This window comes from Fistularia commersonii, chromosome 33 (assembly GCF_037954325.1).
Source record: "Fistularia commersonii isolate RoL2024-O1a breed Wild chromosome 33, RoL_Fcom_v1.0, whole genome shotgun sequence".
Classification (NCBI taxonomy): domain Eukaryota; kingdom Metazoa; phylum Chordata; class Actinopteri; order Syngnathiformes; family Fistulariidae; genus Fistularia; species Fistularia commersonii.
Genome location: NC_141316.1, coordinates 1,883,280 through 2,002,671, shown reverse-complemented (window position 1 = coordinate 2,002,671; position 119,392 = coordinate 1,883,280). Strand labels below are relative to the sequence as shown.

Below are 119,392 nucleotides of genomic sequence, written 5' to 3'. Positions count from 1 at the left end.
CGAGTTCGGATTTAACGGGAGCAACCGGAATGCAAGCGCGGTAGCTTGCGTTCGCCTTAAGTCAGTGCCTCGTAATTATTTTCTGTCACGCCCCCAACTATATATACACCATCATTTGTCTATAAAATGCGTATGTATGCGCCTCATTCTATCCGTATTTCTTCCAAAAAGCGGAATGTTGGTTGCCAATAGTGGGGAAGTTTTCGTTGAAAGAAGTCAAGCGGCATATCAGCGGAATAGGGGTGTATTGTCTTTAAGTGACGCTCCGTGTATTTGGCTTCATGCTGTCCGCTGACAACATTTTTAGACACAGTAAATACATCTCCGTCTGTCACCGCCTCGCTTTTCATCCCTGTTCAATATTTTTCCACGATGTCTCTTGAAGGTTTATTCACCGCACTCCAGATTTCCTGCTCTGCGCTGTGTGACCGCATGCTCAGTGCCAACAAAACCCTCCACCAGAAGCATGTTCATCATTTTTCATTTTTATCTATTTCTACAATTTTTAAAGAAAAAAAAAACATTTGGTGTACAAAATGACCATTGATTTTTTTTTTTTTGTGATGACATATTCTGGCCAGCAGTATTGAGTCAAGGAAAGGCCTGAGAGGCCATCATGTGACTGGAAGACAAACACATTCAATGTTACATTATTCCAGTGTCAATCAGCAGACAGTTTGAATAGCAGGTCTCTTCGTTGTATAGATATATTTACATAGCAGTTGAAGATACACTGCTGAAAGGGTAACATTTGCATTTTTTTTCTTTTTCTCCTTTTTCAGCTGTTCCCTTCAGGGGCGACCCCAGCAAATCATCTTCCTCCATACAACCATATTCTCGGCTCCTCTTCTCTTACACCAACTAACTCCATGTCCCTTTTCACGACATTCACAAATCTCCTATATTTTCCTCATCTTACAGACTCTTTCAGACTCGCTCCCCACAAAAAAAAATTCTAAAAAAATTGTAATTCTTTTGGGGAATTACAAATAGGGTAACTTGAGTGGGAAATTCAGATCATCTGTCCAACTTTGAATTTCTCGCTTGGTTTATTGACATATTGGTGTTTAACTGCTTTGCCAGCAATGTTTAATTTTTTCTTTAAAAAAAGCATCTACTTATACACGACTGGTGGTATTTGAACAACATACTATGGTCCAGTTGCAAATTAAGGTGTTTAAAATAGATAATTTGAAAAACATAACTATATACATCAGGTCATTACATCCCAGCATCATCAACCCTAAGTACAGTGACTAAATAATTAGTCTGCTGCACTGTGGAAATTAGGTTTTAGAAATTAGGTCTTTGCTACAAAACAATGAAAATGTTAAATGTCCATTTTGTATAGTTATGAGAGAAGCCTTTCAATGTCACTCAACAACACTCAACATTAGGTATAGCTTCACAGATCTGACCAATTTTCTGACGTTTTTTTTCTTGTCACAGCTAAATATTTGAGCTTTACTGTGTCAACAGATTTATGCATTGTTTACTTCATTTGCCTCATCTAAGTGTTAAGTTTCTGTTGTATCAGTCACAATCAAGGTTCAATAGGCAAGTGTACCAGCAGGATTGGCGACTCGGAAAGAAACCAAACCTTGCCCAACTCTCTGCTATGTAATTGTGATGTGGGAATTTGACGCATTCTGGTCGCAAACAATGACAATGAACTCTATAGTCAAGTGGGAAGGGTTTCTTGCTCTGAAAATGTGAACTAAGACAGGTTGTTGTATATTGCATTTTTAAGGATTTTAGTCTGATAACCATCAAATATTTTTCTAAAATACTTATGCTAAACTTATATAAACAAAGCTGTAAAGATCATTTCACAGGTTTTAAACAAGTGTCAGCAGCATTGGATATTTAGACATTACCATCTCTTTCAGAAAAGTTAACTATTTCATTTTTTGTTGTAATTTTATAATAAATTTTATAATTGTAATACAACTATTTTTATGATAATTGCACATAAATATCGATAGATTGTTCAGCAGTTAAAAAACAATCCAGTGAATAAATTATTTTAGACATCCAAAAAGCCTTTTCAGGGTGCAAAATTTGACCTCACCTGAGGTGAGAAACATCACCTGAGCAATGACCACATTGAAACCATGAACACCATGGACACTGCTCCTCAAATATTTGCCTGCTGATAAAGCATGGCTGACATACCTTTCATATTTTCATATTTAGCTCACTCTGACTTGAAGTCAACAGACTTTATAATATGAAATATGCAGTTGATTTCAGGTATTTTATATTTCCAAGTGTTTTCATTAATATAGTGTGGAATAATAGGTTACTTATTTTTAATGTTTTGGAAATTTAATCAAGTGCATACGATGTATGGAAATTAAATGGTGATTTTCTAGGTAACATCAACCAATAAAAATATGTATATTGACATTTTTTTTAAAAGATATATCTAGCACACTTTAGGGTACACTGATGTTACTGAGGTGGCTTCCCTTTTTTTCATTTGGTCACTTTTTGATTATGTGTACTATATATTTGGTTTTATACATGTTTTTATGGCAGATGCACATTGAATTCTAGGTACTCTCATTCCAATTTACTCATATATACATATATATTCAGTCATGGCCAAAAGTTTTGAGAATGACATAACCATAGAAACATCTGGCAAACACCTAAAAACCCTGAAGGAACAGACTTTGTGAAGTGTCATTTTCAAAAATTTTGGCCATGACTGTATATATGTCTGGACAAGGGAGCATTTGTTGAGAACAACAATTAAAACCAAATAAAAAAACAATTGAAATATATGTATATGTATACATATATATATATATATATATATATATATATATATATATACTGCTCAAAAAAATAAAGGGAACACTTGAACAACACAATGTAACTCCAAGTCAATCACACTTCTGTGAAATCATAGTGTCCACTCAGGAAGCAACACAGATTCATTTTGACTTGTTTTAAGGACATTACATCAAAGTTGGATCAGCCTGGAGTGTGTTTTTACACTTTAATTTTGAGTGTGATTCCTAATCCAGACCTCCATGGGTTGATACATTTGATTTCCATTGATCATTTTTGTGTGATTTTGTTGTCAGCACGTTCAACTGTGTAAAGAGCAGAGTATTTCATAAGAATATTTCATTCATTTAGATCTAGGATGTGTTTTTTAAGTGTTCCCTTAATTTTTTTGAGCAGTATATATACAAATTTAATTAATCAAAGTACAGGAAAAAATTAAATAATGGCAATTTCTGTGATATACTACATAAATGGATATGCTAAAAAAGGTCAAGTCATCACTTATAAGGTACATGTAAAAGCCCCTTTAACAAAATGCCAAAAACAATTAAAAACAAAAAGAGTGATTATAAGGGTCAATGGATTTACAATAAAAAAAAAAAACAACACAATATATTATGTTTCTTATTACAGGATCAATGATGGTATGTTTATTTTTCTGGAGGCTGAGGTGCAGGTGTGACAGTTTTTCATAAGACCAAACGGCTGTACCAGGACTGTGCAGTTGTGACACGGAGTGCATACTAACCGACCTTTTTCCGGTTCTGACGGGAGCCTGGAAACGGTATTCACGTTCGGACTTGCCGGTGAAACAGTAACGTTACGTAACCCGGCATCAACAGCATTTACAAACCAGCTCTGTCTGCGCCACCACAAGTGGGTGACACGCTCACATCATGAATGGCACATCGATTAGCCAATGAGGCGACGGGGGTGTGGGGCTGTAGCCAATCGTCGGCGAGAGGCGCACCGGGAGGCGAGATAGGGTGATTAAAAGGCGGGCCATGGCGGTGACGCAGCGGGGAGAACTGGTGTGACTTCCTGGGGTTACCGGGGTTCATGGAGCCGACAGAATTGTCTTTCTCTGACCTGGCTGACAGTCAACAAGCGAACGGACGTGTGACAAAAGCGACGCTTTACTTGCTACCTTAACTGCTTTCTTTAAGAGGCTCTTCGTGATTCAAAGAAAATCAGTGATCAGCGTTTATTCATAATTCATCCATATTGTAGCGCGGGGCGTGGACTGGCCAGCGGAACCCCAGAATCCTCTGCGGACGATGATGACTACTATTATCTATTGTTATGTTTTACTTGAAACTGGCACAACAATTTCCTTCAAGATAAATAAAGTTGTTCTTATCTTATCTTATCTTATCTTATCTTATCTTATCTTATGACGACGACTGTTGGGAGCTTCTCTTGGTTCTGTGTTAAAGAACTCCATGGTTGAATAACTGTGTTCGATGTGTGACACTAACCTGCACCATTAGCTACCATAATGGGGGAGTGCAATCTCAGGCTAACTGAGAGAGACAACCCCTGAGTTTCTACGGTTCATTGTCTGTTGAATTAAAACCAACTTCTTAGGAGCATTTTGTCCTGGGCTACTCCTTGTTGATCAGAGTCACCAGCAAGGACTCTTATCCACTGCCACGGATGCACGATGCTACATTGCGGGGTCCGGCTGGTTCAGCTTCCTTGACCTCAGGAATGGTCATTAGGAAGTGGAGTTACCACCAAAGGCATACCCCAAGACTGTTTTCCAAAGGCAAAGGACTATGGCAGTTTAGGGTAATGCCCTTTGGTCTTTGTAATGCACTGACCACCTGTAAGCGCCTCATGGAGAGGGTCCTGCACAGTATTATAATTATTTTTCCTTTATTGATCCTCGTGGGGAAATTCGTTTTCTGTAATTAACCTATCATGGATGAACCATGAGCAGTAGGCATGCCGTCAACACTTCGACACACCAGGAGGAGCCAGGAATCAAACCAGGAATGTTCGGTTCCCTACCTCCTGTGCCACGCCGCCCCCAAAGTCTGATGTTTTCCTTGCCATTTGCTAGGCCAGCCTCCGCCTTAACCCGAGGAAGTGCAAAAAATTCTGGCAAGAGACATCTTTTTTGGGCCATGTGGTGAGTGCAGCTGGAGTAACCACTGACCCAGCAAAGATAGCAGCCATGAGGGACTGGCCTGCTCCCCAAAGTGTTGGTGAGTTGCAGAGCTTCTTGAGCCTGGCCTCCTACTACCATTGGTTTGTTAAGGATTTTATTATGATTGCCGACCCCCTGCATGTGCACTCCCAGAAGGGGAGGGTTTTTCAGTGGGGTGAGGACTGTGCCCATGCGTTCTCACAGTTTAAATTGGTACTTATCAAGGCCCCTGTTTTGGCTTTTCCCGACCTATGAAGACCCTTCACTGTGGACACAGATGCAAGTAATGTGGGTCTTGGTGCAGTGGTGTCCCAGGAAGGGGATCAAGGAGAGCAGGTAGTTGTTCTCTCAGCCGTCCCGAGAGGAAATAGTGTGTTACTCGTTGGGAGCTGCTGGCTGTGGTCTGGCACTGCGCCGCTTCCGCCCATATCTTTATGGTCAAAAGTTCCTCCTACGCACTGACAATGCTTCCTTAACGTGACTACTTAATTTAGAGAGCCAGAAGGGCAATCGGCTAGGTGGCTCGAGGCTTTATAGAACTACGATTTCGAAAATTTACTACTGGGGGGGTCGCAAACACACTAATGCAGAAGCACTGTCCTGGCGGCCCTGCCGGGAGGAATTGTGCCACCACTGACAGCGTTCGGAGGAACGGGAAGAAGGGACTCGGGTAGTTGCAGCCCTGCGAGATGTGCCAACCGGCGATGTCACCCCAGGCAGCAACGTTGGTGATTCCCCGGGCCTCTCTGCAGCCACCGACTTTGGGAGCTTTGAGCCCCAGCAGCTTCAGGAGGACCAGGATGATGACCCTGCTCACTCCTATGTGCGGAGGTGGGTGGAAGCCTGTCAGTGACCGGCATGGCCAGCGGTTTCAATGCTTGATACGGAGCTCTTTATTCACAGCGGACCAACATAGTAACCTATGAAGGCCTCCTCCAGCGCAGTTGGAAAAACCTCGGGGACAACCGTGGCAACCCCCGCTCCTGGTACCATGCAAGCTAAAGCAATGAACCTAAGGCAATAAATGGGGGCATAGTCACCAAAATACTCCAATGGCTTCCAGCCCGGTTCTACGGGCCTGGATATTGCCAGGAGCTTGTTGTTCAACGTTGTGACGATTGCACCAGCCAGAACGGACAAACGCGGTGCTCCCACACCCCCTTGCAGCTGTATCAGGTGGGCAACCCCATGGAACGTGTAGCTGTCGACATCCAGGGTCCCTTTCCGGTTACACATCAAGGGAACCACCACATCCTGGTTGCCATGGACTATTTCACCAAATGGCCAGAAGCATTTGCAGTTCCTGACCAGAGCCCCATCACTATGGCAGAGCGTTTGGTAAACGAGATGTTCTGGCGCTTTGGGTTGCCGGAGGAGCTGCATAGTGACCAGGGGAAGAACTTAGAGGCCCAGGGGCTCAGGGGATTAAGAAAGCCCCAACACCACTACACCCTCAAAGTGACGTGTTGGTCGAGCGGCTTAATTAAACCCTGGCTACCCAACTGGCGATTCTGACCAGTCAGCAGCACTGAGATCTGGATCTGCACTTACCACTGGTCCTGTGGGTTTATTGGTCAGCAGTCCACTAAGTGGACCCCCACTTATGTTTGGGAGGGAACTACGCACGCCTGTGGACTTGGTCTTTGGGCCCCCGCCAGAACCTGAAGTGGAGGGCAAACCTGGCTTGGATTACCTGTACCATCTCCGAGAACGACTCAAGGTGGTGCATGAGCAAGCCCTCACAGACGCGAGGTCCAAACAGAAAAGGGCCTATGACGTCTACTGTTGTAGAGAGGAATTTGCTCCCAGGGCCCAGGTGTGAGTGTACAGCTCGATGAGGAAAAGGCCTCTCCCCCAAGCACTGGGGGAGAGGCCACTAGGTTGGGCCTTGCACTGTTTTCCAAAAACTGTCAGATGTTGTGTATAGGGTGAGACTAATGCAAAGGAGTCACGTGGTAGTCTTCCACAAAGACAGACTTGCCCCGTACCAACCTCTACTCTAACCAGAGGGCGAGATTGGATACTGGCCACCAGAGACCAGCTCCCCTTCCAAGCCCGCTCAGGAGGGACCTAGTTGGCCTCGCCGACGCTATAGGACCCCAACCCACTTTAAAGACTTTGTAATGAACACAAAGGTTGCTGGGGACAGCTAACCTGCTTGGTGGGGGCTATGTAGCGTGGGGTGGGGACCTGGCACCAGAAACCCAGAATCCTTTGCGGGTGATGATGATGATTATGACTGTTGGGCATTTCTCTTGGTTCTGTGTTGAAGAACTCCATGGTTGAATAACTGTGCAATACTGTGTTCGGTGTGAGACACTAACCTGCACTGTTAGTTATCATAATGGGGGAGTGCACCTTCAGGCTAACTGTTAGCGCTGAGAGAGAATCCCCTGGGTTTCCACTGTTCATTGTATGTGATAATAAACCATCTTCTAAAGAGAAATTTATCCTTTATTCCATCTATTGCTTTGCTAAGCTCCAGCTCACCAAAATAAAGTGAAATCTGAGTTAGGTCATTCATATTTTGTCTTCTCTGATTGTTGTTACTATTGAAATAACACATGCTGAAGGGCTATGAGAGTGCCCAAGGTAAATGGGCTATTAGTCACAATTGAAACACAGCTGGACAAAGGATACAAAAGTATAAGCAGTTCAATAGTCGGAATGCCTTTCAAGTCTGAGTGGTTTAGCATAAATGTTTATTCTGGAAGGGTAACTAATTGGTTAACCCAACCTTGTAGCTTTTGTGGTTAACAGACTGAATGCATAAAAAACAGCTAAAACTGGATGCTTAAAAAATGTAAATACAATCAAATAAAACATACATTCAAAAGACCTGAGGATATAGAATGACTGAAACAGTTCAGGGCTTTTTCAGTGTTTTTCCAGTTTCTTGGAGCAACTTTATTTGTAAGGGAAGTAATGCCTGTAGCTAACAACCTAACCACACAGCACCTTGTGCTGTCAGCAAACTGAAATTCTGAGTTCAATATTTACCAGAGACTCTTTCAGACTTTAAGTTAGTCAAAGTTAAACTGGAAGTTATCTTTCTTCAGTGTTTTTAATTCCAAAATGTTTTACAGTGTCAGCATTTGATGATGAGCTTCTAACTTTGTGTTGTTCCTTGTGTAAAATGAGTACTTTGACAATATTCTTTTGGAGTTAACAACTCAAATATGACCCCTGAAGTTGAAAAATATCATGAATAATAGGTATTATGGATAAAGTGTATACAATTCCCATAAAGCAACATTCTGTCTTCCTTCTATCATCATTCTCAGTCCATATCTGTAAACCCTCATGATTTGAATGTTGATAACATCTCTTAACTACTTTCACAGGTGGCTTATTCAGCATCTCTTTCCTCATTGTTCATCAATCTTTCACATTGTAGTTCCTGATCCTGGTAGTTGTGGTTTGAGTTTTAGGTCTGGGGGTCTTGGACGTCTTCTGTGGTGTTTTTTCAGGAGCCTTCCTTTGCTGCTTTGAGGGATGGCTATGGATGGGAGCGCTGATACCCTGCAAACTCACTCCAGTATCTGCAGGCTGGGCCTCACTCCTCGTGCTCACAACATTGTCACCTTTATGAGCAGACAATAGGATAGAGGTATTAATCAAATTTACAGCATTTTCACTGTTTGCTTAGAATACTTTTTTGGAATAATTTTAAAATGACAATTGCTAAGAACCAAAATAAAATAACATAAGCCAAAAATAAAAATTTATATTTTATCCTAACCAAAATTATGCCAAAAATTAGAACAGCATATAGACATTAACAAGAAATTACCTTGGTAAATGTTCTGTGAAAATATGAATTAAACAAAATAAAAGCAAATCAAAAACAGGAAATTACATTGGATCACAAAAAATAATAAGAAAGGATTGGTTTACAAATTCATGGCACCTTCGTTTGGGTTCTGGACTCAAAATTTAGGAAAAAAGAAAAAGGAATTATTTTTGTATTAATAATTATTATATATTACAGGTATTACCAGTCCCCTTTGAGCCCATGGCAATCAGACTGTACAGCAGCAGTTTATACAGCACACAACTCTGACCACCCGGAGCTGCATCTGTTACCACAGGACACTCCCTGTAACTGTCACTCACTCACATCACTTTACTCCTGTCCTCAAAGGATAGTAAAGGAGTTTGTCATCTATTTTATCCTTCTACTGTTGTTGTCTATGTCCTTTTTAATGGCTCTAATCATATTGATTGTCTTTTGTTACCTGTCCTCTGCCCTGTGCTGCAGTGACAGCTGAATTTCCCCTATGGGGATTATAAAGTACTTATCTTATCATATCTTATCTTATCTGTTTGCTTGTGTGTATGAGATGAGATGAGATGAGATGAGATGAGATGAGATGAGAACAACTTTATTAATCCCGAAGGAAATTGTTGTGCCAGAGTTTCAAGTACAAAAACATAACAGTAATAGATAATAGTAGAAAGGAGGAAGAATAAGAAATATAATGAAATATGAATTGTCTAACTGTTAGCAGTAACTACAAAGATTGAAGATTCCCTGCGGCTGAGGGAAGAGGAATTAAAAAGTCTGATAGCCTCAGGTAGGAAAGACCTCCTGTGGCGTTCAGTGGAGCTCTTTGGTGGTATCAGTCTACGACTGAAAGAGCTCCGACAGGACATGTGCTTGTGTGTGTCAAGTTGCATGGGTGGGGTTATCTTTGGCCCGCAGGATAATATTTTATTACTATTAGAGGTGGCATGCCAATGTGTTGCAAGCAGCATTAATACTACAAGTCCCACAATGCACAAGTGCCGGCAAGCAGGAGCCCCACCCGCTCATCAGCTGGCCTTGCCGAGTCACCTGTTGTCAACTGTCAGCTACCCCACTCCCAAAAATGGCTCATCGAAAAGTGGACCTTGAAAAAAGGGGGCGTCAAGAAACGTGAGGGGCAGAGTATATGTTCACGGAGAGAGCAGCTACACTTCTGATACTGCGCAGCTGTCGGTTTTTATCCGTGGAGTGGACTCAGATCTGTGCGTAACAGAGCAACTTTTGGGGTTAAGATCAATACAAGGCACAACTATGGGAAATGAGATGAGATGAGATGAGAACAACTTTATTAATCCCGAAGTAAACTGTTGTGCCAGAGTTTCAAGTAAAAAACATAACAGTAATAGATGATAGTAGAAAGGAGGAAGAATAAGAAATATAATGAAATATGAATTGAAAGGAGATCTTTGAAGCGGTATGCGGATGTATAATTGAAATGGGCCTGTCTTGGGATAAACTTGTGGCACTGACCGAATGTGCGGTCAAATGAGTGGACTGATGGGCAGGATCCGGATACGGCATGTCTACATCAACACTTGTATAGCATCAGAGAGCAGAAAACTGAGCTGTAATTTGTGTCCTTTTTGTAATTTTTTTTCTTGTCACCACAAGGCATGTTGGATACGTCTTTAAAGAAAAGTCTTTTCTGGCTGTGAAAAAATGTTCTCATTAGAAATTACCCTGGAAATGCTGCAGATAGTGCCATAAGAAATAACTTATTTAATGTAGTTCTAATAGGCAATAATTCAAAATCTTTATCAATATTTGCAATAAGTTTTATTCAATAAGTACTCAGGCTTATTCTACTTCTTCTAACAGAAAAAAGTAACACAAGCTAATATTTATCTTAAATAACACAAGCTAATATTTATCTATTTTTTCTAATATTTATCTTAAGTGATAAACCTGTTGTCGGGGTGAGTGCAAAAGGTTTGTCTAGCCACAGGCTTGTCAGTCTGATCTTGTTCCAAATGTGGTTGTGAAACCACTCCCTGAGGTGATCGGGCTCTGAAATTTCCACCCATAAGGCCACACATTTTAGTAACAACGCCCCTGTCTCCTACCATCCCTGTGCCCATATGACTTTCATTGACAGGGTTATGTCCATGAACTTAATGTACCCTAGTTTGTTGACTTACTGAAGCACCTTATTAATCAAGCCTCACACAGGACTGCACTTATGTGTCCCACAAAGCTCTATGATTAAGTCCTGCCCCCTCAAAATCAGGGGTAGGATTTTACAGTCCTTAACCAGTGGCCAAAAATTAGGTCAAAAGTATATTCATTGAAATTGAAGATATGTTTGGATGAGTAATGATGGAAATTAGAATAAGGTGCTATGGATAAAAATGAATAAATCCATTATTAAGGCCATTATTTCAGGACTTTTCCAATCTCAATTATCGCTGTGATTGGCTCTTGCCCACCCATGATAATGCTAAGAAAACGAATAGACATTGGTGATAGTGCGAGCACTGTTTCTGATGACATGTTCAGTGCAAGGTGGAGACATTTCGTCACTAACAAACTGACTGAATGATTATTCAGTCTATTAATAAGGATTGTCATCCTTAAAGTCTGCAGAAGATCCAGTGGGGCTTAGAGTAGTGGGGCTTTCCTGCTCTTAGGCTGTTGGCATAATGTAGAGGGCTAGCATTACTAATTCCTTCTTCCCTATACTACTGGCTTCCATATCAGTCACTGGGGTCAGCCTGGATTAATGTGAGGATACAGGACGTGTGGTGACGCAGAGGTTGCTGAAGGTGTTCCCTGACCAGACGCAGTGTAAGGGAGTTCGTTCAGGAGCATGATGCAGCTTTTGAGTCAGATGACAAAACAAACAGGGGTCAAATTCCATAGAGGTGTCAATGAGGAGAGTGCATTGGGATCAATATGATGACAGCATTCTGTCATTTTTGTAACTGTAAAACCTCCAACTGTCTTGATCCCTCAACCAGATTTTCACCTAATGTGACATGCAAAGAGGTAAGTGGGCTTCATCCAATCACTTGGACAATTATCACTGGCCCTTCAGCTCTGGAACAACTTACAATAGATGAGAATCATTGTGCCTGGCCTGCTCCTGAACGCTAACCAGACTGGGTGTTTGCAACCACAAGCAGCAGTTCCTAAACATTTTAAATCGTCCGACCATATCCCAGAGAGAAAAAATGTGTTAGCTGATCAAGGGATACTTTATTGAAGGAAATTCTCCTTCCATCCAATTAGCTGCTGAGTAAAGAATTTTCATTTTATTTGATGCTGGAGGAAATTTGCTTCCCATCAAGAGGCTCTGCTCAGAAATTTGCAGATTATCACTTTCAGCCCATGTATAAAACTAACAGAGCACCACAGAACGTGTCCTACATTATTGGAACCGTTTGGTTTGCAGCCCACATGGGCAACACACCAGCAATAGGGGGGACAACTGATAGTCCAACGTGCGGTGCTTATGTGCCTCTTACAGCGGTAAGGCGGTCTGAGCTGGGTTCTGATGCTTCTAAAGATAGCAGAGAAAAGGGGCCCCCTAGTCATCCTATAAGAGGACAGAATTTATTCAACAGGAGTCTTTGCTCCACTGAGGATACCTTCTGAATTGGCAGACGTGCTGAGTCCATGGTCCAGGATCTCCCAAAGGTCTTGTAATGGCTGCAGAGACTCCTCTGACTGCCATGGTGACCAGGAAACAGTAGAAACGGATTGGGACTTCAATTCTGGTGGCCTCTGTGGTTGGCTGATCCTTGGCGTGTTCTCAATGTTTCTGGAGCCCTGAGGAGAATACACAGAAGGACTGTGTTAATATATTTTATTTGAATTGTATAGAATAGTCAAGTTTCTTTTTTTTAAGTTACCGTCGTATCAGACAATATTTCAGGTGTAAACTTGGATTTGAGGCCTTTGGACCAGGGGTTTTTAGCCCCTTTACCGGAGGGACTGTGGTGGCTGTGTCCACGGAGTTGTTTAGCAACAGTGCCATCTTTCTGCTTCACGGCAAAAAGCAATTCCTGAGGGAACACAGATATCAGTGGTCTCAGTGCGCTATCTGCTGGTATAAATGTTACATTTTCTCAATGTCTTCATTCATCTAAATGTGCCTAACATCAAAATAAGTGTTTAGAATTCTTTGATAGATATTCTAACACTTTTCCTACCTCTAAAACTCCAACCTAATTTGCTATTTAACACAGTGTGAGAGATGTTTCAATAAAAAGTCAATTGAATTGAAATACTTCTTTCTGACGATTCAAGGATTCAAGATTTTTAAATTGTCATTGTGCAGGCACAATGACGATCTGTAGTCAGAGCCCCCAGCTTGGAGTATGTACAGGATTATAAATAGACACGTTATATATATAGTGAATAGACATGATACATACAGTACGGTATGGATATTATATACAAATGGACATGGTATATACATATAGCAGCAAGATGGCATGAAGAGTGACATGAATATGACTGCGGTTTAAAGTGCAGTTTAGCGCAAGGAGGTGAGATTGTTGGGTGGCTGTGAGATTGTCTCTGTGGGGGGGGAGTGGTTGTCAGCAGGGGGGCATTGTGTTAGTGTGTGCCTGAACAGGTAGGGGTTCAGGTGTGTGAGTGCTCTGGCACTCACACACCTGGCAGCTTACTAGGGGGTGTTGGGGGAGAGATTGCTTTACAACTCTTGGATAGAAGCTGTTTTTCAGACAAAAGAAGATGGGGAGGATATTTCTGTGGTGAATCAGGAAAGGGCCTTGTGTGGAGTGACAAACAGGGGGGCTGGAGCAGCTTGAGGGTGAGAGATGAGACACCGGAGCAGGTACCTGAGTGGTGAGCTGGTACTGTAGTTTCTCCAGAGAGGTCAGACGCCCGGCCTGCTCTCCTTGTTTCTCTGGGGATGACTCTTCCTCTAGCTCCACAGACTCTGTCAGGCAATAAAGGGGGAGTTACAGAGGGTTTGCATGTCCTTTAAAAATGCTAAAGTCTTTTACCTCCTAATGTGAAGCATTTGGATTTTATACTAGTAAAAGTCCCACTGTCAAAAGCACAATATCTATGAAGTGTTTCAATCTAGATGTAAAAAGTGTTCATGAAGGAGATGTGTGACGAGTATTTAATAATAATGCCCGTGTTTACTGATAGATGTAGAGTGATACATTTTGTGGAAATGGTAATATAACACTCAGTTTTGTGCGTTTATTTTTAAGATTTTGAGATTTTCTTCCCAGTGTTTTGTGAACACCCTGTAAAATTTAACTTGTTTTTCCCAGGATATCATTATCATTTTTGCCCTTAAAAATAATCACGGATAATGCATTTGTTTTGGAAACATTACTTTAAAAATTAACTTTGATAAGCAGGTATCAGCACATTGTTGCTTCTATTAATCATCGAGTCATCTGTCAGGGTCCTGATGTCATGCTGTTACAGTAGTCTGACCACTGCGGAGTAACAACTGTGTGTGTGTGTATGTGTGTGTGTGTGTGTGTGTGTGTGTGTGTGTGTGTGTGTGTGTGTGTTTGAGATCGTACCCTGCTGTCTAGCCGGGGTGATCTGGGTTCGAAGCTGGTTCCCCATGTCCATCAGCTGCTGCTTCTCTCTGCACAAGCTGGCGATGACTGATGATGCCTGGTTGAACTTGCTGCATCCCCGCTCACTCTTCTCACCCGACAAATTTTGGGGACGGGTGACTGACGTCAAATCTGGAGCCCAGTGCTGTTGCTGCTGCCTGAGATGGAGGTTCTCCTCTTGGAGCTGACGCATCAAAACAATGTGAAGGAAGAGAAGGTTAGACTAGAATGCCATAGCTGATAGGTGAACTGATTGGGGAAATACCCCTCTATAGAAATCAAATGTAGAGGAGAGGTATTGTGTTTTTTAACTGAACTCAGCTATTTTATGATTTTCCTCTAGTACCTGGTTTACGATGTTGGTAAGAGCAGATTGGATAGGTTCCACGACAAACTCCTGCCTCTCTGAAGTGGTAGGGTTGGACTGCTTCCTTGAATACAAACTACCCGAGTATTCACCTGAAACAATAATGGAAGAAAGTAAATGGTGTCAAGACAAAGTTCAATTCAAATACTCAATACTCCTTTTAACATGATGCTATTTAATAATTTCTGCCATCAAAGTGCACATTTCTGATTGGGTTACTTAGGTATAGTTCATGAAAACGGTTTGACCACATGGATTGATTAACGCTATTGTTGAGCTATCACATTCGGCAGCAAGACATAGAGACGGGTCATATTTTACAAAATCATTACACTCATAGTAATAATTTATCCTTTATTAATCCCCGTGGGGAAATGTCTTCTCTGCAATTGACCCATCATGGATGGACCATGAGCAGTAGGCATGCCGTTGACCAGCGCCAGAGGAGCATTTAGGGGTTCAGTGTCTTACTCAACAACACGTCCACACACTAAGAGGAGCCGGGAATCGAACCAGGAACATTTGTTTCCAAAGACGAATGCTCCATCTTCTGCGCCACACTGCCCCCGGTTACTCTAAATTTAATATAATCCAATATTCTATAACACACAAACAATGCAGCCACTTGGGGCACAGGCCAGTGTCTCCCTTAGCCCACCTTGAGGTGGCACTGGCCAGTGACCCAGTCCCAGCCCAGATAAATGCAGAGATTGCGTCAGGAAGGGCATCCAGTGTAAAACTTGGATGCCCTTGGATGCCCTTGGATGCCTAAAACTTCAGTTGACGTCTGGGTTAACAACAACTGCCATCTGTGCCAATAATCATACAGGGTACCATGGGAAATTGGGGCTACTGTGGGTCCAAGAGGGAGAGGAGGAATATGTGATCGGAGGCAGAGAGAGAATAGGACATGCAATGATTTTGGGACTGATGGTAGGGACTCTGAATGTTGGCACGATGACAGGAAAAGGTTGAGACTTGGTTGGCATGATGCAGAGAAGGAATGTGGATATACTGTGTCCAGGAGACCAGGTGAAAGGGCATAAAGGCTAGAAGCTTAGAAGCAGGTTTTAAGTTGTACTATCATGGTACTGACAGGAAGAGAAATGGAGTAGGAGTTATCTTGAAGGAGGAGTTTGTGAGGAATGTTCTGGAGGTGAAAAGAATATCAAATAGACTGAGAAGTTTGAAAGTGGAAATTGAAGGTGTGATCCTCAATATTATTAGTGGCTCTGCCCCACAGGTGGGATGTGAGTTACAGGAGAAGAAGTTCTGGAATGAGTTAGATGAAGTGATGTAGAATAGTCCCACAGATGAGACGGTGGTAATTGGTCCAGATTTCAATGGACATGTTGGTGCAGGCAGTAGAGGTGACAAAGAAGTGATGGGCAGGTTTGCTATCTGGGATGAGAACACAGAGGGACAGATGGTGGTAGACTTTGCAAGAAGAATGGAAATGGCTGTAGTGAATACTTTTTGCCTGAAAGGCAGGAACATAGGGTAACATATAAGTGCGGAGGGAGCACGCAGGTAGACTACATCTTATACAGAAAAGGGAATCTGAAAGAGATCTGTGATGGTGAGAGTGTAGCTAGGCAGCATAGGATGATGGTTTGTAGGATGACTCAGGTGACAAAGAAGATCAAGAGGACAAAGGAAGAGCAGGGGACAAAGTGGTGCAAGCTGTAAAGGCAGGAGTGTTGTATGTTTTTCAGGGAGGAGTTGAAAAAGGCTCTGGGTCGTCATGGAGAGCCGGATGACAACTACAGCTAATTTTATAAGAGACAGGTAGGAGAGTACTTGGTGTGCCGTCTGGAAGGAAAGCGGATAAGGAGAGAGAAGGGAGTGAGAGGATCCCTGAGGAATTGAGACAAAGTGTGATGGTGTCCATTTTGATGAATAAGGGGAATGTGCAGAATTGTGGCAACTACAGAGGTATAAAGTTGATGAGCCATACAATGAAGTTATGGGAAAGAGTAATGGAAACTAGACCTAGAGCAGAAGTCATCATTTGTGAGCAGTAGTATGGTTTCATGCCTAGAAAAAGATGCAGTATTTGCTTTGAGAATGCGAAGAGAAGTGCAGAGAAGGTCAAAGGGAGCCGTATTGTGCTTTTTTAGACCAAGAAAAAGCATAAGACAGGGTGCTGAGAGAGGAACTCTGGTATTGTATGAGGAAGTCTGGAGTGATAGAGAAGTATGTTATAATGGTGCAGCACATGTATGCTAGCTGTGAGACAGTGGTGAGGTGTTCTGTAAGGGTAACAGAGAAGTTCAAGGTGGAGGTGGGACCTCAGAGAACAGCTCTGAACCCCTTCTTGTTTGCAGAGATGATTTGCAGAGACTGAGATGGTTCAGTCATGTACAGAGGAGGGATAGTGAATATATTGGTGGATGGATGCTGGAATTGGAGCAGCCAGGCAGGAGGTCTCGAGGAAGACCAAATAGAAGATTTATGGACATAGAGAGAGAGGATATGAAGTTAGTTGGTGTGAGAGAGGAGGATACAGAGATTAGGGTTAGATGGAGAAGTTTGATTTGCTGTGGCGACCCCTATAGGGAAAAGCCGAAAGGGAAAAAAGGGAAAGATTCTATAACATAGAAAGTAAATGATATCCATTCCACCTCTGACCCCTTCAGAAGGCTGATGTCTTAATCATTCTCATCATCCTCCTTTCCCATAATTCTCCAAGTACTTTAATTTGCAAGTACTGATCTGGCCTAACTGTTAAAAAAACAAAACTCCTTGCAATTTGTTGAAAAGCACAATACAATTTTCTAGCAGACTCCTAAATTTTGGGGCTGGGTACATCAAATAACATGCTTTTCAGCTCTATGATAGAAATAACTGCTTTTAATAAACTTTCTTTTTTTGAATATCTAGACTGGCAGTGATTGTCTAAATTGGTGGTGACCTAATTTGTACAATTTACTTGACAGAAAGATTGTAGAATATGAGGCTGCAACAGTGTCAGGGGTACTATGCAATAGAAGACTATCAGAAGTCTTTCATATGTGAACCTGAATCTCTCAGCCAAAAGATTACCTTGCTGAAGTCCCTGGGTATGTCGATGTGTGGGGTCTGTGTGTGAAGGGCCAAGGTTCTCTTTAGATTTCGTTGTGGCTGGATGCAAGTCAGGGGGACTGGTGACGCCCCCTTTAAGCTGCTCCTCCAGGTGCCTGCATCTGGTCTTCAGCTGGCTCACCTCTTGCTCCAGAGCCTCAGTGTAGTCTGGAACTAAAGACAGGCGGCATGAAGTGATACATACAGTTATCAATTCATACAGTATGCGTGACAAAATCTGTACCTGCTGGGCTACTTTTGGTCTGGGATTGTAGCACTTCGCCATTCTGAATTCCAACTGGTGGTTGTTGATGCAGGATGGGATGAGAAGAGTGGGCTTGGAGGGGGGGCTGGGGCTGGGGTTGAGGCTGTGGCTGGGGCTGGGGCAGGAGAAGACTAACAGCCTCCATGTCCTTTGTCATCTGGGATACAACTGTCCGTAAAGCTTTATTCTGCTCTTGGAGGGACCGGATGTCCTCTGACGCCAGATATTCTACCGTTGGCATGAGACCCTGGGGGTGAAAATGCATGCACAACCACACACACATGCAACAAAAAAGATGGTTTAAAAACCAGGCAGAACTTTGGGATTGATCACATGGGATTGATCAGGATGATTCACAACCAGTTTGTCCAGAAAAACCTGACGTCTCTTGAGTGCTTCGGCATAAACTGTAATAACTACATGCACAGTTACCACATTTTATAGGCTGTCAGGCTGACGTCACGCCTAGACATGGGTGCGACACTGCAGTTGCTCGGTGCTGAACAGCAGTGCTGGCCCGCTGCGTGCCGCACTTTCCTTCACAGACACCCTCTGCCAACTAGATGGCAGACTGGACAAGGTAAACGCATCAAACCCATGCGAAGACAGCCATGTCAATTGGCTGCTTAACATCCGACAAAACTAATTGTTTGTATTCTCCTGTGTCTCGTCTGCTAGATAAGCTGATTCATGAGCTCCTATAGCAGCATCACAGCTTGTAGAGAACATCTTCTTCTCCTTTCAACTTCTCCCTATAGGGGTCGCCACAGCGAATCAACCTTCTCCACCTAACCCTATTCTCTGTATCCTCCTCTCTCATACCATCTAACTTCATATCCTCTTTCACTATGTCCATAAATCTTCTCTTTGGTCTTCTTCGAGACCTCCTGCCTGGCAGTTCTAAATTTCAGCATATATCTACCAATATATTCACTATCCCCCCTCTGTAGATGACCGAACTATCTTCAGTCTGGGTTCTCTGACATTCTCTCCAAAACATCCAACATGTGCAACTTGTAGAGAACATGCGGATCAATAATACCAATTTAATAATACCATAAAACTAAAATGTATATAAATATATATACACACACACACTCATATATATATATATATAAAGGTAGGCCCAAAAATATTTGGACAGTGACACAAGTTTTGTTATTTTAGCTATTTTAGCTCAGGATACAATTATGTAATTAGTATGGGCTTAAACTGCAGACTCTAACTTTTAATTTGACAGTAATCACATCCAAATTGGAGCAAGGGTTTAAGAATTACAACTCTTTGATATGTAGCCGCCTCTTTTTTCAAGGGACCAAAAGTAATTGGACAATTGACTCAGAAGGCTGCAAAAAAAAAAACAAGCCAGCATGGGCTCTCTTCTCTGTAACCTGTCATCAATTAAGCAGATAAAAGGTCTGGAGTTGATTCCAGGAGTGGCGTTTGGATTTGGAATTTGTTGCACAACATGCGGTCAAAGGAGCTCTCAGTGGAGGTGAAACAGACCATCCTGAGGCTGAAAAAAAGAAGAAATCCTTCAGAGAGATAGAAGAAATGTTCGGAGTGGACAAATCAACACTGGTTCATTTTGAGAAAAAAAAAGAGTGCACTGGTGAGCTTGGGAACTCAAAAAGGCCCAGACGTCCACGGAAGAAAAAAGTGGCGGATGATTGCAGAATCCTCTCCATGGTGAAGAAAAACCCCTTTACAACATCCACTCAAGTGAAGAACACTCTCCAAAAAGTAGGTGTGTCAGTATCTATGTCTACCATAAAGAGAAGACTTCATGAGAGTAAATACAAAGGATTCACCACAAGGTGCAAACCATTAATTAGCCTCAAAAAGAGAAAGACCAGAATTGACTTTGCCAAAAAACACCTGAAGAAGCCAGCCCAGTTCTGGGACAGCATTCTTTGGACAGATGAGACTAAGATCAACCTGTACCAGAATGATGGGAAGAAGAAAGTTTGGAGAGGAATTGGAACGGCTCATGATCCAAAGCATACCACATCTCCTGTGGCAGTGTGATGGCATGGGCACGCATGACTTCCAATGGCACTGGCTCGCTTGTGTTTATTCATGATGAGACAGAAGCAGCCAGATGAATTGTGAAGTGTATAAGGATATGCTTTCTGCTCAGATTTACCCAAATGTAGCAAAGCTGATTGGACAGTGCTTCGCAGGTGGAAAATGATTTAAAACATACTGCTATAGCAACCCGGACATTTTTCCAAGCAAAGAAGTGGAATATTCTGCAATGGCAGAGTCAATCACTGGCTCCCAACCCAATCGAGCATGCATTTCACTTGCTCAAGACAAAACTCAAGGCAGAAAGACCCACAAACAACAACTAGCAAAACATCACAAAGAAGGAAAGCCAGCTTTGGTGACGTCCATGGGTTCCAGACTTCAGGCAGTCATTGAAGGATTCTCAACAAATATTGAAAGTAAAATTTGACTCAGGGTTATGTTTATCTGTCCAATTACTTTTTAGCCCCTGAAATTGGTGTTTGTATATAAATAGCTACAATTCCTACTTGAATTAAACCTTAAAGTCTGCACTTCAATTACGTTGTAGTTGTTCCATTTCAAATTCAATGTAGTGGCAGGCAGAGCCCAAATCCTGAAGATTGTAACACTGTCCAAATATTTCTGGGCCTTAATGTATGTATTGATTTTTATCTATATATAATGTGCTGCACGAAGAGAATGAGGATCAATAACACCATCCCAGCTTATACATAAATATTCTGTGGGTGTGTGTGTGTGTCATTTCAGATATTTAGTGTAAGTGATTTTGGAGTAATTTGAGAAGGTGTTGTGTTATTTGCTGTGCCAGAGGGGCACTCAGAGGCCGGAATGTTGACACGGAGGGTGGCTATGAGCCAGGCTCAAAGGCCATCATTCCTCTGAGGGTGCTCGAAGAAAAGGCCATGGCCTAAAACTGGAAAGCAATGATTGCGCTTTAAGAGCATAAGCGCTGCACTGGAAATATGATACTACACATGTGACATGGGAGGGCAGTGTTTGGAATGGGGAATGGGGGGCAACATCTGGAGACTTCAAACCCAATGATAGAAACTACATTTGTATAAGATGTCTAAAACCTTCTTTCTTCTTAAAATTTGACATGGTTTGGTTATACATGTAGATGTTGTACATAATTACAGAATCTACAGAGGATGTCTGTGCAAAAAACATAATCTCTGTTACAGTTAAGGAAATTTAGCAGTTTTTTTGTTTCATTATTCTTACAGAAATGGCCATTCTTAATTTCAGTTGTTGGCAACTAAGCTGTGGCTGGGTTTGGGTGAAACATTGTTTTCCTATTTTTATTTTATACATCAACAATAACAAGGCACATAAAAGGTTCCAAATGAATGTTTGAAAAAAGAAAATAAAAAACAGTCACTCCTATTCCAGAAACAATGATTCATTTGGTCAAGATAATCTACAGATTCTGTTTTGAGTAGTGTCATGCTGGCAAGTGCGGTATCTCTCAAAGCTACTCTTTGGCAGTAGCTGGGGATTGATTTTCAGGAAATATCTATTTTTGGTCCTTTTGGCAACACAAGGGAATTCTATTTCATCCAGTTTGTATAAGAAAAAAAAATCAGTGTCTTAAACCAAAAGCATCTCAACAAATACATATAATAGAATTGTGGAAGCAGGATTAATCACAATGTCTTGCTGAAGTGACTCACAGCCCACATCACATTCAATATGAACATTTTGTGACTCTGAATTTAGTAATTTCATAAGGCATTATTTAAAATTAGGTCTGACATGTTTTACAGGAGAAAAAGCTCCTTCATAGCCACACAATGGAACAGATGAATGGCTAACATTTAGAACTGGCATTTACTATGTTTTGAAAGGGAGTTGTACAGTTAAACAGCAGTTTCAATTCAAGAGTATCTCATGGTTACCATTTTTTAAGTCCAGACCTTCTGTCTTTACCATGGTGCAAGCTGCCAAAGGTCGGTCCAACAACAAAAATGGTTGCATATGGTTTTTCGATTAAACTGAAACTTTGTCCTGACTATTTGCAGCATGGAAACATTTGCCAAATGCAACATTAGCCAAATGCATCCAATGTTAAGAAAACATGAACAGTGGCTTGAACCTTGGTCCGGACTTAAAAATGTGACCATGCCCTGAGATGTTCTGCTTCAGAGTTGAAACTCAGTGATGTTTTGGCTGTGCATGAAACTCAGAGGGGCTCTGTTTGTTAAGGATAACATGACGAGTTACATGGGACTGAAATTGACAGGTTAAAATTTTTCAGTAGTGGTTGACATTGCCAAATGTAAATGTAGAACCTTGATTATATGTTGGGCAAGAGTCATTTTTCACAATTGCATGAGTTCATATTAGTTATGAACTCGCAGCCAAGAGAATAAGCTGCGCTCGTTAATGTGAAAATGATCATCACTGGGGATAATAACCTTGACAAGATTTTTGACAAGACTAGATAGGAAATTATCAAATACAGAATGGCATTTGGGAGGAGTGTGGGGGTGGGGGGTCAAAACCAGAAGAAAGAGGGGGCAATCAGTGACACTAACACTTAGAGAACCTTAAAGACAATGCCCTTTAACGGAAGTATTGTGTTAAATAATAAATACATGCTATGGCTGTTTAATGGCTTGATGACAGTACTACTGTAAGTCATGTAGGTTCCAGGAGAGAAGTTGTCATGCAGACCCTTACTTTCTAAAATTCATGACTTACTCACTGCTCCCAATGCTGCTTTGCAATATGTTTTAGAGGACACTTCTGAGGTTACTTTCACAGACTACTTGATATGTCCACGCTGACATTTACAAGTAATCACTGCAATTGACCTTTAACATGTCCCAGTATACAGTGTGCCTGGCTAATAGTGAGCCACACAGTCTGTCATGAGATTTTGAATGACTTGCTGAATATCATTGACCAGTGGGATGGCTTGGCCAGTAGCTAAGCACACCAAGAATATTTAAAAGTGTTAAACTTATGGCTTGGGTGCTAAAGCAAGGAGCGGGTGTTGCACACTATGTGTGATATCTATTTCTATTTTATCCATAACATCATCCTGGGTTGGGGAATTCTTACTGTTATGGTTCTGTAGTTGGACCCCAATGCCAAGACAAGACTCGGCACCAGAACAGAGAGGTAAGTTCAGAAGAGTTTACTTAGAGGGGGAGCAGTGGATGAACAGTTACTCAAACAGGTGAAGACAGGAATGAGAGAAGCCTGGTTGGGTGAAGCAGGCACCTACTGAGGCAAGTTGGATCCAGTTGGGAGGCACTTGCGTACAAGGACGAGAGAAGCCCAGTTGGGGGACTCGTGGCCAGGCAGGGAGGCGCTTGCATACAGCGACAAGAGAGAGCCAGTCTAGGATGCGTGGCCAGATGGAGAAGCGCTGGCATACACCAGTGAGAAAGGTAAGGACAAGGGATACAAGATGCGACCCTGAACAGATTCAGCATTGTTGACCACCAGAACAGGCAAGAATGATAGTGGTACGGGAGGCAAGTGGTGTGTGTGGGGAAGGTGAGGTGAATGTTGAAAGCAACTCCTGGACAACAGCCTTTTCATTAAGGTAGAGAAATGCACTTCCACACTTCCATGCTTCCTCTGTGGAGTTCCACTCTCTGTTACCACACTGTGTTCCCCCATCTAGAGGGAACCTGATCATCCTCACTGTAGTAGACTGGTTTTCCAAGGCGGTACACCTGGTGTCTCTCCCTGAACCCCCTTCCTCGACAGACAAAGCAGAGCTCCTCATGAAGCATATGTACTGTCTCCATGTACTCCCAACTGACATTGTGAGCAACCGTGGCCCTCAGTTCATCCATCAACTCTGGAGGGCGTTCTGCAAGGAGATTAATACCACGCCCAGACCAACAGCCAGGCAGAATGGGCCGACCAGCACCTTGAGTCGACTCTGTTGCGCATCATCCCTCCTCAAAGAATAAGGACCTAACCTGGGTGGATTACGCGCTAAATGCCCAGGTCAGTGCAGCCACCGGCCTCACTCCTTTCGAATTCTTTCTGGACTCTCAGCCTACTTTGTTTCCTGCCCAGGAGCCCGAGGTTGTGGTTCATTTTGTCCAGGGTCATCTCAGTGATGCCAGTTGTGGAAGACAGACCACGTTTCTCTCCAAAAGGCCAATGATATGCCTGCAAGGAAGCCAATCACTGCCGCACCCCTGCCTCAGAGAACAAGGTGGACCAACAGGTGTGGCTCTCATCCTCGGACTTTCAATTGCAGATGGAGTCCCAAATATGGTCCCTCAGTTCCTGGGTCCTTACCAGATTGAGTGGGCCAACCCAACCCAACAGCAGCACACCTCTGACTTCCCTCCTTGATGCAGCGTATCCACCCAGTATCCAGGATCGAGCCATACTCCATCTCCCTTGACAGCCCACTTACAGACGGTTGACAGCCGATCCGAGTGGTTGGTACAGCAGCTGCTGCGGGTCTGCTGCAAAGTTTGCGGGTTCCGATACCTGGTCGACTAGGAAGGGTAAAGGCAAGGAGTGCAGCTAGGTTTCCCCGTCCCTCCTTAGGGATCCCGGGCTCCTGAAGGAGTTTTACTGGGCCCATCCAAATGAACCGGGCAGGTCACCAAGTGGCACCTGAGCCTGTAACGGCTCAGACATCTGGGCCTTCGCTGTGCCATCCCCCTCCTATCCCAGAAACTGTTGGTGATGACATGGGCACATCTGCGCAATAGAAATGAGCCCTACAGCATTGGCAATGAGGAGCAACACTGCACACCTGTATACAATCCCGCAATCACTACCACATGGCTAATAAACCGGGTTAGCAATCCACTCCTTCCCCAGATCTTGCGACGGTATCCTCGTGAAAAATTCTCTGTATTGCTATTCTCATGCCCAGTTCTGTTGCGTCTTGTTGTTGTCGTCCATCTACTGTATTAACCCCCCTCCACCCAACGGGCATTAAAGCATATCCTGTGTTGCTGCATTTCGATCTGAAGACCCCCTAAAACTTACCTGTATTGCTTGGTCTCGTTCACTTTTCATTGAGCGTAGTAACACAGTCAGGTCCTGGAGCTCTCGTTCTTTCTCCTTTACCTCTGCATTAGCCTGGCAGACCCAACCCCATGTTAGTAACTTTAATAATACGGGTATCTAACAAAGCATTGTGCATGAATCTATAAGTTTGAGCGGCAGACCTGGTCTCTAGCCTGGGTCAGCTCTTTAATCAGCTGCTCGTTGGCCAGATAGTGATCGGCCCTCACGTCCTCACAGCGTCTTTCCCAGTCCAACTCTACCTGGACTCGTTGTTGCTCTAAATCTCGCTCTCTCTTCAGGCCTGCACTTACCTCCTGCTTATACCTGACAAGAGTATTCAGACACGCACATATACAGACACAAATATACATTCACATACAAAATTCAAATTGAAGTATGAAGACACAAGGATACAGCAATATACAAACTATTTTGGAAGCTACCCTAGGTATGATGGGAAGGTAAGCCCCTTCTGACGGGTAACTGAACCCGCGTTCCATTCAGAAAACAATCATATTAATGGTTGTGTATTTGACGTCTAGCTTCATGTGTCACATTCCCACACACACACACATGTGCTGTATATACCGTATCTGATATGTATTTGATGAGGTTTTATGCTAACTAGTGGGAAGGGATTCTCCGTCTCTTAGCAGCAGTACAGAAAAAGAAGAGAATCCATGTTTTTCATCTAATGAGCAATTTCTAAACAAGTGGTAATGTGTCTTTAAATGACTTAAGTGATTACCTTTTCTTACTCCCACCCCCTTTCCCTTTATCTGGTATTCTCACCTTTTGATCTCCCCCCTGCTTCTCTCCACTTCAGCCCTAAACTTGACCTCTCTGTCCTGAAAGGCGATCAGCTCTGTTTCCTTGGCAACCATCTCACTGGAGACTTTAGTGATGTATTCATCCAAGACAGTCTGCGTTGTTTCCACCTGTGTGCGAAGCCTTTTGAAAAAGGAGAGACACACACACACATACATGCACATCAACGCCAGTTTTAAAGATCAAATGGTGACATCATAACCACCTACAGCTGCTGCTGTCTAAAATACAAGCTTTGTCTGCAATGCTATCTTAATGTCATATGTCATATTGTCTAATGTCTAATGCCATGCCTCTCTGTATCCTGTCAGTCTATGCTGTGGTCAGTATTTCAGGGAACATCACAGACCACTTTTAAAAAATTTGTTTATAGAGGTGTCCAGCATTTGTCTTTCAGCAACAGCTGTTTTTGTTGATTCTTGACTTCAAATAAAGTCATCCGAGACCAGGCCTTTTGTTTTAGTCTTCTACCCACATGAATCAGGAAGACCTGACAACTATAAAGTCTAGTACTGTCTTAAAAATTGAAGTAGTACCCTCATATGGGAATGGTGAGTTTATTGTATAACATCATGGCCAGTTAATCTGGCAATCTGTCTTTTTGAACAATTGTTAATCATCATAAAAACATGAAATTGGGGGATTTCCTGCATCCTGTCCTTTTTCTTATTAAGATCTACTACAATGGTTAGGAGCGTTTAGAGATGTTTTTTCTTTTTTGACAAAGATGGCTTCTTTGACTCCTCTCTTGAACCATCTGTCTTCTCTGGCCAGAATACGGACATTGCTGTCTTAAAACGAACGGCCCTTGTCCTTCAGGTGTAGGTGGACTGCCCTGTCCTGAAGTGGTGGCTCTCTGGTGTTGGGCCATGCATTTGTGCAGAGGTTGTTTGGTAGCTTGCACTGAGGTTTGTGACGACGTCTACATTGGAGAGACTAAGCAACCTCTGCACAAATGGATGGGTCAACACAGTTCACATGAGCCACCAGTTCAGGACAGGACAGTCCACCTATGATCTGAAAATCTCAAAATACAATATTTTATACCCAATAGAACATAAACAGCACAGATCGTGAAACTGAGACATTACGCCATTTCACGAAAAATATTGTTTCATTTTGAGTTTGATGGAAGCAACACATATCATAACAGTAAGGACAGGACAACAAAAGGTAGGAAAATAATTGGCACATATCAAAAAAACTAGAGGAGCAGCGGGGACAACTAATTCCTTTAACTTGCAACAGGTCAGTACCATGACAGATGGTTAAATGGCCTTTGCCTGATTGGACATCACTGCACAAGCTACAAGCACTTCTAGAAATCACAATCTGTGAACACAATTCACTGTGCAATTTCCAAATGCAAAGAAGCAGCAATACGTTAACACAATCCACAAACAGCGTACAAAGTGCATAGTACAAAGCACATAGATATTTGAGAGCAACATATGCTCCCATCAAGAAAATGTCTCTACTGGGGAAGGCCTTGCATATTTCAGAATGACAATGCTAAACCACATACTGCATCCATCACAACAGCATGGCTTCACTGAATAGCGTTCAGGTGCTGAAATGACCTGCCTGTTGTCACCAACAGAAAACATTTGGTGAAGCATGAAAAGAAAAATTCAGTTATAAAGGCCCTTGACTGGTAAACAGCTGGAATCCTGCATCTGTCAAGAATGGGACCACATTTCTCTCCAAAACTCCGGCAACTGGTCTCCTCACTTCCTAGATGTTAAAAGGGAGTTGTTGAAAGAGGATGCAACACAATGTTAAACATCGCCCGATTCCATTTTTTTTTGAGATGTTTCACTGCCATCAAATTCAAAATGAGCCAATTATTTCTATCAAATGATAATATGTGGCACTCTCAATATCTGATATGTTTTGTTTATTTTCTATTGGACAGTAAGTATGGGTTAATGAGATTTACAAAACATTGGATTCTGTCAACAGTCGTATCCAAAACATTTGTCACACTGTGTCCCTAGTGGGACTGGGTTATACTTGATTATTTTTTCATCAGTGCACATGTCTTTGCATTGAAATCGAAACACTTTATAGAGGAAGACAGAGATTTTGGGAAATTTGCAGGGTTTTCAAGACCTGTGCAGGAAGACATTTGTATTTGACAATGTATTTTTCTTGTCCATGACTGCACTAGGCAGGTGGAAACTCCCATCCGGCAGGTTTTCTCAGCACAAAGAACATCCCAACACTGAAACAAGCTTATGTACAAGTCCGTACCTGTTTACTCACCATATGAAACAATGATTTACGTGACAAGCTGTTGATGCTTGAATTCACCTAACTGCTGCAGTCCACAAAAAGGGAAGGTATCTATTTTCTTATTTTACAATATCACAAAAATCAGTTTGAGGTGTTACTTAAAGGAAAAGAATATGCTGCTTTTGTGTCTGTGTGTCTCACCTTTGTATTGTCTCATCCTTTTGTTCCATTGCCTCCTGCTGCTCTCTCTGACTACACTGAGCCTGCCCCATCGCAGCAGCTATATCATCCTGCAGTTTGACGATGTGCTGTTCAGCTCTCTGCAGCTGCTCAGTGTGGGCCTGACACTGAGCTTCCAGCTGCCTGTGACAGTCCTGCACCGCCTGGTCTAGACCCTCAGATCTTCACATTCACACAGATGCAAACACAAAAATTCTTCTCAGGGGACATTTACATTTAAAGCATTTTAGCAGTGGTACTGGAACTGCTGACAGTCAAGTCAAGTCAAATTTGATTTAAGTAGTGCTAAATCACAACAGAGTTGTCTCATAATACTTGGCACGTAGAGCCGGACTGGGACACATTCTTTGAAATGATTTACTGAAACCCAGCATTCACCCATAAGCAGGGGCTTGGCAACAGTGGTGAGAAAAAAAAACGTCTTTTATCGGGCAGAAACCTTGGAGCGATCCAAGATCAATGTGTGTGGGTGGCCTTCTGTCTCAACCAGCTGAGGTAGAAGAAGAGTGAAAGAGAAAGACAGAAAGGTAGAAAGCAAGTATGTGGTAGTGACAACGGTGCATGAGGGTTTGGAGGGCCAAGCACAAACAACATCATTCTTAAAACAAGAGCAGTGCGAACAGCTTCAAGGTTCTGTTGACATAATTCAATCATGGCTTCAATATTCATGACAGAAACAATATAATGATGGGCGCCTGGCAGGACTGCTACTGCAGATCAAGCCATGTCTCCTGTTGAATTAAAGCCACAGTAACCTGAAAAGCTGTAAGCATCTTTCAGGTATAGTCATTTTTATGCATTTCATCATATTTTACAACATAGGTCTATGGCAATATATATAAATTGTCATTCATCAGATACCACTTTTTTATAATATTTCATATCGGATTTTAATACTGAAAAATGTGGTGCATAATTTTCCTTTTTTACCTCATTAAACGTGTCTAGTAGCTAAAAGTAAATGTTAAACATCTTTAAAAAAACAACATAACACTATCTCAAAATAACTACTATTACAAGAGCTGCATTATTACAATAGTATCTCAATAGCATCTACATTCAGTTATAGCACAGCTCTATTGTCTTTTGGAAAAAAACAGAATGTACTTTTTAAAGTAACTCACTTCTTAATATGGTCCTCCTCCGCCTCCTTCAATTGGGTCTCCATTAGTTTCACTTTGTTCTCCAGCTCCTTTATCCTAAAATAGACAACATTCACAAAAACTGAAGCATAAACACACACACACATACATACACACACACACACACACACACACACACACACACACACACACACACACACACACACAGGGTGCAGTGACATACCTGCTGTCCTTAGCAGCAGTGAGGTCAGTGATGGCCCGTTCTTTGTTCAGCAGCTGGGTTTGTAACTGCTGACACAACTCCTCCGATGCTTTGAGAGCCTCAGTAGCCTGGATCCCTGCTTGTTGCTCAGCATCTCTATCATTGGACAGCAGTTTCATCTGGATGTGCACATGCACACACAAAAACACACAGCACACCATTATTAACATGAAGCAGAGGCTTTGTGGAAAAATTTGAGAAGAATTGTCATTATATTTTCACCGTGGCATTGTTTGCCAGGAGCACAGCATGCATGTTGTCCATTTTTAAGTTGAACTCATACTCTTGCTGTCTGAGCTGAGTGTCAAATGCCATGATCATCTCCTGCGGGCCAGAAACCACCATTAGAACCTCCTTCATCAAGTAAATGCAGTTTGAAACTGCAGAATAGACTGTTATTATGATCCATTAAAATAGAGGGGGAAAGACTTGCAAAAAACTCATGCAGCTGAACTTTTACTTGAGTCTTACAAATAAAGCAAACTGGATGAACTAAAACCAATATCATATCTGACACTTGACAGAAATTGTAGATCTACACAAATTCTACTACTGTCAATAAACACTTCCTCTAGAACTCCTTACAGTATATTTGAAATGAACATACATGTGAAACTTAATAATGATAATGAAACTGTTATCGCAAGCATTTATCAGTTTGTGATAAACACTATCACAAACTGAATTGTGACAGTGTTTATGGCTAGACAAAGATTATTGTCCGATTAAAATACTTTTTGTATCGTGTATATATTATTCAATTTTCTATTAGGCGGTTGTGATACATTTAAATGGTTATCATTGAACAGACGTTTTGTGCTTGTTAGTAACTGGAGGCTGTTTTCCTTTTTTTTTTGATTTTTTCTATGTTATAAATCCCTTGCAGGAAATTTCTTTCTGTATTTAAACCCATCATGGATGAATCATAAGTGGTGGGAAGCTAAGGTGACTGGTGTTACTAACTGGGCTGACTGCTTTGTGAATTACCCCCTTGTCCCCATGAGTAATTTGCTTAACAATTGATTTTTAAAATGTGAAGATAATCACATAGCTAAACTGTTAATTAGACCCCTTTAAAAATCTGCAGTTTATTGACTAACATTCAGCAGGGGAGGGATTACTTGACAATTCATTGATCTAATCCAGCCGGCACGTTTGTATTCTCTCTTATTAATGTGTTTCTGGTGCTTTGTACAACAATAACTGTAAAAGGAAAAGCGGCTTCTGCCGTCTAGTGCTTTTGTGTTTTGGGGACAGTTAGTAATCTTATTTGGTGAGCGCCAGATAAACAGCAGATTCTATCCCCAGTGCAAACATTATCCTATAATCCATTCAATCAGTCTGTGTTAGCGCCTTCTCATCTTACCTGACAAACACACACGCACACAGGGAAAACACACATACACATGCTTAGACATACAGTGTGCGCACACAAAGACAAAAAGAGCCAATTAAGTGAGACAAATTCAAGGAGGCTCTTTTTGTGGGTTCATACAAAGGTCTTCCATTGATCCCCTCTGAATGTCTGGCCACTCTACCAGTTATTTTTGTCCTGCAGAGCACATAGCCTCCCGAAAAGGTTACTGCCTGTGGGGGGCTTGAGGAATAACATTGCATGTGTGTCACTAGCCCAGTGTGTTTTCCAGTGTTGTTGGGTCATACCATGAATGAAGCCTGGAGAGGCCCCCAAGCATTAGATATTAACATTACAAAACATACATCAGAAACCTTGGGTTTTAAGCTTTTCTGCACATACTGCAGCTCTGTATTTATGGGATATGACAAGTGTGCATGGATTGATAAATGTGGACGTGTATTTTTCAATGGGAATTTTGTTCATGATGATATATATACTGTATATTGAAAATTATAACAAACAGAAGCTGAATCCTCTAGCTGCTTTTTGCTTACTCTTGTTCATTTGTTCCTGTTTTGGTCTGGGGTAGGACATTTTCATTTTGTAAATCATTGTTTGCTGCTTTAAAGTAACTTCCTCTGGGTCCAGGTTGATGCCATTGTCTTGGCCAATGGGCATCCAAATCAACAGCTAAACTGATTTATCCATCTGGATGTGAGGAAGAGAAAGCTGTAGTGTTGCATGGGGACTGCACACGGCATGTCACTGACTACAAACATTAATAGATTTTCAAAGGTCAGCAAGCTGCAGTCTTTTCCTTTCAAACCGAATTATTCAGACATCCTTTGATTCCATACTTTCTGGTTCTGGAATAACAGTAAATTAATCTATGTTCTGCTAGTAAATGTTCCTATTCTTGACTGAATTCATCTCCATATGCCCGTACACCCTAGGTATGAGAAATATTTGGTAATAATAGGTATGATGGTTGTTTTTAAATGGTTTGTTGATCAACATCTGACACAGAATCGGAATCAGAGTCAGAATTTCTTTATTTGGCAAGTAATTTTACAACAACATGGAATTTGCTTTTGTTAACGATGCTAAACAGACGATATGCAATAAGCATTGAATAAAGTGAAAATAAAGTGAAATCGGGGCGATCGTGGTTGGTGGTGCAAAATGGCAACTTGTGCAAAGTAGTGCAATAGAGAGGTAGGGACAGTGTCATTTGTGGACCGGGCACTGTCCCCCACTGGGATTATGAGATATGAACCTCTGTGAGCTCTGTTGTAAAATGATTTAATCTGGTTTCAACATTTGTATAGTTCATAATGGTCTTCTAGGGCAGCGGTCCCCATACCCCTGTTGGACCGGTACCGGTCTACGGATCATTTGTTACTGGTCCGCAAAGAAAACCTTTCTTGGTACAAATTATAGTTTTTTCATTAGACTGTTTCCGCTTTCACCTTACTGCCACACTTAATATTGTAATTGCCAAATAGAAAATGTAATCGTTGTATTCAGATTAAATATTGTGAACTGACGGAAGTTTTTTATCATCGAACTCCCAAGCCTCTAACTGGTCCGTGGAAACATTTTCATTCTTAAAACTGGTCCCTGGTACAAAAAAAGTTGGGGACCACTGTTCTAAGGGGTGGGGGTGTCTCCAAAACATCAGTTTAGCATGAAGGAAACTATTTTTGGTTATTATTCAACCTCTATTTCCAGGCTGGATTTGCCACCATTTCACAGGATTTGATTTTGAATCCAGAAACATTATAAACCTCATTCACAGTAAACACACAGACAACATTGTGCATTAAATGTTGATGTAAAATTATCCTTATAGATGACTTATGACCAGCTTCCACATGAAACACCTTGAATGAAAACCGGTGCCTTAAATTTTTAGTGGGAAAGCAACAGTACCCTATGTAAAGACACGTGCTAAGGGGTTGGATGTCAGTGGGACTTAGAGGGTCCAAAGTCCTAGCAGAAAGTGAAGTGTGGTAGAAGAGAGTGTGAGTGTGTGTGTGTGTGTGTGTGTGTGTGTGTGTGTGTGTGTGTGTGTGTGTTCACCTGTTTCTGTTGGGTCATCTGTGCTTCGAAATCTTGAACTCTGCGCTGTAAATTCCATTTCAGCTTTTCATACTCTTCTGTTTGCTTGTCAGTTTGCGATGTTATCGAGCTGCCAGTGGGGCATCCACAACGACACAAAACAAACACATCATGCACACATGCATGGGTGCGCACGCACACACACACACGCATACAGATTCTAGGGTGCATTAACATCCCTGCACAAAAACGAAATTGTAGGTACATGTCTATGTGGACAGAGGATCCTATCCATAGGGAAGAATTGAATAAATCATTTCATAGCCAACGTGAGGCACATGTACTATATTTAGGAAAGGTCAGACTGAGATGGTGTGAAGACAAACAGAGGAAAATAGCAATTAGGTAGAAAAATTTAGTGCAGTACAATTTTTTTCCCTTCCAGATCTACTTTATAGTAACAAGCAGTGTGGCAAAAATAAACAGTATAATATTACTATTACTACTCTTCATACCCAACTGTTCTCCTGTCCAAAGCTGACATACTTGCCCTTTTCTTTGGATCCCCTCCAGTTCATCTCATGTACTCTCAGACCTATCATACTACATGTCTCCAGTTATGTCCATGTTACGTTTACCTTTTCTAGACTGATCAAATGTCACTGACAAAAAAAAAAAAATAGTTGGGTTCCACACTTCTAGTCTCCCATTTCTGATGTTTAATTGCTGGTTAAACTCAAAGCTAAAAGGTATTTCTCTACTTTCCCCTTGTGTCACCTGACCATGCTGAAAGTTTGAAGGGCTTCACACATTTTATGGTTCTTTAAAAATGCTACTGGCGCCAAGTTAATAAAGTCAATGGTCTAAATGATAAATTCATTTAGAATGACAGAATGACTTTCAGAGTGTTTCTAAAACCACATTGTTTACTGCAGCTGAATCAAATTGTGATGTTTTTTTTATTTTGACAGGTGCACAAGTGGCTGTTAACCATGAAGTGATTACAAAATAAATCTGCCTTGGAGCCCGCTTGATTCGTATTGTGTATTTTTGCACAGCAAACAGATTGCCCCTCAATTGAACTATTATTTGGAGTTATGAATTGCCTCCAAACTCGATCCCACTTTGATGTGAAAATTTCAAGGGTTGTGTGCTGTTTGTTGGCATGGATTTTTCTTATGGAAAAAAAACAGAACACTTTATCAGATTAGCGTGTGATTGGTGTCATATAGTCGGCAATAATGTGTTATGAATGAAGCTTGATTAAGTTGCGTCGTGATGAAGTTTCATGATGTTCAACTAGCACTTATATTCAAATTGTTTTTTCTTTTTCTTTTAATCAGGGCGCAATTCCAAGTCTTACACAGGTGGCGAGGCTGCTACAAGCTCTGATACTGATGACAGGCCAAGGCTTGGCCACAACATCCAGACTCACCAACTGAGCTCATCCAGCTGAAGCCTCAGTTGTGAGGCATTTTCCAGGCTGACATTGAGTTCTTCCTGTTTCTCCTTAGCCTCTTTTGCTCTCTCCTCCTCCAGCTTGGCAATGTGAATGCGGAGACGATTCAGCTCCTCTTGCCTGCAAATGACAGACAAGTTTCTGCATAGTAAGTAGAGCCACTCTGCCAGGCCAATTACTCTCCTCTCCTGGACTCTGGTCATATAGCAGACATTTAATCCGGTTCCATAAAGTCACCCTGTCTACACTTTATCCAAGGAGAGATTTGCTCCTTTTAAGAGAATATGAGAGAATCCCCAGCGAGTTCAACCAAGGAAAAAAAAATCAAAGTATCATCTTTGAGTGAAATTAGTTGGCACATGTAGTTCTTACTTATTAACAAAAGATTTGTCTTGCACAGTTTTAAAAGTAATTAGAAATGCAAGAGGGTCCCATTCTTTTATAATCCAGGTTTAAATACACACATCCATTCTACTATAGCCATTATGTGACATTTAAGACCACGGTGCGTTTTTTTTTTTTGTCTTTCACTGGTAAGTCTCTATGTAAAAGCTACATCACAGCTTTTAACATACACGGGGCTTAAACCTCTAAAATATTTTTTCAAAGCTCATGCAAGGAAGGTTACGGGGCTTTTGTGGTAGCACCAGTCAAACCTGTCAGCTTCTGGGAGGTGTTTTTCTGATCAAGTACCAGCCCTAGAGGGGTACCTCTACTGAAGACCACCTGAACAACTCCCTAATCTGACAAAAACTGCGCTATAACCTTTTTACCCTTTAGCTGGGTTCACCAGCTGTATAATTTTTTGTTATCTTGAAGTCATCTTCTAAAGCATCGTCCAAGTCAAGGCCATGTTTTTGAATGGTTCCTGTTATGCGCCTTTTCTCCCTTCACAACCATGATAACAGAGACCTCCTTTGTGGCCCTCTGGATGGGACTTGGACTGTTTGCCCGGCCTGTATCCCACCACCACACATCCCGTATTGTGTGTTTTATTAGCCTTCTGTTTTTCCTTTAGCTGGGTTTTTATTCCTGTTAAAAATGCAGGATTACTGAGTTCATTAGCCGATTATTCCAATTATTCATTGTACTCATGCAATTTCACTGTGTGTATCACTGTTCACTGGATTTTGTTTTGTTGCGCTGAAAGGTTTCTTTTGCTTTCACTGATTGTGCACCTTGTAAGTTAATGGCACTCTGCAGGCTCCTTCAGGAATTGGTTGCCACATTTGCCTGTTCTGTTTCAAGCTTTCGCTGCTGGAGGAATATTATGTTCATTATGAAACGAAAATTTATGAGTGTCAAAGCAAACTTCATTTGTGACCTCATGTCTGGGAAAAGGGCCTTGAATGAAAACTCCACTATTTATCGCTTTCAGGGTGGATAGAAACAAGATGTCCTACAGTCAGTGACGTGCAGTCAGTAGAGGCAGGGGAGGCCGGGCCTCAGCTGTCATCATGGAAAGAAAAAAATGCAAAATGAAAAAACAAATTAAATTGTTATATTTATTCAGTGATTTGTACTGTAAAGTTATTTTCCACGTAGCTTCACCATTTTTAGTTTTTTTTCAAAATCACAAAAAAAAAAATTTCACATTTACCGTTCGAATATGAAGACGAGACGTCTGGTGACGTGGCAATCAGCTGAGCCCACTATGGATTGCGTAATGATTCTGCTAACTGTGCCACCATGCTATGCACTGAGACCATATTCCTGTCTCTATGGATGCCACTATTAAAAAAACACTTTAATGTAGCTGATATGTCAAATTTTTTCGTCAACAGCAGTAACGTGTTTCTCTTGTTTCTCCTAATCATAAAATGACTGCGAAGAGACATTAAGTGAGGCACGCAGTGACGGGGCCTCATGGTAGGGGGCAGGTAGGGGGCACCGCTGATCCCAGGGATCCTTCTTACTACTCAGCTACAGAATAACAGAATTAGCAATAGCCAGCTACAGTAAACAGTTAGCAAGTCAAGCACAGCCATCCAGCTATTTTCTGCGCATCTCATCGGGCTGTATAGCTCACAAACGGTGAGGGATGAATGTAAATCTCCTGGGCAGCTTCTCAACTTTTTGGCCAGAAGGATCTCATTCAAACTGTTCCCGAGGCCCTTCCAGTTACGACAGCATCAGTGGAGCGTTCATTATCGGCACCGAAAAAACTAAAAACATTCAGTCGGAACAGGAGCGATCAAGGACGACTGTCTTCACTGGCAATGATTTCCATTAAGGCAGAGAGACTTTTAAAACTGAAGAAAGAAACGGAAGACTTCTACAAGCAAGTTATCGATGCTTCAGAGGGAGTGGCGCATGGACTTCATTCATAAGTAAAGGTAAGAGATAATAACGTTTTTACTTACATGTTTTTTTTTCTATGCTACAGTTTGTATATGTAAAGAATGCTGATATGATATTTTAAATAAACGTCAACTGCTACCAACAAAATGGTGAATAAGCCACTCTGTATATTTCATATGTTTGTAAATCTGACTGCGATGACATCAGTGCCTCACCAGCCATGAACCTCACCGCACGTCACTGCCTACAGAATATTCTACTTTAAAAAAGAAAAAAGTGAAGACCACTTGTTGTCTTAAAGGAAGATATAAATAAATGTATTAATTTTAACTTGGTATCTTCTTGTTATTTCAAGAACAAACAGAATTGTGAAAGAATTTGTCTGACTTTGACTGTGACAACTTTTTTTTCTTTCTTTTTGTAAATTCCAATGTAATGTACCCTATTTCACCCTTTGTGAAATGCTTTACCTTTGAAGCAGGAAAGAAAATTTATCAAAGCTGTTTTTATTATTCTTTCCTTGATTTTGGTGCTGATATTTACATGCTTCAGTTCCTCCGGGAAACTAGATTCTACATATCAGGGTACATTTTATCTTATCACGGGTTGCACTTCTCACACTGTTTTTTCAATTATATCTGAATGAGCATAATGGTACTCTTCATACTAAAGCTGAAAAAATCCACAAGCTTATATTTGGTGTGAAGACTAATGGGTGAGGTACCAACAAATGTTCCCAAGGTGTGCACAGTATTTGGGGAAAGCAGCTTTCTCCTTTTATGACTTTTGGCCATTGATGAGCTGTGAAATACCATTAGCTGAGAAACACTCCCCTTTATACTACCTTGAAAGGTCGCCTGCAAATCGCGCTGAGGGAATTGTGGTTTCACAGAATCTTGACCTTAACAGGACTTTGCTTTGGCCTGTAGGCCTCTCTTCTTCTACTCTTTCTTCCTGTTGAGTTTATGCAGTTTTCTGCATTGTACGTGTTTTTCTGTCCTGCTCTACTGTCTAGGACTCCAAGGAAGAAGAGATCTCATATCCCAGCCAGACTGTCTTTGCTTAACCAGGGCAAAACACATCAATTTGGATCAACAAGTCTAAGATGAACTGCTATACCTGTCATTCTCCAGAGCAAGAGCCTTGGCAGTTATGATGTCGTACTTTCCAAGCTCTCGGTCCTGTTCATCTAGGATAGTCAAGTTGTACTGGAAGTCCTCTGTCAGCTGCCAGTACTGTTTCCTGCAAGATTCAAAAAGAATTACAGAGCGGTTAGTAAAATGACTGATTTCAGAATTTCATGTACGTGGTGAACGAACGACTAAATGCGATACATAGGTTTCTTTTATTTATTATAAGTGAATGAAAAAAATGTTTGGTTACAATCTTGGAATGCTTGTTCACAAAGAGAGAGCTTTGACCACACATATATACTGAGGTAGTAACATAATGCCATCCGTCTCCTTTGCTAGTACCACATTTTCTTCTAAGACATTTAAATTAATCAATGAGGGAATTGCATGTAACCGCTGGCTGCAAGCCTTGTACTGAAAACAAAACGGACGGTTTATTTAAGATGTACCAGACTTTTGAACGATTCAATTAAGATTTTCTATTATTACTGACGCATCAGTGTAGGGTTGTTTAAAAACACCCTCTACCTAAAGAAAGAAAGATTAGAAATGACTCCTTTTGTAATAATGTGGTTGACAGAAGTCTTGAGGTAAAATATCGTAACACTTGGGGTCACTAGCGTACTAGGTCAGGCAAGGAATGCAGAGTTCAGGGACACATATATCAGGTTGTCATCAAGTATGGCACTTGAGCTGACCACACACAAAAAAAATCCTCTTGCAGTGTGAAAAAGTAAATTTGGAGTCTGTAAATTTCTTTGATGTGGAAAAAGTAGTTATTTTTAGCTGTTGTGTTGAATTTATGTTATAAGCTTGTAGTTACCGTTTTCACTGCTAACCTCAAACTTAGCTGTTGCATGGTAATCCTGTCAGAGTCTCTGTAGTGGCAAACTATAGGACCTATTTCTTTATGCAAAGACAATTAAATGATTGTAGAGAAAGGAGCCGAGACACGCCAACATGTTTCCTAAAATAATATTTGTTTAAAATAATATATATAATATTAGTTATGTACCGGACATTTGAAGTATCACAAGCGCCAAGATGCTATAAGCTAAAGAAGGTTTTATTCAATTACAGTATCCAGATTTTATATCTGTTTGTTACTAACATATACTTTAGTGTAAAGCCAGGACTCAAGAATGCTATAAGACCTCTTTAAAGTGTGTATATAGGAAACCCACACAGACACAGGGAAAACATGCAAACTCCACACAGAGAGATCCTCTTGGTGCAATGGAGCCAGGGTCCTTCGTGCTGAGGCTGAAGCGCTAACCACTGTGCCACCGTGCAGGCCCATAAAGACTAACTAAACTGTTTATTTAAACTTTCAAAAGTAGGATGCCTACAGTGATAGCTGTTGTTGATGATCAAGGTAGAACAAAATAACTATTCACATTGTTATTGCAAACATTGGCATGTATATTATCATAGAGCCACAAAATCTGTATATCCCAACTGTGCGTGCATGATATTTACAGCACGGTACAGTATGATATATCAGCTACTGTATTTCATAGGCTTAAAGGCTAACCTTGTGGTATCTCTCAAGTCATATATTTGGGGTTTTTGTCCAAACCGATAGGCGTCATTGGCCCGGCACAATAGAGGTATGATTAGCTTTGTATATAGCTGTCACAGCATCGTGAAAATAGCATTTTAACATTTAAACAGAGACATGTTATTCTAAATAGAATGTCATGGTTCTTCTTGATATTCCACAGACTCCCATTGTTGTGGGCTTGAAGTAGATATTCTCTACAGGTGTTTCAAAACCTGTGCAAATAAAAAATATCTGCGAAAGGTTGATACCAAAAAAGCCAGGTGAGGAAATGGGTTCTTTTGTAACTTAACATTTTAAAGTTCAAATGTTCACACTAAATATCTTTTCAGTTGAAATGTGTTTACTAAACTTTTCCACACAGAAGGCAAGAACATTCTTCTCATTTTACACATTTTCACTTTGCTTTGTGCTTTCACAATTACAAAGCTAAATCTAATGAAAGAATATGTGAAGGAAATCAGCAAACAATGAAAAAGGTTAAGAAATCTATTTATAAAAATTATAAAAATCATACTCAGCACACGCACGCACACACACACACACACACACACACACACACACACTCAGCACACAGAAAAACACACAGTAAATGAATTTGGTCGTGACATTAAATTTAAAATGGTCTATTTGAATATGTCAGTTCAAATGTTGCAAGAAACAGTGCTTCCTGTGCAGCTCACCAACCAGATTTGAAAGTAGTCCCTACATTACTGGTAATCCCAGTTAATAACAGAGATAGATATTTGTTTATTTGCACGATGGTAAAAGATGGAAAGTATAGCACCAGCAACCATACTGAGACACTAATGACTGTGAAAAAGAAAAAAATAAAAAGATTTGGGGACAAAAAGTCCCAAAATGAATTTAAATTATTTAAAGCAATGCATTTTCAAATAAAACAAAAAAATACACAGAAATTTCAAAAAAAACAGATTGTGGAATTCTTCCTTTCAACTTTGTCAGCTCCATTTTGTAAAGTCAATTTTCAGTCTAAAATTTCACAGCCACACTTGCGATAAGAGGTACCTGAGGGAGGAACATTCTTCCTGAGACTTCTGTAGTGAGGTCTCCAATTGATGGATCCGTAGAGCCTGGAGCTCCTTCCACTCCCTCTCTTTGTTGGCCACCTGAGCCTCCAGGTCCCCCAAGGCTCCATCCCCATCTGGGTGCATGTTGGACCTATGACACAGCACATTATTAGCAAGAAAATGGCAGTTAGGCAATATTAAAAATAATCAGAAAATGATTGAAAATGAGCAGCAATGTCCCTGTAAAATAACCAAGCCTGGAAAATAAATAAATTAGTAAATATGGCAGGAAATTACAGAGAAAGTAAAAGAATGGAGGACCAAAACACTTTTAACCTATCTAATTGGGAAGAGATGAGATGGTCACATTTGCACAAGTTAATGGGGTTACTAAAATACTTATCATTGTGGTGCAAACACACTGTTAGTATTGTGTGTGGAATATGTGTTACTGCAACAACCCGACAGACACTGTGTATTACAAACCGTCATCTTTTTTTCATTCATTCTCTCATCCATTATTTGAACTGGGATGGGTCAATTGAACCATCCCATTTTTCATTGGGCGAGAGCAGGGGTTCACCCTGGACCAGCCAATCACAGGGACAAATACTGTATAGAGACATAAAAGAGTCAATATACAACAGTGAGTTCCCTGAGTCTCTCTGGTACTTCAGTTTTGCAGGGTGCCCCTGGTCTGTGGTGGTCAAAAGCCACCAACAGTAGTCAAAGAAAGAAAGCTAGTGAACATGTGACAAGAGTTATTGATGACTAAAGCTCAATAAAAAACTTTGGAGTGAAGATTGCACAATGTGATCTGATGCAACAGGCCAATGACTGGAGCTTCAAGCGAGACATTGGGCTCTATCATTCACATGGTTATTTCCTTTATGTGTGGCATCAACCTTAACGTTGATGAAGGGTGTTTTTTTTTTTTTTTTACCCTTACCAATTATATCTTATTATCTTTATGTTATTATCTTTGTTTATTCCTGTTAATTTCTTCCTGTTGATTTATTCTATTTCCTTCTGTATGGAGCGTCTAAGACCACTCAATTTCCTCACAGTTCGATAAAGTATTTCTGAATCTGATGCAAAGAAAAGGTATGTCAAAACGGCATTGGCTCTTTCAGCAGGATAATGCACCCTAGCTCACTGCAAAAATGGTCCAGGAATACTTAGGGAGCCACAAGGGGAGGGGGCTGCGTGGCTCGAGGGGTTAGAGCAGTCGTCCCGGGAGCCGAAGATTCCTGCTTCGATTACTGCATTCCTCCTAGCCAGTCTAAGTGTTGTTGAGCGAGATGCTGAACCTCACTGTTCCCCTGACCCTGCTCATGGATCATGATGGGTTAAATGCAGTGGTCAAGTTGTGCTGTAAGTGAATGTGACAATAAAGGTATTTCTTATAGAGTTTCAGGTGTGTATTTAGCCTTTGAATTCTGCAGCTCTCACTCCAGTCAAGCAAAACAAACCACATACACAGAGGCCCTACCTCACAATTTTCAGGAACCAAGAGGATCTGCTGCTAAAGTCTTGGTGCCGGATACCATGGCACACTGTCAGAGATCACGCTGTTCATGGCATCAAGAGTCAGAACTGTTTGGAAGAGAAGGGGGGACTTTCACTGTATTTAACATGTTGGTCCTAATGTTATGCTGAGCATACATTGCTACATTTGACCAGGCCTGTATGACATTAAAACGTAGATTTGCCAACAGGGGAAGTTTAATTTTGGTTGGGTAACATATACCACATTAGAATATTGTTCTGAGACTGAATAAAGTTAAATGCTAGGGGAAAAAACAAGTTTCGCTGGGACACTTAAGTATGAACGCACTGAGTCAAATATAGTGCGCTCTCTCTCTCTCTCTCTCTCACTCACTCACTCACTCACTCACTCACTCACTCACTCACTCACTCACACACTCACACACACACACACACACACACACACACACACACACACACACACACACACACACACACACACACACGCGCGGAGAGAGAGAGCGAGGGAGTTTGCCTGCGAACACAGTGTACCTTTAGCCTTCGACCTACCTTTAGCCTACGTTACTCCCGTTTGGCCTCCTACGTCTTCATGGATAACGGCCAGTCCACATTATTTATCATTAAGACCAAAAAAATAAATAAACAAGGAGCTAAAACTGCACGCAACAACCTTCATTCTCCGTTTTGAAAAGTTACATATGGGTATCCATGGAAACTGCCCTCCACTCAAATACTTCCCCCCGAAACAATGGAAGTGAATAGTTCCCCTCGTTGCGTTACAACATTGCAACCTTTTACGATTACTTCTTCCCAACCGCGAGGTAAACAGCGAAACAAGAACAGTCTCTAAAAAAAAATCAAATAAAAGCAAAACGTTTCAGACCTTTAACAATTAATCATCTTTTCGACTCGGAACGAAGGGAGAAAATTGTGCCTTACTGTATTAAAGTTCATGAACAGTTAATGAGTGTGACTACGTAACGGGATATCTCATCTTATTCTTCATTTGTTTTATAATAATAAGAAAAATAACAACAACAATAACAATAATTTTTATTATTTAAATATTATTATCATTATTATTATTGTTGTTATTTTTGTTATTATTTTATTTGATGGCGCGCTGGTGTGTGGGATGTCGGTACTATCCAGCAATTAAGATTTTTCCGTGACAATGTAACGCAACGGCAGGGCTTCCCTTTGCGGGCACCTTATAAAAGCGGGGAGGCGGAGTCGGTCCTTGTGTAGAAGCGCCACGGAGGGTGACAGCATCTCCGCAGGTATGGTCCGACTCCATCTCCTTCTATTCTACCTTCTCCTTCCGATTCGAGTCCGTTTTGTCGTGTGTCTTACATCTCATCTCCACCTTCACTGTCCTCCTTTTCTCCAGCCGCTGCATAGCAACAGGTAGCAGAAAGTAGCCCGGGATATTTATTAATGAATTTCATAATCCTCTCATCATTCTCCCTTTCCCTCTTTTTCACATGTTGCGTTATGAATGTAAACTGTGACGTTCAGGTGTAGTTAATGATACAACCTGGCAGTGGGGTATGTGTTTTTTTTTTTTTAATTTTTATACCACGTACCGGTGAGACACCGGTGATGTAGGAAGATGGGCTCGAATACGCCGGGGTGCTCACGTACGCCCTGTGACGTCACACATGTCAGAGCCTTTAGGTAAGCGGATGACGTCACGGCACGACTTCACGTCGTGACCGGCGAAGGTGTGTGTGTGTGGAGAAACGCGTGTGATGAAAATCAGGGTTCAAGTGGAAATAAGTGAAACGCGATGATTGCGCGCAGGAGGAGGGATCGGTGTGATGGGGAGATGGAGCTGCGGGAGGGGGTGCCTACGTGCGCTCCATCCCGCAGCTCTCAGGCTCCGGGTGACCGGGCGGGATGCGGCCGTCCAACCATAAGAGCGGATGATATTCACAGGAATGGGCCATCATCTCCCGGAGGAGCCTCATTAAATGCGCCGCTGCTTCACGTGGCAACGCGACCAGCAGGACGGGGCGGGGAGCGGGGAGCGACGGGCGACGAGCGGCTGGTGTTGGGCCGCAATCGCGCTCGCCTCGCCGAATGATGGAAATATGTGCCTTGAAGGCACCGCGATCCCATCACTTTCTCCGCGGAATCCAACTCCTCCATTCGGAGTGAAGGAATTCTCGGGGACCGTGAACGCCGCTCGAAGGTCCTGACCCTCTTCCGCCGCATGAAATGGGGAAGTTTAATTTTACTTTTGGTTCGATACGAACCGAAAGTGAAGCTGAGATCTGAAACGCATATCTTTGTGAGGATTTAGGTGGCCGTAGAGAGGCAGTCAGACCATAATTAATAATGTTACTATAAAATAAACAACAATAATACACTTATCAACAATCACCGAGCACGGGAACCCAGGGGGGTTTTTCTCAGTGGGCAACATTGGGCGATGATATTACTTGTCGGAAAATATGATGATCGTGAGTATTTGTGAACCTTCTTCCTGGAAAAGTTGGTCCTCATTTCCTGGTGATTTTCTTGGAAGCTGACTAATTGGTGTCTCATATCAAGTAGTTTCTTAAAAACGCAAACAAGACCTTTAAAGGAAAAAAAAACAAGTATGATTGAATTACTGTAGAATACAATAAATATGTATTTATTTTGAATGTCAGGGTATTGTATAAATGATTTATGTGCTCAAGTGGAGGCATAACAAAGTATCTCTTGAGCAGAATCCCTTGAATGAGACTCCCCGGTGAATGAAAAGTCAGTGTTCGGCCCAGAGCCTACAGTTTAAATTGATGAAAACAATGAACCCAGTGCCTCAGATACATTTTAGCATCTGAAACAGAGACATTGGCATATACTAAATATTTAAGGCAAAACACTCATCTGGATTTTTGAAATCATATTTCTATTTGCTTCTTTTTTCGCTGGAAAGGACATAGTTGGTATTCACCGCTAACGCTGCACGTTGTCTGTAGTGATCAAAAACACTCTTATAAAATGTAATTATCCACTTTGTGTTGGGTGGTGCTATGATGGACCACTAGACTGGAAATAAAACTAATACGAGAAGTCCGGTCAAGGATGTTTCACCCACCTTGGTCTGTGACATTATGTCATGAGAAATTAGCAGTCAGATCTGCACCTTAATGTATAAATGTAATGGGTTGTCACTCAGCTCACTCTCCTGTATAATGCTGGCACCCGTTCAGTAGCAGGCTGCAACACCTACACACTTAGGGTACAGGTCCTGGTGGTGGGTGGGGTCACCCTTGTGGCAAGTTGTGTCATCTTAGTTACAAGTGTTGCCTTCACAGGGTTACACACTGCGAGGCAGCAGCAGCAGCAGCTGGCAACATCCCCTCAGTGCCACCACAGTGGCAGATGGAGGGCCTGCTATGGCAGCTTGTGTGTTGTCTGGCTCGGAGCCTAAAAAAAAAGTCAAACTATCAGACAGGAGGAGTGTTATCTTTGTGGGGCCACTTCAGATTTATCGTCATGCTCCTGTCCTTGCTCACTGTCAGTATGTTAAGCTGCATATATTTTAAAGTTCAGATCAGTGGTCCCCAAACTACGGCCCCGGGGCCGGATAGGGGTTGCCTCCGCATTTTGCCCCTGAACAATATCAGAGATGCATTATGATTTTATAATCATCATGCAAATAATAATACAAATGCAATCATAATGAAATCTACTGGGATAAAATCTGTTCTACAACCGTACTGGTAGCTAAATGTGTTGTGTTGGTAAGTGTTGGTAACAGTTTGGTTTCATAGCCTGCTTGCTTTCTGGTTTTCACAGTGAATTTGATATGAGTGAGCTGCAAACACTTGTGTCTACAAGAAAATTAATGGTTCTTGGTCTATTTTTCTGTGAAAAACTTGTAACAGGTTATTTGGTTAGTACTTATTTCATAAATGGTGTTATTTATTTAGTTAATAATGTTATTATTTATTTTCTCAAATTTTTTTTCCTGTCAAGATCCAAGAAAGGGTTAATTTTTGGTCATGTGTGGCTTCTGGAAAACAATAAACGTTTACATATTGGCACCTTTTTGATCGTCACACTTTTTGTTACAAACTGACACGGCCCCCTCGTCAGAGAAGCGAAAAGTTATTTGGCCCTTGCAGGAAAAAGTTTGGGGACCCCTGCAATAGATGGTACTTCCAAAAGCTGCTTCTTTGACTGTGTCTTAATCTCACTCACAAATGTACAATGTGTCCGAATACCTTTTGCAGGCATATCACTAGTTAGAAATGTGTGAGCTGGAGTGTGTGTTTGTGTGTGTGCCAGGCGATTGTAATGGGCTTGGTTTAGTCAGGGTGGTATATTTTGGTGGCACTAAGGGAAATGGTGCTGGGGTCACGCAGGGGTCACGACACTTAAACTGTGTTTGCATGCAGCATATGGTAAAGGTCCTGCAATATGATACACATAGGTGAAATGAATTGTCCAGATTAAAAACTAGTAAAGCATCAGTGGCAAAATTCTATTGTGGATATTGTGGTTGTGCAACTTCCATGGTTTACATTCCTTGTCATTTTCATTCATTTTCATACACATATTTTGACTTACAATAAGCAGGAAATAGTCACAACGAGCACAGCTGTGGGCAAATAGATATGGTTAAAATAACAATATGAGATCTCATGTCATCCACATCCGCAAGTATTAATCATTTAGTCATTGTCTCTGGAACAATGTTCTTTTGTTTTGAAGTTACGCGGCATAAATTGTATGCATCAATAAAAATAAAGGAAAATAAAGCGAGATAATAATCTCCTACGTGTTTTTTGCAGAATAACCCTCATTTGGTCGGGCAAGACGGCAAAGCAAGTTTGCAAAGTGACTCAGGCGCGAGGTGGAAAGGCAGAGAGAGCGGCTCAGATGACGAGCACAGGCAGACGTTCACAGTCCGGCCAGTGTGTGGAGCCAGGAGTTTATGTAGGGTGACTTATTGACAGGAAGGACAGAGAGCAGGAAGGAGAGAACGCCTCCTTTGTGGGTGGCCTGCAAAGTGAAATACGCAAGCAATCAGGGAAACGCATGCTTAGCAGAGGGGAAGGATTTTTTTTAGTTCCCCATTTTGGTTTCCTAGCGTCATTTCCTGTGTGTGTGTGTGTATGTATATATGCAGTTTGAATACTGAACCACCAATGGGGATCACTGAGGTCATGAGATTCTATCACGTCAGTTTTGGGCCTGGATCCAAAAACATTTAGTAAATTGTAAGAAATATATTTACCTTGGTCCAATATGTTTAAAGTTCACTTCAAACATGAAAATGATCAGGACGCAAGCATAGGAAGCAAGCAGAGAGGCTCAAAGTGCACATGAGGAAGAAGCACAGACTGTCCCACTCCACTTACAGGATGCAGGAAGGTCATGAATAGCTGGTAATATAGTGAGTATTGATCAATTTGAAGAAGTCCCTTCTCTTACGGTTATTTAACTTCGTCCTGTTCAGCAGTCAATCTTGGTTTTTCATAGCATAACGCCTGTCACCTGGCTCGGACAAGGGGCTGTTGTGCACGGATGAGCTCAGATCAATAAGAGAGTTCAGAGTAACTAAGGTGTTATATGGCTTTATACGGTCGTAACAATATTTATCTATAAATCTGAGGCTTGCTGCCTCTACCTTCCTAGCTGGGCATCAGTCTTGTTTAGGCACTGGTTGAATGCTGGTCATGGCTGACGGGGCAGCTGATGATGAAACTGTCATTCTCAATTGGGGATATTAACTAGCCATAATACTTTCACCCTCTTACCTCTTACTTATGTAATTACTTCCCAACTGTTATATCCAAACGTTATAGCTGACTCAGTGTAACATTTGGCGCCTTTTAGTGTTGATAGAGCTCATTTTGTTTTTCTTCGCTTCTCAGTGGTTGGCGCTTCGGCCTCACAGCACAAAGGACCTGGTTCGATTCCGGCAAGGGGACTTTTCTGTGTGGAACTTGTGTGTTCTCGCCGTGTCTGTGTGATGTCTCTCCGTGTTTCCTCCCTCTTTCCAAAAAACCAGGCAGCAGGTTAATTGGGAAATATTGCCCTGAATGAGAGGGTGAATGTTGTTTGTCTGTATGTGTGATTGACTGGCGACCGTTCCAGGGTGTACGCCGCCTCTCGCCCAATGAAAGCTGGTATTGGCTCCAGCATCCCCCACGACTCTGAGATGATGGATGGATGGATGTCTCTCCAAGGTTGCTCACTGTTAAACTGATATCTGTCTAACATTTAATTAAAACTCAAGGATCCCCGTGTCAGAAAACTGATATCTGGTGTTGCTGTTACACATAGATAATTCAACAATATCATGTGTTTAAAGTTGCTGAAGAATTTATGATCAATAAAAGCACAATTTGACACATTATGAATCTTGACAACTTGTACTTTTGATATAAACATCCGCTTGTCCTTTTGGCCACTCCCTTCAAGGGTCGCCACAGAGAATTACCTGCCACCAAGTAACCCTGTCCTCTGTATCCTCTTCTTTCAGACCGACTGACTTCATGTCCCCTCTCAGTCTTTTCTTCGTCTTCTTTTTCTTTTTACCACTCCTTTAAAGGGTCCCCACAGGGAATCGCCTGCTTACCTCCCGAGATTTTCCTTCACTTTCCTCACAATATCGTCCGCAAAACACCACAGTCCAACTTTTGATATTAACATAGATGTGTATTCAATTAGAGTTTTTAATATGTGAAGGGTTAGTTTACGAGAAATGTCCTCCCAAACACTGCAATCAATCATTGTCTGGGCGCAAAAACAAAACAAAACAAAACAAAACAAAAAGGCACTAGAATTTTTATCCCTATCTGCTTTGACCTGTACATCTATAGGCTCTCAAGACTGTTGAGAGGACTGTTTGAGATGAACATCTTCCACCCTTACAATTAATTGTATAAAACTGACTGATTCATGGCCTCAGTGTGAAAGAGCTGCCCAAAAACTCTAGACTTTCTCAATATTATTATGAAATATCCTGATAACAAATACACCAATCTCATTTTATTTGTGTAGCCACTTTGGTACAGTGCTGTGCAATTCGTCGTTGTGCAAACTAATGAACAAAAAAATGACCGACACATAATGAAACACACCAGGATTACAGAATTAAAGGATTATCAGATGCTACACACTGCGTTTTTTTCTCAGCTTTTAGCAAAGAATGCCAGTCAAAGGTCAGGTATTTTTGCATGTTGCTTAATTTCGCCTGTGAGTTGCATGCGCAATTTGATGCAATCCTCCTCCAATACTGATTTCCTTAAATTGTCACAACTTGCGGTTTGAGAGTGCTTTACACCCGATAGCATTCACCCATTCACACACACACACACACACACACACACACACACACACACACACACACACACACACACACACAGTGATGGTCGCACAGCTGCTATGCACAACTATAACAACAACAACAATAATAATAATAATAGTAATAATAATAATAACAAAGATGATGATGATGATGATAATCATCATCATCATCATCATCATCTTCATCATCATCATCATCATCGCTATCACCGTCATGAACTTCATCATTAAAGTGAATATTCATGGATAAAAATTTCTTTGTAAACATGGATTCAATTCTTAATTGAATCCTGAAATATCATTAAATTGATTAAAAATAATTCATTACGTGACAATTAATTACATAACATAAACATGCTTTACCTCACAACAATAGTACTTTGTGATGTACTTTTATATACAGTAAATCTACACACCCTCACAAAAAATGGGAGGTTTGTTTTAAACCCACACAGTACAACAAGCAGAACAAACAAGGCCCATTCTGTTGAAAAAGCAGAATGTTGATTTTGTATAAACTTTTGTGGGAGTACAGCAGACGTAAACTGTGAGTGTGTGTGTGAGTGTGTGTGTGTGTGTATGAAATCTTTCAACGTCCGGTCACCAAACTAGCATGTTCCCATGCTTTCCCACAGACACACACACAGGGGCTGGAAATAGAATAAAATCTTGTCTTGTAAATCCATAAAAACTACTAGGATGAAATGAAACAACGCTAAAGAAATGCAGTATATTCATTTTCCCACCAGGTCAAGCATATTTTTTTTTCCATTTTGAAGTCACACTTATTTAACCATAACTTACTTTCAATAATTTGAGTGAAAAAAAGGCAAAAAAGCAGACAGATACACCTGAATTCAATGACGTTGCTTTGTCCCCTCATCCAGGGAACTACCTGGATTTGAGCAGCCAGAGAGCATCATGGGGGGAGCAGTGGTGGACGATGGGCCTACGGGGGTGAAAGCGCCGGATGGTGGCTGGGGCTGGGCAGTTCTGGCTGGCTGTTTCGTCATCACCGGCTTCTCCTACGCTTTCCCAAAGGCAGTCAGCGTCTTCTTCAAGGAGCTGATCCGGGAGTTCAATGTGGGCTACAGTGACACCGCCTGGATATCATCCATACTGCTTGCCATGCTGTACGGCACAGGTACATGAGGGATCAGCTGTCTAGAAATATCCATTATCTATTATTCCTCATTGCTCATCAAATCGATATATGTTATTACATATATATTAGAACTCAAGTGTCACATTCCTGATCTGACCCTTTAGAAATTGAACATTGGTTTTAAAGAACAGTTTTGTTCCTGCTTTTTCTGATAATTTTCTTGTTATTTTTCTAGTAAGAGTTTCATTAATTTATGATTTTCAGGTAATAACCTACAGTTTTAAGAGTCAATCCCTTTTTGACTGAATTTAGGTAATTTAGGTCTATTTTTTTGCAAGGACACTTTCCTTAAAAGAGATCAAGATTCAAAGTGTTTACCGTATTATCATATGTAATGTCTAGAAACTTGTTTCACTGTACAATGAAATTCTTATTTTGCTGTCCAAAAGAGCAAGTTTAGTGTAACAAAGGTTATGTAGTCTTGCATTTTCAGTTGTGATTGAACCAGTGACTGCTTATTGATTTACAGCTAATTTTCATGTATTTTTTCTGGCTTTATTTCTTTCAAATTTTCAATAAATTGACCTTAATTCCTCACTCATCTTCAAGGGGTTTTCCTTCCTCACTTTTGCAATTTCACACATCTTTTCAGGTCAATTTCCCCTCACAATTCTCTGGCGGTCACATATTACGTCATTTCTGGAAGAAAATACAGAATTACAAAAGAATCGGCCAAAACAAAATTCATCATCAATATTCAATGTAGACAAGTAACAAGTATATCATAACTCTCTTTGTTCCTCAGGTCCTCTATGCAGTGTCCTGGTCAACAAGTTTGGCTGCCGCCCAGTGATGATGGTGGGCGGGCTCTTTGCCTCGCTGGGCATGATCCTGGCTGCCTTTGCGACCAGTATCATCCACATCTACCTCTGCACTGGAGTCATCACAGGTCGGTTCACCGTACGTGTGCACGGACAGGAAACGCAGCCATTTTGCATCTGTGTGTTCCTCAAATGGAGCATGCAGTACCTTTTCTGCAGAGTTTTTCTTTTAGATCTTTCACAGACTGTCGCATTCACTCGATCACGCTCACGTTCGACCTGCTGGCAGACGTAGAAACACGAGGCCCAAATGCGCCAACGTGTTTACTCACCTTGAAAGTGTCAATGATGGAATTGTTCATTGAATCTCCGGGCGGCCTCAGGTTAGAAATGCACGCTAGGGTTTCTGCTGCAGAAGGACATGAAATGATCAAAAAAGAAATAGAGAAGATGACCTGAAAAGTAGCAAATAATTCTCGGGGGGTTAGAAAAGAAGTGGAAGCATATGCTTATTTTTTTAAAACAACATACATTTATATAAATTGTTTGTATCATATATTGTATATTTACATTATAAAGATGTCCAAACATTTGCATGAATTGAAAGACATTTTGCCAAATGAAAAAATTTACTTATTTTATTGAGAAAAGAGGAAATTATTTGTATATTTCCTCTCGACTTTACACGTGCCATCAGTTTTACAGTTCAAACAGCACCAGAACCTCCAATTAAGGGGACAAATGAAGTTTTTGGAATCTGAATCACTGCATCCCCCAAGAAAACGACTGTGAAATAAGTGGAGTTATTTGTGTATCTTACATCTAGCGCTTCATCTATTTACCCGGGTCGCCAGTGTCAGCTGCCTGACAGTGTCAGTGTCAGTTCGGGTCTCTTGTCCGAGCGTGCAACCGCCATGTTATTCCTGTCTTATGACCATCAACTTTGTGTCCACTCAGGTCTGGGTCTGGCTCTGAACTTCCAGCCGTCTCTCATCATGCTGAACCGTTACTTCAACGAGAAGCGCCCCCTTGCCAATGGCCTGGCGGCGGCCGGCAGCCCAGTGGCCCTGTGCTGCCTGTCACCTCTGGGACAGGTGCTGCAGTATCAGTATGGCTGGAGGGGGGGATTCCTCATACTGGGAGGCATGCTGCTTAACTGCTGCGCGTGTGGCGCCCTCATGAGGCCCCTACTGCCCCCTAAGAAGTCCACGGACTTGGAGGGCACCGGCCAACCGGCCGTAGAGAACAAGCAGCGGCCCAAGAAGAAGCTGCTGGACTTCAGCGTGTTCAAGGACAGGGGTTTCCTCATCTACACCGTGGCGGCGTCCATCATGGTGCTGGGTCTGTTTGTACCCCCTGTGTTCGTGGTCAACTACGCCAAAGGACTCAAGTATGAAGACACCAAGTCGGCGCTGCTGCTCACCATCTTGGGTTTTGTAGATATGTTTGCCCGGCCGGCGTCGGGACTTGTTGCGGGCCTCAAGAGCGTGCGACCCAAAAGCGTCTATTTATTCAGTTTTGCTATGATCTTCAACGGATGCACCGACCTCATTGGCTCACAGGTGAGTGATGCTGCTCGCTTGAGCTTCTACCCTTTGACCTTTGATATAGAATATATGTATGTATGTATGCATGCATATGTATATACTGCAAATAGTCATATACACACATACATCAATACATAAATATTCATGTATTTATGTATCATTTCATGAATGTCTACATCCACACAGTATGTATATAAGTCTATCTATCGATCTATCTATCGATCTATCTATCTATCTATCTATCTATCTATCTATCTATCTATCTATCTATCTATCTATCTATCTATCTATCTATCTATCTACCTATCTATCTATCTATCTATCTATCTATCTATCTATCTATCTATCTATCTATCTATCTATCTATCTATCTATCTATCTATACAGTATATATATATATATATTTATATTTACTGCTCAAAAAAATAAAGGGAACACTGAAGTAACACATCCTAGATGTGAATGATTTAAATATTCTTATTAAATACTTTGTTCTTCACATAGTTGAATGTGCTGACAACAAAATTACACAAAAATAATCATGGAAATCAAATGTATGAATCCATGGAGGTCTGGATTTGGAGTCACTCTAAATGAAAGTGGAAAAACACACTACAGGGTGATCCCACTTCCATGTAATACCCTTAAAACATGTCAAAATGAATCAGTGTTGCTTCCTAAGTGGACAGTTTGATTTCACACAAGTGTGATTGCTTTGGAGTGACATTGTGTTGTTTAAGTGTTATCTTAGTTTTTTGAGCAGCATATATATATGTGCGTGATTTAGTGAGTTAAGAAGAGACTAGCTATGCTTGAGTTTGGTCGGTGTGTTTCCCATGTCTCCAGAAATGCGTGACGGCATCTCTTTCTCCCCCCTAGGCCAACACTTACGAAGGCCTGGTGGTTTTCTGCATCTTCTTCGGCATGTCTTACGGGATGGTGGGGGCGCTGCAGTTTGAGGTCCTCATGGCCATCGTGGGCACAGAGAAGTTCTCCAGTGCCATCGGCCTGGTGCTGCTGATGGAGGCCATTGCTGTGCTGGTGGGGCCACCTGGTGCAGGTCAGTGGGCCTGTGTTTACTGCCATCTTGCCCCGTGTTAATCTGAGACATTTTGATGGGTTCCCGTTTTTTTTTTTTTGAATCATCATTTTATGGATCCTTGCCAGTGAGGTTGGGGGTGTGATCCCCCTAAAATCACATTTTAGAAAAACTCACCTTTTGGGGATCTAACTGGCTTAAAGATGAGCATAAAGTCAGTGACAAATTCCCAACAAGTGTTAAATGAAAATGGGAAATAAATTACAGCTAAAATCACAAAACATTTTAAACAAAAGTTGCCTAAAAATGATTTAGAATAGATCAGCGATTTAAAAGGTAATCATTTAAAAAACAAAGTTCCTGAAAAATTAATTTGAAGCCTCCTCAGATCATTATTAAAGGGCTGACTTAAAAATCAGCAGGAAGTTCATTGATCTTGTCAAGATTTTTCAGCAAGAAATGAGAAAAGTCTGGGAAACCAGATCACAAATAATGAAAAATTGAGCAAAATAAAATCCCCCCTCCTCCCCCCAAAAATAGAAAGAAAATGGCTTGAATGTCTATATTGTAGGTAAATGACAATTCTTACAAATTTAGGATAATTCGAGTTATACATTAAAAAAGATTAATTCCATGATGCTGTGTCATGATTCTTAAGGCCGTGGTCAGGAACCTCAAACAATCCTATAAACTGGACTTTTACGACATACTTAAGAGTGTCAGCTGTCTGACGTGATGTTTGATATCCCTCCTCCACACCAGGTCGCCTCCTGGATGCCACCCATGAATACAAGTATGTCTTCCTGCTGGCCGGCATTGAGGTCACCCTGTCAGCCATTGTCATTGCCCTGGGCAACTTCTTCTGCCTGCGAAAGAAAGCCGAGGAGCCCGAGGCCAAGATCGAAATGGCTGTGACCACGGAGGAGAAGGAGGGGCTGAAGGAGGTGACGGGCGGCGAGGAAAACCAAGAGACGAAGGAGAAAGAGAACGGGGAGGCCGCTGCTGTCAACGCAAAGGAGGAGGACGTGGTGACGGAGGACGCGAACGCGTCTTTATGAAAACAAGTTCATTTAGATGTAAAATGTACTGTTGATGATGAGGATGTGGTGAAGAGGAGCAGGTGCGCTCCATGATAGGGAACAAATTAGCGCAAGAAAGGCTCCCGCCTCTTGAATGAAAATCACGGTCTGATTATAACGGCTCATACACTTCACTGTCGCCCTGGATTACAAGTCTCTTTTATGTCAATGGTGCAATGGTGTATAAGAAAAAGAACAGCCAGCTTTTCTGGGTCAATTCTACCGCTGCCTTCGGAGTGGATTCCGTTCCCGGTCCCTGCGTTTCAGGATTCCTGCTATTTCTTTTTCCAGAAAACATATGTCAATAGGGTCCGGTAGGACAGACAACCACTCGCCAGCTTTTTTCGGGCACTTTCAACCACACCTCTGCACCTTCACATGGGGTTAATGGTCCCTGGGCAGGACTGGGATGTCACACCTTTAATAGTGATCTTTGTCCCCTCTTCCTCACAATGTTTTTGATGCAGTCAAAGAAGGGTTTCCTGACTTTGAGGGAAATTCAACAAAAAGGTATAAAAAAAAAAATGCATATGTTACAAAAAACTGCCAGCATCAAACTAAGAAGCAAAATATATTTTAACATAGAGATAGAAAGAGAAATATTAACCAACGCTCCGACAGAAATTGAGCAGACACAAATTTAAGTAGAAATGATCGGATGAAAATTGTTAGCTTTTAGCTTAACAGGAGTCCCTTTTTACTGGACTGAAAAAATCCTCCCTTTTTTGTTCTTTCTACAGCAGATGAAATTAAGAAAAAAACCCAACACAGGTGCCTGATATTTCTGAGGTCATTCCAAAAAGCTAAGAGAGTGAAGTGTCAGCCCAGTGAGTTTCACCTAGTGACCTGACCCCATCACCTCTCTGGGGCCACACGACAGGTGTCAGGCATTTTAGAGTCTCCAGCGAAATACTGGCAGGGTAATATATAAAACATCTTTAGTGCCGGTCAAGGAAAGATACATAACCAGCAGTGGAGGCTGTTTATTATACACACACACATATATATATTTGACAAATAAAATTCCAAGCCAGTTCCTTGTATAGTTGCATTTTCAAATGCTTATTTGGAACCTTTCTGCTGTGACAGCACTTTCTCAAAATCAATTCAGAAGATGAAGCGAGAGATGGTTTTGAGAGCTGGGGTAAGCAGATTGTTAAGTCAAACAGCTGGTCCTACATTAAAAACCTGAAGTGTCACTGTACTATTTGCACTTTATTTATTGTAGGTATTTTATGGATGTTGTATTGTGGGAAAATTCTCAATTTACTGGTTATTCTCAACATTGACAACAGGCAGCAAAACTACATGATGTAATTTTTATTAGTCTTGTTTGCTGTGATCATTAAAAACCTGTACTTTGTCAGTGTTTAAATGAGTTACTTTGACTGTGTTGCTGTCTGTTGGCACTGCGCTGTTGTTTTTGTGACACGCCTGCTTCTGTCATTTACATCCATTTTAACACTTACGATAGTGGAAGAAATATTGCTGATGTATTTTTCTATGTACACATAACAGACTGTTTTGTTTCACCTGTGTCTTCCATACGGCGATATGAATAAGTCACAGCAAACACAAAGTACAAGGAGTTAATTTATTTACAGTTTAAGTACACAAATACAGTGGCAAATACAAATGTGAGAAGGAAATTGTTGCTTACCTTTTTTGTTTACATAACTTAAGTTGTGTGGAGTGGCAGTTTAAAGAAGCTAGGGGTGGAAATCAAAAACTAAAGGATGAGAAGCAGGAAAAAAGAAAAAAAAAACAGGACCTTTCAGTTTAACATGGTTGTGGTTCACCATAGCCATGAGTCTCAAACATGATAATTGAATAATATTCAAAACAGAAAAACGCTGCTGCTGGGGAGGCCTGTGAAGGGATGGCAGGGGAAAAGGACAGACACACATACAAACATCCTCTCAACAAAGCATCATGTCAAATAGCGATGATAGAAGGGACACAAACAAAACATAATTCTTGGATCCCATAGCTTCCATTTGCATCATTGGTGTATATTTCAAATCGGTCACAGTATCTCTGACAGCCAATCATATGTGATTTCTGTGCTCCATGCAGCACTTCTGCCCAAAGCCGAGCTCTGGAAGAGGGGGCGTGCTGACGGCAGACACACACACGACTACACTTTCTGGCTGCCTGAAATCGCCGCTGCTTGGTTTCTGGACCAAACCAACAAGTTCAGACTTGTCCCTACATGTGTAAAACAAAATATGGGAAGATATTTACACATCTATATTACAAGTATTTCACAGCTTCAAATAATACAAATAAGAAAAAAAAATGTAAATGTTTCTGTACACAGTGAATAGAAATCTGGTTAAATGTGTCAAATGATGCTCTTGCTCCCTAGGTAAAGTGCACTTCTTTTGTACAACACTAGAAAGGGAACAGGGCTCACTGGGCACCAGGACCTGTAGTTGAACTAATCAGTAAATCAATGACCGCCTGCATCTGAGATACCAAAGCATGTTTGGTACATTCATGTTACACCTTGCTGTGGAAATGAGAAGCCAGCAAAACGGATCAGGGCTGAAAGCACAGTGGAAATGTTGAGTTTTCAAAGAGCATTTCCACAGAGGAGGGAGATCACCAGAGACCATTTGATTTACCAGTCTGTCAGCGTGTGCTAGAAAGGACTTGCTGGGTGGACAATCCACTGTCTGTTGGAAATCTCCCATGCTTAGAAATAGTAAAGATCTGACTGGGTAGGTGAGGGAGGGTTGTGCAAATGTCTCCTGAAAAAAGTGGACACAACAATCGTCCTGAGGTCCAACACTTGTAAGCGCTTTGGGAGGTCAGACCAAGAGAGAGCGGTGGAGCGAGTGTGTGTGTGTGTGTGTGTACAAGAAGGTGTTTGTCAGAAAGCAACTGGCTGGTTTAGTGTGCTGGCTGGTCAGCTAGTAGCTGTAGCAGTAGTTAATTCGTATCAGCAATGGTGGTGTCTGTGTGTCGATCTGTGTCTGAGTGAGCAGGGCTTGGTCCGCCGGGTCGCACTGTGGAGGCTCATCGAGGAGCAAGAGGATGGAGGCTGGCCGGCAGGACATTGGACACCATCTAGAAGACACAGGACAGGAAGCAGGAAGGTCAAAAAAGCAACCTTTCAGCTTTTCTCAGTGACCTCAGCTACAGGGTGCATCGTGTTTACGAATAATTCCCTGACTTTATCCAAAGGTTCATAATTTACAACTGGTGTGAAGGTGCGTTCAGGATGCATTGTCAGCCGAAAAAGAGAGATATACAGGACCTACTCAACTTACAAAGCAGAGGAGTGTAGGGTAAAAAACATAGCAGTCAATATTTTCTATCTTTGGACACCATTTCCTTCTGTGATGTTACAAGAGTTTTATCACAGGTGCGGTTCTGTAGGCCGAGCTAGAGACAGGATCAGCAGTTCCATCTTCAACTCATGTCCACATTTCTGTTTGACAGCCTTTAAATTAAGCACTGACCAAACTGACTATCAAGCAGATTTGACTCGATTTGACACTTGCTGTCAATTGGAAGGGATACCAAAGGTACATTGATCAGAGATACAATTAACATAAATGACTTTTTCATGTCTATTTGTAGTGTATTTTTTCCCACAATCATGCTTAAATGTCACATTTTGGGGTTTTTAACGATGAGCGAGAAAAAAAAGGTTGACAACTCTACCTTTAGATAAGAATTCAGCAACTGCCACAGCCAAACTCAATTGCAATTCTAAGAATCTGGATATCTGACGAGGGTTCCTTGGAAGCACTGTTGTGTCTAATAATTAACTGATGTTTTGCTATAATAGAATTCTCACTATTGGTTTTCAAGGCAGACAAAGTGTAAAAAAAAGCAAAACAGGAAGAACAGTTTAGTATCAAGAAAAAGCTAAAAAATGTATCAATGTTGGTATCTGTCGAATCCTATATTTTAGTGACAAAATGAAGCATTTCGCGTGGCAGTCCTGTCATTCGTTATGGCACACATGGTTGGAAAGACCCGTACATGAGCTGTATTTGCATTGCTGTTCATCTGACTTGATTGACTCCTGCCAGCCAAACAGGAGGGGGAATCCTACACCTAGAAACAACATTGTTCACAAAGGAGTGAGCTACTAGAGACAGAGGACATGTAACCAGGCTGGTTGTCTTGGCATCGGTCCACGCGACAGCAAGGCAGAGTTACAGCTTAAAATGCTCAGGAGCCACATCCTAGCACTAAGTACATATAATGACCAAGATGCCAAACATAAACACAATAGTTGATTATCAGGCCCTGCGGGTCAACTTTGACAAAAATGCCACTTTTGATTCCTTTGCAGCCTATTCATTCTCATCAATAGATAAATCACAATGATTTTTGTCATTTTGAATTGTTGTTTTCTTTTCATTGTCTTTATAAAAAGGGGCCCTCCTTCAGTGATACTTTGAGAAATCAAAGCAATTATTTCATCTGGGCTCCCTGGGTGCATCCTCTACAGCTCACCATGGAAATGATCAAAGAAAGGATATCAAGAAAATGCAAGGCTATGTGATCTTCTGCGAAAACCTTAGCACAGAATGGACATGGGTTGCTGTCATAGAAATAACACTGCCAGTAAAGATTATCATATGACAATTGCCTTTTGTTTCTGAAGCGATATCTCCTGTAAAATGAAGAGAGCTCTCCAGTCAGGGCAACTGGATGACATGCTTTCAGCCACAGCCACAAGAAAGCTGAAAGCAAACAAGGTGTCTCATATCGTGCAAGTGTTGTGTGTGGAAAAAAAGCTGTGGGGTGGGGGTTCTGCAGGTGAGGTTACAGGACTGCATCATGACAAACAGGAAGGGTGGTACAGGTTAGGGTCCTTTTGGACACCTTACCTTTATGCCACTTATCTGATGGATGTGGCAGTGACCAATATTGCAAGCAACAAGCCACAAGCACAAAGCTGATTAAAGGGGAATTCTGTCCATTCAGACGAGGAAATGGGGGAACATTCTTGGACTTTGATGCACTGTGATGCATTATCTACTCCAGTTCTCAGAGGTTTGCAAATGCTCAGTATCCAACTGTTAAATGAGACAGTGATGACGTCAACAGCCTGCTAATGTAGCATTGGCCAAATGCAGGGGCTGTGAGGGTATTGTGTAATAAGACAGATCAATACCTGACTGTCTCATTCAAACTGGATGTCAGACTCACTGGTGAACAATCGCCATCTGCTGTGTTCATCCGATTCCAGCTAAGACTCATTATCTGTTGGTTGGAGCCCAATAATGACTGATTCCTATGCCTACCATTTATTTTTTTTCTTGTGCTACTCCTGCAATGGGAAAATTTATCCAAATTAAAATAGCAGATGTTTTGGTGGAAACCAAAGACGCTGGAACCAGGACTAAACACAAGATTGTGAGGCAGCCCAGTGCAGAACTGGAAGTTGGACCAATGCATTACAAGTGCTTTGGGGATATGACTCACCCAGTGTTGCCGCCGTCACACAAGGACGTGGCGAGCGTCTACTTGGCGTGATGCTCGTAGGGAATGCTATTCTGAGGTTGGGGGAAGGAAGAGACAAGGCCCAATATGTCAAGTCAGAACCAACATCAAGTACCAAAAACTGGCGTACTAGCAGCACTTCATTTCTGCTTAGTCGGAAGCATGAGAATAGTGTGCTGCATGTGCCCAAGCTTAAGTTTTGTTACACATTGACCTAGTTCTCAGACCGGCAAACCATTAGAATGAGCACACAAGGACAAAGTTGAAAGGACTTCAAAGTGGACTTTCACAATTAAGTATTGACCAAGGAGACATCAAGCCATTGGACAAAAACAAAAAATTGTAACCTCTTTACATCCTGTAGTTTTGATACAGCAAGGTAGGCTGTCCATTCTGTTATAATAAGACTTCACTCTAGGTGGTTATTAGTGATGTGGCAAACACGTTGTGGTGCCAGGGTGGCCGGCCTCAAGTCTCCTGATGAGTCACAACTTTCCTCAGTAAAGTTATCCACATTTAGAAAGATGGTTCAATTTCAGTAACAAATTTGGTCTCAAATATTTATGTAATATTCTTTAGTTTTATCAGCATATCCTTTGTAAGGACCACAAAATTAGAACTAGTGATGAATTATAGATTTTGGATTGAAGGATTCTGGAGTGACATTTTTGTTAGCTGCTGTATCTGTGAAACATACACAACAAAGGTGGCAACAAAGGTTTTTTCAATAGACAGTAGTTTCGGACTGCTGGAAAAATAGAAAGACTGTTTCACTACAATATGAAACAACGCTGAACCTGTATTCATTGTGTTCACATTTCCTTCTAGAGAAGCACAAGAATCAGCGATTTATTGGATAAAATTTGTACAAATTTGTACAGAAACTTGTCAATCGAAAGACCAGCCCTACCCACTGATATTAACCAACTGTTTTTCAACATAAGCACGTGTTCAGCTTCTGCATATCAAACACAGTACATACACACTGAATGGGTGAATTGATTTCCATAAGTAGTGTGTTATTTGAAACACTGCTTTTGGAGGGGGTCATTACAAGCAGAGCTGCCTTGTACCTGTGAGGTGGACATGCGGGAGGTGTCTTGTCGCCCTGTTAGATCTGAGGAGGACACGTTGACAGGGGCACCGCGGTGCAGTCGCATGCTGACCTTTCGTTCACGCTCCATACCAGACACTTGTCGTGGGGAAGCTAAAGTTCAGAGAAAAACAAAACAAACAGGGCAGATTTCAAACTATTTTTGCACAATTATCAGTAAAACCAAAATACATCAGTGTTTTCCATATTTCTTTATTCCACAGTCATTTGAGAGAGAGCTGACCTGTGTGTGAAGTGGGTGTTAGTGGGGTGGGAGGAGCTCCATCCTGGGCACCCCTTGGTCGTCCTGGTGCAGCGGGCACTCCTCTGGCCCCTGGGTTTCTGCCATGTCTCAGCCTGTCCTCTCGATCACGGCGCTCTCTCTCTGCTTCTTCTGCTGCACGGTTGGCTCCCTAAGTTGAATAACATTTGACATGTATAATGTAAGAGGAGGCTCATGACGTAACTGAACAGAGATTTTTAGGGATATGACTACCATACAATGTTTTATATTGGCAAGGGATAGGACTACCATACAATGTTTTATATCAACATCTAAAAGATCAAAAGATTCATTTCAGCTGCCGTTTTATAGGTCTCTCTCACTCATCAGCCAAGTTACAAAAGAAAATAAGTTAAACATGCCACAAAAAAACAAAAATGCAAGACACTAAACTGCAAATTGTGATATTACTCCTACAACTGACAGGTGGTCCCCATACAGCTTAGATCATGAATACTTACAAACTTGAGCATGTTCCAATCGAATACATAGTCGTAAGAGAAGCCCTGTCTGTGGAAAAGGTTCCTGAAAAGCTGCCGTAGGTACGAGTAGTCTGGCTTGTCATCGAAGCGCAATGAGCGGCAGAAATTCAGGTAAGTTGCAAATTCAGCTGTAAGGAGGGAAGTGGAAAGATGTTTGAGCTCACCCATTTTGGATAACGCAGGTCAATATAATATAATGGACCCACTGAAAATTTGTTTTGGACTCACAAGGATATCCCTTGCAGAGCACCTCAATAGGAGTGGACATTTTCTTCTCACTGATCCGCTCATACTTCTGTCTCTTGGTTGCAGCCTTGAGTCCCTGCCAGGGCAGGGAGCCCAGATTGAAGTACATGAGTACGTAGCCCAGAGACTCCAAGTCGTCACGCCTCGACTGTTCTATAGGGCGAGAAAAGACCAAGGCCTTGTTACTTACCTGTGAAATGGATTTTAATACATAGGTAAGATGTGCAATTGTGTGTGTCATAGTACCAATCCCCAGATGTGTATTAATTGAAGCATAGCGCGCAGTGCCAGTGAGATTCTTGTTCTCGCGGTAAGGGATGTGCTGGTGTGTACGGGCATCACGGTATTTCTTAGCGAGGCCAAAGTCAATGATGTAGACCAGGTTGCCCTTCTTGCCAAGCCCCATCAAAAAGTTATCAGGCTTGACATCCCTGTGGATGAAGTTCTTGGAGTGAATGTACTCAATGCGACTGATCTGCAGTAAAGAAAACAAGCAAGAAAAAAAATGTTAATGTGAAGGGAAGGTACAGTGTACATGCTCAGCCACTATGAACTCAGGATCTGAACTGGCATAATGGTGAGTTTGCTTTCCAAAACTGTGCCCAATTAGCCACAGTAGCATAATGACAAATAGCTATAATGACCATTATGAAACCCCCTCACTATGCAAATAACAATGCCAACTGGCCCACAGGGAGCAATATAAGATTGTATCAACTGGGGGAGAGTGTTCAAACACTACCTGAACTAAAACCATTGTGAATTTTTCATGTGGGACTAGTTAAAGATTAGTCTAGTAAGCACACTTCACCATTTTTCCTCTGTGTAAGTGTTAGTGTGTTTATAGAGAATCCCTCTGTGTATGTTGCCATTTATATTTTTGTGTGTATGTTCTGTATCACATGAATCTACTACACTGCTGTCAAGACTTGATGTGGGGCGGACGTCTACAACATTGATTAAAGTCAACTACAATTATTCTTCTGGCTTCTTTCTGACCACGAGATAATTTTACTCCTTGGAGCAACACAACTCCAATTTAGGACCTTGGATTAAACTGTCAGATGATCTCTATCTAACACCTCACTAATTATCATTTTGACTAAAAGCATAGCCAGTTCACTCATACAAATTTATCTTACTATAAGATGCTACTTATTATAATTGATTTGTATTAGAAAGTAACATAGACACACCTTCAGACATATACAAATAACATGCTGATTTAAAAAAATGGACATTTGACTTACTGAGTTTTATATACTCCACTACCTATTAATACAACAATAAGTATTGATTTTAAGTATTAAAGAGCACACACACACACACACACACACGGCGGTCATGTGACTCTCTTTGCAGCGCTGATCAACCGTGATAACATAGATACATAGATAAATTTACAAAATAGTATTATTTCTCATGGATACTATGAAAACACACTGAAACAAAACAGAGCAGACAAAGACATACTTCGGTAATTTGTTTTGGGGGAAATTGTTGCATTTCTCACCATTTGATCTGCAAGGAGAAGAACTGTTTTTAGGCTAAACTTGCGAGAGCAGAAGTTGAAGAGGTCCTCCAGGCTGGGTCCCAACAGCTCCATCACCATCACATTATAGTCACCTTCTGCACCACACCACTTTATTGTAGGAATGCCAACTACAGACAGACATAAGAGGAAAAGCAATCATAATACTTCAGGATCTCTAAAAGTGAACACAATGCAGAGGTTTTTGTTTAAAACGATACAAAACTTAAGTATTATTTTGCTGGAAATTGAGAGAACACAGATGAGGATGCAAACAGCGTTGATATTAGCTTGACACAGACACAAACGGCCCGCGAGCAGCGTTCAACTAATAGATAACTCGTGAGCTGATACGTCACCTCCTCCTTGCATCATCTTGTAGATCTTGCTCTCGATGTGGAGCTGGGGATGTTTGGTTTTCACACATTCCAACTTAATGGCAACCTCCTCTCCCACAGAAATATCTGTGCCTGCAGATAAACAAATACTAGTGTTGGTCTGGACTTCAAACAACATATTCCCTTAAACTCCCTTCAGGGAGCTTTCTTATTAAAATAAAGAAAACAACTAGGTATCAGGATGACCCTGACTTTCACTGTGCCTTTTGTTCTGCATGTATCACATTCTTCAACAACAATCAAATTTATAATAGTATATTTATTATATAGCATGACTCAATCTTGCCCCAGAGAAAATAAAGTATAAGTTGGAAGCCAAATTAATCTTGGTTCTTAAAGGTGCCATGTAATGTGGATTTATATCAGTTGGAAGACTAAGCGATAAGCTTAATGGCCATTATAAATGACTGACGAGCTAAAGAATAAAACCAATGGAAAAAGGCAAATAGGTCAGTAAGTGAAAAGGAATATTTCAATTAATTTTTTACTGTCAACATTCTCTGTCACTTTTCGATGAGTAGACAATCTCATGCTGATTATTCATGTGACTGCAGAGAACTGTACAGTATTCCATCAATAAAATTACGGCAGAAACTTGAAGAGATTCTCATCCTCGTGAGGATAGAGGCTTTGAGGACATTTTAAAAGTCTCTGCCCCTGCTACTTGGTGGTACAATTGATACAAGGCAATTTGTGTTTTTTTTTTTTTAAACTGTCTCAATTCAGAAAATGTGGTCCTAAGTGTACAGTTCTCTGATTGTTTCCTTCAAGACTTAGGGACACCCTTTTAGAGTCAACAAACTTTTTTAGGACAAAAATGGTGGCTTTAATCTTGATAAGAGATGATTTATTTTGTGAGATAACAGGAAAAAATGTTTAACAATCCAACTTTTACCAGCATTATTGCAAGAGATGAGGAACAGCAGAGGAAAAGGATTCATTTCCACTAATAGTAGTTTACGGGGTTAAACATTCATCAAGTCTTCAGGTCATGATTTCTTTTAAAGATAATTTTCAGTCTAATTTATAGAAAATATAATACCATGGTATCCGTTTAATTGAGCAATCACCAATATGACAGATTTAACGCTAACTCCACAGAATTTGCTGTGACAGGACACAGCCTTTAAAAACAAGGACATATGTAAGGCAAAGCAAAGGGCATATCTGGTACCACATGTGTCAATACTTCCTGGGGGAAGGGATCCTCTTCTGCTGATTTTTCCCCTGTTAAAAAAGGGGAATTTGTATTTCTTTTCCTTAAATTATTGAGGGTCCAAATCCAGTTGATGTCATCTTTTGAAGAGATCGTAAAAACATTAGAGGTAAAATATTTTTAACTTTGGGCTGCATAAAGTGATTAGAGACTGAAAAATGGATAGTATTATCTAGTCAACCCCCCCCACCCCCAAAGAGAACACAGTTTGATTTGACTCCCGTGTACAAACTTGCAAGAATATTTCTATCAATCAGGTTCAAAAAATGAGCTGGATTCTTCTCTCGATGAAGAAAACATGGCAATGTTAACATGTCTGGACAAGTTCTAGGATTCCCTGCAATATTCAAATCTCATCAGCCATGCAAATGGTACTCAACATCAATATCTTTTGTAAGCATGTGTTCAGTGAATGGCATGAGTGAAGCTCCAAGGACTTGTAGTAATTGCAATATTATTTTTCATAAGTAAAAGCAATAAAAACACAATTTTGGAATAAAAGTTTCAAACAAATGCAGGTCACAAAGCTGGTTGAGGGACACTGATGCTTGTTAAAAGAGGGGAAAAAAGCTCCTGATGCCCGTTTAACAAGGGTGGGCTCTTTTCCAGGTACTGTCTACAAGAGCTGTTTCATTGTTTACACTCCTGTCAGAGTCTCTGCTGGACAGGTAAAGACGCTACATTAGGGTGTGGCCAGAATCAGCCTCTGGGGCAAAAGGAACAGGGATCACATTAAATTACTGCTTTACACAGTCAAACAATACAAAAGTTGAACATATATAAATATATGCAAATAGTTGTGAAGTATTAAGACAGTGAAATCAGGCACTTGCTAAAGATTTATAAAATGCTTCTGGGTGTGTCTGTTTTTTTGGTTTTTGTTTGATTAAGAGCAGCTGGCTGGCAGCCAATGAGTCTGTCTGACATTGTACAGCATAAAAGACAATACAAACTGCTGTTGCTACATGTCATGGTCACTAGTAGGAATTTAGAAAAGCAAGGACAGAATATGTTTAAATGGCTATGTGACATTTGCAGGTTCATTAAGGACATGTGTGTAATTTCGATAGCAAACTGAGTAGGATATCAAAGTGCACTGTTAATTAACTCTGGATCTTCTGCTGTCCAGCTGTCTTGCTTAGTGAAATCATCTTAAACTCAAGCGCTTCGTGTGAGAGCATAAGTGAAAAGTATTTAATCATAGTACTTTGAATGCAAAGTTGGAACCTCCTGTCAAACTCCAGGTGGTTGAGGTATCTAAACATGACTACATCAGCCTGATACCAATGTATTATGACAGTAAGTTGTACCAAATAGTTATCACTTTTCATACAATGAATTTATAAACACTTCAATTGTGTAAAACCATCAAGACAAATCATTTACTGTGTGTGTGTGTATATATGTATATATGTACACACAAATACATACATACATAAAACATATAAAAAGAGTCACTAAACAGAGATTACTGCACTTTGTTTAACTACATTTCACTGAACACTTCAGTGAAAACACACAAAATTCTGGACCCCCCTAATGACGTTTTTCATCAGTTATATTTATCACTCTTGAACTCATAAATTGATACTACCCAGAGTGTGTGTAAATTATCATGATGGCATCTCATCAACAGTGAGGTTTCTATCCCTAGCCAATACAAGTCTAACCTGTAGGGTTGGGTCAGCACAAATTTCCATACCATGGTCAGTAATAGCATCATTTGTCATGATTCCAATCTGTGAATGACAGAGGATTCTGCACTGCCTTTGTATTTTTGAAACTGTCTATTACAAATGGAAAAAAACAGATGGACTTAAAGGAACCAACAATATACAAATATTATGGACGTTGTTATTTCAATTAGATTTATGGCCATCTTTTCTATTCTGAATGATGTGCAGATGTGAAGAATTTGACACTAGAAGGCGGTTTCCAAATTCAACTGAGGGGAGGGGGGGGGTTGTGTACTCAACCTTGGATGGATTTTAAGGCGGGTACTGACACAGACATTGCAATTGGTTTAGGAGACAATGAGGATAAATTATGAAACTTATGCACGTGTTAACTGGAAATTCATAAGCCTCTTGAAACAAATGAAAAAGCTATCACCTTGCAGTCAAAAGCTAATGAAAAACACCTGCATACTTAGAAAATTATCATCTTGCAGTGGGGGGTGAGAGCATTGTGTTTGTTTCCTTTATGCCATAACCAAATTCAAAACAAATGATGAACCAAAAGAATAAATCCAAAAACTCCAACTGTCTTATGAGTCCTGTCTCCAGCAGCATATTGTAGGATACTGTGTCCTTTGCAAGCAGTGAAGAGGAATTGGGGTTGTATTGTGTTACTTGTGGGTGTTTCTGGTTTTGAAAGTAAACAATGTAGCCAGAGATAAACGAAAAGCAAGTTTGTGATGACGGTTCATGGGCTTATCTTTGCTCTGGGCAAACCAAAAGCCTGCTGACGCCGAGTTTTCAACGGGTTATAGTGATGTTAATCCGGTTAGACTAGCTAACGAACTATCGAAATAACAGTTCTTTCCATCCTGGCAACAACTACTACAAAGTACGCGATATAGTTTACCTTCACTATCACGATTTTTGGCACCGGTGGTTTTAATTGATAGTTACTGTAGAAGGCTATGGGCAAAAAAACTAGGTGTTAGCTAGCTGGCCGACTGGGGGTTACCACAAATAAGACGTGAAACTATGGATGACATTTGAACGCGAAAATGTTGGAAATGGTCAATATTACGGTTTTGTTGACAAACAGATCGTTAATGCTGAGTGACGACACGGTTAGGTCTTGGTTAGTACACTTTACTCACCTAAATAGATGTCCCCGAAGGATCCACTTCCGATTTTTCTGCCCAGTCTGTATCTGTTCCCAACTCTCAGTTCCATTTCGCTGTTACTAACGTATTTCTTCGTTTGTACCGTAAAAACGTTTATTGTCCTAAACGTTCAGGCTGTTTACCTCGCCTCCAAAAAAAAACCCCACCTTCCTTAAGTGGTTAACAACCCCCCTTCAGTTTACTCCCTCTTTCCTCAGAATCCTAGACGGTCTCCTCTGTAACAATCCAAATTTCACCATGCCTTTTTTGTCTTTTGGCGGAGTGAATGTCTACAATTTAGATATCATCCAAAAGTATCAAGCGCGTAGTTTATGTTCTCCCTGTTTTAGAGGTCATTATAACCCGAAAACAAAAGGATTGAGACGGATTTAAACCTTAACCCCTGATCGTACAGCCCTTCGGACGCTTCCACCATCGGATTTTTTTTCTCGTCGGGACGTGAGGGCTGAGCTGTGCGTCGTCGCTGTCGTCACTTCCCCTAGCAACTGCGGGCAGATTGGTAAAACGAGTGGAAGAATATTATCTCAACCCACGAATGAAAAAACACGACATGGTCACAAACTATTTTCGGTAATGCACATTGTCAAGATATATGAGATATTACTTTTTCCGCACCTTTTATCTTGATCTTTCCGAGGGTACTTCATCGCACCATTAGATTTGTATCAGATATTTAAGCTATGTAGCCTATGAAATAATAGCCTTCATAGTTTTTACACAGAGGACTTATTAGCACTTATTATGGCTATGTGATGCCATGAGTTGAATTCGATTTGGGTATATGCTTAGGGAAACCATTTTTAATCCAGAATTTCAACACACATAGCAAGATAGTGGGAGAAACAACCATCGTTACATAAGCAATTGGAGATGTATGTCACGCTTTGACAGATGGATAACCATATCCAGCGCTGTGGACACGTTCTCGGCTTGCTATTTTCTGATTGGCTGCGTGTGGAGCAGCCGCGGAGGATTTTTTTCATTGGCTGTCAGTGGGCCAGTAAACATAAGGATTGAGGCGACTCACGTGGCGAGGCCGTTGTTCTGCAGATTGGGTAACGGCCTGGCACGTGTAGGCCAATGCTCTGCAATGCTGCGTTCACACTCTGTAGGATTTATGAGTTGTGACTTCATCATTAAGCACAGGCTCATAGTGTTCCGTACAAATTCATTCAAGAGGAGATATTCCGTGACATAATGTACTATGATGAATGCAGACGTTAGCTTTTTAACACATTTTTAATGTTTTAACGGTAGATGTAGTCGTCCCTGCAATATTTAACATATACAGAAAATTCCGGTGTGTGTGTGGCCCTGAGGCACTTAATGCATGTTTGTTCCTGCTGAGGTCCAGTTTGTTGTTACACCCTGTCAGTTGAAATTTACTTCACTTGTTTATCTTATATTAAATACTGACTTTACTGTTGCTTACTTGATTTAAATTGAACATGGGGTGTTGGAAATACATAAAGGAAGTAATAACAGTGCCTTTGAGTGACGGTGAACATGACGCACCTTCAGAACACTGTGTACTCTCATACTCTCAGCTGCTTGAGAGGCTGCCAGAACTGGGTGGGATTAAACCACTTATTGAAGGACTCTATCCACTCATCAAAACAAAATCCACCCAGGTACACAGACGGTACAACACGACTAATGAAAAGAACACGGCATATAGCCAAGTATCTTTTGTATTACACAGATGTGTTGGGTTATCTTTTCTCATTTCTAAATGTTGGAAGTTTGAGCAACTTGAGGAAGTGACCTTTCTTAAGTTCTTAACAATTCAGAGTATGTATATTTAGAATCGGAATTTTAAATGCTGATATATATTTGTTTTTTGAAACTAATTTGTCATTTTCATTGTATAAGAAATGTTCGAAGCCAAACTTTTGAATTAATTAAGTTATTTATTTTTTTTAGATATAAATTATTATTATTTTTTGAATTTTAGCTGAACGTTCTTGTTTTGATACCCAAGCTCCTTTTGGTCTGTTTAAGTGTTGCAAGACACTGAACCCCCAACAACACCCTTGGTACTGCTTAATGTTTACCCTCTTGTCATGCTTCTTCATGATGGCTTTAACGCTGATATTTGCGGTGGGTTTAACTGAATGTGACAAAATAAAGAGGTTTTTACTTCTTTTTCTCATTGTGTCACATTGACTTCATGGATAATCGGAGTGTTTTTTGCTTCTCTTGAGAGGTGTAGTATTAAGTATTTATTGAAGTCCAGTGGTTCCTGGATGAATTTTTCACAAGTGAATATCTTGGAAACTCAGATTTCTGTCACGGAGGAGAAGGCGATCTAGAAAACAACGTCAACCTTCCTTACTACAAGTGTTAGTCAGTCTCCATCTGCTGGCCAGTAGAGATAATGCAGGTTTAGGGGACTCCTGAATTGTTTTTGTTGTGGTATTTCCTGTCACAAATATACATAATACCGCCACATGTGCGTTTCTTAAAATGCTATCAAAATTACAGCTTGTTTTGAAGACTTCCTAGTAAAGAAATTAAACCTCTGGTGATCAAATGCACAGATTCTTTATTTGAGCCTTTTCACAAGTAACGCTGAGTAATGACAATGTGTTAAAGTCCAACGTTGTGAACCTCATGGGTCTTTTGGTGAGGATTCAACAGAAGTTCAGGAGGGCAGCTGAGGCTTCTGTATTCATGTAATTATGTGAGTGAATAAAACGAAAACAGGGTGAGATTATAAATTCAGAAAATGCACAGGCTGGTTTGTTTTAAAAGCATAGACATCCAGTGGGAATCATGGGTTTTCTTTATTTCATGTGTTAAGTCTTATGAATAAATGATCATTGCATTCTTTGTGCTTCTGAGGGGAGCAGTTGACCTGCATGTTAGTGAGAAAAAGAACAATCCTAATGATGCATATGCTTCATCTGCTGTAATCCATGGCTTAAAAGTGAAACACTGCCATACAGGGCCGGGGGCAATAACACTAAAGAGGCAACAGAAGCGACAGGGGGGCAGTTTGTCAGGAGGAATATTCCATTAAACTGCACACTAGCTCTTCCTTTGTATGGTTCTTCCAGGATAGACTGCTAGGGTTAGATGTGGGTGGGTGAACTGTACAGGGATCATGTAAGGTTCTGTCAAGGAGACAGTGTTATACTCCTATATTAAGTTGCTACAGACCCAGAGCAAACAGTTTCACGTGCAGTGTTTTGACTAGTTATCTTTATATATGAGCCAATTATGGATTCTCTGAAACAATTACTTTGATTTAATTGCATTAGGCAAAAATATTGTGAACTGACACAGAGAGACATTTTTGACAGTGCAAATACAACAGGTAGCAACAGAAGAATAGGATTTCTCATCAAATCAAGGTCTAACAAATATATTCTGTGGGTGAGGACCTCAAACTGCAGTCTACAGGTCTGCAGGTCCTTAGAGGGTTTGTTGCACCAACACGCTAAGATTAAAAACACATATTTGATGAAAAAAAGACTTTGAGGTAATTTATTTTACAAATGCCTTTAGTTGGATAGCCCCTACCTGCCCTTTGTGTATATACAGTAATGTCTATCTCAAAGATTCCCGGATCTTCTGGACTAATGTCACATATTGAGTAAAATGTTTTATATCATGGATGTATCATCATATCATTCTTCTGAAAGAAGCTCCGCTACATCTAAATTGTAGGTGCAAACACATAGGAGACTTCTACCGTTCATGCAAGCAGACATCATTAATGAATCTGTCTTACTAGATTCAGCAAAATTGATACAATTGTGGTAGTTCACTGAAGAAATGTTTAAAATCCTGTCCATACATTGGCAACTTCTTTTTTCCCTCCTACATTATGACTTTATGAGAACATGTGATAATGGACTATTTTGTTTCACATTATGCTGTAATAACACTATGAGGCCACAGCCTTAGTGTAGCTTGATATATATATATATATATATATATATATATATATATATATATATATATATATATATATATACCTTAAACTAGGCAGCTGCAGTTTATCTCAGCAGTTGAGAGGACACTGCAAAATGACTTTCCAGTGACGTTCCTGGAGTTTTAATGGATAAAATAAACAACCAACATAACCTGAAAGTATTGATGATTAGACTTTTTCATTCAAATATTCAAATATAGACTTAATATTAACTGACATGCGTAACATCTGCCACTCAACTTACAAGTGAAAATGAATATTACTATGACTACTACTACTGCTGTACTAGTACTTCTACCTAAATCTTATGATAATCATTTTGTATATTTTTAAAATGATTTTTCAATAATCATTTTCTAGAATATTATAATAAAAATTATGTTGGATAAAAGTGACTTGAAGACTGACAATATCTTTAAAGCATGAACTGCTTATGGGTATGTGATTCAGTTACTTAAAAACTAAGACAACATGCAATAGAAACAAACATGCGCATACAGATGCACACACAGGCGTACACATGCACAGGATGTTAAACACATGCAGTGTTGCATAGCATCCAGGAGGGGGAGACACACTCATTTTTGCCTCAGAATCTCAGCAATTGTCCCATAACTTCATCAAGTCATCAATCATAGTCTCTGGGAATGTGCTGAGCTGCTTCGTTTTTAATCAGTATTCTAAAACCTTTTCAAATTCAGAACTCCCATTTGACTCTTAGTGAGAAAAGGACCACCATCTGAAGTGATCCTTCTCGAAAAGCCCACTGGTTTATGTTCAGATGCCTCTCCGAAGCATCTACACAAGAGACCTGCGACAGCACTAATCTGACCTTATAATGTACCAGTATATCGACTACATTTTTCTTGAAATCTTTTTGTATAGCTTGCATTGTTTGATAAAAAGGGGGGCGGGCCTGCAGGTTGAAAGAGCAGTGCTTTAATTCCTGTCCCACTTTACCTTTTCAAATTGGTTTCCGCTTCCATCTGACTAACAGTGAAACATAGACATCTCAGTTGTGACAAGTTTGATTTGTCATGTATAAATACACTTTATTTGTCACAGAGTTTTACTGACCTCCGCAGTCTATTGCCACCGTAACCCTGCCCCAGATAAGCGGTTGGACAATGACTGGCTGAACGTTTACAATGAAATTCAGTGTGTGCTTTTAACCCATAGAGCTAAATCAGAATTCCCTATGGGAAACAGAGGCCCATGGTTGAAAAGCCTCCATTTATAAAAATAATCATGAATATGACCGTCTGCTACTGGCTACTGAAATCTGTGAATGTGAGTTCACATTCCAATAGGCTGAAGATGGCCTATGGCAACGCCAGTTCTGAAAAAAAATGATGTGCAGTGGATACATTTAAAGGGAGACTAGGGCAGCCCTTACTATGCACTGTGAAGGGAAATGCAACAATGACGCAAATGGGGAACTGTCATACCGGAGGGGTGGTGTCGAGGCTTTTCTGTGAAGGTTTAATGAGGTTGGCATTCATGGAGTGGCATTACTTTATCAGCTGTTTTTCAGGCTCCACCTGGATTGTGAAAGGGGACACAGGGGGATTGGCTTATGATGCCACAAAGGGGAAAGCGCACACAGGAGAGGAGCACTGTGATGTAACTGACAATGTACTGAACTTGCATAATGAAAGATAAATTATGATTCTCTGGGAATTGGGAAGTGTGTGGCAAAAGTCAGTGAACCAACCAGGGTGTCATTTGTCCATTACAGATATTTGCAGCTGGAACTGAAAATAAGCTGAAGACACGTAAAACTTCATTCATGTGAGCTTGGTACTTACTGTATACCAACTATACTTTTTCCCACAATAAATACAAACCAGATGTCTTAATTTTTCTGTTGATCATGTAACAAATGCACTTATTTTTTATTGCTACTCATTTGGAGGAGTATCATTCACTCAGTTATTACACAACAGGTGTTCGCACCTCTCTAGGTCATCTAGGTGTAAACATTTTCTGTCTGTTGTCACGGAAACCCTGGCTACTGAGTGTCTGATTTCCAGGCAGAACAGCTTCTTGCGGAGTTCTCAGCTTAGTGGATGTTGTAATGGTGACGAGTCATAGAAAAAGTTAATGAAATCCTCATGAAATCAATTACTGATAGTTGTAAGGATTATAATAATCTAATAATCATACATATAGCATAGTTAAGACTGATGAATTCTCACTGTCTTGGTTTTTCCTTTTAGAAAATATCATAAAGGCAATTACTACATCATCATCTGCCCAAGTGTTGCTGGATAATGTTCTCTTTAAGGCATTCCCAGATCACATTTTGAATGAGCCTCCCTCAGTTCATATAGGAATTCTAGGGATGTGTTGAGAGCAGTCAAAACGCTGACACTCCTTTAGATCAATCATTATCATTATAATTTTGTCTAGACCAGGAGTTGCCTCTCTTGGATCCCTCTGATGCAGCTCCCGATGGCTTTTGAAAATAATAAACGAGTCTTTAATTAAATTGGTTTTTTTTTCAGTTTGTTCAGTTTTAAAATGTAATTTCAAATTTGAAGATTACAGTGATCTTGTAACATCCAAATAAAACATGCTAAAATATGTTTGTCACTCATAAAAAGTGACTGCGGGCACCAGTAAAAGAACAATATCACACAGAGAGGACGGCCTTTTTGGTTTGCTGCTGGTGGATAATTTGAGTTTGTTTTTTTTCATAAATACAAGAATGACTCAAATATTGAGTATTTGGCTTAAAAGTAACAACCCAACGTCCTTTTCAGAGCTCAAAATGTTTTGTCGCGTGCACAAATGTGGTTTTGTTTTCTGTTCGTTTTGCTGTTCATTGATTTAAAAAAAAACACATGTGTAACATGTAAATATGTAACACATATTTTTTTTATACATAGTGTAAAGGAAAAACAAAAATAACTTTATATGCCGCGTTATTCATTTTACATTTGAAAAGGGTTATTCGGCTTTCTTTACTGTTGGGAAAGGGGTCCAAAAGGCTCTTTGATTGGTAAACGTTGCCAATCCCTGATGATCCTCAAGAGAAAGTGCCAGATCTGATTTCACTCTTAAACATTGGCCTTGGTCCTTTTACCCAGGATTTAAATCAGATACAAATGAAAACTTGAGTGTACAGGGTTAAAATGTCTGTTAATTTTTTTTAAGATTTAATACACGTATCTGTTCCATGTTTGTTTGCTTGGATGAGTTTGATGGGACATTGAGTTCCTAGTGGTTAAGTAGCGATTTTGACTGAAAGACAGTCATGTTGCAGCACGTTTTGTGCACCAAGGGTGCAGATTGCTCTGGGACCAATAGTCTCTCAATAGAACTATCTGTTATGACATGATGTGAAAATTTCTTAAATTTTCCGCTAAAGTCATGTGACGATAACTTAACCTGCTCCAAACCTCAAGCTGACAAAGAATTTTTCATCCATGTAATATCGCATCCAAGGTCGGGAATGAACTTGCACGCTGATGTCATAAGTCATGGTTTTATATGACATTGTGGCTTCCCTCATGCTTGCAGCCTCATCCTCTCTCTCCTTTTATATGGCATCAAAATGGCATATCAATGTATAAATACGACTGTAATAAAATAATTTGACACATTTTCAGATAGATTAATAGGAGGGAATCTGAGTCTATTAGTTTTGAGTCTGGGGTTGGAGTGGGACTCTGTCTTCTCTCCAGAGCCTTGTGAATCCCACAGAGATGGCAATTCAGAGCCTACAGGTAGGTGTCAGTCATGTAGGGTAAGTGAGAGACTAAAAGCAGGGAAAGTGTAATTGTGTGCATTGTGTAAATGTCGGCTACATGCCAAATGATCTCAGTCGCTGCATGTTTTTGACAGAACTGATCTAAATACATCAGATTTTAGAATCCTCCACGTTCAACACCTCTTTATTTTGGTTTCCAGCCTTCACAAAGGTCAGCTGTTTGGTTGTCCTGGACCTGCAATGGAGATGTGCTCTGTCAACCCCTTCGTGAATCGAAAAAATCACAAGTCGAGTGATGGCCTGATCCACCCAGGAGGCTCAAAGAATGCTGCTAATTTAGCATGAAATTTGCATTTATTTCTTCTTAGAGTTAGGCCCAGAAATATTTGGACAGTGACACAAGTTTTGTTATTTTAGCTGTTTACAAAAACATATTCAGGATGCAATTGTATAATCAATACAGGCTTAAAGTGCAGACTCTCGGCCGTAATTTGAGAGTATTCACATCCAAATTGGAGCAAGGGTTTAGGAATTACAGTTCTTCAATACGTAGCCACCTCTTTTTCAAGGGACCAAAAGTAATTGGACAATTGACTCAGAAGGCTGCAAAAAACAAAATAACAAGGCTGCGTGGCCTCTTCTCTCGGTTGATTTGAATGCTGTTGCTATGAACACACAACATGCGGTCAAAGGAGCTCTCAGTGAAGGTGAAGCAGACCATCCTGAGGTTGAAAAAAAGAAGAAATCCATCAGAAAGATAGCAGAAATGTTAGGAGTGGCCAAATCAACAGTTTGGTACATTCTGGGAAAAAAAGAGTGCACTGGTGAGCTTGGGAACTCAAAAAGGCCTGGATGTCCACGGAAGACAAAAGTGGCGGATGATTGCAGAATCCTCTCCATACTGAAGAAAAGCCCCTTCACAGCATCCACTCAAGTGGAGACCATTCTCCAGGAAGTAGGTGTATCAGTATCTACGTCTGCCATAAAGAGAAAACTTCATGAGAGTAAATAAAAAGAATTCACCACAAGGTGCAAACCATTAATCAGCCTCAAAAATAGAAAGACTAGAATTGACTTTGCCAAAAAACAGCTGAAGAAGCCAACCCAGTTTTGGGATAGCATTCTTTGGACAGATGAGACTAAGATCAACCTGTACCAGAATGATGGGAAGAAGAAAGTTTGGAGAAGAATTGGAATGGCTCATGATCCAAAGCACACCACATCTCCTGTAAAACACGGTGGAGGCAGTGTGATGGCATGGGCATGCATGGCCTCCAATAGCTCACTTGTGTTTACTGATGATGTGACAGAGGATGAATTGTGAAGTGTATAAGGATATACTTTCTGCCTCAGATTTACTCAAATGCAGCAAAGTTGATTGGACAGCGCTTCGCAGATGGAAAATTATCCAAAACACACTGCATAGGCAAACCAAGAGTTTTTTTCAAGCAAAGAAGTGGAATATTCTGCAATGGCTGAGTCAATCACCAGATCCCAACCCAATCAAGCATGCGTTTCAGCCGCTCAAGACAAAACTCAAGGCAGAAAGACCCACAAACAGCAACTGAAGACAGTTGCAGTAAAGGCCTGGCAAAGGATCACAAAGTAGAAAAGCCAGCGTTAGGTGATGCCCATGGGTTCCAGACTTCAGGGAGTCATTGCCTGCAAAGGATTCTCAATAAATTACTGAAAAGTAACATTTTACTTAGGTTTATGTTTATTTGATTAATTACTTTTGAGCCCCTGAAATGAGCAGCGTATGTACAAAAGTAGCTCAATTCCGCTAAGGGTTACTTATGATATACTGTAATCCACGAGATATTTGGCAATCAAGGATTTAATGTGAATTATTTGATATGAACCTCTTGTCTTGAATGACTAACCAGCAGCTCCCCTTTTAGTGCTGCAATGCTTTGAGAGAAAATATGGCTAGAATCTCCCAAATGTTTGTTTTATTTATAATGAACAAAAGCAAAAACAAACAAAAAAATATACATTATAACAATTCCAGCTCCTGAACGTTTTTTTTTTCCATTAATGAATGAATAAGTAATATCCTAGTGAAGTTATTCCTGGGTGTTAAGCCTTATCTATTTACAAGTTTGACACAAGATGTAAAACAAATGATTGGATTTCAATTGGTGTTCAATAAATATTGAATAATTGCAATGCCTTAATATGCCCCAATCCTGATCCTTAAAATCAATTCATCAAATGTTAAACCATTCCTATAGAAACACAGGTAAGTGTAACAAGTCAGGTTTCATGACTTGAGAAAAAAAATAAATTACCACATTACCAAGTGCTAAATGAAAAAAATGTCAATTCAGAGAGTAAAATGATTCTAAAATAGGAATTTACAAATCAAATATTGGCAGTTACTTGAAAAGAAAAAAGATCTTTTGGGTATTTATACAGCTCTGAAAAATGCAAAGCACAGTAGAATTATAATCAGTTACTTTAAAAAAGTTCTTCTTGGCATGAATTATGTACTTCTGAGACATTTCTGCCTTGATGAGTGATCAAAGTGTCTATACATGAAATATATAGAGACTGGCTTGTAGGGTATTTCAGAATGAGAGAATATGAGTGGAATCCAGACTTGTGAGAGAGACTGTGGCTTTCCATGAGATGTGGGGGAAAATAGTGAAACCAGCTTTGTGTTTGCATAAACAAGGACATATGCTCACCTGTGGCTCTTTCCCTACCTCAAACTCTCTGCAAATGGTCAATAACAATGTTCATTCATGATCTCTATTGCTGTTTTTGCACAGGGGGTCACGAGAGCCAAGCCCTGCAGAGAGAAGTGAGGATGCACCCTGGTACATCCACACATGAAGAACCCAGTCAACCACCAGAACCAAACCAGGGACCTGTGAGGCAAGAGTGCATTTTGTAACATTAACATTGCATTTACTTTAGTGTGTGTGGATGAACTTGGTCTATTTGTACATGTTCCCACAGAAAATCAAGTAAACACAGGAAATTGTGCAAACTTACCTGTAATTGCATCGTGTGTCTGCATTGCATACAAGGATACGGGCTTGATCATTTTAATGAATAAGTCATAAGAATTTCCAATTCCCAATAAAAGACCCGAATTGAACTCAGTGAATATTAGAGTTTTCACTCATAAAAAACAATTGAATACGTCAATATTACATGCAGATTATGAAACAAGAAACACAAACATCTATGACTCAGTGCATTCATCCATTTGAAGATTTTTTTTTATCTTGTTAGACAGCAAAGATGAAAGAACGACAATGGAATAAGAGAAAGTTTGTGTCAAAGTGTCCAAAGTGTTATTCATTTATCTATCTATTTTTCATCTGCCAATCACCTTGTTGCTAACTCTGTACCTCACTGGATCTGTAAGTCCCGTTGAAACTAACAAAATCACCTCTGTGTCGTGCAGAAGCGTCTGACGGCACGCTCCATGTGATGCTTATTTCAGCATTGACTCGTCTATCTGAGGGATTTTCTATCTTTATAGTGTTGTTGTGTTCATGTGATTGCTAAACATACCCCTCATGTTACCCTCAGGTCATACTGTGACTGGTGATGTTTCACAGGGTCACATGACTCGTTGTCACGGCGCAGAAAGGAGAAAAGTACAAAACTAAAAGAATGCAGTTGAGTGGTGACATCTCCAGAGTGGGTGTTCCTAATAGCAGTCTATAAAAAAAAAAAAAAAAGCAATATTGAATGCTGCTTTTTCTGAATAGCACTGAAACATGACAGAGATAATGTAATATAAAGTTGATTGCCACTTTCAAGCAAATAATGTCATTAAAGAAAAGGTTGGCATCTTGAATGTTGACTGGCAAATTTTTACACAGGATTTTGTGTGACGATTTGGCCACAGATAAAGCGCTCACTTATTTAATACTAGATATTTCAAACCAGTATTGGAAGAAAAAAACTCTGAAAATATGCCGAGTACGTTAAGAAAATATGCAGTTCAGGCAAATGTATCAGTATGCATAACGAACAAAGTTGTGTTTTATTGATCTATAGATATGAAAATGTGTTAACTTGTTTACGTCCTTGCATTTTCGTTTTAACAAGAGAAACATGACCTCTGACCTTGGAATGTTGTTTTGTCTGATCCTAAAACCAAACAGTAAAGCAAAAATTATCACAGAGGGAAACAAATATCAAGGTAAAAAAAAAATCAATTAAAAGTTCACATAGTGTGGTCACTAATTTTTTACTTTATTGCGTTTCATTTAGTGACCAACACAACTTCAAAACAAGAGAATATTTACAAATGCAGGCATCAGTTTCAATCCACATTTAACCAAATAACCACATTTTTACACAAGTGATGGCCGAACAAAAGGATCAGATATTTAACAAATGACATTATGTTTTTCAGACATAATGAGGAGCAAGTTACTACTACAAAAAAATACAAAATATAATTATTTTGTAAATGATAATGCAGGCAAGACATTTCAACACAAGAGTGAAAGTTTTCTTTTGCATGTCCAAACCTGCAGTTAAAATGTTGACAAAATGTTGATGAACTTGGAAGCTTCGAGTGTTTTCATCCTCTTCCTTTGTGTTGTGTTTCTTCTCACACTGATAACCCTCGGCCACTGCTTCTCTTCTGTGTATTTGTCATTTTTCCCTCTGGGATAGTATTGTGCTCAGGGCTCCTCCTACCTCTCCACCAACCATTTAACTATGCTCTCTCTTCCGCTTTCTCCCCCACATCCCATTCTCCCTTTTTTTACTCCTCCACTTGTGTTGAGGAGCCGGACGTTCTGGCAGACACTGCGTATGCTCTGTGCTTCAGGAGTAAGGAATGACCTAAGGGCAGAAAGTCAACAAACCAAGACAGGAGCTGAAAACTTGCATTACAGCTGGACTGAAACTAAAGAGAGACATTTTTCATTCTCAGAGGAGAACTCGTACTGAATGGTAACGTCAAAAGTAAGATTTCTCTTCCTTGCAAAGAGTTCTTTTCGGGGAAAAAAGAAAATCCCTTTGCTGTGGTTGGTTCATACAATGCTGTGAATATAGTGAAGCTGCTGATGAAAACAGTGTACACATAACATTTCTGTTGTTGCGCACTAAAATACAGATGGCCTGCAAATTAAGTCCACATGCAAAATTTCCACATGGTATCACGGCAGGTCCAAACTCAAAACACCCACACACTCGGAATCTTCAACTGGCGAGACAAACCTTGAAGACAATGTGCATCCAATTTGGTGGTGACACATTTGTATGCCTGCAGACTGAAAACAGGGGTGAGTCTCCTCTCTTCACCGTCAGGTGTTTGTCAACCCTGAGGGATTCAACATAAGTAAGTACAGAAGAATCCAGAGCTATAATGCACCGGGACACTGAGGTGTGTTCCTGTGTTATGCACATGTCATTACTCCCAAAGAATTTGGGTTTGTGATGCTTGGAACAAAGTTTATTTTCTTTTCTTAGTTATTGCTATTTTGATGCTGCAGTGTGTTACTTAAATAGATAAAGTTTCTAGCGGGCCCTTGAAAGTACCATCACAACAAATAGCGGATATGCTGAGAGCTGAAGACTTCCTATGTGCCAAAGTTGTCGAGGGCAGCCTACATTTAGAAGACCTGATTTTATTAACTCTTTGGAGACAAGCGTGACCTCATTTTGTTTGGTTTGAGAACATCACATAAAAAAAAGAGTCATGCAAACTAAATCTATTTGATAATGGAACCTGCGGAGTTGATTCTCTGGACCTATATTTTTACCCTGGAGTTAGAATATTATTCCAACAGTAGATGTCACTGGTCCACTCAGACTCTAGGGGTTTCGATCTCGATTTGATTTGGTAAATTTGGTGAATGCCACATGTATTACCTGCATCGCAAGCGATTACTATTGCAAGAGCGGTCCTAAATCGACAACATCAAATTGAGATGATTAAATGTATCTCAGTCATATTCACATGCATGAAAAAGTTAAAGTGAGCAGCCTTTGAGGACACACAAGCAATCAAAAGACAAAACATTATAAGCAATCTGCTATGTTAGAAGCATCAAACTGCAAGAACAATTACAAATGAGTGACGTTTTTCCAAGATAGTCAAACTGTTAATGAACAAAAAGACAACAAACACCTGGATGTAATTTATCAGTGTACTTGTCTAGATGTTGATTGTATCCATCACAGCAAAACTGCTGATGTTTCATTAAGTAGCATGGGGTTTTCTTTTTTCCGTCACCTGCAATGTCAATTGTTAGTGTGCTGATCGCGATCTGATTTGAAATCCGAGCCGGTCAGATCTCTGTCTCAGGGAAACATTTGGGTCCAGTGCTTTATTTTTCAAATAGGATATGGGTTCCAGATTTCAGTCTATAGATCAATTCTCTTGGTTTACAAGTTATTTTTTTCCATGTTTTGATTTCAAGTGCATCACTTGTAAACTTTTGAAAATCAGTAATCTGTTTTGTTGCTCGTTTGAAAGAAATCCTAATATATCCTGAACAACCTTTATGGTGATTTAAAGCTCATCCTCTGTCTGGCGTGGAGGGCTTTTTCAAGCCCATGAGTATTTCCTGTTCTGATGTAATCAGCAAAAAAACAAAACAGCAAAACAGCTCATTGGTGGCCCGGGGAAATGCCAGCCCCGATTTGAATCTTTCACAAAAAAAGCATTTTTTCAGAGGAATGTCGAGCTAAGGTCTATAAGAACTCGTCAATGGACCAACCGCATGTGTTATCAAGTTGCAAAGGGACAGGAGGCGATATCAGCAAGAGGGGTTATCCCGGGGGTCCTCAGTACTCCCACTCTGCTCACACAGCTGATTGATGTTCTCATTTTGTATCCATTCCACACCTACGTCCTCAGTCACCAAATGACTGACAAGACCTGTCAATTGTATCTGTAAGGTCCCACCGGTAGCACACGGGTATTACCGAGCACCTTCAGAGTTGTGATCTAATCCTGTTGATGATGAAAATTCTTGAATTCCCCTTTAGCCTTTCTTTACACCTCAGACTGTTTGATCCTGCAGCTGTGAACTTAGTTTGGCTCCCTTTTTTTTGTTCCACATTCTCCTTGGGTTGCAATCAATCCAATGACAAATCTTTTTGCAGCTTTTGTAACATCATCAAAGTTTCCAGCACACATTCTCAGACTGTCCTTAGTTCTCTCGGAGGAGGTACCACCGTGTCCTCCTGTTATATCCACAACAAAAAAAAAAAGAGTTCATGACCAGGATTTTAAAAACGGCCTAGTACATTGTTATCAGTGTCTTTGATTTTAATAGAATTTTTTTTGAAGGACTATTGATTTAAAACTGCTATGTTCCGCACCTTGGCACTAGCTGTCTCTTCTATCCAGTTAATAAACCTAAATTAGGTTCGAGGAATGACTTTGATTAGCCAGTCGGCATGAGTGAATCAGAGAAATAGGAGCAAGTAAAGTGGCAAGGAAATTAAATCAACATGGAACACACCATCCTTTATTCTCAAATATCTCCCTTATGTCAGCTGATTCTTCTTGACAGGTTCATCGAGATTACAACTTTTTGTCTGAGTGTGCTGGCCAGGGTTGGATTTTTGTTATGAACAACATCAAATGCCTTTGTATACTAGACTTGTTTTTCAAACAGTGCCCCTTCCCGGTGCATTTTGATTTACCGAACCGAAAGTTATATATCCCAAGGTGAAAAGCAATATCGACCTTTTGGAATAAAGTGCACTAATCTCAATTTCACCAAACAAACACAGTGATTTTTGAGGGGATGTGTTGAGACTCACTGGCTTTCATTATAGCAATGAATATATGGAGCTGCAGGGTTAGAAAGATGACTTGCTTAAAGGGTCACATGATCATTAGCCTCCCAAGGTCCCATTGACAGTTATTAAAAAGTGAATTGGCACTTGTAATTCTACAGTAAAACTAGGGTTACATGTTCTCTCATAAAGGGTTGTTTCAAATGTTTGTTATGTAATTATAACCAGTTGACTCAGGAGTGGGTTTAATAATAGTGCTGACCAGTTGCTGTTGAGGATGGTTTAGGACCATTATTAATGCTCACAGGATATTGATAATTACCCAAGGAAGACCAGACCAATTTACCTTGTTGGTTTGGCTTGGCTAGTCCTGTATATTCCAGGTTCTGTGCCTGAATGGATGCTTTATGTAGAGACCTGTTTTTGCTGACATTACACGGGGAATATAAGGGCCGAGTCCTCCAAGTTTGTGGATTGGCCACAAGCTTGTCATAAGAGCAGGCTCTGGGGAAACCGGAATGCCCGAAACTGTCAAGGTTTTTTTTTTCCTAACACAAAAAGCGGTGGTGGAATAAAGGATATATTCACTTAAAAAGATGATCACAAGACAGCCCTTTGCAGTTCCACTGGAAAGAAAGATGCACTTGCAGGACTTCAAGCAGGATTTGGTTAGCAGTATATAATATGTCTGTTTTTTTTTCATTCTCAGTCCTATATATTGCATTACTCGATTGTGTCCCGAGGATGGTTTTGGTAGATCCTCAGTGATTTGGTCTGCCAAAGCTAGGCTATGGCAAAGCTTTGTCTCATTTTATGCTATCTCTCTATGCACTTTCTTATGTGTGTTCTTATGCAGTCGAATTCATACATACATACATACATACTGTACATACATACATATTCTTGCAAGCAGATACTTAACTTGCTTAGCAGTAACATTTTTTTTTTTAAATTCCAGAGATGAGAAACACTCACAGGCTCACAAGCACGCTTAATGCCTATTTGACCTGTCGCCGAAGCCGTGTTCATTTAGTACCCTGATGATGTTACCTGCACCGTTTTTCTCAGTTAGCCAAAGATTTGTTCTTCATTCAGAGGGCCGGCGATGTAAGCCTTGCCCACACTCAGGAGCTGTAATGTTCACTTTTTGGAAGTTGTTTCTTTCCTTTTCTGTGTAGCTCTGTCGTCAGTGGCTGAACGATTAACAAACATTGAGACAAACAAAACCATATATCAAGAGTGTCATATGACACAATGTAAGTATTTGTACCATCCTAGCTGCAGAATGCTTCAGGAACGGCTATCTTGAGGAGCTTGTTGTGGTTGGTAAAACATTTGTTGTGAAAATCCTTGGACTTAAGGCAAACTAAATAATCAAACAGCCTCTCTGTGTTAACATCCTGTCCATCTATTTCCCTCTATCTTGTGAGCTGCAATTTCCTTTGTTTTGGACACATAATCTGTCTCCTCTCACAATCCTCTGCATCTCCTGGTACCGACTGAGAACAAATGTAATCATCATAGTTTTGATAGTGATTAAATTAAAGAATATATCATAACAAAATAATTTTGACATAGAATACAATGAGTTTTTAATCCTCCCCACAGCGGGGAAATTTGGATTGGTCTATACATCGTAAAACTGACTGTGCTGTTTGGGTTACTTTATGTATGCTTGTTGCACTTTAACTGCCTGTTGAAGAAAGCTTTTGTTTTCGTTTGACTGAAGTATGACCCTGTAATATTGTCAAAGTTGGTGAACTATCAAAAACAACTATCTGATTATTCCAGGCATAATTGATTGGACAGTTCTTTTTCCTGGATTGTTTCAGAAAGACAGCATTCAATGTATCTGATAAAATATTGCATAGGTCAATTAACAGTTACACACCTGTATTATATAGTCCTGAATTTTTGTATTTTTACTTTTGCCACGGATCACTTTTCGTGTCCGCACTGCACAACTCTCAGATTTCTTCTGCATGTACTGCACTGTAACTCATGGGGTGGTTCAACCAATGTTGATGGAAATGTAATAATTAGACAGTCTAATGAAACAAAAAAAAAACAAAAAACTGAATTAACACGGCTCACATGGACAGAAAACGTGTAATTGACCAGTTCTGACTGTAACATTTGAGCAAAGCCAACATTAAAATACAACAGCAGGTTTTCTCTTGAGAAGTCTCGGTATATCATGATTACCAATGCTTCTGTGACTAGAGGCATTGTATCATTTTGGTAGATGTTTGAGTGAATATCTGAAACCTTTTGTAAAAGGAAATAAGTACATCTTGTGTGCAACCTCTTTGGAATTGGTTGAACACAGATTGAGTGGTGTGACAGAAGGCCTTTATGATTCCCTGTGGCAGGAAAAAAAAGCAATTTCACGAGGGTGGAGGACATGGCTTGCGAGCTGCAGTCATCTGGCTTGGTACTTGCAACCATTCAGTGTTAGAATAGTAGGATTTCGGGTGCTATCTGACGCCCCCTACACAAAGGTGCCCCTGCTGTATTACCTTCACAACCACAGGTTGTGTCAACATGTTAAAAATCCCTCAAGCTTGACATGCCTGGTACTAAACAGAAAAGCTTTAACAGGACTAGCTGCAGCCTGCAAGTTGCATCTGTTTTTTCTCAGGCGATGATATCAAATAGGCAACTGTGTTATCGCATTGTTTTTTTTTCTATAATTTTATGTCACACTGAATCATTTTAACATCAACCAAATCAGCACAATTGATAAACCAAAATCATTTGCGTGTGTTTGTTGGATTTCTTAACTGATGAAGTAGAAAGGTTTATTTGAAGGTTTTGCTGATAATGATTGTTGAGTTTAAACTGATCACAAAATAATATCCACAGTATCAACAGTAGCCTGACATCATCTGGCCAATTATGAGCATTTTGACTGGATATTTGTCTTGCTATCTTCTGTGTCTCTATTCATATTTATATTCATATTTATTTTACTATTTTATTTTTCAACATTATGACCATTACACTGCTGTGACAAAGGAATTTCCCTCATGGGGATCAATAAAGTTATCTTATCTTATCTTATCTTATCTTATCTTATCTTATCTTATCTTATCTTATCTTATCTTATCTTATCTTATCTTATCTTATCTTATCTTATCTTATCTTATCTTATTTTATATAGGAAACCGGAGATTAATACAAGTTACAAGATTAGCAGTACACTGTGCAACTCATATGCAATGTCACCTCACTTTCAAACAATTGTATGCTTGGTATTATTTCATTCTATGAAACAAGCCTGTCTGTTTTCTATTACAACAATCATGAACTCCGTTTTTCAATATTGCCTCAAACTCTGATGATGCAAACTTGCGGCCCTCACCCTAATCCTTAAAAACAGATGACTCGGTCATGAAAGATTTCCACCCCATTCTGTCAACAATACTGGAATATTTTGTCTCCACCTGTTATTTCAGAGTGGATCCAGCCTGCACTGCAGAGACAGCCATGTTCAAAAAGTAAATGACGACTCTTGACTGTCTCTCGACGCTGGCTTCCTCAGTTTTCTCATCATTCTGTCAAATACAGCTTTGTTAGGCAAACAGTTTCCTCACAAATCACAAAAAAAATGAAGAGAACTAGGGAAAAAAATGTAAATCTCTCCTGCATGTCGAACATGTTGTAGGCACGTCATTTTTTCAAGTAATACTTTGCAAGCTTTTGAATTTAATTGCGACAAGTAAGACATCAGCTGACGGAGGAAGACTTTTCTTTTCTTCTGAATCAAAATTGGGGAATTCATTGAATGAACACTAGTCTGTGAAAAGCATTTTGTAAAGTATTAACAGTACATATTCCCGTTTCTTTTCCTTGGTCTTTTCCAGATGACTTTAGCCTGTTTTTTGGCCCTGCTCCTCCTCTGGGTTTATACGGTGGACCCCTACCAGACCCCTAAAAATGAGAGAAAAGATCGAGCAACTGCTTGGGACCACGTGGACCCAGAAGACTACTACGAAAACACTCGGTACGGTATTGGTGTGATCCATGATGGCTGGTGGTATTTTGATATGTTGGCCTAAAAAGAAATGAAGAAGAATGGGAATAATTATTTCACAAGACAACTGTAAGCTAATGAACTTTCAGCTAACACCCCTCTACAGGATATTTTTAATATTATCATAAAAAAGACAGGTGGAGGATATGGCATTTCATCAAAACTTAAAATTGGTTTATTTTTGCTGCATATAAAGGCGCATGGAGCTGAAACAGTGTCGAAGATGCTGCGACCCAGGAGAAGATCCCCCGCATCAGCCCTCCAGTCAACACTTTCCACAGTATAAAGTAGTCCCGCAGATAAACATCACTCTGCTCAAAGGTGAAATCACCCTGCACAAATCACTCCTCACTGCCCCTGGGGTTTAACTTGACCAGACATAAACATGCAGCCATCATATACTCAGCACCATTAGAATAGAAGGTAAAATATTGTTGGTCAACACAAACTCTTAGGAGGCAACAAACAGACTTTACTTGATGAATATTTGGGGTAGAGTTATTTGAGCTACAGAAAAACTAGCTAGTTTTTGCTACTGGTTAAGACAAAGTGAAATACTTTTTTAATTCATTCACTGTGTGCGATGATTTTGAGATATAGTCTTGTAAGCACAACATTAACATACCGGGGAAGTATCTTCTGCTGCCGATAGGAGCTTCCTGGGTTTTAGTGGTGGAATGAATGGGAGTTTCGTGAAAAGTTTAATGCATTAAGTCATAAATTTAAAGCCTACATACCTGTAAATTAGTACTTTGGTAAGTGGCTCGATCTTATGAAACCATTTCCTTCAAAGTTTATTTTGACTGAGATGAATTGACTTTGCAGTGCATTGACTATATTCTCATGGTCCTCTGGCCACTGCCTTGACAATTAATCTCTGAGGAAATACACCTTTTCGGGCATTATTACTAATTGATTTGATGTACCGCTGGAATTCTGTTAAAGAAAAGCGAGACATTTGACTGTGTGAGGTCTGATATCCGAGAACAGAATGTTCTTAGTAGGATTTCTCTGAGAATCTGAACTATAATGATGATCTGCTTCAGTGGTATTAGTTAATCAATGAAAGGAAATATAGGTGGAGAAGTCGGTGTAAGAAACAACAGAACCAGATCAACAGTGATGTGCCCAGTTATAACTTAGGAATGAATACATTTAGATGACAGAATCAGTGATCAAGCATCAATACAGATGGTGCTGATCAACTTGCATTGGCATACAAGGCCTTTCATTTACACTAAGTTGTTTTTAATTTTTATACAAAATTATCTGGAAAGTGTTTGCTGACATTTGACCGGCTGCTGATTTTTTTTATTTTATTTGGATCATTCCTGCATGTGAAACACAAGATGGGTCATTTCTAAATTACTGCATAGTTTCTGTAGTAAAAATGAAAAAAATGATAAAATCACAGAGGTGATTAAATAGTTAATTTAGACTTTTGGGGACGTCGATGTTTTTAAAGAAAGGGCTGGTAAATACTTTTTCAGACTATTCACTTAAGGAGTGAATGATTCTGCAACCAACCGAGAAATAAATATTGCAATGCAAGCAATACAAAAAAGACCATGTAAATGATTTTTCAGCACATTTCATGAATGAAAGAAAACAGTCCAAGGTGATTTAACTTGTAATTTTACCATTGTGAAACATAGCCCTGCGGTATCTCATGGGGGGAATGTGAGATACAGAGAAAATTGCAATAAATGAAAGTGCAATCTGCCATGCAAGTACAAACTGAAACAACAAAGTTTAGTTGTGGAAACGTAATTTTTAAGTTAATGGTCTATGGTTTCAAAAAGTGTCGCTCCCTCATTGAACAGCTGACTGCTGAGAAACAAGAGGATCTAGAACATGACCTGAAACCAGACCTCATAAAAACTGTTAGCAAAATATTCCATGTGAGAAATGGACTGTCATTGTTAGGTTTTGGGTTTCAGCATCTTATATTTTAACAAGAAATATTCAAATATGGTTATAAGCGTCTCTAAAAGCTGTGAAAGACTGTCTGACTATGAAAGACAATACTAACAGTGACACATCCTTACTTTTTGGAAGCTTCTGCCTCATGAAACAAGCAGAAGCCATGCTTTTCTCTTCCATATTAAAACAAGGTTAAAATAGATGGGACTGTATAAAAAAGATTAAAAAAATAGAAATGGATATCCGGATGTCTGAGTTCAAACATGTTCTAAAATAAAGATTGTGAGCAACAGCGAGTGACTTATGGCTATAATGGTGATGCAGTCCTGTGGATGATCCACATCCCCATCAACATAAATCACTTTGCCGATTCCTCTGCCTTTCTAGAAGCAGCACAATTGACGCATTTTCTCAGTGAAATACTTTGGTGTGTGTTGGAATAGATTTCCTCTAACGGCGTGTTGACTAACAAGGACCTGTCCCAGCACATCAAATAAGAGGCCTGCTCTCGCCAGGAAACATTGGATCTACCCACCTTTTAATTCAATGAAGAAGGAAAATAAGAACTTGCGGGTTACCCACTTCAGCTGGTATTTACAGCTGTCAAAGGGATAAAGGACTGAATACTATTCTTCACATCTCCATTAAGACTGCAACAAACTGAAGCTCATTATGTCACAGAACAAAACCCGTGGGAAGAGCAAGTTTGTAGCAAGTGCTGATATAAATGTCATAATATCGCCCGGGCATTTGTGTTCTTGACTTCTGCACTTTGGCTCTTGCAATTTGGATTTGAGGATGGTGTTATGCAATATTCTTTGTCAAATCTTGTTAAGTGTTGTGGCAGCTGGACTTGATCCTTTCTCTTGAAGACATTTCACCTCTACGTCCAGGAGGCTTCTTCGGTTCTACAAGAACGTGGGGAATTTTTAGTATGTTTACTGCTGGGGTCTGCTGTTGGTCCAAGTTGAAATGGCTTGTTATGTTTAAAAATGCGCTGTTTTGCGAAAAACCAGGATGAACGGGGTAAATCTTTGTCATATTTTGTCGTGGTAATTGGACTTCACCTCTCAATTGCGAGGCGTCTTCAGTTCTGAAGCTGATGTGTTAACGTGTCCTTTGTGTCTGGGGACTTGTCAAAGTTAGAATATGAATAGGCAATTGTTCTGCTAATGTATAGATCATGTGAAACAAAAGAAATCAAACAATCACTTGGGCTGAGGCTCGGATGGTAGTTGCCAGGGCTGGATTTGGTGTTTGATCTCACCAGGTGGATTATAGGGTGCAGATGGACCTGGTGTGTGTGTGTGTGTGCTGATCTGTCTTGGATAGACCCCAGCTGATGTAGCCGAAAGTCCAAGGCCCATTCTGAGATGTTTTTTCAAGCTTAACAAAGATGGCTTCATTGACTGCTCTCTCAAACCACTTGTCCAGAACATGGAAACTGGTGTCTTCGAAAGAGCGTCCCTCGTGGTTGTAAATTGTGGCGTAAATGTATTCAAAGTTCTGTCCTGAAGCGGCAGCTCTCCTGCGTTTGACCATCAATCTGTGCAGATGTTGTATTTCCCTTTGATATCACAATCTTCATCATACTTGGGGGAATCTATCATGTTCTCAATCTTGTGCCTGGGAATGTGATATTCTTTTATCACAAAAACTGCCAATTTGTTTCAGCGTCCTTTGTCTGCCCTAAACTTTCTTGTGTCTTCTTTGTTTTCTGTGTCCTCACATTCCCTCTGTCATTTTCATAAATTGATGTTTCTGTGTTTTCCTGGGGTTTCATAATTCATTCCTTGTGGGCTACCTTTTGCTTTCTTACGCACCGATCTTATTCCTTGTTTACCAAATCATCACGGCCGCGTGGCCTAATGGATAAGGCGTCTGACTTCGGATCAGAAGATTAAGGGTTCGAGTCCCTTCGTGGTCATTCTTTACTCTATTAATCTCCCTTTTGTCAACAACAACAACAACTGAGGTGATCATGACCAAAGCCACTTAAACTCTAAATCATCTCCTATGTACATTGGCCATTTATCATACAGCCGGGGTGGACTGCTCTGAAAGGTAAACACCTCACTATACTACGGAAGAAAGAGGGGTCAAATCCGGTTTAAGTCATGAAAGTAGTTGTCTTCAAACTGCAAGTTCATGGTTTCTTTCCCTCGGTTTGGTGAGCAAGACACTGCTTAGTGTTCAACCATATCAGATTAAATGCAGAGGCTAACTTTTAGCTATGTGTAGTATGTAAAACTACATTTCACAAAATAAAGGGTACCCCTTTGTGTCTCTCTCCTGTTACTTGTGTCCAACTTGTTGAACTCCTCTTATTTTTGTTTCCATTTAGTTCACCATTGAGTTTTTGCCAGGATCCAACCCCACATGTGGCATTTTGGAAACGAAAAAAACGAGATAGCATCTGTTTTTTTTCTGGCTGTATTAAAATGACATCATATTCCAGCTATTCTTAATTTTTTTTCATTTTTTGGAATGTCTATAACAACTGTTACCAACAGTTTAATTTCTGAAAAACACGTTTCCATCACTGTTCATTTGATATAGAAATTATTTTCATGAAGTTGCTCTGTTGTTCTAGGTGACAAAGGTGATGCTGGTGAGCGAGGACCCTATGGTAAGCCAGGCAGGTCTGGTCAAATTGGCTTTCCAGGAACAAGCGGCCCAAAGGGCAACAAAGGCAGCATGGGGATCCCGGGGGAACCCTGCAAGGCCTACTTCTCTGCTTTCTCAGTGGGTCGTAAGAAGGGTCTGCAATCTAATGATTATTTCCAGACCTTGGTTTTTGACACAGAGCTGGTGAACCTCTACGGTCACTTCAACATGTTCTCCGGTAAGTTCTACTGCTATGTCCCTGGTATCTACTACTTCTCCCTTAACGTGCACACTTGGAACCAGAAAGAGACATACCTGCATTTGATGCACAACGAACGGCCGGCGGTGATCCTCTATGCCCAGCCCAGTGACCGTTCCATCATGCAGAGCCAAAGCCTGATGCTGGACCTGGAGATAAATGACCAAGTTTGGATCAGACTCTTTAAAGGCGAGAGGGAGAACGCCATATTCAGTGATGAGTTTGACACCTATATAACCTTTAATGGACATTTGATAAAGCACAAAGTTGAGCTGTAGGTGGTTGATGCTCATATATAGAAATGCTAGTCTGGAACCTAATTTACTATCTTATTGTATTAGCCACAGCTACTAAATTAATGTGGTGCTGAAATGCTTTATCGAAATTATTGTAAAATGTTAAAGAAAATAGTCCACGCTGGGCATTTATATATTTACAAGATACCCTTCCATGAATCAGGGAAAAGCAGCAAGACATTGTATTAAAATGTAAGCAAGCTAAAATGTAAGCATAGCAAATGAAGAAAAATATAGAAAACCCGCAGAATAAATTGAAAACAAAAACAAAAAACAAAGCTAAATTAGCAGGATATAACTAGAGAATTAGAAAATGTATTTTGCAAATGAAAAAAAAAAGATTAGCAACTACACTTGCCTATTTTGACATAGGTTGAGACACAAATTTTTAACATTCTCAATAGGAACTGTATACCTACCAATGGTAATGCTAGACTTAAAATCATATCTTGCCAGCCAGTGTTGATAAAAATTAGTTTTGCTCATGATCTATACTGGTGGCAGCAAGACTAGTAAGTGCATATCAATTATTTTTGTCCAGTTTGTTTGGGCAAATTTTCAATGAAACGGTATTTAAAAAAAAATTAACTTGAAAAGCTTGATGTCATATTGAGAATAAACAGCAAGGTCTAACATGCACATTCTAGAATTTGCAATACAGTGCAGTATAATACAGTAGAGTTTCCTAGCGATGTAAGGTGGTGAAAATAGCTGAAAAAGTGCAATAGAGGTTACTGAGTCCAAGTCTCAGTAAAACTGCTGCCAGCTTGAACTAGAGAGCTTTTTATTTTAGCCTGTCTGTCTATTCTGGTTGAATAAAGCAATGTCAGTGAAAACAAGAGCACGGCCAATAATGCTAAGTACCTGCCTACCATTTTTCAAGTCTTGTCCAGAACAGCTGTATTACCTAAGAAAAAGTGAGCACACCGTCAGTTACCAACCTGCTAAAGGGGGGTCTGGCTGCCTGACAAACCTCCAGGTATCTCAGTTGCTTCCCAGTGTGGTGTGGCTGGTGGGCTTCGTTGACCAAAGGTGGTGACCTGGAGACGGTGGTCCCCCCAAAAAAGGGGGAGACCCTCTCAGGCCCTTGACTGCTGATGAAGGGCGGGAAATGATCACAAGCATCTTGAAATCATCAGCCTCTTTGGTTTTTGACAGAACTGGAGTCGGTTGCTTTGCATGACCTCTGACCACACCCTGTCATGTTTGAATATATTTTGAAGTGCGTCACTTTTTTGTCTCATTCCTCATTGTTTAGTTAGGACTGAAAACCGTGGTTCACACATTTCGCACATTTCGCACTAAATGCATAGATATGCATGTAGTGACTTGACCAAAATATACAAGTAAAAACTAAAAACTTAACAAATCTTTTCTTCTTCTTCTTTTTATGCCTTGTTAGATGTAATTTAGTGAAATAAAAATAGGTTTGCTGAGGAAAATGTTGCTACTTTCCCTGTTATTTTATTAATTTTTTGAAGACACCAAAACAAAAGGAAACAAGATTGAAGCAAAGATCCAAGTCAGAAATCAAATTACAATATTGAAGCAAAAGTAACTGAACAATAACAGGAAATGAAATTCCACACCAAAAACTTAATGTACAATAGGCTGGCAATAAAATCTAAATGTACATATCTTGATGTTGCAATCACAACCTACCTTTTGGTTTAATATCTATGTCCAGCTGGGTACATGTACACAAAAAAATTAGCATAAATAATACAAATCATCTAAAATATATCTTCATGCATTGTCAGTACTGATACAGTCTGACAACATTTGTCAGGTTCTAGGCCTCACATAAAGAACGTTATTCATATCCTGTAAGCGGCAATGCCTTTTTACTATTCATATCCTCTTTTAAAACATCCCAGACAGAGACCATTTATGGAATTTTTTTGGTTTGTAAGTACTGCTCTTTTTAAAATGATTATTCTCATTGTTTTAGGGACGCCAGTGGCACTACTTTTTTTTCGTAGGTCGAGCTTAGATATGTTATTTTGAAATGAATGGTGTGTATGCAGAGATGATACCGAATTTAAAATTGAAACCCCGACTACCAGGCCTTGAATTTGTCGGACCATTCCACATTTACAAAACAATCAGCGGTGATACAAGGACTGAATGAGTTTAAAGTGAACAGTACTGTAACCTTATTTGAAAAGCATGAGTAAGTATATTTTTCAGTTTTAAAAAATTGTACCTGCATCAAAGAGTAAATCTGTTCTTTAGCAAGAGAAGCCAGGAAAGTCATTACAGCATTGAGCACACAATGAGACACTTTCTTGGGTCGCTTTAAAAACAGGCTGAATTCTGGTCTTATGGTCCTGGCGTCCAAAAATACAACCCCAAATGAATGAGGCTCTTTGTTCTTGGAGCTTAAAAACGACCAACGGTTAGTTTGTAAAATGAAGTTATGTAAGCTCTACATTTACAGATACTTACTGGTGCAAAAGTTGCACAAGTGTGACTATGTTGCTTTGATTTTGAGCTGCTGCAGGCGGTTGGGACGGAATGATGCAATGTAGCCATGTGGCTGATGCACTGTGCTCTATATAAAGCGGGGATGTCCAAACTTTTTGCAGAGGGCCATATTTCGTAAAAATGTCTGAGGGCTGATCATTCAGCCTAATATTCCTCGAACCATTAACATTAAATACAAATGAACAATATCATGAAATTTTACTTTTCACAGAACACTTTTGGTACAAGTTTTTACCCAAATTACTCTGTCTTTCATATTTGAATACCACATAAAATGAGGAAAAAGACCGCTTAAAAAAAAAAAAAATCCAAAAGATTAAACATATCTAGGTTGATTTGAAATATTACATATTATTCACTATGAAATGGTGACTGTAAACTTCTAAATTCAAAATGTATGAACAGGAACATAACTTATATTATTTAGTTATATTAATCAGAAATACAAAACATTGAGGTCGTTATCGAAAAGAAGAAATTTCAATTATGGTCTCAGATGAAAAATACGAAATAGAAAAACAGGCTGCTGTCCCAAATTCGGTTTTATTATTGATTTTATGACAGAGCCTGCGGGCCGGTATAAAATTTGAACGCGGGCCACATTTTGCCCGCGGGCCGGACTTTGGATGTGCCTGATATAAAGTTTATATAGAGTACTGTGCGTTTTGTAACTAATTGTGCTATAAGGTGATCAAGACCCCCCACCCCTTCACCCTAAATGTAGGCTGTGGTTGTCGGATCACACGAAATTTTAACACCTGCCAAACTTACCATTGGATGCCAAGATGAAGTGCTATGGCTGCTGCTATCTGGCATATAGATGTATATTTACGTTGTAAACATTGGTATTCGTTAAAATGAATGGCCATTACTGATGTCATATGGGAAATGGCACTATCATATCCAGGAAGAAAATATAGTCAGATTCAGATGTATCATTGATAAGGAATTTTCATTTTTTATCATTCCCCCTAGAAATCACAAAGAAGAATCTTATTATTCAAGAGCCAATTTTTGATTACCAAGTCATTCTTTCAAAATCTGCTCTGTCATACATTGCACATAAAGGAATGTCTCAGAAAATTAGAATATTGTGATAAAGTTTTTTATCTTCTGTAATGCAATTAGAAAAACAAAAATGTCATACATTCAGGATTCATTACAAATCAACTGAAATATTGCAAGCCTTTTATTATTTTAATATTGCTGATTATGGCTTACATCATCTCAAAATATTAGAATATCATGAAAAAGGAATTTTGTTTTTTTGTAATTGCAGTACAGAAGACAAAGAACTTTTTCACAATATTCTAATTTTCTGAGACGGTACTGTTTGTGTTTCAGTGTAGGCTAAATGTGTACGGTGCAACTATAAATAAATATGATTTCAGCCATATATCTTTGCAATGCAATTGCAAAATATCGTGCAATACAAACCATAGCATTTGATAAAAAGGGAAAAACAGAAATCAAACCATTCTGGAAGTGATTCAGTGACATTGCTGAGATAGAGACAACAGCAACAACAACAACAACAACAACAACAACAACAACAATAGCAGTCTATTTGAAAGTTTATCTTAATTATAAAAGCAGACTCATCGTTCCAAATTTTTGTATGCCCGAAATGAAATGAAATTAAGAACACGTTGATATTGACACTCTTTGAACTTCCAGAGCTATAAGAGACCTGAGTCGGAAGGTCTTTTAAGGTAGTTGAAACTGAAATATGGACATTTTCATGCATTTTCAGTTTAAAACGAAACTGTCACGGAGCATATTTTGTAAAGAGGTATTAATTATATTAACTGTGTAAATAGTTCAAACACGTTCCCAGTGGAATGAAAAGCGAACTTAAATGAGAACGTTTATCCTGGAATTCGTACGGTGGTCAGAAACACTGTCGAGTTTTAAGTGTTGGGTCTTCGTTTGTAAAGAAATACAATAAATGACATTTCATCTGTTGTAATAACTTGGAAATACAATAAATGAAAGGTATTCATAGTCAAACCGACTGTCAAGTGTGTTTTGTTTTGATTGCTTGCCTGGCATTAATCATTCCTTTTTTTAAATCCAAAAATAACGGTCTTTTGTGCTTCCTCCAATCACTCGCAATATCCCCCCTCTATTAGAGCTTCAGTAATTAGGACATATTTGTCAAATTGTCCTGCCAACATTTAGCTCATGATGCCATCTAGCTGAACTATATTCATATCAAACTTAATTGCAATTAGATAATGATGATTGCCAATTATGTTTCCACTCAGTGCCTCCCAATTACTAACATCAGCTAATCCACTAGAAGCCACTTAGATTTATAGCTGATTTCACTCCATTACAAAGACCAGCCCGGTGCTTTTCTCTTCTGCTATTTTTACATTTCAATCCGTGCAAGTACAGGTCTTCTTTGTCCTCCTTGCTGCCCTGCTCAAGACATGCTACCATGTCTCTCTGGTCAACCCCTCATCATTTTTCAAGGCCTAATATAGATTTCTTTCACCTGAATAGCACTTTAGAACTAAACACTGGGTATTAGAAAAAGGAATAGTTTGAGCGAAAAAATCAAGATGTTAAAGAGCGCGACTGGTGCCGGAGTAAAATCGGCATGCAAAGAAATTTAACATCAGAAATATGTCAGTTATATACCTGATCTGAGGTTTGGGGTTATAACTTAAGAGAAACTTTTTAAATGCTCTGCATTCTCTCTTGTAGACTTTATATTTCTCATTGTTAACAATATAAAATCGGCACAGTATGATGATTTTCCATGCAGGTGGCTTAAAAATGTCTGATTTGATGCATGGTAATTATGTAGTAACGGTCAGAGAAAAAAAAAAAAAAAGTTATAGGTACATCCAAAGGACAATGACACGATTCTTTGTATGCCTTTTAACATTTCTAGTTAATGAAAATAAAATCATCATAGGATCCTAGAGAAGAGTAGAAGAATAGAATATTCCTTCAATCATCATATAGGCTGAATCCATGGAGGTACTTCATGTTATAGTAACATTTATACAACACTTATGAACTTTAACAGCAGGTATGAAACTTGAACTTTAACAGTGAATTAATTCATCCAGTTGAGGGATACATTCATTGTCAGGGATGTGAAGTCTTTCCTCATCCTGACACTCAGGGGATGAGATCATGTACTAAAGGTTAATCGCTGATGTAACAGTCTCGAATTAACTCACCCTCCTCCATCCCATCCCCCACTTCTTTTGCACCGTGCAGTGGATAGACATGCCAATACACTGAATATCATTCTCACAAGAGTGCTTTTATTCGGCATAGCAAATTTAACTGTTGAATAGAAAACAAATGTAACGTGACACTATCTTAAGTTGTCAGCAAAATATCAAGTACCGTGAAATACTCCATCGCTGTTATGTCATATTATACAGGATGTTTATGATTAAGGTAGTTTTAATTCAATTCAAAAATTCAAATTAAAATTCAATTGAAATTTAACAAAATGTGGCACAATTGTCAGTCGAATCTGCTTTGATTAAAATCTTAAATGAGAAATGCGCTTTAAAAGTGCCAAAAAAAAAAGGAAACCAAAAAACGTGCAGGGAATCCTGTTGAAATTTTTCAGATGGGTAAATGAAAATCATTGACTTCGAAAAGTAGAAAAGAAATATAATTTCTATCAAAAATTGGAAATTTAACTTTTTTTTTTTGTGCTCCGAAAAGTTGATTCTCTCAATGCCCATAAGTGTGAAGGATCTTTCTTACTTGATGATTTCCAAAGCTCATCATTACAACCCCACATTGAAATGGTTATTTTTGTGAAATCAACTTTGGTTAAGATATAATCATTTCTCAGACCACATTGAGTGAGTGTTCCTGAATTGGTTTTGATCCCACCAGCTGTGTGATTCCGTCCAGCCATTGTAATGTCAGACAGGTGCCACATGATGGCAGCCTTTCCTGCCCGGAGTGCAAAAACTGATCACAGCGTGTCGTGGAGACGAGACTTATTTGTAATTTTAATAAGTGACACCTCGGGGCTTCAATACTGTTAGTCTGTTAGAAGCACAGCAGGCTGTCAGCTGAACAAGCAGCAACAATAACAGCTTCAATCACACACTTTACAACCCTGCGCCACGTCGCAGTGGTGCAGCTGCTGGAGATAAAGATCAAAAAATGAGTAAGAAATTACCCATGAAAGGAGCAAGAAAGTGCTTAAGAATCGACAAATGACGGCTAAAAGAAATGGCAGAAAATACCTGAAAAGTACCGAGAAATTTATGAAAACAAACAAGAGGCAATTATAGGAAAATGACTGGAAAAGACCAGAAACGACACCCAACAATCCAGTTTTTCTTCGCAGAACGCTGGACTATAAAGTACATGTTCGACTGCAACACATTTTACGCACTGCACGTTTCTGACAAACATTCAAAATAATCATCACATTTTTTAAATATATCTTGATTTTCTTCAAGTCAAAATCAAGTCCACTTTCCACGAGAAGAAGATTTATCCATGAGCTGGATGACTGAGCACCTCCACAGACATCACCGATAGCTTTCATGAACATCGGCCCCTGTAAAAAAACTTCACATGAAATCAATTACTCAAAATCAACTGATTTGTTTTGTACGTCTTAAAAGGATGAACAAATAATTAACATTATCAAAGAGACTGGCTGTAACCTTTGCAGCTCCAGCAGCACTATTATATTCTTTGTGTAATCTAATTTTTACCCTGTTTGAGAAAAAGAGGCAAAAATCAGCTACACATAACCCCAAAAATAGCAAGACATTGTTTTGAAGAAGCTGCATGAAATTCAAGACGGAACAACAGGAAAATGACCTAAGAAATTACAAAAATGTATTGAGGAATGATCAGAAGCTGTGCAACGCTGCACGCTGACACTGGCAGTAGGGGTTTTGAATCTGCTCTCTGACAAAATGCAAGAAAGCTACGGGAAATTCCCTATAAATCAGCAATATGTTGCTGCGGACTTGATAAACAAGCAAAAACAAAACAAAGATGGGGGAGATTTTTTCACAATGCTGCAAGAAAATACTTGAAAATTAACAAATATCCAGCGATAACAGCAAGAAAATGGTATTAGTAGCAACCCAAAATATTTTGAGTCATGTTGGTCTTGAAATGATACATATATAATGGTCTGATTTCTTGCGTAACTGGGTTTTAGCCCTCAAGCGTTTAGATTCGCATTCGATATCCTGATGTATCAGTATGAAAAAGGGGCCCCTGAAAACGTTTCCGCCCAAATTGCTCTGCGCTAGCTTTCAGTTTCGCCCCTTAAAGCTCCCATAACCTTTTTTTTTTTTTTTCTCAGAAACCCCACAGAAACTAATATTACCTGGTCATTAAATCATCCTGCTCTAACCACACACGGCTCTGACAATCACGCATTCTCTGCTGCATTGTCCCAGGGTCACGTCTTCCTCCATTAATTTACCAAATAACAGCATTTGTCACCCTTGCCTTGTCGTGTGCTTCGGCTCCAGCAGCCAGCCATCCTCGTCCCCCGGGGGCTGGTGGGTACTCATGAAATACAGCTATCAAGGTGCTGGATATGTGAGTCTATATGTGAGGGCCACAAGCAATATCAATTTTTAATTCAGCGAGCACTTTGATTGGGCTGCTACAGACATGCCGGCGTTGTCTATTTATTAACATATGCCGATGGGAGGCCTGTACTAAATAATCAAGCTACAAGGGGATACAAGCGCAGCGAGACATTAATATTTCATAGCATATAGTACCTGCGTATATACAGACAGATAGTCCTGGTTATAATTTTCAACTGGGTTTATTAGGTATTAAAGATTGAACACTGGTCCCATCTCTTCTTCATGTTATCCAATAATCAGGACACCATGTAGTCACTAACTGAGCCTGAATAACCAAAATATCACCCTGCACGTGTGTGTGTGTCTGTGTGTGTGTGTGTGTGATTTGATGCATAAATGCTATGAGACCATCATTCAGAGAAGGCGGGGTCATATAGAGTGTATCTTATCTTCTATAATTCAAATAATTTATTATTACTATCAAAGGCCCCATGAAATGAGAAAATATCCTTTTCCTTATTAAATCGTGTGTATCTATGTTAAATGGTTGTCCTTTTCATGTGATACAGCACACATATGTCAAAAAATGGTTTCACAGTAATTTTATGGCAAACATCCTTTTCTCTTCCTCATTTAAAAATTGATTTAAATATTTGATGTCTCATCCAGGTTTAAGGGTGTTTCCCTAATTCTGTGTCTGTCCCTTTATCTCATTTCTTTTTTTTTTATTGAGTGCTAATGTTCCATGCACACTATTTGTGTCAGTGTAAAAAGAAAATTCGATGCAGTGTCGGAGGAGGGGCCTTTCCTCTGCTAACATCCAGTCGAGCCCCTCGGCTACAACAGCGATGATATAATCTAATCCTGTGGCTCTTCTAGACTTTCAAAATGTTACCGGACCAAACAAATCAAATTATGACGGTTAGATGGATCATTTTAATGGATTGTGGCTCTCAAACAAATGTATCCACAATTTTACAGCTGCTTCCTTCTCAGTGTAGGTCTATGGGGAAAAATCTATTTAAGTCCAATGATCAATACTCTGCTTGCAATTTCACCCTTTAGTCACTAGGAATATTTGCATCAATGGCGGACTTCCCGTGTCCACGTTTCTTCATGTCTCTCTGGACAACGAAAGAAAGGGTTGTCATATGTTTAGTCTTGTTAGCGGCTCCTTGAAACACCCGTCAATATCTACAATGCAATGCAACAAGTTCCTTCCCGTTCCATTTTGCACTATAAATATACAGATATATGAAAACAAATGGTGCTCTTACTAATGTTTCATAGAGCTCCCAAGAATGTACTCTGTTCCAGGTACTTATTATCTTTGTTTAACGTAACAGTGTTCATATAATTTTGTCCACATTTGTTCAGGATAAAGAACCTATCCACTCGCAGCTCTGAGGTGTAGATAGGTCCTCTCAACAACTCTTATGAATATTGTGCACCTTTTAATAGCAAAGCGGTGTGTGTTCCTGCCCAAAGAAGGTGGCAGGGGAGATCTAGGAGGCAATCAAATGGTATCAACTATAAAGAGGTACATGTGTTTACTGTTGTTACTATTTTTTTTTCAATTTGAAATATAGCTTTTAAATAGTCTTATTTGAGTGACATGAAAAGGATGATCTAATCTATCATAAATGACATACCCCTGTTTCAACGTTCACCCCATTCAGTCCGATTGCGCATGACCTAAACACCCCCAAAGGCCTGAAAGAGATTTTAAGAATGTGCATAAAACTAATAGTTCAATATGACTGCAAGAGTGAAGACAAAAAAAAAAAATCAAATCAAACTTTTCTTAAATGAAGCTCCTCACAGCGTCTTATCCAAACTTGTGATGAAAGTGTGATCCATCCGTACCGTAATGAGAAACCTGATGACAATGTTGATATATGATAGCGAAGATAATTAGAAAGTTGTGTGTGGCTCCGTTGGTAGAGTGGGCGTCCCTTCAATCTGGACATTTGGCAGTTCGATTCCTGGTGTGTCCGGAACTGGGGGAACTAAGAAAACTTTTCTGATTCTATACACAAAACCCCCAAGTTGCTCCAGATGGGATTATTAGCACCTTGCACGGCAGCTCTGCTGGTGAATACTATCTAGTGCTTTGTAACTGGAAGCTGTAAAAGTGCTCCAGAAGTTAAGACCATTTTTGACTCTATTACATGTGAGACCAAATAGTTGTTGTGCCCTGCTGAAATTTGGGTAGTTTTGTCTGAAGATACCCTAAATAAATGACTGTAAAAATGACATATTTTGAGGATATGCATGGTTGTGCCCATTTGATTATGTCCTGGTGGAAAAAAAAAAGAAAAAAACTCCGACAAAATTCAGCATCCAGTTGATCAATTATGAATTTCCATTAAATATAATATTAATATAAAAAATAATATTTATTTATTCATAATATGAATAATTTGAGTATCAATTATTTTATAAGATGTAGTTGTGCGGTTCGTAATGTGTGTGTATCATGACCACATGACCTCAGGTGATGCACGTGTGTGTTTGGGGCGCACCTGATAATCGTTTCAGGCACAATGAAGCAATTCCTCCAGCAGGCAGCGGTTTCTGCTCTGATTCCGACACCGTGATTAATGAAAAGCTGGGACAGAGCCTGATGAATTTTTAATAGGTTTGACACAATCCAGCCCAACAATAAAAGCCTGATTTTAAATAAGAGTGTCTGGATGTATAAAAACTAACATTGTTTTTAAAGGGATATATCTATTTGTTTGGAATTGACTTTGGCCAAAGAATATTTTACAAAAAATGAATGACACAGCTGATAGAAAGATCCCTGTGAGCAGTATTATGAGTGCCTGTCTGCAGTTATTTTCCCACTAAATAGTCCCAGGGACTCGAAAAGGGGTGGGAAAAGGGAGAAAATCATCCGAACAATATCACATGGGCATTACAATATCTCGCTTGGAGTGGTAATGCATCTTATGGCTGGATTACCACCCATAAATAAACACCAGAGAAGAAGACAACGAAGCACAAGGCCATTTATCTATTGGACAGAACATGGAATGGATATTTCCGTCGGGCAGTTTAGCCAATGAGCGGGACACCTAGATATTTTTTTACTTTTCAACTGTGCAACTAAAACCTTCTGCTGTCAGTCTCCGGCTGAGTATTGTGAATAGGTGGTTGTTTTCGTAGGTGGCCACGAGTCACTGCGAAATACTGTCGGCAGATCACATTTCAATCAAGGCCTCCACTCCCAAATTCAACGTGATGTGTTTTCACTGTGCACTGGCAGAGGCTCATATAATTTGTTTATCTTCCTGACACCCATGATGTGCTGTGTTTTGCTTGCTTTCTGGGTGCAAAAAAAAAATCACACGGAGTTCGATTAGAAACAAATTGAATCTTTACAACTAGAATGAGGGCTGTTTTTTTTTTTTGCTCCCCACCAGAGTGCTTTTGAGCATTAACACTGGACCTGCTATACCATCTGAAAAAGCGAAAAAGTTGGTCTCAAGCGTACCATTTTGTGTTCATATGAATGCAACCATAGTGCTTTAGGATGATGGAGAAATGTGCTGCGTTCACATTCTGCTCAGATTTTTTGCCTTTCCATCTGCTAACACAACATCCTGTTATTGTTGTTCATGAGCTTTTCAAGTGTGAAACCAAACACATTTCGGAAGATGACTGTTTTATTTCAGTGTTAGACATGTGCACATTGATTTTTGGCATCTCCTTTTTTCCCCATTCCAATTAAACTGAAGGATCTTCACATGTTGCAGCAGATCTGCAGCAGTGCCTGAACCACTGCTCCCAAATCTTGCAATATGTTCTGATTACTAGCTCTGTACAATTAGACCACAAGAATTTTACTCATGTTTAGAAAACTATTAACAAGCATGAGATATTTTGAGCCAAAAAACAAACGAAAGACTATGTTTTTTTTCCCCTTAAAAAAGTAGTCCAGAAACTGATGTTCCCATGTGTGCAGAAAACTGCTACTGTCCTTTCGTGTGCAGACCTTTGTAACCTATTTTCAGAAGCATGGCAATTGTTTCATAAAAAAGCTTTTGTTTTGTTCATACAAAACAAAAGCTGGAGAAATGTAGGGAAAAAAAAACAGTTGTGTCGAAATTGAGGGTGCGAAATGGCAAAAATAAGAAATGAAGGTGGTCCGTATTAAGGTTTTCTTGACTTGTCTTTCTGGCTGCTCACCGGGCATTTTATGCATGCGGGTTGTGCTCGTGTGTGTGTGTGTGTGTGTGTGTGTGTATCAGTGTAAGTTACCCAGGCTTGCTGGTTGTATTAATGAGGAATCAAATGGACCCACCCACAGATGTGAGTGTGTGCCCCCTGCTCCGGCAGATTAAAACAACATGTCCGCGATCCTCTGCTGCCAATCGATGACGGGACGGCGGAGGCTGCGTAAGCAACGGCGAGCTCCTCTGCAGCCACAGCAATGCTGCTCGTCAGCTTTTTTTTTTTTTCTCTCCGTGTGTGTTTTTCATTCATCCATTATTTAATCAAGCAGTGTTATTGAGATCGAGGCCTTTTTTTCAAGACACAAGGAAAAGAAACCTTATGCCACAGAAAAAAATGAGGCCATTGTCCATATGGAGAGACGGTTAATTTTTATTTCAACTGAAATAAATTTGCATGTATTCAGATTCAGTTCAAATTTTTCAAAAGACGCGATTCAGTAGTTTTGGCTTCAACTTCTTTATTGCTAATGCAAATCGTTATATGAGGTATGGTATTTTTCTTTGGCATCAAAATATCAGTTTTTTTTATCTTTAATCGAAAAACCACCAAACCATTTGTCCAACCAAGTCTTTATCAACTTATGAACAAACCTCCTGAGAAGCCTACTTTACTGATTCCTCTGATTATGGAGAAAACACCAATTAATCCTCACAATTAGATTTATTGTTTTTTATGACATTTCAAAAAATTGGACTGATTTGCATGACAGCACGCTCAGCCTACAAGTCAGGTGTGGAATGGACTGAACTTGTACTGTGTGGCAGCAGGGTCCGGCCGAGACTCTTTCTTACAGCTCCTTTCTCGGTGACAGTGATTGTTGACCAATTCTTTGACACCTCCGAGGCCGGAGAAAAGATACAAAGCAAAGGAGAGAAAGACGCTAACATAAAATAATCATCAAGTCTTTCTCCTGTGCCAGAGATGTATGAAAAATTAATACAGCGTATTCCCCCTCCTCCTCCTCATCCTATTCTCTGACTCAATCCTGTGCTTATATCTCTGGGGAGAAAAACTAATAACGAAGACCAAAAAATGCAGAAATGATTAAAAGTTGCTTCTAAGCAAGAAAAACATTCAAATGAAAGTGTGGGTAGGGAGAGAGGACAAAAAAAGATGCAGAACCGGTTTAGAAACGAACCAAAAACCAAAGCGAGAGGTTGATGATATAGGGAGAAGCCAGTGACCTCCAGTCTCTTTGTCTCTGACAGTAGTTAATATTCCAGCGCTTGTCTTGGCACCCCCACCTCATTTCTGTCTACAAATATTTATACAGGATAGCCCCGTGTCTATGTTGTCTTTTATGCACACACACACACACACACACACACACACACACACACACACACACACACACACACACACACACACACACACACACACACACACAAAGGCGCACAGCGTTTATCATAGGAAGTGCAGGACTAACTCATTAAAAGCTGTACTCAGCCCCTGTAGGGCTGAGTTAATGACAGCGGCCCTATGTTGTTGTGGCCATTCAAACAAGCACCCAAGCTGTATTCAAACAACTTTTTTTCTGACTCTCATTGGAATAAACACACAAAAACACTGTTACTATTCAAAGTGTTATTAGGTTAGTGTTGATCCAAGCTATGGACAATAACCTGAAGACGACTCACAGGATTTTTTAGTCAGACTGTATTTAGGGTCTTAACCCTTTGAGTCAAGTTGAGAGAAATTCTGGTTGGATTTCATCTTTCATCTGGTTGGTTTTTCATTTAGGCGGGTGTGGGACACTAAGAGAAAATGTGGATTTTGATAGTCATATATTGTCAGATATTGCAGCTCAACTATCCTCATGGTGTAATTTCCTCATGTATTTTCTGACTAAATGGCTACAACTTGTATGGCACATTCACACCTTGCCGTTTCAAAGCGCATCGCGCTAGAGCACATTCACACATTCACACATACACACATACACACACACTCTCACGAACGTAAGGTTGGAGCTTGGAGTTCCGTGTCTTCCCAAAGGAAGCTTCAGCGTGCAGACAGGAGGAGCTGAGAATTGAACTGCCAACCTTGCGACGAGGGGGACGTCTGATCTACTAACTGAACCTCAGCTGTGGCTTATACAGAAGATTTGACAAAATGCAAACATACCAAGACAAATAAACAAACAACCAAAAAACAAATCAACCATAGGTTCAACTATAGGTCAGAAAACATCATGATTCTTCATAGATGAGATCAGCTTGTGAAAAATCACATACCATGAAAGTGCAATTTGGCCCTTTGAGCGTACTGTTGTGTGCCTTTTTCAACAATTGTACTGTATGTCTGGTAACACTGAATAAAGGATAAACGCACAAGATATTTACACCATTACAAGTGACAGATTCAGGTCTCTCTCTCTCTCTCTCTCTCTCTGTCTTTCTCTCTCTCACCCCTTGTCTCCGATGCACTGTAGGTGTAGATGCAGCATCTTTGAGACGGAGAGATAAAAATAAGTTCATGACTTCAATGGAACCTAACCGCACTTTAAAAAAAAAAACTGATGAATTACAGTATTTAGTCTTTTTGCAGGGTTGTCAAGGAACAAAAGGTCTGACTCATATCGACGCCTCGCTCAAATATTAGCCTGTTCAGTTTCATGATTCAAGCAAATGAAAGCCGGGGTTATTAATTGAGACTCTATGGAAAACCATATAAATCCCCCAACTTTTTATTTCCAAAAAGCTTTGAGGTTCACGATATAAATTACACCTACCGATAAATTTGACAACAATATAATTTTAGACAAATCACTAGTATGCTCTATCCTTTGTCAGGCCCTAGATCCTCTCAGATGAGAGCCGGCTGAGTCATCAGTGAAAATGTCACCACATATTTTTGGATGCTGTTATTGCGATTTTACCACATTTTTGATCTTTGTGATGTTTGAATCTGGAATGGTAATGGATATGTCGTACATGAATGAGATCACCTTCTATTTTCTCAGCAATGGATATTTGATTCATAAACTTGTATCTGTGGGTCTTTAAGGTTTTGGTGTTGTTTTTTTTTTTTTTTTTCAGATGTACTGCTCCAACCCGGACAATAATCCATTAAGCGGTCTTGTAATATTTCGCAGCAGGTGCTATGTCAGAATGGACCGTAGTAATTTGGCTGGTCCTTTTAATTAAAGAAGGCAATAGTGTTTGGCTTCTTTGGACATTTTCCAATTGGTAATCTCACTATGCCTGAAATCACTTTTGCCATGCTGGCACCCTTGGTTGATAATTAATCTGTTTTCTTCTGAAACGTCACACAATCCAGTGTCTAGTTATTGGGCAGATCAGGAAAAATTGTTTGGGAGTCTGAGGAAATAATCACCTTGTTTGGATGATAAAGGTGTAATATTGTTTGCTGAAGGACAACGGCAGTGAAAATTCATGAAACTATCTCTGCTGGAAAAGCAACTGTGATTGCTTAAAATGAAATTTACTTCATTAATTTTGCACCTCTTAAGAGGAAAATTTCAGAGTCAGAAAAACTTTATTTGTCCAAGAGGGGCAATCGGGGGGCACATTTAATTCCCTTAAGCTGTGACCATTACAAATGTGATAATTTATGTATCCATGACTTTCAAAATTATATAGCTAAAGTAATAATATAGCAAAGATTTTTTACAAACAAGCTACATGAAGAGTAACAGTGAAAAAAGCAGAGGTCCAGTTGGCTTGAGAATACTTTAAAAACCATGATCTTCGGTCTCATCATCCTCAGTATTATCCAGACCAAAGCTACCCGCACTTGTTTGACATGGTTGCACTGAAGCGAGCAGCAGGACACCTCCAAGACAGTTTTAGTCAGAATAAGACAAAGATAGTGGGTAGAACACATAGAGCTACACGATTCAGCTTCCCCTCTTGATTGAGAAAGATTCACATTTTGACAAGAGACTGGAGGAATTCAGAGAATCTCTCATTGCTTACGTCAGGTGTGTCAAACTCATTTTGGTCTAGGGCCTAATTTGATGTCAAGAGAGCCGGACCAGGAAAATCATTACCTAGAAGTAACGCTAAGTCCAAATTTTTCCTTTTTTTTTTAGTGTAAAGGAGGTAAACAAGTAAATCATAAAAGTCTTTATATGCAATGAACTGTTCCTCTAAAAAATACATGACAAATTAATATTAAAAATGAATATTAAAAAAGCATTGATGAAATTACTCCCTAAAAATATTGTTGAGTTAAAAGCAGAAATCTTGTCACTGTGGGAAAATTTGCCACTAGAATTTATAAGAAAGTGATTGGTAGCATGTATAAGAGGAGGTATAATGTTTACAAAGCTAATGGTGGCTATTCTGGATATTAAGTCTTTTTAATTCGGCCCATTTTTTTTTTTTTTGCTATCGTTTTTGTGGTTTTTATAGAAATAAGAAAAGAAAAAATCGTTTTAACAATGTTACTAGATGTTTTTCAAGCAAAAAATACGATGCACAGTTACTTTTACATTTTTTCCTTGCCTTTTTTTGTTTTTGGAACTCACTGTATAAAACCCCCCAGATGCATGTGAGAAAAAACTCACATGTGAAACACAAATATTAGATTACAGGCAGGGGGTCACAAAATATTGTTCCGAGGGCCGCAATAGCCCGTAAGTCTGAGGCCCTTGGCTTACTTGCAACCTTTGCTAAATATGTAGTTGATGTAGTAAATAATGTTGTAAATATGTAGTTAAATCATACTGAGGCGGTACTAAGCTGCATACTGCTGACACTCGACTTGAACTCACTGGTGATGTTTGCTGCTATCAGTAACCCCCTTTAAAATGAAGAGACTCTGCTTATCACAGTAAAAAAAAGTGCCCTTTTCATACGCTTTCCGAATTACTTATCTTCATAACATGACAAAAATTCATGCCTTACTTGAACCCTCCTTAATGTAGCACCCCTGGATCATGTGTCAGTTCCTTGATTTCGCAATAAGGTCTCTGATTTGCGTCTCATAAAGAAAAATGTTTAGGAGATAAAGGTGTCCATGGCCAAATTTCTTCATTGTGGTGTTGTGGCCAGTGGGGCCCTACTAAGGGGCACTTACGGGAGTGGAGTCAATGACGGTGCCTCCCTGATGCCATTCTGCATGTCTGACTTTAGATCAGGAACGCGTTGAATTCCGCCAACCAAGCTGAATGGTGTTCAGTATGTTCAAACACCTACCCCGTAATTGGAAAAAGCGCAGTGTTAATAATGACATAAAATCAATGTTGAAGGATATAATGTATTTTACCTCCACAAGTGTTCTTTGAGAGGAAGATTGCAAGAGTCAATGCAGTCGAACACATCTACATTCAAGAGTTGCCATGTGTGGAAAGTTATGGTTTGAACCAAATACCTTCCTTCAGTCAAAGCATGAAAGGCAATTAAAGTGTCCCTCACTGTTCGGGGCTTGGACAGTTCTAAATCATTAAGCACCAAACAGGCTATTCTGTCCTCATTCACTACCTTCCGCATTTGACAAATCTTAAGCAATAAAAGAATGTGAGGTGGGAGGATCACTCCAGTGACTCAAACACCATAAAGCATTTGCTGTCTATGCTGCTATTACAGCACAAACCAACTCATCCCGCTGTCTGTAGGGGGTAGAAAAAGAGAAGAAGTACACAGTGGGGAGGTGTAAAGGAGGGTTGACGGCACTTATGGCCTATTTCAGTGCCTATTTTATGGGTGTTAAAACAGCAAAATAGGCTTTTAATTCAGGCCGAGGCCAGATGTTGGTGTCCTTTTGGATGTTCTCCCCCCTCCTGCCTCCCTGTGTACTTCATTAATTGGAACATTAAAAGATTTATCTGTGTCCTTTTTCTTTTCTGTTTCCCCTCTAATTCCCATTCTCCCTATTGTCCTCTTTTGTGATCAACCACTTCAAAAATTTGACACTTTATGTGTGTTTGTGTGTGTGTGTGTGTGTGTGTGTGTGTGTGTGTGTGTGTGTGTGTGTGTGTGTGTGTGCTCACGCACAAGTGTGCATGTGTGTGTGTTTAGGCATAAAGAGACCGGATGTCTCTTTCCTCACTTGCTGTACAGTATATCTTTTATTTTGGCAGCAGATGCCTCTGTTTTGCCTTAATGGATGATGAGTCTAACTTAATTAACTCAAAAATAATTAACTAAATAAACATACTAAGTGCGTAAACACACACACACACGCACACAAACACACTTTTTAGTGCTCGTACATTATCTTCCGAAGGGTGGTCATTCTGACTGTGCGAAATAGGAAAGTGTCATCGGGGAAAGTTGTGGTCATGGTATGAGCTCATTTTCCATTCAGCATTAATGTGCTTAATGGGGACATTAATCATGCTGAATTGCCAACACGATCTCATGTCATCAAATACTGGAGAGATCTTTTCAACGCATCCTTTGGTGTTTGCTGTAAGCCACCGTTGCTGATTATAAAATAACCTCAACACGTAAAATATGCATCAACAAATCAAGTACTTTCTATAAAACAAAAACAAAAACACATATTACTTATGTAAAGGGTCTCCAGTGTCACTTCTAATCATCATCCGCTGTCAATGGTTTATTCTGAGACCGTGTCGATGCACTCTGAAAATAAAGCTGGAGTTTATTGCCACATGTATTTTTGGAATAATTACATACAGTTCTAGACAAAAGCAATTTCATGTCATGTACATTTTATTTCACTCTTTATAGCATCCCTGCTATTGTCATGTTGTTAAGATGGACTGTTTTTTTTCCCGTGTCATCATAAGATTTTGTCTGTCTTGAATCCGCCATCAGCCTGATTGTATTTGATTGTTGCATGCAACCTCTATTTTACTGGAAAAGAAAATAACCGAAAAAGAGTATAAATGGATTCCCCAGCAAATATGTACTGTAGTTGAAATGATTATGGGCTATTTTATGAAATGATAGGGTAATGATGCAATGATGAGGTAATAATTACTGGACTCTAACATAATGATTTGATAGTTATTACTAAGGTCTTATGGTAATAACATACGACTGTGTAATGAGTCCTCAGGGGTCAAAATGCCAGCACTTAGATTGTTGGAGATGGTTTGATCTCTTCACTACTTGGTTTAAGAAAAATATATTTCTCGTTTGGGAGTTGGAGTTGTGTATTGAGTTGTGTGTATAGCTACACATTTATATAACAGACGTCTTATTCTTTATTAGTAAAATGCTGAGGCTTGTGAAGTGTTTACAGCCCTTACCGTGTTATCTCAAGTGATAAACAACATATATTTAATTTGTTTTCGTTTGTTATATATAAGTATTTGTATGAGTAATTATATATTCTAGGTTGTGCTATTATGTTAGTATTTGTTACAATTTATGTGTGTGTGTGTGTGTGTGTGTGTGTGTATGAATGCGTGTGTTTGTATTCGGGTGGATGTGTGTGTACTCCATGGGGAGCTACTTCATCATAACTCAGTCAAGTGTGTCAACTAGTGATGTGATCAGTCTGCAGTGACTTTACCCCCTACAAGCACCCATTCCCCCACCAACACACACACACACACACACACACACACACACACACACACATACACACACAGTTTTAGTCGTTTATTTGAGAGTGATTGGGCTCCTCCGAGGAAGACCCTCAGTGGCAGATAGATTCATTTCACCAAATTAGCCCTTATTGTTCTGGGCCACACTGACGCAGAGCTGCGTATGTGTGTGTGTGTGTGTGTGTGTGTGTGTGTGTGTGTGTGTGTATGCGTGGAGTATGTGAGTGAACAGACAAAGAAGAAGTCCAAAGCTGCTTCACAAAGCAACTGGTCGCACTTGAGGCCTCACATTTAGGCTGCTGAGGGGCTGCCATCTGCCCAGATGCTATCTTGTCAACTCCATACATCCCCCTTCGCATCAGGCTCTGTCTCCACCTCCCCTCCAAACTCTGTCCCCACCTCTCCCAGCGCTGCTCTCAGCCATCCCAGGGTGGCAGCTCCGGCAGCAGCGACTGGTATGGATGGTGGTAATTAATGGATTTACACACTGAGCTCTTGTCAAACACATGTCAAGGGCATGGAGCTATCCCTGCCCACCACAGCGATTAACTTCTTACAAACACACTGGCGAATACAGCTCAAAGTCTCTCTGATATAAAACCCCACCTGCATATTCCATTACGCCAAGACACACTGAGGCAATTACCTCGACCCGACGACCGCTCACTGGGGCGTGCGGAAGACTTTAAAAGCGAAAGCGAATGAAAGAAGGAACCAAGTGGAAATAAAACACAATGGTATTTGGATTTGGTGTATCTACCTTCATGCCGTAACTTAAACAAATTGATTCAATGACTGAATGTGTTGTTTTTCATTGTAAAATTAATTTCCCACGCAACATTCAAATTAAAATCCAGAAAACAAAGTGGGGAGATCTGTTGCATATAAATTAGGTTGTATCTAGCCAACTGAGACCCACTGGCAGAGGTTTGTACTCCAGTCACGTGAATTAGGCTAGAAAATGTTTATATGTACACATGTATAATTATTATCATAGCTTGTCAACAGTTCCTATTGTAGCATCTTGTTTTTAATTCAGCAAAGCATTTAAGGTTCAATCAATTCAGACTATAGTGATCTTTTTCCATTCTGGCAAATTCTTTGTCCATCCATTATCTATCGCTTTTTCCTGTACTTAGGTTGGCGGGGATGCTGCCTATCCCAGCTGTCAATGGGCGAGACGCAGTGCACACCCTGGACCGCTTGCCGGTCGATCGCAGGGCCATTTATAGACGGACAACCATTCGCTTTCTCATTTGCACATCTGGGCAATTTATTCCATCCATCCATCCATCCATCCTTCCATTGTCTGCTGCCTATCCTACTCAGGGTCGCGGGGTGCTGGAGCCTATCCCAGCCACCATTGAAAGACGCTGCCAGAACATGCAGACGAGGCCCCCTTTTGGAAACGAAAAAGGGACCTTCTTACTTCGAGGTGGAAGTGCAAATTGCCACCATGCCGGCCTTTTTGTGATCTTTCTCAGCAAATTTGAAATTGTGGAAAGTCAGTGATGTTAATGGTTTTGGCCACCATGGAGAGGATTTTTTTTGGTGCCCAAAGGAGTGTCAGAGATCTCAAGAGATCTCGAGATCACTTGCTGCTTTTTGTGGATGATGTGGTTCTGATTCCATCATCGCTTATGTTGCAACGCTAACCTATGGTCATGAACTTTGGCTCATGACTGAAAGAGTGAAGGCTCGGATAGAAGTGGCTGAAATGAGTTTCCTGTGCGATGGGGCAGGGCTTAATCTCAGAGATAGAATGGGAAACACAAATTTTCGGGGGGAAGCTTGAATCTTGAGCCAATGCTGATTTGCAACTGGGGTGGTATCGGCGGCTGATAAGAATGCCTTCTGGGTGTCTCCCAACCAAGCATGTTCACTTGCTACAAGGCCCCTGTGATTGTCTGTTAAGAAATTTTCTTGCTTAATTTTTGCAGATTTCTTGTGATTTTCCCTACATTCTGTTTTCACTTTATTTTTCGGGGCCTGACCGTTTCGCACTCTGCGAACAAAAAGAAAGAGGAAAGAAAAAATGTCAACTACAGTACATTTCCACGCTGCCAGTTCAGTTTTGGATCGCTCCATCAGCTGCCAATCAAGCTGAGCATTAGCAGAGAGGGAAGTGGTGTGTCTGTGTCAGAATCCACCCTGCAGCTATGAAGATGGGCTGCGAGAATGTCCTTTTTCTGCCTTTGCCTTTGCATACACATAATGTAAGCCACAATCAGTAAAATAGAACTGAAACCTAGAATATGAATATCTTAAATTTAAAGACAGTTCAGGATTGGGGGTGGGTTTCCCCATGATTTCCTTTGATTTAATTTTATTTCAGATAAATCTAATCAGCGGCAGCTGCTTTCTTTTCACTTTTTTTGAAATTAACTTCTGTGGTTTTTGTTTGAATAGTGGCTGTAAAGGGTTATAGATGTGAGCAAAAGCAAGCCTTTTAAAAGGAATTACTACTTATGTAAATGTAATATTATGCTGCCTGTAACTCTGCTGTTCATAGCCTTAATAATTATTGTGGATATAATAAAAACATTTTAACACAAATTATAAATAATAGATTGGATCATATTTTTAAACAGACTGTTGAGATATTTTTGGGGATTCAAAGGACCTGAAGAAGAAACACGGAGCTACTGCAGTTCTTCTGAAACAAAAGGGATGTACTTTGTACACTTGTTAGTCAAGGGGCTAGTTGTTAAAATCTTTACAAGCTACAGTATCCTGATGGAATTTTTTGGGAGACGAGACGTCGGCATTTTTTCTCAGTTAGAGGAAAACTGCCCAGGTCACCACCTCTGTGAGCTGCCAACTTATGGTGGTGGAGGGGTGATCCTGGGAGCTATGTTGTTGGGGGCTTTATGCCCCTGGAAGGGTCACCCCAGGCAAACAGGTCCCAGGTGAGGGATCAGACAAATGTGGCTCAGAAGACCTCCCATGAAGAGGAAAATCATTGGACCCAGTTTTCCCTTGGCCAGATGCGGGTCACCAGGGCTCCCCTCCTGGAGCCAGGCCTGGGGACGGGGCTCGGTGGGGAGCGACTGGTGGCCGGGTCTTTACCCATGGTGCTCGGCCGGGCACAGCCCCGAGGATTGACATGGGTCCCTCTTACCCCTTCCGATCCTCGGCTTCAGAAGCTCGCTCTTAGACATGGAATATCACCTCTCTGATGTAGAAGGAGCCCGAGCAATCAGTTGAGAGCTCTCAACTGATCACCACCTGGGGGTGAGCTGGCTCTGATGGTTGGGGAAGATGCCAGTCAGACCTGTTGGGAACGTCTAGCAGAGTCCCCTGTCAGAAGGAGTTTCAACTCCCGGCTCCGGCAGAACTACAACCATGTCCCGAGGGAGGCGGGAGACATTGAGTCCGAATAGGCCATGTTCCGTTCTTTCCAGGGCGGCAACCCTCGAACCAGCTGGTGGACTCCATCGTTGAGGGATGCTCTCAAACTGAAGAAGGAGTCCTAGAGGGCCTTTCTGGCCTGTGGGGCTCTGGGGGCAGCTGACAGGTACCAGCAGGCCAAGCGACATGCAGCTTCGGTGGTTGCTGAGGCAAAAACTTGGGTGTGGGAGGAGTTTGGGGAGACCATGGAGAACGATTTTTGGTGGCGTGGAAGAGATCTGATGACTCAGGAAGGGGAAGCAGTGCTCCCTCAACACTGTTTACAGTGAGAGCGGGGCGCTGCTGACCTCAACTCAAGATGTTGTAGATTGGTGGCAGGAATACTTCCGAGACCTCCTCAACCCCATTGAAACTGGATGAAATCTGCCCTGTGTTCCTCAAGGCTCTGGATGCTGTCCTGGCTCACACGCCTCTGCCACATTGCATGGATGTCAGGGACATTGCCGCTGACTGGCAGATTGGGTTGGCGTTTCCCCCTTTTAAAAAGGGGGATCAAAGGGTGTGCTCCAACTACAGGGGGATCACACTCTTCAGCTTCCCTGGTAAGGTCTATTCAGGGGTGCTGGAGAAGAGGGTTCGCTGAGTCGTTGAACCTCGGATCCAGGAGGAGCAGTGTGGTTTTCGTCCTAGTGGTGAAACAGTGGACCAGCTTTATACTTGAGGCAGGGTCCTCGAGGGTATAGGGTCCTCCTGATTGCCCAACCAGTCTACATGTGATTTGTGGACGTGGAGAGGGCATTCAACTGTGTCCCGCTGGAAGTCCTGTGGGGGGTGCTCTGGCAGTATAGGGTACCGAACCCCGTCTTTTGGGCTGTTTGGTCCCTGTATGATCGGTGTTGCGGCTTGGTTCACATTGCCAGTTGTAAGTCTGACCCGTTTCCGGTGAGAGTTGGACTCCGCCAGGGCTGCCCTTTGTCACCAATTCTGTTCATAATTTTTATGGACAGAATTTCTAGTCACAGCCAGGGCGAGGTGATACGGTTCGGTGGCCACAAGACAGAGTATCTGCTTTTGGCAGATGATGTGGTTCTGTTGGCTTCATCAGGCCATCATCTCCAGCTCTCACTGGAGCCGTTTGCAGCCGAGTGTGAAGTGGCCAGGATGAGGATCAGCGCCTCTAAATCCTAGACCGTGGTGCTCAACTGGAAATGGGTGGAATGCCCACTCCAGGTTGGGGAAGAGGCTCTGCCCAAGTGGAGGGGTTCAAGTATCTCGGGATCTGCTTCAAGAGTAAGGGAAGGATGGAGCAGGAGATCCGCAGGCGGATCGGTGCGGTGTCTGCAGCGATGCAGACTCTGTGCCAGCCTGTCGTGGTGAAGAGACAGCTGAGCCAAAAGTCGAAGCTCTTAATTTACCGGTCGATCTACGTTCCTACCCTCAACTATGGTCATGAGCCGTGGGTAGTGACCGATAGAACAAGATCTCGGATACAAGTGGCTGAAATGAGTTTCCTCCACAGGATGGCTGGACTCTCCCTGAGAAATAGGGTGAGAAGTTTGGTCATCCGGGAGGAGCTCAGAGTGGAGTGCTCCTCCGCATAGAGAGGAGCCAGCTGAGGTGGATCGGGCATCTGGTCAGGATGCCTCCTGGACGCCTCCTGGAGGAGGTATTCCGGGCAAGTCCATCTGTCAGGAGACCGCGGGGAAGGGACCCAGGAAATGCTGGGGAGACTATGTATCCCACCTGGACTGGGAACGCCTTGGGGTGTCCTAAAGGACCTGTTCCATGTGGCCGAGGAGAGGGAGGTTCTGGGCCCAACTGCTCTGGCTGCTGCTCCTGCGCCCTGACTCTGGATAAGCAGGAAAAGATGGATGGATGGATGGCTGGATGGATGGATGGATGGGTGGATGTCCAGGTCACCTTATAATTTAAGGTTTAAATCTAAATACAGAATAAAAAAAAAACATATTTTTCAAAGTATATGTATTTAGGCAACCTCCTGGGGGACACAGTGAAGTCCAAGTCATATTTTCCAACACTCATGCTCCCCTACTGGACGGGGTGGTGGTGCAGTGGTTCGCGCTTCTTCCTCACAGCACGAAGGACCCTAGTTTGACTCAGACAGGGTACCTCTCCATGGATTTCCATGGGTTCTCTGCTTTTCTCGCACATTCCAAAAACATGCTGCAGGTTGATTGGAAAAGTTTTGAAAATTGCTGTAGTATGTGAATGACAGAGTGAATGCTACAGCATCCCACGTGTTCTGCTTTTCTACTTGTGCACTCATTACAAACTGCCCATAATGAACACCATGCTCTTGGCACCAACACATCTTAGGTAGTTCAGTGATTAACCTTGTGGTCATGCCGTCAGACTTGTGGCTACATATTCTGAACACTTGGGTAAAAAAAGGGGTGAAGCTCTCAACTGATCACCACTTGGTGGTGAGCTGACTCTGATGTTGGGGGAGGATGTCTGTCAGACCTTGCAGGCCCTTGTCAGAAAGAGTTTCAACCCCCACCTCCGGTAGAGCCTCAACTTTTTCTCGAGGGAGGTGGGGGATATTGAGTCAGAGTGGGCTGTGGTCTGGGCTTCCATTGTCAAGACTGCAGTTGGGAGCTATGGCCGTCAAGAGGTTGGTGCCTTTCAGGGCAGTAACCCTCGAGCCCACTGTTGGACTCCAGCCGGAGGGATGCTGTCAAACTGAAGAAGAAAGCCTGTGGGGCACTGGAGGGAACTGGCAGGTACTGGCTGGCCAAGTAGCATGTGGCTTGGGTGGCCTGATAGTTATATTCAGAAACTCTTCACAGGTCATTAAAACTGAAGAAGCCTCTGGAATGGGGTGAAACGTTTTCAAGTGGAGAAATTCAAGTCTAGTTGCTACAACAAGAAGATTTCGACAAGAAGTCAGGAGGAGGAAGCAGTACACTGTCAACACTTTTTACAGTGGGCTGCTGACCACGACTTGGCACTTTTTCAGTGGATCAGTAGATGGAATACTTCCAAGACCTCCTAAATCCTGAGAGACACGCCTTAGAAGGAGGATGCGGAGTCGGGGGACTTTGGTGTGGCCCCATCTGTTTCTTGAGCTGAAGTTGCCAAGGTAGTCCGGTGGCAGGGCCCCGGGGTGGATGAGGTCCGCCCTAGGTTCCTCAATGCTGTGGAT

General features: G+C 40.5%; 4 protein-coding genes, 1 long non-coding RNA gene and 1 other non-coding gene across 13 annotated transcripts; 4 read left to right on the top strand and 2 right to left on the bottom strand.

Moving 5' to 3' along the window:
* Positions 1–8,001: 8,001 nt before the first annotated feature.
* Positions 8,002–42,801, bottom strand: ccdc57 (coiled-coil domain containing 57). Its single transcript, XM_086140513.1, has 21 exons — positions 42,665–42,801; positions 42,099–42,202; positions 40,605–40,757; positions 38,001–38,123; positions 34,557–34,700; positions 33,143–33,251; positions 29,926–30,027; positions 29,665–29,822; positions 29,463–29,537; positions 28,300–28,500; positions 25,828–25,986; positions 25,197–25,359; positions 25,015–25,107; positions 17,986–18,253; positions 17,724–17,915; positions 14,658–14,770; positions 14,273–14,495; positions 13,565–13,665; positions 12,611–12,763; positions 12,347–12,527; positions 8,002–8,535 (listed from the first exon to the last, which is right to left on the bottom strand). The coding sequence occupies exons 3-21, from the start codon at positions 40,748–40,750 to the stop codon at positions 8,330–8,332; spliced, it is 2,910 nt and encodes a 969-aa protein (XP_085996639.1). The 5' UTR covers positions 40,751–40,757; positions 42,099–42,202; positions 42,665–42,801; the 3' UTR covers positions 8,002–8,329.
* Positions 42,802–43,365: 564 nt separating this feature from the next.
* slc16a3b (solute carrier family 16 member 3b) lies at positions 43,366–56,669 on the top strand. Of its 2 annotated transcripts, none has more exons than XM_086140275.1 (6): positions 43,366–43,395; positions 50,317–50,573; positions 51,340–51,483; positions 52,313–52,917; positions 53,782–53,962; positions 54,704–56,669. In XM_086140275.1, the coding sequence occupies exons 2-6, from the start codon at positions 50,351–50,353 to the stop codon at positions 54,997–54,999; spliced, it is 1,449 nt and encodes a 482-aa protein (XP_085996401.1). In that variant the 5' UTR covers positions 43,366–43,395; positions 50,317–50,350; the 3' UTR covers positions 55,000–56,669. The 2 variants fall into 2 exon arrangements, with proteins under 2 accessions (XP_085996401.1, XP_085996400.1); XM_086140274.1 differs by lacking the exon at positions 43,366–43,395 and adding an exon at positions 43,907–44,309.
* Positions 56,603–69,118, bottom strand: csnk1db (casein kinase 1, delta b). 6 transcript variants are annotated; one of them, XM_086140280.1, is made up of 10 exons: positions 68,569–69,106; positions 64,484–64,594; positions 64,107–64,255; positions 62,840–63,068; positions 62,576–62,746; positions 62,327–62,475; positions 61,827–61,995; positions 61,563–61,696; positions 60,472–60,537; positions 56,603–58,092 (listed from the first exon to the last, which is right to left on the bottom strand). In XM_086140280.1, exons 1-9 carry the CDS (start codon positions 68,642–68,644, stop codon positions 60,487–60,489), a joined length of 1,239 nt encoding a protein of 412 aa, XP_085996406.1. In that variant the 5' UTR covers positions 68,645–69,106; the 3' UTR covers positions 56,603–58,092; positions 60,472–60,486. The 6 variants fall into 6 exon arrangements, with proteins under 6 accessions (XP_085996406.1, XP_085996407.1, XP_085996403.1 ...); XM_086140281.1 differs by having other exon boundaries at positions 60,472–60,542; positions 68,569–69,087; XM_086140277.1 differs by having other exon boundaries at positions 62,576–63,068; positions 68,569–69,118.
* A 20-nt stretch (positions 69,119–69,138) lies between these two features.
* LOC147214649 (uncharacterized) lies at positions 69,139–74,295 on the top strand. Its single transcript, XR_015104283.1, has 3 exons — positions 69,139–69,165; positions 74,070–74,170; positions 74,274–74,295. It is a non-coding gene; the product is annotated as an uncharacterized LOC147214649 (long non-coding RNA).
* A 6,598-nt stretch (positions 74,296–80,893) lies between these two features.
* c1qtnf1 (C1q and TNF related 1) lies at positions 80,894–94,174 on the top strand. Of its 2 annotated transcripts, none has more exons than XM_086140829.1 (4): positions 80,894–81,179; positions 87,848–87,987; positions 88,214–88,338; positions 92,534–94,174. In XM_086140829.1, the coding sequence occupies exons 1-4, from the start codon at positions 81,177–81,179 to the stop codon at positions 93,082–93,084; spliced, it is 819 nt and encodes a 272-aa protein (XP_085996955.1). In that variant the 5' UTR covers positions 80,894–81,176; the 3' UTR covers positions 93,085–94,174. The 2 variants fall into 2 exon arrangements, with proteins under 2 accessions (XP_085996955.1, XP_085996953.1); XM_086140827.1 differs by having other exon boundaries at positions 80,895–81,191.
* On the top strand, positions 91,795–91,867 carry trnar-ucg (transfer RNA arginine (anticodon UCG)). Its single transcript has one exon. It is a non-coding gene; the product is annotated as a tRNA-Arg (tRNA).
* Positions 94,175–119,392: the final 25,218 nt, after the last annotated feature.

Bases quoted from the DNA above. Each gene is read 5' to 3' on its own strand.
- ccdc57 (XM_086140513.1), bottom strand. From the start codon at position 40,750: ATGCACCCAGATGGGGATGGAGCCTTGGGGGACCTGGAGGCTCAGGTG. The intron at 33,252-34,556 runs GTGAGTCTGGAT...CCCCACTGGCAG, and splicing joins CAGCTGGATGAGCTCAGTTG to CTCGATAACATCGCAAACTG. The intron at 12,528-12,610 runs GTAACTTAAAAA...TATTCTCCTCAG, and splicing joins AAATATTGTCTGATACGACG to GGCTCCAGAAACATTGAGAA.
- csnk1db (XM_086140277.1), bottom strand. From the start codon at position 68,644: ATGGAACTGAGAGTTGGGAACAGATACAGACTGGGCAGAAAAATCGGA. The intron at 64,256-64,483 runs GTGACGTATCAG...GTCTGTCTGTAG, and splicing joins CAAGATGATGCAAGGAGGAG to TTGGCATTCCTACAATAAAG. The intron at 60,538-61,562 runs GTACAAGGCAGC...ACCTCAGAATAG, and splicing joins CCCGCATGTCCACCTCACAG to CATTCCCTACGAGCATCACG.
- slc16a3b (XM_086140274.1), top strand. From the start codon at position 44,089: ATGCGCCGCTGCTTCACGTGGCAACGCGACCAGCAGGACGGGGCGGGG. The intron at 50,574-51,339 runs GTACATGAGGGA...TTTGTTCCTCAG, and splicing joins TGCCATGCTGTACGGCACAG to GTCCTCTATGCAGTGTCCTG. The intron at 52,918-53,781 runs GTGAGTGATGCT...TCTCCCCCCTAG, and splicing joins CCGACCTCATTGGCTCACAG to GCCAACACTTACGAAGGCCT.
- c1qtnf1 (XM_086140827.1), top strand. The intron at 87,988-88,213 runs GTACGGTATTGG...CTGCATATAAAG, and splicing joins GACTACTACGAAAACACTCG to GCGCATGGAGCTGAAACAGT. The intron at 88,339-92,533 runs GTGAAATCACCC...CTGTTGTTCTAG, and splicing joins AAACATCACTCTGCTCAAAG to GTGACAAAGGTGATGCTGGT.